Source organism: Vigna unguiculata, chromosome 1 (assembly GCF_037176805.1).
Source record: "Vigna unguiculata cultivar grain cowpea cultivar isolate G323 ecotype 2 chromosome 1, ASM3717680v1, whole genome shotgun sequence".
Classification (NCBI taxonomy): Eukaryota; Viridiplantae; Streptophyta; class Magnoliopsida; order Fabales; family Fabaceae; genus Vigna; species Vigna unguiculata.
The window spans coordinates 41,272,570-41,400,880 of record NC_140792.1 but is presented as its reverse complement, the minus strand read 5'-3'; the positions used below and the strand labels follow the sequence as shown (position 1 = coordinate 41,400,880).

The window sequence follows — 128,311 nt, the reverse complement described above, 5'->3', positions numbered from 1 at the left end:
ATAGAGTTAAATAGAAATATTGAGTTAGACTTGGATGATTACCGTTGAAAAAGGGAACTTTGTTGGTAAAATCTAGCTCACTGGGGATACTGGCGGTGTTTCCAGACCATAGTGGCAGCAAAACGTGAATATAATATTTACTCGACTGTTATATTAATTATCACCATGGACCAAACCTATGTGGGTGGTCAACTCTAGTTTCAGCTAATCTTTCTTAGTATTAGAGAAATTATATTGATCAAATAAATTAATAACAATAATAAATAATTTTTAATTTAAGAAAATAATAAATAATGAAATGTTTAGTTACTATTTGGATCTCTACATTTTGGTATGTGATTTATTTTGGTCATAATATTTATTTTTGTTGAATGAAGTTTTATTATTGTTTAATTCAACATAATTGATTTCGTTAGATTGGTATTAACATTGGAAGATGACTACGTAGTTAAATAAGAGTTTTTTTATCAACAAAATATATTGTACAGAAATATTAAGACATTTGAAGTGCTTTAACCTGTATAAAAAAATTATGTGCGATGTTTCTTTAAAGGTAGATTCTCCTGCATATATATATATATATATATATATATATATATATATATATATATATATATATATATATATATATATATATATATATATAATAAAAAATACTCTAGTCATATGACCTTTCATATAAGACTTTGAAAGATTTAATAGCCATTCAAAAATCGTATTAGTACATAAGATATAATTAATGACAAATGATGTTTGTGAGTTATTGAATAAAATATTTAATTAGTAATTTGATCCTTATATTTTTTGGGACTTTTTTTACATAAAGACAATGTGGTCCATTTTTTGTTATCATTATCCTTCACGAATTTTAAAAAATGAAATCAAAAATCACAATTGGATTTATGTCTCTATTTTCAACAATGTAATAGACAAAAATGATAATCTCTTATTGAAAAAAGTTGATCATGAGACCACATTGAATCGATTAGCATAGTATGAGACTTGATTGAACCAAGAATAAATATCGAGACATATTTCTACTAAATATAAGAATATACCTAGTTAAAAAGTAATCGATGTCTATACCTCTTTAATGATAATATAAAAGGATAGTGAAGTAGAAATATTTATTTAGAGGCATATAGAAATAGTTATTTTTCACTCTAATGCTTAGGGATAGTGGAGTAGTTAATTTCCATTTGAATACTTAGGGATAGTTAGGTAATGATACTGATATATTATGATTTCTTGTTATAAATATAGGATCTAAACCCAACGGACAAAATCAAATATTATTAATTTTTTATATTCGTCTAAAGATAGATATTCGATATCCCAGAAAGATCAAAACCAAAACAAATCAAAGTTCAAAATATAGGAATTAAAATAGTAATTAAAAAAATAAAAGTTACATCTTAAAAATTTAACTTTAAATTTTTAATATAAATTTCTATTTAAAAAAAAATAGGTGGCAAAGTCCCGTCGTATAAATCATCTAATCTAATTGTTAAATTAAACCCACTCTACCACTAATACTATATATAGACATTCAAATAAATAAAAAATGATGCTTAAATAAAAAATTTCTTTATATTAAAGTGAAATTTTGTTATTCATAAATTAGTATTGTAATAAATAAGAAAACTATGTCGTATTCTTTAATAGTGTAATATTTTGTTTTGTAAAAGTGTAGGGGTGATTTGTATGAGGTGAATGCACAGATGTTATTTAAAAAAAAAAAAAAGTGTTTTGGTAGTGGATTTACTAAGAATGTATTTCATGTAATAATTTCAAATGTTAATGTATGATATAACATTATTTTAAATCATAGTTCAAGTCAGTCAAAGTATCACACCATCCAAAATCATTGAAGTTTTGCATTTGAACTTGATCCTGATTCATCATCAACTGAACCCGTGAACGTTTTAGATATTAGAGAGGAACTCGTCAAAGTAATCTCTTGAAAGACTTTGTTGGATAGCAGTGTGATGTGTGCACTTGTCATGATGATAGAACTTAACAAAATTTCAGTGTCGGTGCCCATTTTTCTTATATTTTTAATTAATAAAGCACTTTTTACTCACTTTAATTAATAAGTTAATATAATTGATGATGCATTGACCTATATATATATATATATATATATATATATATATATATATATATATATTCAACCTGAACTGAATACTAATCCAAATTTGAAAACATTGAATTACATTGCATAGTTTTAAAACATCGAGTTACATAGATACAAAAGAAAAAACATTTATGAAAGTGACGATAAAATTAACATATCGGAAGAGGAGCACCATTCCACTCTCCAAGGCATTCCAGAAGAGGATCAATGATTTTACCCTGGCATATCGCTGTGAATAATTTGTCAAACTCTTCACCTGGTGACTTCACCTTTTCTCCAGTTAGCAGGCCAGTCCCTAACTCCTCTCTCACAAACTTGTAGAGTGGGTAAGATCTGCATTCTTTGATCTTGTTTGGAATTGCAGCTTTGCCACTCTCATAAGCAGCCCTTGCACTTTCAACCTCCTTTGGCAAGATGGTCTTCAACTCCTCCTCAAAGGTTGCAATCTTTTGAAAGATTGATGTGTTAACGTCCTTCTCATTCTCTGCATTTGCCAGGGCATGGTCTACAAGCACTTGCCTTAGTTTTTGCATCAATGGGTATGTACCACTGCATGCGTCATCTATGTACGAAAATACATACTCCCTGTCAACCACTTTCAGCAGATCCTTTTCGCAAAATCTTGAAGGGTGGAGTTCTCCGTTGCCACCTGTGGTGAGGGTCCTCTTGGAAACTTGACTCACAGTGTTCTTCACCGAGCTTTTCAAATTCTCCTCCAAATGCCTCAAGTCAATTGCTTGGCAAAGTGCCATCAAGAAGGAGGAAGACATGAGCTTAAGGATCTCAATAGATTCATTTGTCTTCCTAGCTGAAATCAAACCAAGAGAGTTCACGTCTTGGTTGTGTTGCTCAGCACTTTGGACATGGCTTGTAACTGGATTTGCGAGATACTGGAGTTCGGAGCAATAGGAAGCCATGGCAATTTCAGCTCCCTTGAAACCATAATCCAAGCTGGGATTTCTGCTAGCAGTGAGATTTGAAGGCAGACCGTTGTTGTAAAAATCATTGACAAGCTCGGAGAATTGAGCAAACATGAGTTTGCCAATGGATGCAAGAGCCAAACGTGTGTTGTCCATGGAGACTCCGATCGGGGTTCCTTGGAAATTACCACCATGCAGTGCCTTGTTCCTTGAAACATCAATGAGAGGGTTGTCATTCACAGAGTTAATCTCTCTCTCGATTGACTTGGTGGAGAAACGGATGACTTCAATGAGAGGACCAAGCCACTGAGGTGAAGTTCTGAGGGCGTATCTATCTTGTTTAGGCTTTTGCAAAGGATCAATTTCGTGGAGCTTCTTAGCATCCTTCATGTAGGAACTTCCATCCAAAATGTGCTCCATGATGGCAGCAGCCTCAATTTGACCAGGGTGGTGCTTTAACTTGTGTGTCAAATGATCAGTGAACTCGGGCTTTCCTTGCATCACTTCGGCAAAAATGGCTGATAGAACTTCAGACAACACAGCCAGTATATTTGCCTCAAAGAGAACTATAGAAGCCATGCCAGAACCAACAGCCGTGCCATTAACAAGGGCAAGGCCTTCCTTGGGCTGCAATTCAAAGAACTCAGAATTGATGTGAGCCGATTCAAAAGCTTGCTTGGCATTAAGTACTTCCCCAGAAGGTCCAACAGCTTTGGAGTTGGGTCTGCCAGTTAGCAAACCAGCAATATAGGAAAGTGGAACAAGATCTCCAGAAGCTGTGATTGTACCACGAAGAGGCAAGCATGGGGTAACGTTGTTGTTAAGGAGCTTGGTGATGGCTTCCAAGATTTCAAATCTGATCCCTGAGTAGCCTTGAAGAAGAGTGTTGATCCTCACTAGCATGGCTGCTCTAGTTGCTGTGTGTGGCAGTGTGTGGCTTGATTCAGTCCCATTTCCAAATATTCCAGCGTTTAAGAACCTGAAAAGGAATAAAAGAATTACAATTAGGAATTTTTGTTTTAAATTAATCATAAAATATATCCACCTAGATGAAAGCATATATGTTTGCAGTAATTAATTATTACAAAACAGAAGAAAAATGTTCTTTGAATTTAATAGTTAAATAATTAAAAACGGAAATTTAATATGAACATTGCAAAATATTTTCCCTAAATATATAATGTTGAAAAATAAAGTTACATATTAATTGTAGCTTACCCAATATAAACCCAATTCTGTGTGATAACACTGGTTGAGTTAGGTAAGTAAGAAATTTCTTTAAAGCCGTCCAGCTTAAAATAAAAATTATTTTACATGCATTATGAATAAAAATATCATCATACATTATATAAAAATCAAAAAAATTAAAGACACAAAAACATTTTTTTTCTCAGCTAATATTAGGTCATAAAAAAATGTAATGACAGTTTAAAAATAATTAAAAAAATTATAAAACAGTTTGTTCTCGTAGTTGAGAATTTGTTCCCGATATTTTTAGAAGGAGAACCTTAATTATCATGCATGTCTTTGAATGAATAGTATATATAAAAGACGATCAGATGGTATGCTAGTAATTTTTATGCTGTTAAATTTAGGTCACCAGCCAGTACCGTGCTCAGTAAGCAGCACCGGACACATGAAATATTGAAAAGACGGAAAATAGTACGTATAGTAGTGAGCGTAGATATATACGTATTGTGTGTGTGTATTTATATACACAGAGGGAGTAGAGTAGAGTTAGTTAGTTACCTGATGAGTTCTTTCTGCAGTGCACCGCCTTGTTTGGTTCGGCGGTGTGAGGTGGCACCGAAGCCGGTGGTGACGCCGTAACTGTCAGTGCCATTGTTCATGCTGTTCATCACCCACTCACTGCTCGCCTTAACACCTTCCCGAGCGGACTCCGAAAGCTCCACCCTCACGCCTTGGTCGTGTGCAGACACCGCCGCCACCTGAGCGATGGTGAGCGTCTCGCCACCGAGGCGGACCAGTGGCTGCCGGTATTCGGCCACCATGCGCTTGACCTCATCGAGGTGGCTCCCCTTCAGCGCCTCCGCGGCCGTTCCCCAATTCAGAGGATCACTGCTCTTGGTGGAAGTCATGCAGAAGGAACCGTTTTGGTGGCCATTGGTAAGGGTGGTTGCTTCCATCTTAAAACAGTGAAGAGAATGAAAAAATGGAGTTTTGTATAGAGAGAGAGGATTGAGAGAGAGAGAGGAAATGTGTGTTTGTGTGTTTATGAGTTTGAGGATTCCCTGAGAAGAAAAGCGTTTGGTGGAAGAGTTATATAGAGGTGAGTTGGTGTGTTGGTGTGTTGGGTAGGTAGCTGAAGGGAACGAGAAATGGGGTTTGTTGAAAATGAATTAGGAACGTCGGATTAGAGCATGGCGTGGGATTGTGGCACGTGGAGCAGCGCATTGGATGGTGTTGTTTCTTGGTAGCTGAGTGTGGTGGCGCCCAACTGAGTGGACCAAACAGAGAAAGAGGTTGGTTGGTGAGCATTGGGGGGAGGAAATAAGCATGTTAACGCTTGGTCAACCTTGCATGTCCATAACGTCCATAACAAAACACCACATGTAGTAATCTTAATACTATACTAATTAATTTCTTCCTAATCATCTCATTTCGTCAATAATTATTTTTAATGTAATTCCTCCTCTCATCTCACTTACTCTGCTTTACTACTATTTCACACTCCTACTTTTCCACACCCTCAAATTAACTAAGACATTCTATTCATATATAATCTATTTTTTTATATTAAATATTCCTAGTTATACTTCCATATATATATATATATATATATATATATATATATATATTTTTTTTTTTTTTTCTCATCACTTGTTGAAGTGGAACCTATATAATAATACAACACATTTCTATCCATAGGAATTTAAATATTAATTTATCACGTTATATAAGACTAGTTCATTTTGATAGACCTAGCCTTGTGTAACCATATAGAGCAAAAATCTGTCTATTTAGATATAAGATAGAAATATTTTTGAAAGTCTTTTTTACCAAAAATGTAGAATTTTTCTAATAGAAAATTTGTTGAAAGACTTTTAATTTTATATTTACGTGTTCTAGTTAACTATTCTATTCCAGTTTATAAGTTTTTGTGACATTTATATAGATCAGTATATAAGACTTTTATTTGGTGATAAGGATGGACTTGTGTTTATAGGATACTTTTCTTGACATAACTTGTTTATAGGATAATTTTGCTGTATATATTTCTCACTATTTGGTTGAGTCTAAGCACGTGAGAGACCAAATGTGACCAAAGAATTAAAAAAAATTAATCATACACTGGCCTATATTTTAATACTTAAGTGGTCAAGGTCTTTGACTGGAATAAACCATTTTCTTTACAAGAGTTTATTACTATTTCCAAATTTACGTGTATTTTTTCGTCCTTTTCAATATCTACAATTTTTTTAGTAGTTGATAACTGTACGTGAATCAGCCTGTTTATATATTTGTCGGTAGTATAGTACAGGATATGTTTAGTTATGTTTTGAATTTTGGATTAATTTGAGAATTTTTAATTGAGTTTTTAATAAATTTTTATAATTTATTGAGTTATTTAAATTTTAAAATTTTTTAATTGAGTTTTTACAGTTAATTGTTATTGTTAACTTTCTGATATGATAGTTATCTTGCATTCTTACTTTTTATGAATAATATTTTATTTCAAAAAGTTTTGATGACAAAATCTTTCCAAATATTTATGGTATTTAACGAAAATTATTTTCAATTTAATTAGAATTATAAAATTAAAAAAATTAAAATTAAAAAAGTACAAATTTACAAAATTTAAGAAATTATAAAATTATATTTTTTAAACTTTTTATTTTTAATTAAATTTAAAAACAATTTTTGTTAAATACAATTAATATTTTGAAAAGATCTCATTATCAGTTTTATAACAAAATATTACGTGATGTACATTCATGAAAAATAACAATGCAAATAATGATATGATGACTTAATTAAAAATTTCTAAATTTATTATATCAAAATATAATTAAGCCATAGAGTCATTATGGATGAATCCTTATTAAAATATGGTTTTTTTTTTTCAACTTCTAAGGTGCATGATAAAGGGTCGTATTGGATAAAAATTTCAAAAAGTTTAAAAGACTATAAATTATTTTTATGATATTCAATCTAAGCTTTTAGTAATACAAACAAATTTTGTGATTTTCAATCGAAATTTATTTTTAAAGAGAACAATACAATTCAATTGTGTTTAATATTTTTTACTAGGATTATAATTTTGAAAAAAATATACATTTCGATGATTTAATTTTTAAATTTAGTTTTACATTACTTTCCAGTGAAATAAATAAATATCATATTCATTAAACAATTTCATCAAAACCTTTATATATTTTTTGTGTTAATTATTATACTTGTTTTTCCCTGACACATAATTCATTCTCTTTTCTTTTTTCTTTAAAGATGACGTGGACATTTTAACTACCTTATTCAATAATTTTCTTTACAAATAATGTCGTCGTTGATAGATTCTTTATTTAACTGATGGACAACATTTTATTTTCAACATTATCATATAAAATTAATAACATAATTTTAAATCTATTGTTTAACACAAAAACGGAAATGACAATATATTCATATGTTTTATTTTTTTATCGGCACTAAGTAAAAGTACGAATAAAGAATAATGTGAAGAAAAAACATTAATAATTAGGAATTTAAATTGCTGTGAAATATGAGAGATACTCTTTATTAAACTTTTCATATGATTGATTATTTTATATTTGATAAGTATATGCGTTTTTTTTCTTCATATTTGATGAAATTATACACTAATAATTTTGGAGATATTTATTCTAGAATCCATTAATAATGAATATTAATTAAATATTAAAAATGCACAATGTGAAGTGGTTTGTATTACGGACATATTTGTCTTTCATGTGCTTAAATTGAAGTGAATTAATTGATTAATAAAGATAGCAACTAGATAAGACTAGTGATATCATGCAACAGAAGAAGGGTTGGGAAAAGACTATTGAATAGATTTATGACTAAAGGAGTGTGGAAAAATAAGTATTATATTCTATCATAGAAGGGATGAAGAAATGAGAAAATATTTGGAAAAAGAAGTATGAACTTAAAAATATAAAGTAATAATGGGGGTGTAATGAGAAGAGACAAAAGTATGCATCACATGGTGGAGCACTATGTCCCTTTGAGTCTTTCTTCCTGCACCTCCAAAATTTCTTCTACACCTCCAAACTTTTTTTAAATTCCCAAAAAACCCTTTGACCATTTAAGAACCACACTCCCAAAATTATGTCGACTTCCGGAAATCAAAATATATCACCAGAAGTCGATTTTCGGAAGTCAAAAATGACCTCCGGAAGTCAAAAATCATCACCGGAAGTCGACTTCCGGAAGTCAAAAAAAACTTTCGGAAGTCGACTTCCGGAAGTTAAAAAATATTTGACTTCCGGGAAGTCAAAGAAAACTTCTTCGACTTCCGTAAGATAAAAAAAAATTTTCTTTTAACATTTTTAATTCATTTTAGAATTTTATTTTTTAACTTTAAATAATATTAAATAAATATAAATATAAAAATATAAATATAAACATTAAATAAATATAAATATAAAAATAAAAATAAGTAAAATTAAAATAATATTAAACTTTAAATTAAAAAAACAAAAAAATAAAAAAAATTCTGCTTCATTTAATTTTATTTAATATTTAAATTCATTTTAAAATAATAAAACTTTAAATTAAAAAAAATAAAAAAAAATATATATAAACAAAAATATATATACATATATATTCGTTTTTTTTTATTTTAAATGTCATTATTTATATATATTATTTTAAATATGATTTTTTAATTATTTTTTATTTTTATTAAACTTTTAATAAATTATATAAAAATAAATTTAAATTTAAAAATATAAAAAGATATATAATTGAAAAAGTTTTAAAATGTTTAAAATAACAAAACTTTAAAATTAAAAAAAATGAAAAAAAAAATATATATATATATACACGGAAGTCGACTTCCGGTATATATATATAAACGGATTTTGACTTCCGTTTATATATATATACGGATGTCCGACTTCCGTGTGTATATATATATATATATATATATATATATATTTTAAATTTTTTTTTTAGAAATTTTGAAATAATATAAATAAATAATATATAAATAATCAAATTTAAAATAAAAATAAATAGAAATATTCATACAAATCGAATTGATATATAATTTATTTTAAATTTGATTATTAATATATGTTATTTCAAATATTAATTTTTTAATTTTTTTTTATTTTTATTAAATTTTTAATAAATTATATAAAAATAAATTTAAATTTAAAAATATAAAAAGTGTATTAGTGAAAAAATTTTAAAAATTTGATTAAAATTAGATATTTAAATTTTAAACAGAATTAAAAAATTCAAATAAAATATAAAATAATATACATGAAATATATAAATAAAATATTTATAATAATATCAATAAAATAAGTAAAAGTAAAAATAAAATTCAAAAATAATTTAAATTATAATAATAAAACTTATAAAATATATATGTTTTATAATTTTTAATACCGGAAGTCGACTTCCGTTTGTATATATATATACGGAAGTCCGACTTCCGTTTTTATATATATATATATATATATATATATATATATATATTTTTTTTTTTTTTTCATTTTTAAATTATTTAAAGTTTTATTATTTGAATTTAAATTATTTTTCAATTTTTTTTTTAATTTTTTATTTAGTAATTTTATTATTTATTATTTTTTTATTTTTTAAAGTAATCCTTTTTATATTTAAATGTTTTATAATTTTGTATACGTATTTTAAAAAATAAAATAAAATAAAATATATTTTTTTTTATATACGGAAGTCGACTTTCGTAATTTTTTTTGACTTCCGGAAGTCGACTTCCGGTGATGATTTTTGATTTCCGGAAGTCGACTTCCGGTGATGATTTTTGACTTCCGGAAGTCATATATTTTGACTTCCGGAAGTCGACATCCGGAAGTATTTTTGGGGTGTGATGTCCGTGCGTTTCTTTAAATGGTCAAAGGGTATTTTGGAAATTTTAAGATTTTTTGGAGGTGCAGAAGAAATGCTTGGAGGTGTAAGAAGAAAGACCCTGTCCCTTGCATCTACCATGAAACTGTGGGTGAGAGCTACAACCAATTCAAGTCAACCCACCCACACTACTCTCATCATCATCTCTCTTTTTTTTTTTTTCTAACAACATTAAAATTAAAATTTAGCTTAATACTTTTTTATTATTGTAATGATTATTTTAATTTTATTTTAGTACTAAAAAAAAGTATATATTATTCTCTTAATTTCAACGTAAGATTATTTGTGATACAGGCACACATATTATTAATACAAAATTAAATAAAAAATATATATTATTATTCCCATTTTTTGACTTTTATATTTTGTTTGACATAATTTAATATGGATCATTAATTAATGTATCATTATCTTTTTTTTATTTTAAAAGAATTAATATTCTACACTAAATTATGTCAAAAAATAAAAATTATAGTATTATTTTTTATTAAATAATCGGAAGAAAATTCTTGGTGTTTTTTATTAAACAATTATTGAAATGCGTTGTATTGTGCTAACGTCAAACGATGGGGACTTGTAGATGCTAAGTATGTGTATGAGTGAGCACTCAAAAAAAAAAAAAAAGCCACCCTGTTTGAACGCTGACCGTGTCTAACGAAAAGATTGAAGAAGAAAAAGTCCAACGTTATATTAGGTAAGGAAAAAAACATGTGCTTTGTTGTTAAGGTTTTCAACTGTTCTGCCTGCACTTCACCTGCAACAAAAATCCACAGGTAATTTCCACCTACCCCTTACTATATACACACTCTCCTCCCTCTATGACTTGGTGAAATCTTCACGTAAATTCTTACTTGTATTGATCATTGACGACAAAAAATTACATTATATAACCAAGTAAAAATTTTATTACAACTATGTAACATCGAGTTAGAGTTAAAATATATTTTTTAAAATAATATTAAAATTATCCAAATTTTATTATATCAAAATTTTAAAATGTATATATTTTTTGAAAATTTCACATAAACTAAATGTAAAAAATGAAATTACAGTATATAAATAAATACTGATATTATTGATTGAATTAGGCATAAGTCTACATCTTATGAGGGACAATGATTATTTATATATTAAGTGAAATGTGTTTTAAGATGATTAATTAAGTTTTTTAGGATAAAAAGGGTGTGAAATATGTTTAGGAATGTCAAAAAAATTCATATCTGTGAATGTCTGCGGATAAAATCCACAATGGGTAGGAGATGAATATTGAAAATGGATACATGCGGGTAGGGATGGCAACGGGGCGGGGCGGGTACGGGTATCATGATCCCATCCCCATCCCCATAATAAAAATTCATCCTCATCCCCATCCCCAAACCCAACGGGTATACAACTTTTGACCCATCCCCATCCCCACCGGGTAACGGGTATTTTCTTATACCCATACCCATACCCATTTTTTTATTGTTCCATATATCAATTAAATATTTTTTATAAAAAAAATTTAAAAATCACACCAACGGAATCATGATACTATCAAAATATTCAATATTAAAATAACATACTCTTTTTGATTTTCATGATGTCAAATATTAAGAAAAATATTATAATAGTATAAATCTCAAATTAAAGTATCAAATAACAACTAAATAAAATTCAAATAATTATATAAAAGCTAAAAAATTACACATTACTAAAATTTTATAATAACCAAAATATTTATTAATTTTACAAATGATCAGTGGTTTCATTTGCATTCGATCCACCTACACATAGAAAAAAAATGAAAAATTAGATATGATATAATAATTGAAATTGAAAATTTTAATTACTAGAATATTACTAGAAATTTTAATTAAAATTTTATATTTTAATTAGATATTATAATTGACTGTCATTATTGGAACTTTGAAAGGGAGTTGGTTGTTATGAACACTGTGGTGGACTTGGTACCTGCAAATCTTGATCTCCTGTGCTCATTTTCTCTAGAAACTAACATACGTAACAAAAAAAATCAAACAAAGTAAAAAGGTTAATTTCTTTTTTAACAAAATATAAAAGGAAAACCAATAATCAAGTTTAAAAATATTTCAAATATTTTTTACACTATTAAAAATTTATATTATACCACTTAAACGAAATAGCACAAATAACAAAATTAAATTAATAATAATTCAAATTTAAACATAGATTCTTCATCTTTTGATCTTGAATTAAATTAAGGATTTATGCAATTGAGCACTTAAAATTGAGAATTAAACATTATCATGAAACAAAAAATAAATAATAAATAAAATTATCATAAAGGAGTAAAGATAATTAAATGTGTGACCCAAATTTGAGAATATCCATTTGAACATAACATAACGAAAAAAAAAATGTATAATTAAGATTATGATAAAAGGAAAAGTACCTTGAAGATCTGCTTAAACCTTAAAGAACAAGCCAAACAATTAAAAGAGAGTAAAAAAGTGTATAACCAAAGTAACAAAAAGAAGAGCTACAAAATAAGAGTCAAACATTTTCATGAAAATAAATAAATAAATAAAGATAATCAAATGTGTAACCTAAAAATTATTTCATAGAATGAAATTGAGGAACACCTATTTGAACATAACCATGTACAGAGAGTAAAAATTATGTAATAAGAAGAAGAAAAATTACCTTCAAAATTAAATCTTGAAAAACAAACCAGACAATTGAGAGAGTAAACAAAGTGTATAACAAAAAACAAAGAGAATGAGAAATATGTTATATATATATATATATATATATATATATATATATATATATATATATATATATATATATTATATTATATTATATTATATTATATATTATATTACTATGTATATATATATATTATATGTGTGGATATCTTATGTTTATATATATATATATATATAATTATTTATATATATTATATTATATTATATATTATATTATTATTACTATGTATATATATTATATGTGTGGATATCTTATGTTTATATATATATATATATATATATATATATATATATATATATATATATATTTATAGATATATATTTATTTTAAGTATATATTATATTATATTATATAATAATATAAATATAATAATATATATTATATTATTATGTATATATATTATATGTATATGCGTAGATATTTTATGCTTTTATATATATATATATATATATATATATATATATATATATATATATATATATATATATATATATATATTTCTTTTAAATTTTTATAAATTTGTAATGTTATAAATTTGTTTATATAAAATCTCACTAGTTAAATGATTAATTTGTTTTATACGTATATATTATATATATTATATTATATTATTATGTATATATATTATATGTATATTATATTATATTATATTACATGTATATGTGTAAATATATATATATATATAAGTATATTTTATTTATATGTATATATACTATATTATATTATATTATATTTTATGTGTAAATATATTATTTATTTATATATTTTTTAGATTATTTAATAAATTATAAATAGTTTAGTAATTTAAGCGGGGACGGGTATTTGGGCGGGTATATATATATCCCCATCCCCATCCCCATCCCCAGTTGAAAATTTCGGGTATTACTCATACCCAGTCAAAGCGGAGATTCCCCGTCAAAACGGGGATGGGTTCGGGTGATACCCACGAGCACGAGTTTATTTGCCATCTCTACATGCGGGTAACGTGTACGGGTATTTTGTAGACCTGCTTGTTAACGGGACAGGTACGGGTATCATAGTATCCGTACCCGTGGATATCTGTATCTGTTAAACTGTAATTTAAATTAAAAAAATAAATAAAACATTAACAATATTGATTTTGAATGGGTTATTTTTTATCAATTGATTTTAAAAAATCTTTATTTATTTGTAAATTGTCATTCAACACTATTTAAATGGATTTGTCATTTTCACTTTGTTTGAAATTTATAAATGTTATGGATTGTATTTTTATTTGAAATTATGATTAAAATTTGTTATTACAAATTAAAATTTTCTCTTATAAATATTTGTAGATACCCATAGATATTCGTAGATATTAAAAAAATATGTAGGTACACACATAACAGATACCCGTATAGATATAGATACGGAATGAATATTTATCTCGTACTCTACATGCTCCGTTTACATTTCTAAATGTATTTGGTTAGCGGAAGTACTAATTGACATTGACAAAATAAAAGTATTAGTTTGAAGTGTTATGAAAATATCTCGTTAAGAAATCAAGGAGGTTCTGTTGATGAAAAACTGAAAACAAAGTCAATGGTAGTTGGACTAAAGACTACGAAAATTGTGTCCCCTTTTTCACTGATTTGCTCCCATTCCATCACCAGTGTGATTAACCATAATGGGCAAATGGAGTAATTAACTTTTAGTCATTTCATAATATTTTGGTTGTTGAGAAATAACTATAATGGGATTGTTACTGATAGAATATATATTTCAAATCAAAATAAACAATATTAAATTAAATATTTAATCGAACAATATATCACTATGGAAAAAATTTCCAGTGGGACAAAATAATGTTAAGTAAGCGTCAGAATTCCCTTTATTGCACATAATAGTTGTCTAGTATATTCAATTAATAATTATTTATATTTAATTCCTAAATGTTTTACATACACGTTATAAATATAATAATATTAATAATTTATAGTTGTAATATAATAAGACATTAAAAATTAAAGTTGATTTTAGTAGAAATAGAAATATCAATTACATTAATATGATTTTTTTACATAATTAATAAAGTAAAACTAAATGTAAGTAAAATCGTACTCTTTTCGGTGCTCGATTAATGTTATATTCTAGCCGTATTTATAATTCTTTGCTATTTTAGATAAATAAATAGATAGATAAGTTTATGTTAATTTAAACCGATAAAGTATTTAATGTAAAGACCCACCATCACCATAGGGATAGGTGATTTTTTTTTTCAGTAATACGAGTATGTGATGTTGTTTAGAAATGATAAATTTATATTACTTTGAAACCATGCATTTTGTTGAATGGAAACTTGGAAAGGCATTAAAGTTTATTGTTTGGTGCTTTGCTTGAAAGTTTTAATGTCGATTGATTGAATATTGGTTGAACGTGGAAAAATAAGTGCGTTTTTTATATTATAATTATTAGGTATTGCTTATTATTTAGTATATGTGTATTTCTTTGTTTTAAGCAGTATATTAAATTTAATAAAAGTGGTTTAATTTACATTAAATATTGGTGGAGAAGCATGACATAAATTAAAATTAGTAATTTTGGTTTTTTTTTTTTGTTGGTGAGCCTAAAATTTGTTTTTAGTTTTCTTCGAATAGTTTGAGTGTAGATGGTATTGATTTAATTGAGTTTTTATTTTGACTTGGTGGGAAAAATGATACGGTATCTTATTTTTCCACATACGTATTTAGGCATTTCGTAAAACCTAAGGAAATTCGCTAAAAAGAACTTTTTTTTTAAAATTGTATTATGATTTAAAAGGTATCCAATGAAAATTTTTGTTTTTTTCTTTTGTGATATTATGAATATTTTTATAATTATTGTACTTTATGATTTTTAATTGATTGATGTGAAACAAATTTATATTAAAAATAATGAGATATAATTATGGATGATGTTATGCGGGTTAATTTTGACTTGACATGTGTATGATGTAATGTAAATATTTGAGTGGTGAAATTCAAAAATATTTGTATGGCTTTAATAGAATTTCAATAATAATAGCAATAAATAAAGGATATATTTTAAAAAAAAGTGTTACAAAATATGTTAACATTAAAGTAGTTAAAGCAGTCATACGAGTTATAAGGGTTGATTTATCATGAGTTAAGTTAAAAAATGATAAATTCAATCCTACACATATGTTAATAAGTTAAAATTTTTATAATTCAACTCGATCCACTGTATATGGGTGAGTTAGTGAATTAATTTAAGATTTTTTTCTTTTAAATACGAATTTAGACCATATACCAATATACAAACTTAAATGAGTATTTAAAACTTAAGTGAATGTCTAGTGAGTCATATTAATTTATAGATTAAAACTCATTTTCACATCTTTACATAATATTCTTTTATATGTTATTAATTTTTTAGGAAAAATATAACTGAAAAATAAAAATTTTAAATCCTTCTATGATATTTATTTTCAGAATTCTTTTAATATTTAAATAAATAAAATATCACTTTTTTAAAATAATATTAAATATATTTGTATTTCTTCGTGAGAAAATATATTTATATTGAACTGTCCAAAATATGTATCTTGGACAGTTTGTACATAATTTTAAATTTAATGTTAATGTAAAATTTAGTGAATGACTAATTAAAAAAAATTTGCACAAACCTTATAACATGTGTTTGGTTCATCTATTTCATTTCGCTTGGAATTTGGATCCTCTCAATTTAAACTAAGTAATAAATGTACTAAATTACCATTAAAAATCAGTAAACAAACATATCCTATTAACCTTGAATAGGAGAAGTTTCGGTCTTTTATTTATATGCTTATGGCAAAATTTCTATCAGTAAATAATTTAGGCTTTAGAGTTATTACACGTTGAATGTATCTCACTCATCCAATTACTTGACATATATTTTATTAGTTTTTTAAAAGGTTCTCATACAATCTTTTTCAAATACGTGAATAGGAATGTCAAAATGTATCTCAACCATTAGTTAAATTAGTTCATTATGCATTATGAGTTTGACTCCGATTGAACGTGGGTCGATTCGTTTAATCCACTAACATCTTTTACAATTTTTTAATCTTTTTTAATAATTATTTATTACTCCTAATTATATAGATTCATAATTTATATTTTAATTAATTTGGTTGTCAAGTTATATACTTTAATCTTTAACTACAAACTTTATGTAAATTACTCAAGCAATTGTCTAATAAACAAAATTTTCTAAATTAGTATGATAAAAATGTGTAGTTTGTTTATTTATATTTTGTTCAATAGCATGACTCAGAAAATGTGTAATATTAACCATGTTTTCTTATACTATATGATATTTTCTTGGAAACAATTCATCATATATTGGTGGTGAGGATGATGAAGACATTGATTCTTGATTTTAGTGTGATTGTCATATCATGGGTTGCTTAAAAAATTATTTAAATATTTAAATTCTTAAAAATAAATAAATAAATATATTTTTATGTGGGTTGGTGAACCAACTCACTAACCCGTGGTGAATTAAATCAGATTACAAAATTTTTGACTCACCATAAAGTGAACAGAGTTGGATTCACTTATTTTTCAAGTTCGTGATGAGCCAACTTATATAAGTAGAATCGATTCATTTTTACATGTCGACGTGTCAATCATTAAATCGGAAATTTTTGTTTTAACAGAGATTCAAATATTGGAAGAAAAAGTCACTCTTTTAAGTCTTCTTCTCCAACTCCACTGCCATTATTGTCCTCCATAGCTTTTTATAAAGCTTGTTCTTTAATTTCTCGAGGCAAGTTCCTAACGAATTTCCTCCCAGACTTAAGTCACCAGAGACTAGAAATACTAACACATTAATGCTTTTGGAAAGAAATTTGTTAAACTTTATTGACCCAAAATTAGAAAGGTCATTCTTTCCTTTATTGATATTAATGTAAAGTTGTATTTTCAAACTGATGTTTAAATTAGTATCAGTTTTTTTAGTCTCTCAAAATCTGAAGTGAACTTGTTAATTATTTAACATTTAATATATTAAACATTATACTCTTTAACTACTCTTATTACATTAATTTTATAAAAATCATCAATGTATTAATTAACAAATAATTTAAGAATACTGTTATGAACTTATGATTATATAAATATAGACTCTTCCTTTTCTTTTCATTTATTTTCAGTCTTCTTTACATCTTCTCTCTTTATTTTTATTTTATTTTAAAATATCTATAACGTGTTTCCTTCTCTTTCTCATCAACAACCCTCTTCCAACTTTCTCCTTCACTGTAGTTTTCGATAATAAATGTTTCCTTCTATTTTTCTGATACAATTATTATTATTTTTTTGCTAAAAGCTTGACTTTAAAACATGACTTTGTTTTCTTAAAATAATCACATTTTAGATTACAATTTTAAAAAAATTTAAAATCATATTTTAAAACACAAAAATTAAGTTTTAAAAAATAATTAAAATTGAGTTCTAAAAGACATTTTTATTATTTTAAAAAATATTTGTTCTGAAAACGTTTTCGTTAAATTAAACGTAGTATTTTAAAACACAACTATGTATATCTCCTCATTTATTTAAAGTGATTTTGATATTTTAGAGAGAGAGAAAATACCCAAAAGTTGACTCTGATAGCTCACCTAACATAATATGAACAGAATAAAACACAAAACAAAATAATTTTTCAATAAAAACTTAATAAATTTAGAATTTAAAGATGTCTAAGCCATGGAAAAATGGCCATGAAAATCAGTTCAATTCAGTCAATAAAATTACAATCAAATCGTCGAATTTCAAAATATAATTTGATAATTAACTCTCCTAATGTTCTTTTATTATAAATCCATATATCATATAACTAATTACTTATATACAGAGACGGATCTTTGTATGAACAGAGAGCAGTCATGGTCCCTAATTTTTTTATATTTATATAATTTAATATATAATTTTAAATATTTCTCTTAATAATTTAATATATTTTTAATATACTTTATGTATTTTATATTTGTGAAATCTTTTAAATATCTACATTTATATATAAAAAAGTTATCTATTTTTGTCCACATTTTTTTTTTTATTTTACCTTTTAAATAATTTTTTTAAAATTAAAGTAATTATTTTATCAATCTTTTAAGTAAGCATTTGTTAATTTAACTTTCCTTTTCAAGATTGGTTTTTTACACATAATCATAATAAATAAAAATTAATTTCAGTAAAATTATAAAAATTATTTATATTTAATTTTGTAATTATAAAAATGACAATAATAATAATTTTAATATTTTTTATTATCATAAAAAATTAAGGGTTAAATATGTTTTTGGTCCCTTAGTCTCTCCTTAAAACTTTAGACTAATTTGGTCCCTCAACTTTGAAAATGCGTGTATTTAGTCATTTTAACCAAATTGTTTAAAGTTTATTTGACGTTTTAAACCCATTTCATGATAGTATTTTAGTTGTTTACATCGTTTAACTCATTTTCGCTTCAATATTTACTGAAAAACGTGTTTAAAACGTCAAATAAATTTAACAAAATTTGGTTAAAATGACTAAATTCACCCATTTATTAAAGATGAGAGACTAAATTGGTCTAAAGTTTCGAGGAGGGACTAATTCTAATTTTCACTAAAAGTTAAAAGATCAAAAACATATTTAACCCAAAAATTAAATACAGTGTTTTTACTTGTTTATATAAAATTATTTTAGATTTAATTTTTTTTTTTGTTCTTATTATCATTTAAAAATACAAAGTTGGTCCTCTAGTTTATTTTATTTTTTTAATTTTAATTTGGTATCGATTTTTAAAAGTTTGATACAATTTAATTCTTTTTGTTAAATTTCATGAAATAGATCATGATTTTTTCATCAAAATTGAAGTTATGAATATGAATGATTTACTTTGTTAGTATAATTAACATTATTATAATGTCAATTTTGATGAAAACATTTTGAACCGCTTCACAAAATTTAACAAAAATGACAAAATTAAGACTAAATAAACCGAAGAACAAACTTGACATTTTAGATGAAAAAATAAATAAAATAATAATTCAAACGAAATTTTGACATATCTAAAATATTAGTTAAAGATCCGTCACTAACTATATATATATATATAATATTATTACCGTACCAAATATAACAACGTACAAATTACTTAACACAAAAGATAATATTTATAAAAGGTTTTTCAATACTAAATTAGTGTAAGTATTTAGAAGTAATATATACTTGAGTTTTGAAAAATTGTCAAGATTGACATACGTGAATTAAGATTCTCTGCTGGATTTTGTTGTGTTGTTTTTCTACTGTGACTCCATAATACATTAATTACCACTACTTTTAACGTTTTAAAATATATTAAAAAAATATTTAAAATACTAATACAATGTATTTTTAATGTTCAACAGAGGAAAAAAAAAATAGTGGAAAATCTTGAGTCCACAGTATGTTAACTTATAGGATATTGATGAACATTTGCTTTTATGAGCTTTATGAGGACGGTGATATTACCTAAATAGATAATTATTGTTTAGTTTGGTTAATTAATCAGTACAATTTATATTATGTTATTTATTATTGTTCCGGGTTGGCTAAATTTACTTCATCAAGTTGCCTAAGACACTTCAGATAAACGTATTCAAAGTAATGTTGACTTATTGCGACCTCATTAATTGAGACTATTCAAAGATGATTTTGGATTTTATATAATACAAAAACCTTTCTCATAATTTATCTTTGCCATGTTCTTAATATTAAAGAGCAATTGATGATTTTCACGCATTAATTAAAACTAAAAAGGTATATAATAGTAGAATAAGTGGAAATAAAAACTTAAAATATCTATCATAACCTAGTGTCTTGAACCAATCTCCACACTTAATCAATTCAATTTGGTTTTAATTAATTGAAAAATATTTAAAAGGCTAACTGAAACTAAATCAATTAAACTTGATTGTATGAACCAAAAACAAATCAACCCACGAAAACCCTATTTGATGAGTTAAAAGAAAAAATAAAAATAAAATTCCAAATTTGCTGTATGTGTTCGGTACATGCTTTAAGAACAAGATGAAGAAATAACCTACATATATATAAACTAGATTAAATTTGACCTAAATTTTATTTACTTTTTTTAGTTTTAAATCTCATTTCAAAGTAAAAGATTTTTAATAGAAAATTTAGTGACATTTATTTTAATTATAACAAAAATGCGCTCATATATATATATATATATATATATATATATATATATATATATATATATATATATAAAATTAATTTTAAGAATGTAAAAAAGAAGTAATGAATTTAATTTTAAGACGAATTACAAACATTTTTTTATAAATCGTATTGAAAATTAAGTATAACTAAAAATAAAATATTTAAACTTTATATTATTCTTTAATAATGGTTTACAATATAAAAACGCATTATTTAACTGAATTCAATAATATAATTATATTACAAATAAATAAATAAATAATAGTAATAAGTATATAGTAAAACATGTTCTTGTAATTAAGAATTCAAAAAATAAACCATAAATTAAACAATATAAAAATCTGAATTATAATTAAATTACTGAATAAAAATTATAAATGAAATATCACATTTCATTTAACTATATTATTCACTAACTTTAGTGTTGTTCTTTTATTAAACATTTAAAATTTGAGAACTCATTTTAATGAATAAAACTTAACTTTAGATATGAATTACAAAAATTATTCTACATATAATATTAACAAAAAGTTTGAGTGTTAATTATATGAGATAAAATATTTAAACCATTCATTTGTTCAATAATATTTTAGATTATAAAAAAGAATTAATTGAATAAAAATCAGTAATGTTAATATATATTAAAAATAAATCCAATGTGTATTTAATAAAAGTTTATCACTAGTCCAATTCTTCTCTTGAACATTGGGAATCAATGTATCCAATGAAACTCAAACAAAAATTGTATTTGATGGAGTTTTTTACTTTGTAGATGGAATATAATTTTTTGTTCGTATATTATGGCTATATTTGAACTCAATGGCATGTATCTTCGTTAATTCATTAACATCGTCAATAACATTAATTTACTTAATCATAGTATACAAGTAAAGATAATTTTTACTTTATAAATTATTTTTTTAAAATTAATTTAATTTAAATTTATTTTTTAATATGATATCAAAAACTATTTTAATGAAGTTGGTTGATTTTATTGCACCACTCTTTATTAAACTATTCCCAAATATTTACTCTTATGTGCGACATTTACATTCTTCAAAATCTAAAAAGAGTACATTCAATATATAAATGAAGATAATTTTCATTTTTTTAGAGATAAGTTATGTTTAAAATTATTTTTCAATATTGATTATTTATTATTTTATATTACTTATCATATCCACATTTCTCTCCTGGATTTGAAATGTATAATAGCATGGAACATCGTGAAACAAATATTTTGTGATTTGCAAAAACTTTTCAATAAACATATATTTAGATCAATAAGAATGTCTAAGATGTCTTGAATACTTTTTTGCAAGCATCTTAAACATAAAATCTTTAGAAAATGACAAAAAGACTCTATATGAGTTTATATTACAAATTGATATAGGATTTCTTTTTAACACTTTATGATCATAATAAAATACATGCTCATGTTATATAATTATCTATTCTCTCCCTCTCCTTTTCTCATTACTAATGTGGAAGCAAATGTCAATGCTCTAGTATTTTATTCAAGATTAAGTTATGAACAATAGCATTCTATTGCACTAGTTTTTCATCAACTGTGTAGATAACCATGCTACCCAAGAAAAAAAAAACTGTGTGTTGATATATATATATATATATATATATATGTATATATGTATATACACGTATACATTTATAATTATACAACAGTTTTCAAACTCCAATCCAAAGTGGCTGCAGTGTTGATGATGAACAAACTCAAACCCCAGAGTAGCAACAGCAATGACAAAAGGGTAGCATTTCTAGGCCTCTAGTTATTTAGGTTGGGCCTGTGCTGGAGGAGCAGGAGGCCCATAATGCTGTGGGTTTTGCCGCCGACCCTTGGCCCGGCCCAACAGGTAACACCCCAAAGCCAGTATCAAGATGATCAATATTAACGGCAATGATATCACCACCACGAACCCCATTCTGAAGTCTCAACTTCACTTTTCTATGGTCTTTAGTTACAAAGAATATTCGTGATTTAATTTTCCAAACTAGAAAAATAGAAATCTGCACTGAACTGAAGCATGATTGACCGACATATGGGTTTTATTCCAGAATTGAAATAACAGATGAGTTGAGAATTAAGAAATGATAATTTATTGGAATTTAGTGGATATTGTTTGAATGGGAAGAAAGAAGTTGAATTGAGAAATTACATAACGCGTACCTGTTAGCGATGATGTCGGTGAAAGAAGCAGCTTCTGCAACACAGAAGGTGGAGAGAGAGAGGAAAGAGATTTAATGAAAGATCGAAGGGACGAAATAGATGCGATCTGATTACGAGAATGGAAGTGTGGAGCAGCAATAAGATACAAAGCTCGTGACACGGTTCGTAGGTGAAACGTATCCAACGTGTCACAACACTGTTGGACAGTTTGAAACGTATAGATTCAATCTTTTATGAGGGTTTAATTAAAGCACTATTGAAGATTGAATCCGTGGTGGTCGATTGAGTGAATGAGTGAAGATGGTTTCGCTTGGGAATTTGATGGTGATTGATAAGGGCAATCTGCTCTAATTTGCATTCAAAAGTCATCATACCACCATCACGATGATGCATAATAATACACGACCTACCTTTCTTTTCCGTCTTGTTTACAGATTTATGAAATTTAGTTTGAATTTAATAATAAAACAAATACTTTTAAGTGCATAAGTTTTAAAATTAAGTAAAACTCATTATAAATAAATACCTTGGAATGTATAATCCGTTTCTACGTAAGTCGTGTAGTTTAATAAGGGAAACGACAACTTAACAACTTTTTATTAAGAATTCTGTGGGCACATAATGTAAAAGGGGCATGTGAAGAGATAGTTACTAGAATGCAAATAAAGATATAAATAACTAATGTTCAGAGAATTAAAGTCAATAAATAAAGATAAAGTTAATATTAATATCTACATTTTATAATTTTTTTAATCCGATTGAATTAATTAATTAGTTCTTACAAAAATGGCAGAGTAACAGTTATCCTAGTGTATTAAGTTATAGAAGAAGGTTTCCGTTGCCAAATAAAATGTCAGCTCTGATTTAAAATCTGTGGACACAAGTGCATCATATACAGGCTGAGGCAATTGTAAACGAACTATCATTCTTTTGATCCTAGATTAAACAATCCTGTTGGTGGGATCAACCTCAATTCCGTTAATACTAATAGCCTCGTAGTAAACTTTATTGTGAGTTTGTTATTCACATCTCACTTGAAAAGACTTCGCTCTTAACGTAATAATGATTTCAAAACATTACTTCTTCAGCCTTCTATGCAAAGGAGAGAATTTTAACCAAAAAACGAGCAAAAAAGGTATAACCAAGGTGCATGTAATATACATTGGATTAAACTTGCTGCATGATCAGCACGGAAAATGATACAAGGGGTCAAGATTTCTTGATAGCATGAGCTGCTTTAGAAAGTAAATCACAAAACAGCTCAATTACACTGATTCTGTTAATGCAAATGCTAACGTGGGGTCTTTCGTGAACCTGTGCCTTCATTAGTGCCGGTTGGCTTGTTAGATAACCTCCGCTTGTAGCGTTTGAGAACAGACGCCAAATTTTCCTTCCCCTTAGGGAAAGCAACATCACCTGCAGCAGTTCCTGTACGTCCTTTCCTGCTAGAGATCGCAAGCTCCACATCCTTGATAAGCTCAAGCAACGCTGATGCAGTTGTGCATTTGCCCCGGCTTGGTTTTGCACTTGGGAGTAACATCTCGTTTGAAAGATGGGGGTTTAACTTTCGCTGATGCGCGGGTAGAACTTGAAGGCAAAAGCATGGGGCCAAGGGACTACGAGGCTTAAAGAAAGCTGGATCAATGATGCCCTGCTCATAGACCAAAAAAAGAAGTAAAAAAATATAGAGCTGCCAATGTAGTGGAGAAATTATACAGGCAAGACAATTAATCTGATCTGATTACTTAAAGATGAGAAACAGTTTAGATAATTTACCTGGAGGCGATTGAGAACATAGGTGTATTTCCCCCAAAGCTCCGGCCGGCTTTCCACAAGTGTAAGGTTAAGAATAGTGTGGATACACCACACCCCGAAGCTTATTATTAGATCAGTTCTCCATATACATCCCTTCCCGCAATTAGGAACTGGAGACGAAGAAAAACCAAGTTTCCTATCAGAAAGAGAATAGTGAGCTTCACCCACATGATTGACTTGACTCATCTCCCTAGTTTCAAATTCACAAACAACCTTCTCCCTCGAGGCCACACAATCAATCAAATCTTCATCAGCTCCACCATTCTTTCTAAACAACCCCTCAGAACCCTCCAATTTTAAGAGCTTCACAATGCAAAGTCTAACTGACAGAAGAAGTTTCTTCTCTATATCCACAAATGAAGTAGTTTCTTGAACTATTGCATTAGGCCTATTTCCCACACCTTCCATAACAATGTTAATATTTTTCTCAGGCCCAAACTGCTCACAAGGCAGTCTAGACCGTAGAGGTCCAGTATCAAAACCAGAGCTCAACTGCGAAGAGATTGCCTCGTTGTAAGCTTTAGATGAAGAGAGTTCATTGAAGGCCAAATGACTCCCTGATCTTGTTCCAGAATTTGAATATGGTGATCTTTCATAACTAGTCCTACTAGCATAAGATCCATGTCCAACAGAACCATCCCATGGAGCATTTTTATCAGACACATAAACAGACCTGTAGGGGATGGAGTATCCTGATATGTCTGGTAAACTGTGGTACTTTTTAGTATTAACTGAGTTGACTGTATTATCTACAGATCCAGAAGGGCAGAAATCGTAATAAGATCTCTCAGATTGTAATTGGCAATCTCTACTAGTGGTAGCTAATTTTGGGAATCCTGGAGGTTGGCCTACACTTGGACCACTACACAACCTTTTACCCAAAGCAAATGCAAGAGAATCCCTGTACTTTGCATTAACTATCGAAGGGGATTTCAGTGATGACAAGTCCACTGGACCATTTAGGTTAGCAGAATCTCCGTCTTTACCAAGTCGACTAAGATAAGATGCAGTCTGATAACCATGTATGGTAGCTGGTTGATAATCCCGAGTCTCTGATGAATGCAGATTACGTACACTGAAATAGCGCCTCTCACCAGAATCAAGGAGATTGTGGCTCGAGTTCTGCACACATGCATCCAATAATTGGATGCGATCTGGCCGCATTGAGGAAGTACTCCTTTGAAGTCCATAAGAAGACTCTGAATTACATTGCATCAAAGGCTGCTGGGAAGAATCATATAGATCAGAGTTCGCTAAAGTGTTAGAAACTCTACCTCCTAAAGATCCTGAGTATTCAGAATAGTCCTTTCTACATGCATCCACTTTTTGCAAAGAACTGGTGGGTCTTAAATCGACACTCACTCCCAGCAAAAGATCAATTTTATTAGCCTTTGCTTCCTGGGTTATATGGCCATGGAAATCAAAAACTTGTCCCCAGAATTCATCAAGAACAGCAGCTAGCTGACGCCTTGCTGCACGCCCTAAGCCTTCTATTCTCGAAAGACTTCCAAAGCTATTCCCTCCTTCATCACTTTTTCCATTAAGACACTTGAATGATGCAGGGCCGTCTGATGTTGAAGATGGTACATTTGCTAACGCAAATCCGGAAGGTTCTTCAGCTTCCCACGAATCACCATCATCATCATCATCTCTTTCAGCATTTAAATCTCCTTCAACTTCCATAGTTTTCTCAATTGGGTTATTTGTTTCCATTGTTATAGTTTTGGTGTCTTCCAATTGAGAATGGGAAATCTCATTAATCACAGTTGTTACAACTTCTGACTCTGATGTGGAAGCCAACATAGCAGAATGATTCGCCCTTGCAACATTCACGAGGAGTTCAGGTTCCATTACAGATTTAGGTAGAGCAGGATGAAAACTTGGATATGATACGTCAGAGTACTCCAAGGTCTTTGCTACAGCTGGTGTGGGTTCCTGTACATGCATAGATGCATCTTCACGACACCTTGTTTCAGTTAAATAAGACTTCTCGCCAATAATTGGTGGATTTGGCAGAGTGTTTGGCATATCCCAGTTCCACGTCTTAGAATCTAATCGAACACTGACAGATCTCAAAGGTGTGGCAGCTAACGAAAGCATAAAACATAACGATGAAAAGGAAGTTGTTAGAAGAACTAAATATGAGATAGATACACCACTCCCCACATTCCATCTCAAATCACTCGCCCAATCACTATTTCCAAACACCATTTCTACCACAAATACAATATTCAAGCCAAGCATCCCAATGAATATGATCAATGCCAGAAGTTCCAGAAACTGGGAAATCTTGTGTACACCCATTATTGATCTAGATGTAGCTACACGAAAAAGGGGGATCACAAGAGATGGAAGTTGTAGAGCTACCAAAACTTGAGTGAATAATAGTAGCTGATACATCCCTTCGGCTCCTGAACTCCAGACAAAATAAAGGGCAGGCGAAACAGTAATCACTCTAATTGTAGCATAGTGAAGCCAACCCGGAATATCCAATTTTAAGAAACCTTGCACTACTACTTCTCCACCTAAACTCCAACTTAATGCGGTGATTTGATTTGCAAGAAACAAAAGGAGTAAAAACCCAAGTAGAGCTATTGGGTTACGTAAGACCTGCATAAGAATCTTAGGATTATTATAATATTTATTCAGCATTCAGAACAGAAACGGCAAATAGGATGCTGTAAGTATTCTTTATCTTTAGTAAACCAATTGTAGAGGGAAAGGAGACCTGTTCCATTGGTGACAATGCATCCTGGAAAGTTAGCAGAACATGCCCTGTACTGTAGAACTCATTTGCGGAGGAAGTCATCAACATGTTATTTACCAGATAAAGACCACTGAAAACACATAATATTGCCAAAAAATGGTTATGACACAAAGCATTCTTTGAAATGCTTGTTGGTCCCTGATGCCACTGTAAAGAAAAGAAAAAGAAAATTCAGATTGACATAAAGCATGATGTACAATCTTTTTCACCTAGGTGCACAAATGATCAAAGGTGTATATGGGAAGTGATGGTTGAACAAAGACAAACCTAAGTTCATAAATACAACATTAAGAACCTTATAAAAAGAAACATTTCTATAGCCTAAACTCATGATAAACCTACCGGGGACTACATCTGTATGCATAAATAAACATCAGTCAAGGAATGTCACTTTGAGAATATGCGACAAACTATTTTTCTTTCCGTTTTAAGTATGCCATTAACATTTAGTAAGCTCATTTTATACCTTCCTCATCTAAGGCACTACTGATGAACATCCTTAGAGTAAAATAATTAAAAAACATAGATCAAAGTGTTCCATGGAATAAAATCTAAATGATTAATAAAATAGTTCTACGGGATTTTAAGAACGAAAAGTCCTTTTTTTTTTTATCTAAATCATCGATATTCACAATTTCAAAAAACTGTTTCTAGAAAAACCATACGATGTGAACATGCTCCCATGCAAGCGACATACAGTGGATGGAGCACTTGTCCAAACCATATTGTAGAAGAAACTATCAGTTACTAACCCTTCTTTTAGAATTGAGATTGGCCGCCTATTTAGAAACAGGTAACAGGAACTACTCATAAACATTACTAGCATATTGGTGAATGATGCATTCCCCAAAACAACAGTATCGAGTAAAAAAGAATGCTAGTTTTATTTTCTGCATAAAATCCCTTTTTAAAACAATCCCTGCTTCATGGAAACAAATGCCCCAATGAAATCCCATTGAGCCAACTTCAAGGCATCCAATATTATATTAAAATCCAAAGCAATAGTATATATGCCCTCATTTCCCTTCACAAGGGTGCTTGCAAGAATAACATTAAACTGAAGGAACTTAAGAATAAGTAATCAATGAAAACAAACATAAGACAGCCAAAAGGGCCTATAGTTTACTTGTAGAGCTTGAGGCAAGAGAGCTCAAAGCCCGTTTTGGTTTCCACAATCAAATTAGAAATTGTTCAAGCATTGAATGTATAATTTTCATGATTTAATTAGATAACAAAACAATCTGATGATGTAAGAGCAGAGAGACTTGGTAGATAACCACTCACAACACCAGGTTTTTGCTACAAGTATACACAATCAAGTACGAATAACGAATAATGAGTGTATCATTCCATAATAAAAAAGAAATTAAAGTCCAGCATTGCTCAAAGTACTTGTCAACTTGAGCATAAGATTTATCATAGATAGTAAACCTTCAGAAGTCCAGCAGCAAGGCAACTGCCCACGAAAGCCTGTTACCATTTTGCAAGAGGCGAGTTTTTCCTTTATGAACAAGCAGAATATGATGAGAAAAAATATCCACAAACAAATTAAAGATATTGTTTTTGCAGCATGCCACGGACGCAGACATTTCATTGTATATGCATAGAGGAAAATGAGAGGAAATAATACCTGTACAATAGAGGAATGCAGGTAAAAGTTGTGAGGTACAAGATTTGCTCCTAGAAGACTCATTAGCACAAATGCACTCTCCCCACTCAATCTTATTAGTATTCCATTCATGGAAAATGGAATTTCCGGTTGATTGATCAGCATTCCAAGTATAAAAGAAACCAATACAAAGCCTGCAACAAACTGGCCTAGGAATTTTGCCTTCTCAATGTCCTAGACAAAGTAATTTGATGAGTATAGTGTTGTTCAAAAGAGATTTATGAATAAGCAAATGATGATACTTACAAGTAAGACTGCAAGAAGTATGTGAAAAACAACACCAGTAGCAGCTAAAAAGACACAACTGAACAAGTCCCACCCAAAAATAAGATTTAACCCTTGTGCCATGCCCAAGATCTTGCAAAACAGGTAAATCATAGCTTCAAGTCAAAAAGTTTTATATGTATAAATTAAATTCATTGTTCAAGAGCAGAGAAATCTGAGGTTAATTAAGAATATTACCATGTTAAGGTCTAGCATTATCACTGAAAGTTCTGTTTGAACTCCGAGGAGCATACATGTCCATGTGTCATACTCGTCACTGCAAATCTTTGGATAAAGAAAGTAACGTTAGTCTGTAAGCAAAACACCCTAGTTAAGAACATGCATGAAGCCTTATCTGAGCTTGCTTTTTAAGCAGCATGTATGAGCTTGATTGCACGAGTTAGAGGCAGAAATACAAAAAATAAATCAACTATAAACCCAGTAATCAACTCAGCAAACATGTTAGGTTATGTAAATATTGTAATTAGCATTATCAAAAGATACTTGTGGAGCTTTATGTAAGTATGCATTTATGTAAAATACCATCACCTTATTTGTGGAGTTAACTGAGATCCAGAGAGATACCCGGTTATAAAATGGAATTAGTCTATCCTGTAATTGTTATTGAGCTACCCATAGTATGTGTCCACATTCTAGATTTCTATCCCAGGCATGGGGGCTGCTGTTACTAGGTCACTCATATTTGTCCATGCTCCAAATGTCTAGTCGACCTGAGGAGGTATGTTGAGATCTTATGATAACTAAATACCAATAGAGCCCTTGGCTAGGCAATCCTCACCTCATAAACCAATTTGGTGGGTTACGTAGGCCGTAAGTCCAAATTATTAGAACAGTAATGGTAAAGTTAAATGGCTTAAGGCTTGTTTAGAGACCAAAGGGTATTATATTCAAGTCTTTGAACTGGATTGTGGAGGTAAGTTCTCTCCATTGGCTAAGATTGCCTCAATTCAATTATTCTTGCTCATGTTTGCAATTAGTCAGTGTCCTCTTTACCAACTTCACATAAAACATCTTTCTTCATTATGATCTCATTCATGAGGTATATATGGAGCAACCTCTTGATTTTTTCAGTTGGAGTGTATTTCAAACTACTTTGTCATATCTGAATATAATTGTAAGGTCTTAAAGAGCATGTTTAGCCGATTTAATATTGTCGCTCAGCAGAGTCATATGATTCAAAGTGAAAATGTTCGCTTAAATTTCTATTGTCATTAAATCACAAAATTTATACACTTTATTGTGTATATTGACAACATTGTTTACAAGAAGAGATCGCCATAGCATTGCAAAAGTACAGAATCACCACACTCAACATTTGCAAAACAAATATGTTGTAAGACATCAATATTTACTTGGTATAGAGGTGGTATGATCCAAAAATGACATTGTCATTTTCCAAAGAAAGTATGCAATGGACATCTTACAAGAGGCAAAGTTAATTGGTACTAAACATGTATGCAGATCCTAATGTCAAGCGTCTGCTAAGTTAGGGGGAATCATTCTCAAATATGGAAAAATATAAAGGACTAGTGGGGAAACTGAACTAACTCAATTGTCTCGATATCTCTTTTGCAGGTAGCGTGATAAGTTAGTTCATAACTCTCTTCGAAGGGCTTTGAGATGCAATTATTAACATATTCCCGTATGAAGACGGTGATCGTAATCAGGTTATGGGAAACTCTAAGTGTTGTTGCAAGATTATAGGCAAAAACAAAATATCAAGTCATGGCCATACCCACTGGTGAACTAATATGGCTCAAACAGTTGAGGCTTGGGAAAGTTTTGCAAATGACACTTATAAAAATGACCATTAGGCAGCCCTACTCATTGCCTCGATTCAAATATTTCATTAGAGGATCAAAGATATTAAGATAGATTTTCCCTTTATAAACGGAAAGATCTTATCCATAACTGAATTAATACCGATAATGTTAAAAACTTAGTTTCATGAAAGTGGTAACAAAATTGAGGAAAAATGAGACGATAAGAAATTATTATGGGAGGGAATGGATAATCTGATTCCTTCTATTTAGTTATTCTTTAAAGATGGAATAAGCAAAATAAAAATCAATAATTAAATGTTATATCCATACTTCCTACTTCAAAGACACCCCTTTAAAGGAAATGTAAAAGACAAAATTGTTCATCATTGCATTTCCATAAGCTTAATCGTTTTTTTTTTCTCCTATTGATTTAGACTGTGTTATTTTAGTCACCCAAGCCTTTTTTAAGCCAATTAACTATTTTTAAAACTAAGCAAATTTGGGCTTCTTGTTAGGTTCCCACTATTTGGAGGCTTATAATAAATTGGGGACATGAATTACATTGAAAGTTTAAAAGTTATTAATTAGTGGAAATTTGATAAAATTTATTAAATTTATAAAATGTGAAATTAGGCTTTGAAGAGGGCAACATTCTGATTTTTATTTTATTTTGAGTGAAACTTGATTTTTTTTAGTGGATGAAAATTAATTGATTCAGTTTATGAAAATTAATTTTAAATATAAGGATACTCAATTAGCTTGAAAAAACAAGGTACTGCATGTGATTCAAACTAAACAAACCAAAAATAAAAACTTTATTAGCAAAAGTGCAATTCTTTTATAAACTTCTAAGTCTGTCAAGAATCAAAAACTAAAAAGGAGATTATATTAACAAGATTCATTGGTAGAAGAGTGATAATACCTATGAAGTATCATTGACATGATCAACATGACAAAAATCTTAATTGAGAATTAAGATTTATTCCATGTACACTGTAAAAACGAATTTGTTAAGTATTACATTTTTCCTATAACAACAATCCTAACAATAGAATTCTAAGAAACATGTCTCTTAGTATTTAAAATAACTAGTCAAGTCTTATAAAACAAACATCACAAAATATGCCTAGTCATGCATTATTTATAATATAAGTTGTTTTCTTTTAATTTTTTTATGATAATAGTGTCTAGAAAGTGTTTAGTTACAAATAGGTGTGGACTCATTTTTTAACTCATGTCAAAGAGGTGTCCAAGATGTCTAAGCTGATTTTCTGTTTTTCTTTTTATTATTTTGACATGGTTGACAAGTGTCGAACATGTGTCAACAGGTATCGTATCCAAAAATTCTTCGACACGTTCTACAGAGGTGTCGGTGCTTTCTAGGAAAATACCACTAATAAATCTTTCCTAAACTCAAATAATGTGGTTTATTTTGGAGAAATTAGAGGAAACACACACAAGTAATTTTCTTTTGGGTTCATTTTCTTTTGTGAAGTAATTTCTTCTCAATGTTCTTCCTAATGAGCAACAACTCATTTAACAGGGAGTGAATACCAGGCTGGATAAAGAGCATTTCAGAGTGCAGAAGCTTTTCAAAATAACGAAGTCTTGTCATCTCAAGAACATAATTTTATAAATTACTGAAATGGAAGACGAAATACCTGTGCTAGATTTTTTCCTGTAACTACGCCAATCCTTGCAGATATGTACTGACAGAATATAGCAGCAAAATTGAAAATAAGCATGAAAGCCATCAGATCAAACCCAAACCGTGCACCACCTTCAACGGTCGCTACCCACTTTCCAGGGTCAACATATCCTGTAGAAATCAAAAGCATAGGTCCGATAGCAGGAAGTGACTGACGAAGAAAGCTAGGAGAGTGGATGGGACTCAATCTCTCTGCCTCCATTTTACTCCTTGATATCATGCCAGCAACAATAAAGCTACTGAAAAGAATAAGATACCCAGAACGTAACGTTTGAAGTAGCTAAAACTGTCCATGACCCGTAGACAATTCCATTCCTACAACTTAACTATACCTCTATCAATAGATTATTTTTCTTACAATCACAAATATGTTAGCAGCTTCAAATATATAAACTAAGCTGCTAAAAAAAAACACTTGCAACTCGCAAAAGTTAAACGCATAGCACATCCGTGTATGCCAGCAGCATGCCAATAATATTCAACTATCAGCTGTGATCATGAGATAAAAAACTGAGGTTTTCAATCAAGTCAACACGACTGAAAATCAGTCCAATTGACGTCAATCTTCACAAACAACTGCAGCGATTCTCTTTTCACAAACACACCCATAATCATTACTTCTCCACTCGAATTTCCCCATCCTGCACCATCAAGTTGATCAATGTAACAACATTAGCACCAAAACAAAACAAAAAAATCACAAAAAAATAGTTAAAAAGCAGAACACTCATTCATCACTCGAGAATCCGCCATCACTACTAAACCTCAAAATTGGAAACAAGTAAAACGCAACCAAATCCACATGAAAACTCCCTCAAAAAACCAAAAATCAGACCATCAACACATGACCCTCGGTAATAGCAGTAATCAGAGCAACAAATAGTACAGCATTCGAGAGTTGAAACAAATTAAGTATTAACAGTGGAAACAGTATAAGACAAGCAGCAAAACAGAACTCAGCTACAAAATCACGGAGAAGAAGGAAACACCGTAGCAGAAAAAGCGAAAGAGGTGAAAACCCTCAGTGAATGGAAAAGCTAAGCTCAAGTAAGAGAGATAACAAAGGCGACGAAAAGTTTGGAGTGGATCAGATGCAAGCGAAGTAGGGATAACCATTTGCACGAAACTCGAGGACGATGGTGATGACACATATTACCGTACAGTTAGGGTTGCGAAGAAAATAAATATTTACCTTCTCTTCTTCTTCTCTTTTCTTCATCTGCCAATTGCTCTAACCAGATCTCACGCACTCTCACGGGGCCATTCAAAGTTTCATGTGCATTCAGATATATATTAGCGGAATATTCTATTTACTTTTGTATTATTATTATTATTATTGTAATTTATACAAATGAAGAAAGAGGAAGAGAGAGGAACTTGTTCTGGGAAAGCAAACAGAGAAAGTTGTGTTGTTGTTATGTTTAAGTATGAAAGTTTGAGTGTTGAAAAGGGGCTGGTAACTCCAAAGCCCTTATAAAAGACAGTTACCGTTTTGGCGTTTTATGTATGAAATTTCATTTATATCTACCTCTAACTGATTGCAACTTTTCTTCCAAAAAGGGGAAAATAATTTGTTTTAATATTTTCAACTTCGCCATTATCATAATTATACTCTGTCAAGGAAAGGAAAGTAGGGGATGCAACCATTTCAGCACTCTTCGCCCAAATTTATGAAATGTCCCTACTCAATAAAGAACACATTAGTTAATTTTATTAATAGTTGAATTGTTATTGTATCACTATAAATATATACGAAATTTTCCATTGAAATTAAACAATTAAATATTTCTGTATATTTAAAATATATATTATACCGATTTTAATTTAATTTGTTAAATAGTCCTGTATTAATATAACATTCATATACAATTTTATGTACAAAAAATACTTCCAATTTAGCTATCAGATTTGAAAATATAGTTCAATTAAAAATGGTTAGTTGTTAGAAAATAAATAAAATTCTATTTATTTATAGTTGTCTTTATTAACTGCAATAACGGTGTTACCGATTATGTGCGTGAGTGAGTTGTCGATCTTTTATTTTCAGACTCAAATATTTATTAATTTTATTGACAATTAATTTTTATTAAATAGTCCAATTAATGGTTTCAATTTTTATTTTATGAGAAAAAAATTAAAAAAAGAAAACTATTCAATTCTTCTTTTAAATTATCATGCTCTTCGTTATTTTTATGTTCTTAAGATTTTATGAAACTTAAAATATACAACAATTTCTCTGACTATAATAAATATTTTTATTGTTCTTTATATTCTACTAAATATACCATATAAACTAGTTAAAAATTAGATGAAAATAGTAAGAACGTAATTAACAAAAAAATATTTAATCTTTAAAATTTATGGATAAATATGTCAAAAGAAATTATAGATGCATAGAAAAATTTAAAAGAAAAAAATCCAGTGCTTAAAAATATATAAAGTGCATTTTCTTTTGTTATGAGATTTTAATACAATAATGCAGTCTCACTCCTACCGACGTAATTTTTGAAACCAATTATGTAAATTTGTTGGGAACCTTTCTGCGATTTTAAAACTTTGTTTCATTATACTTATAGAGGGTAATCGTGAAAGTTAAATATAATAGTTTCTGCATTTTTTTTTTAACTTTTGACGTAAATTCAAAGTAAAATAGAGTTGTTAAATGTTGCCTCAAACATCGGATGCATTTTATTTATGTTGAGTTTTGTTTTGAATACTGTTTTCTAAATGCTTGCGTATAAGTGTATTTATGCATAATTAAATAAGGTAAGATATAGATTCTTTCTTACAATAAGATACCAAAAGTCAAATTGGTGGTTGTAGTGACAGAAAGGAAACTCCAAATACTTTTGGTCAATGTGAATCTTTTGGTTAATATGGTCGCAAATAGAATAAATAAAGATAATATAAGATAGATACTACAATTAATTTGTTTTTTATTGTTGTTTTAATTCAGATTAAGTAATGAAAATATTTACAAAAACGACTTAGTTAAAACGAACAGAGGGTGTGCTTTGAAATTCAATTCAACAGTGCAAAGGAGAGAAAATAAAATAAAATAACAAATGCGATGAAAAATAAAGAAATATGGAAAATGAATTGACACGTGTATCATTAATGAAGACTTTGAAGGTGCTTACTGACATAATTAAGAGGAAAGGAATAACAAGATTTGAGTGATGATTCAGAGAGAAAGTGAGATTCGAAAAGAAGGTTGAATTTTTTGGGAAGAAAGGGATGTTAGGGGGAAAAGGGTGTATTTGGGATTGTACATTGAAAAACTTACGTGTCAATTAGTGTGTAAAATTTTTATGCATGAAATTATAGAAGATCAAATTAAATACAGAATGGGGATGAGAGGTCATTGAATGCAATTGAATTCGTTCTTATCCAAAGGCTGAAATATAATTAAGAAACAAAACATGAAAAATGATGATGAAACTGATTGAACATGAGAGAGTTGGGTGACTTTATCTTCACAATATAATATATTATTCTGGATCTATTCCACTGTCAGATGTGGGGTTTGAAAATAAAAAATAAAAAATGGGTGGTATTTATAGTTACAGTAAGATTTAGTTAAATTATAAACTATACAATATTAATTTAAGCATTTACAAGTTTCCTACTAAAAGAGAACCATGGTTGATCTTCTTATAACAAGAAAATTTATACTGAGTTTGGATTGAAAAAGCCAAATCAATTGTAAAAGTCAACTCATATTTTTAGAGAAAAAACAAAAACTCTCAAAATTGTTGGGTATTAGACTCTGTGTAAAAAAGACACAAAAAAAAAAGCTTAGAAGCTCAGGTCTTATTTAACAGTAGACCGCAAAATAAATAGAGAGGTAAAATAATAAAATTAGAACACTTTGAAAATCTTGTATCAAGCGAAAGATAGAGATAAATATGTTCACATTTTTCATAAAACTGTCACCATAAAATCAGCACTGTGGATTCGCTCACCGTTAAATCGAGCTAAAAATTTTACAGCAGGTTCGAAATATATTGTTCTTTATTTTGACTGGTCGAGTATTGTTGATACAAGATCTAAGTTGGGAGATATTAATTTCGCACTGCAGCAGTGCCAGTAATTTTATAAGTTTTTCTTCTTTTGTTCTTCTATATTTGAAAATTGTGTTCTTCTTCTATATTTGAAAGTTTTGTTATTTGGTTTTGTGTGGTTGATGGAGATTTTTTGTGTACCCTCATTGATCATAACGAAACTCTTCAATCTAAAAGACTATTGTCTTTACCTTTATTTAGAAAGTATTTTACGTTACAAATCTTAGTACATTTAGTTGTAATTGTGGTGATTTGTTATTGTTTTACCATCACACATTTAGGTCACAACAGTTTATCGGTTGACTTTTTTTTTTTTTCTCTAATATTTTTCTTATACTTTTTTGTTGGTATAATTTTATGGTTTCTATTTACTTTATTTGTTATTTGTGTAAAAACATATTAAACTTGATTTCTTAAAGAATATTATGAAAACAATGTTGCTTTAGTTAAAAAAGAATATTTTACACAAAAATGAAAAAAATAATGGTACGAAAATATTCTTTAAACACGTTAAAACGGAGTTACTTGATGAAACTTAAAAAATATCAATGTTATGAATGAAACCCTTATCAGATGTAAAATGAAGTTACTTCATGAAACTTAAAAAAAACTATTAATGTATAACTATAAAATTTTGTTTTGTTCCCGTTAACTAAAATATCATATTTTATATAATGGAATGTATAAACACTAATATTTTTTATAAATTATTTAAAAAAAATTGTTTTTTAAATTATATATAATGCTTATTTAAAAATATATCTTTTATAATTATATTACTTATCATGAACCTCCTATTTTAAGATAAACGTATAAATAAAATATTAAGTATATACACAAACTAGATTAAGAGATGTAATGGGATGCGAAATTATAATACAAACGTACTTTTTATTCTAATTATAGTGAGATTTGGTAGCAATGGTATGTGAGAATAAAAATATGTTTGGGATGTCAACTTCAGAACCATCAAAAGGAAAAAAAAATCATGTGATCCATGATCCTCACTTTGTTTATGCTTTCAACCACTACCTTCACGCCATTTCTATTGTTACTTCCTCCACAGGGAAAATGCTTCACCATATACCCATCTTATTTTCTTTCTATATTTAGATCTAGGTGCAACAATAAACATCTTTTACATACTATTTCTGTCTAAAGTATGTCATTTTTTTATTTATAATTGTGATAAAAGTATTTTAGATATTCATTTTATTTATTTATATAATAATAGTTGTGCACGTCCGTGACTTGTAAATTTTTTCACATTTTAATTTGAAATAATTTTTATTTACAATTTATATTATTTCTGTAAATATCAGTTTAATTTTTTTAAAATATAATTTTGATTTTTTTGTTTTTGTTTTAATTATTTTTTGTCATAATATTTGTTTAATTTGATTGTGTTATTTATGATAAATAAATAATCAAATAAATATTTGAGAAAAATAGACAAAAAATTTATAGTCACATGTGTTCCTACCTAACCTATATCGTATAATACATTCCCACTATATAAAATTTTCTAATCAATTTATTTATTGTAATAATAAAAACAAAACACATATTAAAGATACGATGAAACATACTTAAACTTAAACGACATATAAATAAATATTTCTAAAAAAACAATATGTGAAATCAGTTACAAGTCATATCTTATAGAGTTAACTTGTTTAACATTAACATGAAAATTAATAATACAATACACAAAGTTCATGAATAATTCTCAAACACATACAAAAAAAATTCAAGTAAAAGTATTAAAAAAATCTTTTTATTATTGAATTTTATTGCAATATTACCTACAATCCTTCTATCTCAAACCTGGCTTCTATGTTTTTTGTCAAAATTAATTTAAATATAAGACAATTTATCATATTAGTATAAATTATATAGACATATCAAAATATAAACATTTTCATACATTTTATACTTATATATACACATGTGCCGGATTAATTCAAATTAATCTGGGTTGGTTTTCAACATTTAATATGAAACCTATATAATTTTTAATTTTTATTTATCAATTTCAACTTTTTATATTTTTATACTTTTATTAGATTATATATACTTACAATCACATATGTTGTAATCTTTTACTGAACCTATTAGTTGGTGTGGCTCAAAGGTGCAGGAAGAAGAAGATATGGGAGTGCTATAAGAAAAAACTGTTTTTGTTTTTGTTGTTGCAGTTAAGTTGTAAAAAAAATAGTATAGAGCCAAAATCAAAAGTCTCACAAACCTTTTATTAAATTAAGGGCATTTCTTTCTGCAACTCTTTTTTATTTTTTCTTTCTGCACGCCAATAAAATTTAGTATTTCCATACTAACCTTAGTAAAATATATTATAATCTATTTTTTTTTTATTTCCATTTTTCATTCTTTTCTCCTTCCTCATATACATCAAATCTGGAATATAAAAATATTTTTTACATTGAAGGTAGGTTTAGAAAGATATTTTTCAGATACGGAAATATCTCATAAAACACTCAATCTAGGTATCTTTTCATACATTCGGGATTGTGTATTTTGGAAATCATTTTTTAGATCTAAAATATTTTTCCAAACCCTTAATTAAAAAATTAGATGCAAAAGCTTATATTATAATTTTAATAAGAAGTAATTTGAAGATTTATGTGAGGTTCATGAAGAAAAAAAAAACAGAAAGAAAAACTCTCAAATAGAAGACCTTTATGAAGTAAAATTTGACGGGGTTTTTCTTCCTGTACCCCCAATTATTTTTCCTATACTCCCAACTTTTTTATAATTTCACTTATACCCTTTTGGTTTGTAGTTACTGGCTTTCAGAAACCGGAGTTATCGGTTTTCAGAATTCGGTGTTATCGGCATTCAGAATTCGGTGTTATCGGCTTTCAGAAACGGGTGTTACCAGCTTTCAGAATCCGATTTTATCGATTTTCAAGATACAAACAGTGGCGAAACATGAATAAAAAGTTTAGGGTACCAAATTTAATTTTTTTTATATATAAATTAATTTTATAGTTAAATAAAAAATTCTTCATTTTCTTTACTTAAACCATTTTCATTGAGTGATTCACGTATGTACTTTTTAATTTATAATATTTATAAATCATTGAATTCACGCAATAGAAATATTCTAATTTCTATTTCAAGTCAAGGTTATCTAACTAATTTATGATGTGTAGCTGAATTTGTAATGCAACCCAAAACATATCCATAAATCTTACCATTTCAGTAGAAAACACAACAACATTTAAATTTCATAATTTAAGGTTGTACTAATTTGGGTAAAAATATAATTAAGGTTCATGTCAATGTGATACAAGAATTCCTAAAATCATAATTAGGGTTCATACTAATTTGGGTAAAACTTAATTTGGAAGAAACATCATAGAAAAATCATAAATTTAAGATACATAAATAATAAATTTACCGGTTTTCAGAAACTAATATTGCCCGACTTTCAGAAACCAGATACCAAATTTCATTCTTGAAGGTGCGAGCTACGGAAATATTTAGTTTATAATTTATTTTTATTTTATTAAGGATATAATGATCTTTCCAGTCAAACTTGGAGGTGAAAAAAAAATTTGAGAGAAGAAAAACCCATTTGACGGTTACCACTCGACATTTGGCAGGTTAATTTATTAGGCTTTTTTGGACAGGATAAAAACCCTCAAACAATAGGACTTTAGTTAGTGAAATTTGATTGGTTACCCCTTCGGTATTGGTAAGTTAATTTATTGGGCTTATTTGGAAACAGGAGATATTATCTAGACCCACTTAAAGTATAATTGTGTCATTTTTTTTTTGTAATTCCATAATTTTAATCACAATTATTATAAATTCTTGTATTTTAAAATGTAAACCTTTTATTTTAAAATATATATATTTGTAATCTGAAATACTTTTTTTTTTTCATTTCGAAATGCACAATTTATAGTATAAAAATCATATTTTGAAATTTCATAATTTCAAAATGTATAATGCCGAATGATTTTCGAACCTAGAAATATATCTTTCACAGTACAATCCAAAATATATATTTTAAATATATTTCACTTTATGAAATTTGAAAGGTATTTTTAGATTTAAAAATATGTTTTAGATTACCCATTTCGGAATGCATTAAAAAAAATTCCCACCATAAGTGTTTTTGAAACTATTTTTCCTTTCTTCTTCTTCCTTGATGATCTTCTTCTTCTCACTCTTCCTACACCTCCATGGTTGGGTGTGTTTGAGTGAAAGGAGATAAAGAGTAAAGAGGGTGAAAGTGTATTGAATGGACGCAAATGAAATGAAAAAATTAAGCAGAGATGGATATGAAGAAAAACAAAAAGGAGTGGTAATGATCGAGGCTTGAGGATGTTGCTTTTTACAACTTAAGTGAAGAAGAAAAGGGTTAAATACTCTTTTTGTTTTTAAATCTTCATGTGAAATAAAATATGTCCATATCTTAAGTGATATATTTTAGTTTCAAAATTTAAAAAATAAATAGACATTGTCTTCATAATCTAATTTAATTATTTTTTTTTATATTTCGTATAACATTTTAGACAAACATTTAAGATATTGTTTAAAATATAAATAAAATTTAATATTATTAGATTTAGAAGACTGTATTCATTATTTTTAAAATTTAGTAATTAAACTCTATTAAATTTTAGAACATAACTAAAATTCAATTTTGTATTAAAATCTAAGAACTAAAAACCTATTTAACATTTCTTATAACACATTTTTATTTTCTTTATGCACACATGCATAAAAATATTTTGAATTGTATAATTTGTATATATTGTGAATAGCAAAATTCATAACTCAAATATGTAAATGTATTTTGAATTCTATAATTTCAAATACATTATCGAATTCACAAATATATTTTGGATTTCACTACAAGATATTATAAATTTGATAAAGAATACCATATTGGATTACATCATTTAAAATTGTATTTAAACTATATAAATTAAAATTAAAAATATATTTTAAATTGTGTAATGTATAAATTTAAAAATGTATTATAGATTACGTAACTTATAATAGACACAATCGAAAACTTTAGGATTAAGAAATTAAAAATATATTTACAAATTACATAATTTAAAATAATTTTTTTTAATTGTGTAATCGAAAATGCATTATCAAATCCAAAAATACATTATGAATGATATAACTTGAAGCTTATTTTTGAATTTCACAATAAAAAAAAAATATATAAGAGATGTATGTTTTCGGACATTTTAACACCCATAGAAATTCAGGCGGAAGAAACCATGGGGTGCAAAAATTAGTTGCATACGTGAAAACCTGTTGCAAAATGCTTATGGTGGACTTCTACAAAACATTCAGGCCCAAATTGGTTCCAATAATTTAAGGGCTTTTACTATTTATAATTCCCTTATTTATTAAATATGTTTAATAGACATAAATTGTTTAAATAATGATATCTTTTTAAACATTTTCATTCATCATCTTGCATGAGCTTCTCCAGAAGGATCTATGGAATGGAACACTCCATAAAAAAAAATCGATTTTTTTATAACAGAATTATATCATAAAAAAGTTAAAAATAAAATTAGAAAAATATGAGAACGTTTATACAGACTAATTTATGTATAAATTGATTTTAATTCGTATAAAAATAATTTTATATTTCTCTTTTAGAATTTTTTTAAAAAAGAATAAATATAAACAAAATTTAAAATAATCCATTTTTTTATTTTTCAAAGTAAAATATATAATAATGTTAAAGTCTAAATGTAAATTGAAGTTCCACAAGAACAAATGGCTTAAGATCTTGGAAGTTTGCAACATATTGTATCAATAGTCCGCGTATATTACAATATTTATTTTAATTGCAACACATTTAATTGTATTTGACAGATAAAAAAGAAAATGACGATAATATTTTGACAATTTTTTTTTTATAATTTTAAATGATATCTTTTAACTGATTTTAAAATATAAAAAAATAAAAATTATTTAAAATATACCTTATAAAAAAAAGTTGTTAAGATTCAATCATTTTTCAAAAACCTAATTACACCTAAGAGAAATTGGTTATGAAAATTTTTTATTTGTAAAATTTCTTCTTAAAAAGTTAGGAAAAAAAAAAGTGATAGAAAGGAATGAATGTGAATATGAAGTGATGATAATAGGTATGAGATATATGACTGGAATGGAATGGACGTTGGGAAATGATGAAAATTTCATTAATGGCTAAAGTGGGTCCCAAAATAGTAGTCGAGACACAAAGTTTGGACTGCAAAGAAATAAATGGAATCACCACAGTCTACAAGCATGGGAATCATAGCATATTCTTTTGACCAACTTCATCCAAAGATTCTTTAACCTATTTCTCTTCCCTCTCTTCAAAATTTTTCTATTTTAATAATATTTCCATTTTGAATTCAAATTTTCTCCAATTCTTTCATTTTACAAAAACTAATTTTCACCATCTTTTATTAGTATCAACTCAATACTTCATATATACTATAACGAATTTTCATTACTTGATAATGATTTGATTAAATGTAATGATTAGAGAGTACATAAAATTGTAAGACAAAGTACACCCAAGAGTTGACTCTTTTGGTAATATCATGTGCAAGCTGACTCAATCACAAATATTAACTCAAAACAAAAAATAATACCATAAAGCTTTTGTTCCACTAATAATCCATGTGGCTAACTCATTCATTTACTATCATGTCTAGCGTGGACTATGCTTTGACATTATAGTACTTCACTGGTTGCTTTTTTTACAGACACAAAAATACCATTCACATCATGTTATAACTTATTGGTTCTGTTCTGTTTCTCTCTGTTATCTTGTTTTTTCTCAAAAAAGTATGTTTAATCTCTATTTTTATCTAAGAAAAAGTTATTGATTCCTCGTCTTAATCCTCTTTCTCCAATGATTTTATCTCTTAAGTTTGCGAGGAAAAAACTAAAGAAAAATGATCAGAAAAACCAAAAACATGCAACATGAGAAAATGAAGAAAAAGAAAGAAAGAAAGTTCCGAGAAGCAGCTTTAGTGGTGCCGAAATGCAGTCTTAGTATGACGTTGTCTCAGAAATTGGCGACAAATAGTCTTTAAGGTAGCCATGTCAAATGGAATCCATGTTCAAATGCATCCTTTGCTTTTTTGTCTTTTCTTCCAAAATGATAGTTCTTCATCCACCTTTATAATTCCCATCACATTGTAGTCACACAATTCAAAAATTTGCATATGGCAGATTCGACCCACCTACTGGATTTGCAGTTTTATCATTTAAGAAGGTATGCCTAAGTTTAACAAGATGTGCGTTTGTAAATATAAGTGTGAATTAAAAGTCTCCTCTTAAATAGAATAGATAAAATTAAAAATTATATAAAAGTAAATATCCATAATATTATTATTTTAAAATTTTGGAATAAAAATTGTATCAAATGTTTTATATGTTTTATATGTGTAAAACTATTGCCTACAACCAAAACATATAAAAGAATATATAATCCAACAGTTCGTCAGCGTTTTTATGGTTAAAAAATTGTATTTTGAAATATTTAAGAAAAAAACAATAAAGTAATAAACTGGGCACAGGAATATGGAGCCAAAAATACTCGCATTATAATTTATACAATCATGGGCTGATCTTGATTATGCGTTTATTTAAATAAATTTATTGTCCTAATTTGACAGTATAACAAGTAGTATTATTGTGTGGTTTTCATGTGACCTTTTAAAACAATCATTGCAACTGTGAAATTCACATTGACAAAGGAGTTAGTATGTATGGCATGGCGTAGGACAGCATAGCTAGCTCAGAATTATAAGAAAAAAAATGGGACTAAACCTTAAAAATTTGGCACAATTTTTTTGATGAAAATAATAAAAAGGCAGCATGCATATGTGCGGTAAAGAATGTAAGGAACAGGATTAAACAAAGTGAGAGATGCTTTTAAATTTGAGTTGCGGTGGGTCATAGATATAACTTATGATCCAAAAATGTGGGTATGTAAGGGATATGCTACAGTTTTCAAATGTTGAATAAAGCAATCAAAAGCACATGCAACCCAATCGATTACATATCATTGTTCTTGCTTTGGAATCCTTTATTTGACCAGAGCTGGTTCAAGATTGGTTTTCCTGTGTGGAAGTTTTAAGTAGAAACAAAAGGGAAAAGAAAAAGTAAATGATCTGTTGTGAATTCATAATTGTGTGTGTTTTCTTTCCAAAAGTTGATAATTTGTTGAATAGGAATAGGAAAGGTGTCGCGTCCAAACTTTCCAAAATTCAAAGAAGCTTCTTGCGCATTTCAGTTTGAAACAGAGAAGTTTGTTTGCATAACAGACAAAGGTATATAGGAAACTAATGGCGGTGGTTGTTCTATTCATGTTTTTAAATCCTTTCTTTTTCCGATGAAGGAAACAAGTTAGGTCATAGAGACCAAATTTGCTACACACCTTCAAGAAAAAAAGAAAGTATTTTATGTGTCCGTTTTTGCAAAAAGAAACTTTGAAATACATGCATTTATGTTCTTGTATTGTCCCCGACTAATCAGACTTTATCATTTAATGTAATGCTATGTCTTTTGTCGACACCAATATCGGTTCGAAAAAAATAAAGTGTATTGTTTCTAGTTGTGTGTATTACATTAATACCCTCTTAAATTTACCAATTGCCAAATTGACTAAGGTGGCTCCAAAAAACAAGGGAATCCAGATTATGTTCTCACTTCACTCACACAGGTCGCACTCCTTGAAATCAGGCTTTGGGACTTCACTCATGACTAATGATGAGTAAAATCACCAACTTCCACTCCAAACATAGATGCTAATTAATGGTAACAATGCAACAAACTTGTCTCATCTGCGAGGACTATTAGTAGATTTATCAGTAAATCAAACAAGAATAGATGATTAACACATAAAACACATAGAAACAAAGAGATAATTGAAAAGTGATGTTAAGAAAGAGTGATGGCAAAAAAATGGAACCTTATGTAGATAGTCCTAAGGTAAAAGAAAGGGAGTGAGGTTGATTTTCATGCAAGTAATGGGAAGATCGTACTCTGCAGGCTGCAATTGCATGCAAGAAATGAGAAATGATGAATCATGATTGTAGCAGTAATGAATGAGGTCACTAGAGCAAAGGCAGAGGCAGAGGTAGGCATAGCATAGGGATAGGGTGCGTGTAGGAGTGTCCTAGTGGGATGACACGTGTAATGACCCCATTGAATGGAGAATGATTGATCACCCTTCCACAGGGTTTATTACTCACTCTTTATTGTGCCACAATGCTTATTGTCGAGCAGATAGATATGTGGTTGTGGACCCCATTTTCAAACCAATGAATGCACATTTTGCAGAATTTGTCGTCTTCTTCCACTGTAGATGTTACCATTTCTTTTCCTCATCCACTGCTACAACATGCCAATCACTTCTTGCCAAACAACTTTCCCACCCCTTATCTTTGTCTATATATTTTTCAGGAAACCCTAGGGATTTCAGATACCCTTGTGCTTCCATTTTCACATCTCAGGCCTCACCTTTTACTTCCCTCCATTTTTTTTACTTTTTGTATGAATATTTCTTGAAAATAATATACTACGAGTTTAGATTATTCATTAATGTTAAATATGTTAAAAGTTTCGTATCAGTTATAAATAAGATAATTTTATAATATATAAATCAGATATAAATTTTATTTTATAAATCAATTTTATGAAGTTGAGTTAAATTTAAAATTTACTTCTTAATATTTAAATATGATATCAAACAGTCATAATTAAAGTTTGAAAAATGATTTTTTGACTACTAAATCTTGATAACCTTATATTTTATAATTTTAGGTGTCATTTTTTAAGTAGTTTTCTATTTTTCTTTTTTCTCATTCTTAATATTCAAAAACCTTTTAAAAGATGATATTTCATGTTGTAAGAAAAAATTGTCAAAATTTAGTAGTCAAAATATCATTATTCCAAAAATTTATACCAACAAGATTTCTTTGTTATGATAACAATAAAAAATAAAATAACCATATATAAAGTTAATTAAAAATATCTATGCATTTCTTTTTGTACCAAATGAACTTTTAAGATGGAGTAAAATCAACTATAGTGGATTTAACATTAATATTGAGTGGCGTCCAAGCATATATGAATCTTGAATTGAACATCAATACCTGAGGGAGGGGACAGAAAATGACCACCATTATACCTAAGGATCTTCTCTAAAAAGATGAAATTGACCTTAATTTTAAAATTTGCATACACTTTCGGTTCAAATTGCCGCAGCAGTTTAAGGATAAAGCATGTGCAGAAGAAAGAAATGAAATGGTTTTCCGACCAATTTTTTCACGTTATGTTGAAGGAAAGTAGATGTTTCTTGACAAGTAAACCTGTCTTCAAGAATTGAGGGAAGGCAAAGACAATTCCCATAAAATAAAAAATATTCAAATGCATGTATAGTCTATAAAGGTGGTTTTGGATAAAAGTTTGTCTCAGAGTGCGTCTTCCTTACCGTGTAAGAAATAGCTTATATTATATAATATATGTATTGTTGTCCCTTAATAATAATAATATGTCACTTCCAACAAATAACGCGTTATCCTTGTTCTATGACCTACGTTTGAAAATTAGAATGTCCATGACATATGAGGGAGAGGTTTCTGGCGACAATTTTAGTTAGAATATGACAGTTTTAGCAGTTATATCATTTTCATCTGTCCTATTATTTGGATTATTGTACGCAACATAGCTATCATAACATAAGAGTCGGAGGACAACTACACATGCAAAAATTCTAAACCACACAACATTTTTATACAAAAAAATAAACTCAAGTATACGAAATGAAATTGTTTATGTTTTTCAGCATGATTAGAATCATAATTCTCATTTATTTATTTATGCATTCTACACATCTCCTTTTAACAGAGACCATTTTTTTTTTTTCAAACTGATGCTAACATTACATTAGATAAACTAATTAATGGGATTTATTTTACATGTGTGTACTCGCCTTTTCTTCATGTACTCTTTGAAGTTTAAGAAAAGTAACGAAAAGAATCAATTATGATAACGGAAAAAAACTGAGAGATTAAATTAACTTTAAAAATTGAAAGATCATCATTATAATCACTTTATAATTAGGTATAGTTGAGAAGACTAACGATATGATTAAGATAGAAAGTTAATGACAGTAAAAGCCGGTTTAAATGGTGAAATTGAAGTTGTCTAACAGTGGTATGAGTGCATAGTGTTGAAGTAAACTTGTTATTAACTTATAAAATCTATCCTAATAAGATTTATTATTTATTAGATTTATTATTTTAGTCGTTATTAAGTTATTATCGGTAAGTTTATGGGGTAAAAATAAAAAAGTGAAGCATCATATACGGATGAGACTCATAAACTCATTGTCTTAAAGTTTTGAATTGAGAATGATGTCAATATCTTATGTAGTTGGACTCAGATCTTATTATTGTTGTATCTTCCAAGTAAATTCCTTCCCTCCTTAAACCTAACAAGTGATATCAGAATCGATAGCTGGTTTCGGTGATCGACTCAGACGAATGCAGAATGTATCAAAATTCTTCCCAACAAGAATATGTAACCTTAACTACCTCTTCTATCATTCAGCCACATGAGTTCCTTTTCACGTCACAATAACACTGGACAAGTTGATTAATTAGGCTTGGAAAGTGAAAGTGAGAAGCAACACAAAAACTACTTTTGGAGAAATATTACCGACATCCCATCACGTTCCTACCCAGTTTTTGCCTCACTTTGAAACATAACGCTCCTGCTTATTGGTTAGGAACAAGGTCAAAAAGCACCAATTTTAACAAGATTCATCATTTTTTCTGAGTAATTTCAATGAAGACTTTTGAACCTAATGCCACCTTTATATTGGGACACTCAGCTTCACTAGTTCCACCTTTACGAGACCAAGAAAGAAAAGAAAAATGATAGTTAAAAAAGAAAAATAGAAACATGATAAATTATAGTGACATTTCGAAGAGAAAAGAAAACACAAGAAGCAAAGGTGGACGAGAATCTGGATAAGGGTGTTGTAGTTATCAATTCAATTTCTTTTCATTTCCAACACCTTAAAAACGAGTCAAGATATTAACTAGTTAAACAAAGATATTGATAATTTGTTTAAGGTAGAAGTAGGAGTTTAAAATTTCTAAATTAAGTAAAAGTGAAAATTTAAAATGAGACAAAAAAAAAAATCCATGTACATTAATTACATAAATTATAAGTGATATCATAATACCTTTGTATGCTTTCTTCTGAATTTGTTCGTGTTAGTTCAATTCAATAACATTTTCTTTAAACAATGACAATACTGATATCGGTTGTTAAATTACTAAATTTGAAAAAAAAAATATTTAAAGTTTATCATGAAAGTAAAAAAAATTAATTTAGTTATAAGACATAAAATATTTAATAAATTAATCTAAATTTTATTTAAATATGTTTTTTTTATTAATATCAGAGAGGTTGAATTTCTAAAATAAAAAATAAAAAATGTATATTTTGGTTTTCTTAATTTAAAAAAAAATAGTATTAAACTTCAAACATAAATACTTAATATTTATATGTATTTTTTAAAATTCATAGTGACAGATGGGTCATCGTCTTATCCCACTCTAGTCTGTCATGTTTGCAAGAGGTGAGAGAGGCAAATGGATGATGACCTAATTTGTCCAATTATGTTTTTCACCTAAAAAAAAAAACTCAGATTCAACTCATTTTATCAAGATTTTTAAGAACTCAATGGCTTGATAAATTTCGACTGAATATATTAATTTCTCTGTGTCATCATTTCGGTTCAAGATTTAAAATTATAAATTTGATAGCGTCCGTTGGAAAATCGAACTTAAGCTATAAGAGCTTGAGTCATGAAAGCTCGTACTTTCAAGGTTTAATTATTATTCTTTTACTTATATTTTAAGTTTTTTGTTTTTTTAATATTTATTTTTTATTCAATCAAATATTATTATATATTAAATTGATTTAACGTGGTTCTCTACTTTAAATCTATGTAATGTTGTTTGAAAATGATCACATGTTAATATAATAAAATGTTTAATTGAATCTTTATATTTCTTTTTACATATAAACAATGTAATTTTTTGTTCATCAATTATTTTTTATAGATCTTGGGAACGAATCCATAAATCATATCCAGTTTATATGTTTATCTCCAACGACGACGCAGTTGACAAAAATAAAGATCTTGCATATGTTATATTAAATTTAAATGAGACGGTGGAATTATGCTATTAGAAAAGAAGGGATTAAAGATAGATAAGATGGCTTCAACTTAGACGTAGTAATTATTCTGATTTTACTGACCACATTATTTCTATTTAAATAATATAAAAATTCAATTTAATTTAAAAAAAGAATATAGGGATGAAATTAATAGGTAAACATTTGATTAGATGGACACATGATTATCTTTCGAATAACATTAACTTTAATTTAATGAAAAGAATGACATTAAATCAATTTAACACTTAATTAAACTTGATTGAATCACAGATAAAAATTGAAAACAAAATAAATCAAAGTCCAAATTGTTTCGGTATACCCAATAAAATCTTATATCGTTTAGAGGTCAAACAAAATTTAGATATTTTTACCTTCCTCTACCCTTCGACGTAGACAAAATTGTGACGGAACTCAACTCTCCAAAACAGACAATATTTCAGGAACGTGATAATTGTTCCTAACGATGACTGACGAACGAACTTGGATCGGAACCGGAACAAATAAGAACCTGGGTGAATTAATTAACATTGATTAATTAGAATCTAAACATTTGATTACATATGCATTTGGATGGGTATTTGACATTGTTAAGAGAAGAAGATGAAGAATGCGTATGCGTTGATGTTTTGGTGGAAACAGAGGGTGGTTGAAGGAAGAAGGCAAAGAAAGGAGACATTATTATGATGATGATGAGTTGGGTGGAACCAGGAAACGTCGCATCTTGTTTGTGGTGGCGAAAACAGAAGATCCCTACACGTAATTGCTGCATATTTGAGTTAAGTAATTGGCAGAAATAAAAGAAAAAGATAATGGAGGGATAGGAACAGGGGCCAAGTGTCAGAGCCATTGCATTGCACACCACATTCACCATTCACCACACCACTCTACACTCCCTATATCTCATTCAACCCTCATCATTATGCATCATTGCAAGCTTTACAAACTTTTTTTTTTAATGCTCTAACCCACCTCTCTTATTACTATTAATCTTTCTTAGCTCTGTATGTATTTATAAATATCAGGTAAATTATAAAAAACACTAAAATAATACAGTAGAGATGAATATGAAAATAATACTAATGCAGAAAGTGCATTTAATAATGTGTAAAGACCACACAAATTTTGATTTATATTCATTTTCATTTTCATACCAATTTAAAAAATTACATATTATTTTATAAAAAGTGGAATTTAAGTCTAACTAAATCCCACCAGCTTGTAAAGTGAGGTTTGACTTCACTTATATACTATAAACTTGTTTTATCTTTAGTCAATTTTGGATTCTCAACACATCTCCTATGTCAAGATATCAACATCTCGAACACACGAGACTAAATATTAATGAGTGATCCGTTAACGGTCTGATAAGGTTCAAACAAACAATAAATCTTTCGATAATAGGTGATAAAATAAAACTAACAAGACTCAAACTCACGACTTTTAAACCAGGTTAAAAAGTAAATTTTAAATTTAACTCACCCCACAAAATCAATTTATTAAGTGAAATTTGTATCCATTTATATATAATAAATTTGTCTTACATCTAATCAATTTAAAATCTTCAACACATTTATATTATGCTAGTTTATTTTTTCATCCTACTCTTTTTGCTTCTTTTTTTCCACTGATATATTGTTCAAGCCTACTAAAATGCATGCTCATTTGTGTTTGTTTTCCTTGATGTGCACCGATTTATAACAAAAGAAAAGCACAAAATAAAAAGAAAGAAAACTTAATCAAACTTTTAATTTATTTACTATTGTTTTCAAAGTTTATGTATCTTATATCATATAATCGATAGTTGCTTATATTACATGTACATATAATTGACCGTTATAACATAAAATTAATTATAAAAAAAATAATAATACTTTTTTAAATATATATATATATATATATATATATATATATATATATATATTAAATTCAATATTTAAGAAAAATTAATTTACAAGAATAAGGATAGTTGGATCATTTTATAAATATATCACTTTATAGTTTTTTTTTAATTTATTCTATCAATTAAATTATTAAGAAATTTTTTATCTTTTTTCTTCACTTTGGTACTTTCTATCTTTTAATTCAAAGAATTAAAATTTTCACCATCTTTCCTTTCTTTCACTTTTCATTCATGAATATCCAATACTTGAAAGTAAATGTTTCTAAAAAAATTGATTACCATAACTCTCCATTTATATATTAATAGGATAATGTATAATTTAAGCAAAATATATGAACATAGTTACATCATACAAATACAAATATTTATAATTCAAAATCATCGAAATAAAGTATATTATAATAAAACACTACACTACATGTTAACCCATCATATGAAATTTTATCCACTTTTATGTTCACATGTAACAATATCTACTTCGTATGAAGTGTTCACTTATTTTCACTTAATATCATTTTTCGTACTAAGTATGATCATCACAGTATACATACAAACATACAATAGCAAACTAATGAAATTTAAATATCATATCGGAGTATAACATAATGCATGTGAATCCATATTTATCTAAATAAATCATGCATTTTAGCATAATTTGGAAGGCACTAAGTTATGATAAACAAGTTGCATCAAAGTATAACACTTGACATATCCTAAACCTATCAAACCACATACATATATATTATCTCATACATTTATAGAATCTTTCTAAATCCATCATCCATAAAGGTCATAAAAAAAAAACATATGTCAAATATATGACATTAATAATGTACATACCTTTAGAAATTTGTCGTCAAGACTACAACATAGATTTAAAAAAGAATGTGAATATTATTAATAATATTGAGGATTTGTGTTAGTAGTTACGTATAAATGTTAACACGTAATTGTTGCATTGAACCAACAACCACTGCATTATACAAACATGATGCATGCATTTCCCCTGCATTGGGTATACTTCAATTTTTCTGTTGTTCATGAATGTGGTCCATTGTTAAATAAAGATTCAATCAATTATATGATAATATGTGGATATGATGCCATGATTTTCACTTATCTTTTTCATATAACACCATTTTGTAACACATAAATTGAACACATACTATCCTTTTTCATATAACACCATTTTGTATGAAGAGCAAAAGTTCATAATCTAAAATGTGCAACGAGAGTAAGAGTAACAATGGCGCAAGGTTAATTCTTTTGAATTTATATAAATATATTTTTCTATAATATTTGGTAATATTTAGATCCTTCAAACCGTTTTTACATCAATAAAAAGTTAATTTTTTCTATATTAATTTTGTTATTTTAATAAATCTTTCACTCTTAATCATACTAAAGTTTTAATGGATAAGTCAATTCATGTATCATCAACTCACGTATAGTTTGGATTAATCTATGAATTAATTTATAATGTTTCTCTAAATATACAAATAATATTTGTTTGCTTTCTATTTAAAATATTTCTTTAATGGAAATATTAATACATTTACTAAGCCTTTTTAGACAAACTTTTTTGTCTTAGTCCATATTAGTAGTATGCACAATTTTTAGACAAACTAAAAGATATTTCATATTAGTAGTTTGCACACTTTTTGTCTTAGTCCCAACATGACGTATATTTTTAAGTTCACAGATTCTAGTTCCTATTAATTATAATATTATAGTACAATATATATATATATATATATATATATATATATATATATATATATATAAAGTGCAAACAATGGATGTATGATCGAGGAAGGAAATTAAAAACCTTAAAATTAATAATTTTTTTTTTAAAATAATCTATATCTAGTTAATAATTAAACAATGTTTTGAAAAATACCATAAATTAAATATACATATATAACCATGTTGATTAACTTTTGTAATTACGGTGTTAGTATACACAATTTTTGGACAATTTTACCTTTTATTAATATCACTACAAAAAAACTATGTTTCCCGCCAATTTTGTTTTAAAATTTTTTTGGTAGGAAATACTTATAAATTTTGTTATGAAAAAAATTTGTAGGAAATTGCTGTCAATTTTTTTGCAAAATATTTTGTATAAAACACTTTTCGCAATAATTTTTGTAGAAAATACTTGCGAATTTTATAATTTTGTAGGAAATAATTACCCACGAAGGAACTACCCGCCAATTAAAATTCTTAGAACAAATAGTAGGAAAAAGTCTTTTCTTGCAAAATTTTTCAACAAATTTTCAAGAAAATTTTCATGTAATACGAGATTTTTTAGTAGTGTATATTTTTTTTTTTAGTTTTTTGAAATATTTTTTCTACTTCACCTTTTAATTGTTTTGTGAACGTTCTCAATGGACACTTATTTTTATCAATTTGATCTATTGCTAATATATTTTTTATTTTATAAAAAAAAGTAAATACATGTATCCATATATACGAATGTGTTTTTAATAATAATAATTAAAAAAATTGTATATATTTATGTCTGCTTTCATTAAATTTGCATTCTAAGATTTAATTTAATTTTTTAAGTCTTCTGTTTTGAAGACAATTTTGTTTTGAGGACAATTTTGTTTAAAATATAGTCAAACTCTAAATATTAATATATATATATATATATATATATATATATATATATATATATATATATATATATATATATATTTGAATGTTTAAATTATGTTATTACATGCACATGCCTCTACCTTTTTCTTAACACAATTTTGACATCAATTCAATGCAATAATCATTTCCCCAATTGGTAACTTTTAGTCCTACCTTGAACAGAACAAGCTGCAGAGACTACAACCTCAAAACTTGTGTAGTAGGAAGGATTTCAGAAAAAAATTCCAAGTATATATGTGCCTTGAATTCCTGTGAATGTACCATAATCAAACCAAACTCAATAGTTTTCATTTTATGACATTAAGGTGAAGCATATTTCAATATCAGTATCATGATACCACCATAGTAAGACAAGCAGCAAACTCACTAACACGCAAAAACATGATGTAACACGCGTGCGAGCATGCAGGAGTTTCACATAAATTTTTATGCCTAAGCTCAATCCCCCATTAAGAGAGTGATTATGAGTTTATAATATCTAAACATAGGGGAAGACAATAAAGTAGACAAAACAGAGGTGTCAATAAAGCTAAACCACAACAGCCAAAAAGGTTATTTGGGGATTGAAACTCAAACTAATATAATAACCCTTTGCTTAAAGGCATCACTTCACTTCTAATAATCCTGCTAAATCAGATATATACAAAATGTCAGCAATCAATCAGAGCCTCCATCAATTCAGATACACTAACCAACCCTATCATGGTTCTGCTATGTTTTTTCTCTAATTTTCTGATTTTTCTCACGTGTTTTTAAAATATATTAATAGATCTTTATTTTGATATTTTAAAATATATAATATTTTTTTTAAATATCAAATTTTGAAGTCACATTAAATTATTATCAAAGGTAGGAATCCAAATGTAAGTCATAAATAGAGTACCGCATAAGAATAAAAATTCATAATTTAATTATGTTTTTGGGTTGAAAGTGGTATCAATGTCTTATGTGATTGGACTTGGATCTTATTGGTGTTGTATCTTTTCGGTAAAATCCTCTGTCAAAACCTAACAATAGTAAGAAAAAATATCATTTTACAGATATTCTATAGAGCCAAGTATATAATGAGTAGATAGATAAAGAAGTGATTTTTGGAGAATATGGTCGAAGAATAGAGGGACTAGAGAGGGATATGGGGAAAGGAAAGGAGCGTGTAAATTAAAAATGAAATGTTTCCTTTACATAGAACAAGAGTATCGAGTAAGGGAAGGTGAAGGTGGTATATATATCAGACACTACAACCCACTTATGTTTTTTCTCAATCATCAATGCACAATGGGAGTCCAATCTACACTAACATTTCCCATTACCCATAACTCTTTGCTCCGTATAAAAAATTTCCTACACAGACTAAATAAGAAAATCTGACAGCAGTGTCCACCGGTGACGATTAATAAATTGTGCCAACCTCACGTTTTATTTTGACGACAAACTCAACTCTTTCTATACAAAAAAAATTGATTTTTCTTGATTTGATGGAGACCCTTTTTCCATTTTAGGAGGCGAAGCTAATGAAAGGCACAAGGGTGGTAAGAATTGTATGTCATTTTTTCATGGTGGCCTTGTAGGGTTAAAGCAGAGACAGTGAGTTCCCACTATGCTGTTCTTTTCAAGGGAAGAATTATTAGTTGTTTTAAAGTGTTTTTGGTGGTTAAGAAGAGGTTTTGTTCTCATTAGTTGAGGAAGCACTGGTGTTTTGGTTGGTTGAAAAGTTATGTATGGAGCGATGACTTTGTTGGTTGATGCAGATAAAGCCCAGCTAAATGATTTCATGACTTTTGGGTAAGAACTGAATGAATGCAAAACATAACAAGTGTCAGGGGTGGGAGGGAAAGAAAAATGGCAATGTTGGTCATAGTCATTATTGACACTAATAAGACTCGTGACTGGGCATCACACCTTGTGTTCTTGGATAAGTCTCTGTTCTCTATGTTCACATCACAGGTCTAAAAACTCAAAAGAAGAACAAGAACATGATTTAAGGAAGAGATAAGGGCAACATGCTGAGATATTAGACCTCAGAATGTCATCTCCACTACTTGTATGTAGATTTGCAACCACATAGGTATGGTCCTCATCAAAATTCACGAAAAAAATCCAAAACATGTCCTTTTTGGAAGAACTTAGTTTCCACTACATACCCCCCTTTCTGCAGAATCAACAATAAACAAATCTATGCTAATTAATTCAACAATCATATTTTAACAATTTTTTTATTACGATCTTAAATCACGTCTTTTATGTGGTTTTCAACATGTCTTTCTCATATAGCCTAAAACTAATTATTATTTTTATGTAACATAAAACAGTCCCTACTGTTTCATTCCAATTTGGGAGAAGGAATTGCTTTAAGTCAAGTCCATTTACGGAATAGTTTAACTTTAATGCATAATCAACATAAATAACTTACTCTTTAAACGAATTATAGATAGTGTTAAATACACGATTTTGTAAATAATGCTATCATGCTCTGTGATCCATTATTAAATGATGATAATAATAAAAAAAATGATACTACGGTAAAAGTCGTATTTAAGTTTATTTTACGCATGGAATGGAGAAAAGTACAATTCCATTATTGAACAAACAAGCATTAACAACGAAAAATTATCGTGTATTTTTACTAGAAAAGAAAAAAAAAAGCTCAACCATTATGGAGAGAAAGGTCAAGATATTTTCTATCTTCATATTCAATTAATGACATTATTTCATTTGAAATTCGTATGGAAATGCAATTATCAGAGGGTAACTTCTATATATTGTGAATTCAACATTAAATAATGAGAAATCACCTTATTTTTTATGTATAATTATTTAAAAATTAAAACAGGTGAAAGTGGTATCATATATTTCTATATTAAACTTAAAAATTAATAAGGAGTATTAATTTTAGAGATATTGTAGCGGAAAAATAGTTACTATTTCTGCAGAAATAGAGTTCGGGAGTGGGAGGGTAAGAGTGCGCGCGTGCCAACTGCTATGGCGGTCACGTGCGAAGACCAACATGGTTTTATTATATAAAGGCATGAGACTTCTAAGAGTAGTAGCCAAGCAATCACAGAGTCTTCTCCTAAATTCTCTTTTCTTCTCAAGGAGTGTAATTTTGTTATTGTTGTTACTGCTTCACTCACTCTTACACTTGTTTGTAACAACTTGAAACAGGGGAAGATAGTGTTTGGAACAGAATTTGGATTTTGTGACACTCTTTTTGTTTCACAAACATTACAAAGTCTTTGTGTGACTGTGAAAGATAACATATAACTAACTATCTTCCTTACAACTAACAAATGGAGACACGTTGTGAGATAGCGCATTCAAAGTTCAACAGGATTTGTGTGTTCTGTGGAAGTAGCCCCGGAAAGAAGAGTAGCTATCAAGATGCTGCTATTGAGCTCGGCAATGAACTGGTACGCTGTTTATTCATGTCTTTATTTTCTCTGCATTATGCTTCTGTTTTGTTTTCTTCAACATCTTCAAAACCTTTTCTTTCCTCTATTTTTCTTATGGGTGTTAAATATTTTTCCTCAGAGTGAACTTCATCATGTGTAAGCTCACTTCTTTCTTACATTTTCATTTGGGTATGGCTATTGATTCCCTTGAAACCATAACGCGTGAGTTGGTTATGTTCGCAATGCAAACGATGATGTCTCTTCAGCATTCTGAAACTGTTAAACTTTGAGTGGTTTTTGTTCAGAGCTGGAAGACTCCATTGTTTCTTTTTTCTTGCCTCTTGAGCTTTTGGTTCAGGGGCTCTGAACTGAACACTGTACGGGGTTAGCAAGTGCCTTCTGTTGAGTGATTGAGCTTTGAGGAATAATTTCCCCTTTTACTCTTGCATTTTGAAACATTGAAGAATGTACTCTCAGGGGATTGTTTTTCTATAGTGTCATTCATTACTCTTTGTTTTAGATCATACGCAATCATAACCACCACTATTATTGTTTACTATTCCTAGGGTGACTAATATTATTTTGAATGATGTTGGAAGGTCTCAAGGAACATCGATCTGGTGTATGGAGGAGGAAGCATTGGTCTAATGGGTTTAGTTTCTCAAGCTGTTCATGATGGCGGTCGCCATGTCATTGGGTAAGTAAAATAAACACTCTTTTCCTCACCGTTTTACCTTTTTTTTGTTTCTTTTTAATTCCCCTTTCTCTTTTTTCCCACAAAGTTGTTGGGTAAAAGGCAAGAACAAGGATTCGTAGTCAATGAGTAACCACTGTGTATTTTTTGTTAGTCTCTTTCACTATTGATGCTATATTTGTCTTGTAATTGTCTCTTGCAGAGTTATTCCCAAGACGCTCATGCCTCGAGAGGTATGTATATCTGATTAAACCAGTAGAAAAAGCTTAGCCCCTTTTTTCTTCATGCTTTTAAACTTTAAACTATTCCTACTTGTGTTTATTTGTTTATTTAATTTGTTTCTCAACTTCATCAAGGATTCTACTCATGCATTCTATTCCATCCTTCACGACCATGTTGTCAATTCTGTATTTGAAAGCTCACTTTTTTTTTCTTTTTTGCGTTTTGTTTTTAGTAACTTGTTTCTGTCGACCAAATGCTTGTGCTGGTGTCTTGTACTGTAGTACTCCACTGGAATAGATTTTGAAAATAGGTTAAATGTATCAGATTTTCATCCCTGCAACTTTCATCATTACTAAATGCTCTTTCTTTGGATTCCTTTGTTTTGATGCTCCTTTGCAGCTAACTGGTGAAACGGTGGGAGAAGTAAAAGCTGTTGCTGATATGCACCAAAGGAAGGCAGAGATGGCCAAACATTCAGATGCCTTTATTGCCTTACCAGGTTAGACTGCGAATATACTTGTTTGCACATTAGAATCAGAGATACACTAACAAAAAGAGGAAAAGATTGTAACCACACTTTAGTTATGTCATATCTTGTTAATATTTTATAAAACAAGTATTAGACAAAAAAATAAAGTGTTTTATAATAGATATTTGAGATATACAAACTTTTTATACAAAGACTAAGAGGATTGATAAAAATAGGTTGAAAGAGAATTTTAAATGGCCATATCTGTGCATGATTGTTTCGAGGCTAGTTAACCGACATGTTTCCCGTTGATTTCTCGGTGTTACTACTACTTGTGTTGCTTTTCAGCAAAATGGTTTTGTCTACAAAAGTTTACAAGCTTTTTAAACTGACACTGGCTTTGTTTGGTGTTTTTTTTTTCTTTGCTAAACCTTTTTGGCTAAACAATTTTAAAGTGCTTACCACGCCTAATTATGGATACTACTTGACAAGGCGTTAAAAACTTGTGTGATGATTTGGAAGGCACGACACGTAATGGATAATGTTGACTAGTGTCCACTTATTTAGTAAACATTGTGGCATGGGGAAAGGACAGGAATTTAGTAATTTTAAAAAAGTGTCTCTAACCAAACCTTCTTTTGTGCCTCTTTTATTCAATTCAATTGACACTGCTGCAAAACCAACTTTCATGGCACATCCCAAGGCTATGATTAGAGATAGCAACCCTTCAAAGCTGGCTGAAAGTGATGTTGACCTTTCATGAACCCTTAATATATATATCTTGGAATATAAATTAAGCTTCTGCAGCTCTGAGCCACTGTGGTTAGGTTCAGGTTGAATATACATACATACACCATTTTCCCCCTCAACTCTGGTTTGGACCGTGACGTGATTCTACAAAACTTCCCTTATTTGATAAAGAGGGAGAGTAAAGCAAGAGAACTTTCACGAGATAACGTTTCCAACTAGCACCTGCACCTGACACGGAATAATGCTTGACCCTTTTCTAAGACTTTTTTAACTGCCCGTTGTTAGCATCCTCAGTGTATAATTCAATGCTGAAAATTAGTGACAGAGAGAGAGAGAAAGAGGAGGCGCTGGAAGACAATGTTGTCATTCACTCTATCTTGGGATGTCCCTCGTACGAAAGAGGATTCCCCAGGAGGGTCAATTCATGATCTCTGATGAACTCTCCCTTGACACTGCCAAATCCATGATTCTGTTTCAACAACAAGTTGGTAGTACTAAATGCTAGAGTCATAGATACCACAGTCATACCTAAAAAACAAACAAAAAAAATAGTTGAAATTTCTATTTCCCTTTTCTATTAAACCCTTTTCAATTTGACTTTCTCATTATATGTTTGTGCTTTCAATTCTTGAAGAGACTCATGAAAATCACATGCAGGTGGATATGGGACTCTAGAGGAGCTTCTTGAAGTCATAACCTGGGCACAACTTGGGATTCATGACAAGCCGGTAATTGACTTGAACATTATGGGAATTATGTTACTCAATGTTTTATGTTCCTTTAGTTGTCTGGTGTTTGCAGCCTAGTTAGGTTTGACGTTCCAAAAATTGTAGGTGGGGTTAGTAAATGTTGATGGATACTTTAATTCCTTGCTGTCATTTATTGACAAAGCCGTGGAAGAGGGATTTATCAGTCCAAATGCTCGTCACATAATTGTATCGGCACCAACAGCAAAGGAGTTGGTGAAGAAATTGGAGGTAATATTTCCTTACTAAAACCATTTTTGCGTATTGTTTAAAATAAAAATGATGTTGACGTTTACCCTTTTGAATCAACCTTATATTGAAAATTCTGGTGAAGCTTTGTGGGCATATTACACAACTCGTTTTCAATTTGATTCTCACAATTTGAAGCAACTGTGTTACATAAAACCACTTTCTCTGATTTCATTGGAAAAGTCACATCAAAACAAAGGTTTCTCTGGTTTCATACTGTATATGCAAACAGGTAAATAAAAGATTTGTAGACGCACAAAACAAAACTTTTGTTGGATGTCCGAGGACATGCACATTTATGTCATGAAGCTTATTCTATGAATTGTATACGTAATCAACTTTTGTTGTGCAAAACTATGCAGTTGAGTAATATGAAAGAAGAAAGTAAGATATTTTTGTGTTTAATTCACAGGATTACGTTCCCTGCCATGAGGGTGTTGCTTCCAAGTTGAGCTGGCAGATAGAACAGCAGCTTGCATACCCTCAAGATTATGACATGTCAAGGTAGTTAGGTTACTTCACGTGCACGGAAGATGAGACCACATAGAATTTTGAAGCTGGAAGAAGTTATATTTTCTATCGCTGTTCTGTTTTCATCCTTTTAATTTCTTGTGTAAATTACCAGGATTGACCTTGATATGTGATACTACTACTCTATTAGTTATTGCCATTACTTGTGAAACTTTGATGATTTTCTTGAAGTTGTAAGTACCTGCTTCTGAACTTACTGTTATTTCTCAATGCCAATTAATTTTTACTCCTGAACAAAATTTTCCATGCACAGTACTTACTCCTTTAGCAATAACTTGAAAGGAGTATAATTTGGTGAGATGATTAAAGCAAATAACTAAGAATAAAGAAAAAACAGTGTCCATGAGTTGATGGAAAGAAAAGAAAGTAGTGTACAGAACCATGGTCCGACTTAAATGTTGGCAAGTGTTAATAATTAAGAATGGGACCAAAAACGAGACAGAAATGTTGCAGAGCTGTCTTGAAGTAACTGGATTTTGAGTTCTAAGAGAGTGACAGAACTAAAGACAACAAACAAGAGGCTAAGTCACTCGACCAGGAAGCAGTGTTGAGTGACCGGGGCCAATTCTTGGGAGGAAGTGCAATGGAAAGAAAGGGTTGCACTCCTCAAATGAGTTGGACCAAGAGAGTGAGGTTTGTGGGACCCTTTTATCCCTCAGCGAATGAGACAGTGCCACGTGTTGGCAGGGACAACATGGGATTCAAAGAAAAAGTTAAAGGGGTCATGTGGCACATGCATCTCAAGACAATATGATGGCCATCTTTGGTCCCCGGTCTCATCTAACAATTGCCAGTGGTTGAATTGAAACAACTGCTTTGTACATTTCAGTGGTTGTGTAGTAGCAGTCATCACTTCTCACGTATTTTTTCCCTTTCATATCTTCAAACTACTGCAAACAGGAATCAAAGGCCTTTCATTATTCCTTCACCACTTCTTATGTTGTTTCTTGAACTAGCCTTAGGATAAACAAATCAAGGATTCAATTACTTTTGCCTCAAGAGAACATGCCTCCAACATGCAACAGAACAAAAAGTGGGGGATTTGACAGACAGAATAATGCATTCATTATCCTCTTCCCTCTCTGAACATTCAAATCCAAAATGTTTTAAAATATGCAGGAAGCAACCAATGCAATGATAGATGGAAGAAAAAGTAATGTGGTAGTACATGAGGACTCGGAAAGCTTTCATCTTTGGGCAAAGAGGAAAAAAGGGCATGGAAAAGCTCCTTTCTTTGTATCAGTCAACTTGTTTAAATTAAAGACCTAGTCTTGGGTATTGACTATATTACACACAGTTGACTGTGCATTATGTAGTGCTAGTTTTGGCAACCTTATACGTCTAGGACCACTATCTTGTGCAAGCACCTTCCAAGGAATATTTTATTGTTATGTTGGGTAACATGGTTTCTATATTATGCTTCAGTTTTCTCAACTTAAAACCACCTTCATTATATTGCCAAATCCCCAAACTTTTTTTACAACAATTTCTTCAACTGTGTCTGTTGGATAAGGAAAATTCGATTCCAAACGATTTCATTGTTTCACCATATGCAGAAATTTACCCATATATGTCCAAATGTATTAGTCTAAACAATGTCGACAATTATCTCTTCTCTTCCTCTGTCCTTTTCTTTTAACCGACAATGGCCCCTTTTTTTTGTATTCCATAAAAAGAAATATATGTTATCAAGAGTGTCTTAATCATGGCCATGGCGTTCTTCATAATATTTGAACCCAATGTGAAGACCCACTTTAATGACATTAATTAGCCCATTTTGCATTTTCAATTTTTTTCTATGAAATTGCATATCAAGATCTTAAAATTATCATGAACCTATGATTGGCTTTGTTTATTTTTTAGAATAATCACCTTTTAGAACAATGTCAGGCCAACTTTAGCGCTGCTAATTACTTGTCTAAGATTCATTTACTTACACTAATCCTGAAAAGTGAGATCAACGTGAAAGAAAGAAGTGTCTTTAGAATAATAAGTAATAAATAGTTTATGTATTTTAAAGTAGTGGTGATTATTTCACCTTTTGTTGATTAATTTCTTTGTTAATGTTTAAAAGAGAAAGAAAAAGTTATCAACCTCCTTTGATATTATATAAATAAGAGATCACGTTCAAAGAAAGAATGGTTCAACTAATATTAAATAAAGTTAAACTTAACATGAGCTTTTGGTCTTAAAAAGTTTGAAGTCACACAAAAACATTTTGTGACAGAGAATAACTTCAATATCCTAACAAAATCAAAGTAATGTTAAAAAAACCACCTCGTATCAAATAAATCAAAGACATAAAGGAAAGAAAAATATATGTAGCCCACTTTTGGGGCACACGTAAATCTTTACATGTTTAACCACTTTCAACGCCAAAGAAAAACCCTCGATCGTAATAAATTATTCGACGATATTTATAGTTACTTTTTCAATACACTTTTCTTAATGTATTTGTATTATTCATCAAAAAATTTTATTAAATACAGAATAAAATCATAAAAATTATGATTTTTAATAAATTTAAATTAATAATAGAGCCTGTTTAATAATATTATTGTTCCTACTAGGAATTGTCGAACAATTATTAAGGGGAGTTGACACTTTTTGAATATGTGATAACGTGTAATCTATAACTATATATAAAGGGGATTCCCTCTTTTGTGTCCACATTTCATAATTCCAACTTTACCCTTTATAATTTAATTATTTATTAAATTTTTAAAAATTAATGGTTATTTGTATAAGTTTTTATAAAATTATTTACTTATCTCCTTTTTCTTTTTTTCTCTTACTATTCATCAACAGTTATTTTTTTCTTATTTTCTCCGTACATTTTATTTTATTTTTTATAAATATACTTTTATTTTATTTATTAACTTAATAACATTACAACATCATCAATTATTAATATAATTCAAAAAAATGTGTACACACAGGCGCGATAGCGCCTGTGTTTACACTAGTAAGTATGAATGTGAATTGATACTTCATGAGTACTGTGTAGTATATATAGAAATATTGAACCCAAAAATATTGAATAAAGACCTTAAGAGATAAAAGATAATGACACTTGGGTATAATTTTGAATACTCCATATAAAAGATATTGAATAATTTTTAGAGGAGTTGAGTTAGGAATGTCAAAAAAATTCGTACCCGCGGGAATCCGCGGATAAAACCCGCAACGGGTAGGAAATGGATATTAAAAATGGATACCCGTTACCCGCGGGTATGGGTATTTTTGATACCCGCATGTTAACGGGGCGGGTACGGGTATCATAGTATCCGTACCCGTGGATACCCGTACCCGCTAAACTTTACCTTATATATATATATATATATTAGTAAACAACATTATAAGTCTTCATCCAATAATGGTGGTCAGATTCTTACCCCACAAATGAGTAAATTACTTCACTTAGATATTTTAATTAAGTGATTGTTAGAAATTTTTACTGAACTTCTTATGTTTTAAGGCTCTTCTAGATTAAAATTGGACAACATGAAACTTTATACAATGTTGCAAGAGGTGGACATTGATGAAGTTAGTAATTTCTTTAATATTTTATTCAAAAATAAACTACAATATAAATTGGTAGTGATTTTTTATTTGTTTGTTTTTCAAGAATCAATAGGAGAAAAGGGACTTGTTGATCTAAGCACTAATTATGGTTAAATATTTATTTTTTAAAATAATTTTGTAAATACCCGCGAATACCCGTGGATACCCGCAGATATGAAAAAAATAGACGGGTACCCACATAACGGATACCCGACGGATATGAGTAGGGGTACGGAACAAATATTTATCCAGCAGGTAGAGTACGGGGGAACTACTACCCGTACCCTACCCGCCCCGTTGACATCCCTAAGTTGAATACTCCATATAAACTGGCTTTGAAACCTATGTAGAATTATACTTCCTCAATAATGTATAATAACTAAATGAGAAGTTTTACTTAATTCTTTTATAATAAATGATAGAGATTATACTGTGTTTTAGTTATTTTTTTCACAAGGTTCAATGCTACTAACTAAATTAATTGTCAACATTATATTAGTATTATAAATTGTTTTGGGTTATTTTTAAGCAATACTTTATTTTTCAGATATTGTGAATAAAAAATTGGGGTGAAGAACTGAGGCTAAAATTATGAACACTTTATGCACATGATATGACAACAAAAATAATCAATTTTTTTGTTTTGAAATTCTTAGAAATTAGTTAATTGGAATTTAAAGAACATTGGAGGATAATCGCATTTCAGGATACACAAGATCAACATTATTAATTCATCTGTTTAGATGAAATTGCAAAATGAAAAATTCCACTTTAAATAAAAATAAATAAAGATTACTATCTATTTGGTTTGAGAAAGCATTTTTTTACATTAATTTTTTGAAATTCTTTTCATTTTCAATTTCATAAGATTCTGAAAACGTTTTTAGTTGCAACGTTTGCTTTCTATGTTTGGAGAGTAAAAAATGTATTGTGAACAGAGAATATCTGATTTCAACGCCTTCTTTTCTTAATATTCAGCACATTAAATTAAAAAGAAAGAAAAAGAAAAAAAAAACTAAGTTGGAAATTATGTTTCTTAACCTTCTCAATCTTGCAAAAATCCATTGGGCTGACAAAAACGATGTGTTCATTTAGTCTATAGATACTGGACCAGCAAAGAAATGTAAATATTTGGGCTCTTTTTTGTGCTTTCCAATGGGCCAATACTACATAGAAGTAGGGGTTTTTCTTCCTGCACCCCCAGTTTTTTTCCTGCACCTCCAAGTTTGACTGTGAAGACTATTATATCCTTCACAAAAATAAAAATAAATTATAAATTAAATATTTCCGCATCCCGCACCCCAAGAATGAAATTCAGTATCCCGATTTTTGAAAGTCGGTAACACCGATTTCTAAAAGTCGGTACCCCAATTTTTGTTTTTAATTTTTTTTATATATATTTTTATATATTTTAAAATTATATTTATATATCCGGTTTCTAAAAGCCGGTAACACCGGTTTCTAAAAACCGGTAACCCCAATTTTTATTTTTAATTTTTTATATATATTTTTATATTTTTTAAAATTATATTTATATATAATTATATTATTTATATTAAGTTTAAGAAAATTTCTAATAATTTTATTTACATATTTTTAGTTGTATATTTTTATTGTTTAAAAATAAAAATTAATTTGATGCATGTTGGTTGATAAAAGTGATTAAGGTTCTATCTCTGGTCATTATAAAATTATTTCTCAATAAATCATCAATAAAGTATTAAAGTAAAAAAGAAAAGTAAGGAGATAAATTATTATCTCAATATTTGTCATAAATCATTAATATTTTATTATGGTTTATGTATCTTAAATTTATGATTTTTTTTCCAAATTAAGTTTTACCCAAATTAGTATGAACCCTAATTATGATTTTAGGAATATTTTTATCAAATTGCCACGAATTTTAATTATATTTTTACCCAAATTAGTACAACCTTAAATTATGAAATTTAAAGGTTGTTATATTTTCTGCTGAAATGGTAAAATTTATGAATATATCTTGGGTTGCATTACAAATTCTGTTATACATAATGAATTAGTTGGATAACCATGATCTGAAGTAGAAATTATAATAACTCTGTTGTGTGAATTCAATGATTTAAAAATATTATAAATTGAAAAGTGCATATGTGAATCACTATATAAAAATTGTTTAAATAAAAAAAATGAAGAACTTTTTATTTAATTATAAAATTAATTTATATATTAAAAAAATTAATTTTTATTTAACACCGACTTCTGAAAAGTCGATAACTACAAACCAAAAGGGTAACAACGGAATTATGAAAAAGTTGGCGTGTAGGAAGAAAAATACGGGGTGCAGGAAGAAAAACCTAGAAGTAGCCCTCTTGTTTTGGTTTAGCTTTAGGAAAGAAAAAAAAAAGCAACATGGACGAGGGTTTTGACATGTGATTTTCCTTGCAACTCATTGTCTTGTCGGCAAAATCATTCATCTAACACACTGCAATGGCAGGCTCACACCTTCTTTCTCACTCTCATTCCCTTCCCAAAACCTATAACCACTCCTTTAACCAAAACCCTTTATCTCAAAAGCTTCTTCTACCCCTCAAATTCAAAGCCACCCTCAGACCGCGTGCTCTCAGGGCTGTTCTCTCCCAGAAAGCTGCTCAAACCGCGGTAGAGGACTCAAAGAAGGCTCCTTTTCAGCACTGTTTCACCAAATCCGAAGATGGGTATCTCTACTGTGAGGGCCTCAAGGTACATGACATCATGGAATCTGTTGAGAAAAGGCCTTTCTATCTTTACAGCAAGCCCCAGATAACTAGGAATGTTGAAGCCTATAAAAATGCATTGGAAGGGTTGAATTCTATAATTGGGTATGCCATTAAGGCCAACAATAACTTGAAGATTCTGGAACATTTGAGGCACTTGGGCTGTGGAGCTGTGCTTGTTAGTGGGAATGAGCTGAGATTGGCTCTTCGTGCTGGCTTTGATCCCACAAGGTTCGATAAAATCAACCGATTAATGTGTTGTTGTGTTTTTTCTACCCACATTGCATGTTGTGTGGCATTCTTGTTTTTTTGTGTTGTTAAGAGTTTCATGTATTCTTAGTTTTTTTCTGGGTTGAATGGATAGGTGTATCTTTAATGGGAATGGTAAAATCTTGGAGGACTTGGTCTTGGCTGCCCAAGCAGGTGTGTTTGTCAACATTGATAGTGAGTTTGACTTGGAGAACATTGTAGAGGCTGCAAAAAGGGCTGGAAAGAAAGTCAACGTTTTGCTTCGGATTAATCCTGATGTAGATCCACAGGTGTGTTGTTGTCCAAGTTTTTGCTAGTCATGTTTGATTCATGAATCTTGTAATTTTTGCAGATTAGGTGTTATTGATAGGCAACTGTAGTTGAACAGATCGAAAGAGGCTTCCATTGAAAAGAATAAATGTTTAATTCTTTAAAATGTGTTTCTGTTATCAGGATTAATGCGGCTAAAATAAGTTTTCTGATGTTGAAGAAATGGAACATGGTTAATGAGACTCTTCTAGTTTCTAATCAATGCATTGCTCAGGGCATTTGATTGCAAACAGCTTTGCTTAATTTCAACAATTAATTGTCAATGTGCTCAGGCAATTACATATTCCATTCATACGATATCTTCCTTTCACTGACATTATAAAATCCCCCATTTCGGCACTTATAGCAGTTTCCTTTACTCTTCATGCATTTATCATCACTGTACTAAAACTTTTCTGTATTAATTGTGATTGACTGGTTAGTGCACAGTTCACCATTGGGGAGACCTGAAACCTCGAGCTCTCATCTGCATAATTTATGTTTGTTATTTGAAAATGTTTAAACTTCTAACTTTGTTATCCTTAGGTCCATCCTTATGTTGCCACCGGGAATAAGAACTCTAAATTTGGCATTAGAAATGAAAAGTTGCAATGGTTCTTAGATGCAGTGAAGGAGCATCCTAATGAGCTCAAACTTGTAGGGGCCCACTGCCATCTCGGTTCAACAATCACCAAGGTTAGATGGAAATTAATATTCTTTTGGTGATTTTATTTTTGTTTCCGTATATTAAGTTATACACCTTTTTTATTTTTATTTTTTGTGTACAACATTCTTGCTTAGGTTAATTTCAATTTGCACTACTTTATGTTGATTCTTAATCTTTATCTAAATATAGCTGTTTCCTTGTTCCACTCTTTCAGGTAGACATTTTCAGGGATGCTGCCACCATTATGGTCAACTACATTGATCAAATCCGAGCTCAGGGTTTTGAAGTTGATTATTTAAATATTGGAGGAGGACTTGGGATAGATTATTATCATTCTGGTGCCATCCTTCCTTCACCAAGAGATCTCATTGACACTGTGAGGACTTGGCCCATATATCATTTCATCTTTACATTTTATATGTAATTAAGTTTGCAATTGCTTTCTAGCATAATGAATATCACTAATGAGCATTACCTGATAAATAGATGTTCTTAATGTTGCAATGTTGTACAATTAAAATTAGCATTTACCATTTTTCTAATTTTGAGATGCACACAAACGTGATAAATAAGTTATTTTTGAGCTAATGTTAAATTCCTGATATATGTTTTTGTTACAGTATTTGAGGAACTTGATTAATGTCATTGAGAATTTTTTCATTAATTATGGTTGTTGAAAGATGCTATAGTACAAAGGACCCAATTATCTCATCAATTACAAGATTTCATTTGCCAATTGTGATCTGAAGTTCTTAGCAGTTCTCTTGTTTTATTGAGATAGAAGCTTTCATGTATGTTGAATTTTCATAGCAGTAACTATTGGACCTTTTGATGTGCAAATGACTGGTGCTGGAGGTCCTCATGACATGAGCATAGTTTATGTGTGATAACTGATAGATAAGCAGTTCGTATTAATCATGTTGATTTGATAACATCTCACGTATTTGCTGAAAACACATACTATGAACACATTTTCACACATATGTTTGTAAGTGTTATGTATCATAAGGAGCACATGCTTCTGCACTGCCAATTTATATTAGTCTTTGAGCTGTTATACCGCCCCTTTATAGCAGAATAAGTAAATTGGACTGTGTTTTATTAACTGTGTAATGCTATACCTGCTAATATCAATTTTTTGTTTCGTGGTTGGAGTAGGTACGAGATCTTGTTCTTTCCCGTGGTCTTAATCTCATCATTGAACCAGGGAGATCACTCATTGCTAACACATGTTGCTTAGTTAACCGGGTGACAGGTGTTAAAACTAATGGATCTAAAAACTTCATTGTAATTGATGGAAGTATGGCAGAACTTATCCGCCCTAGTCTCTATGATGCTTACCAGGTATGTACTACAAGTGCCAAAGGTTTGTTATATCTTCTAATCAATACAATCAATATTGGTGTGGGTGTTTGACAGAAACTAATGAAGAATTCTAGGCCCTATGAATGGTTGTGTTTCCAGTATCATATAATGTACTCTTAAAACTTGCTCAACATGATAACACATATTGGAAAACAACAATATTTATTTTTGGATTTGGATCTCACCATGCCAAAGCATGCAATAGCATTTCTGGTTCTGTTTTTCCAAATCTGGTGGAATCTTGACACTATTGATTGGAAAGCAGATTAGAAGTGAACTCGATTAGATTTAGCATGTTCTAAAGAAACTTCCTGGATGGCACAAGGTCATTTTAGCTATACCTTGTGTTAATTTATGTTTATGTGAATGTTTAGAAGTGACATCTAATTTTTGTGTGCAGCATATAGAGTTGGTTTCCCCTGCCCCATCAAATGCTGAGAAAACAACCTTTGACGTGGTTGGCCCAGTCTGCGAGTCTGCAGATTTCTTAGGAAAAGAAAGAGAACTTCCTACTCCAGCCAAGGTAATATAATATTTTTTTCTTAAATTTAAATTGAACTACATGCTTAAATAATAAATGTGCATAATTATACAAAACAAAGAAGATGACAACAATGCTAACTTGTTTAAACTATCTCATCTGAATTTTATTGTCAGGGTACTGGTTTGGTGGTTCATGATGCTGGCGCATATTGCATGAGCATGGCATCAACATACAATCTAAAGATGCGGCCTCCTGAGTATTGGGTATGGAGTTGCTTTTCTCCACTTGCTAACTTCTTTGAGCAGGCTTAGGGAGTAGATTTTTCAGTGAACATGCCTTTTGATAATCGTCAATGAACTTATAATATCAGGAAAACCTTTCTGAATATGAATAAGATTTTTGCAACGATTTTTTCTTTGGCAAAATCATTTGAAGTTCTACATGTTTTGAGAAAATACATTATATAAAACGAGGATACTGCTTGTTATAATCAAACGATTGAAGCCAATCAATTTGCTCACTTTGTAGAATACCATGCAGGTTTTGAACACAATCAATTTTAACTCATCTTGATTTGTTATAAAGCATGAGATTTTTATTCTGTAAACTATTTCAGGTTGAAGATGATGGATCAGTGAGCAAAATAAGACACGGAGAGACTTTTGAAGACCACATTCGGTTTTTTGAGGGCCTTTGAGCTGGTAATTCATCCTGTAGGAAAGGAAGCTGGAAAATTGTTGTGTATTTTGGATTTTGGATCTTTCCTAGTCACTGAATGCATCACTCTTTTTTCTTGTTTTTCTTCTATTCTACTTCAATAAAGTTGACTTTGGTTAGATTATACACTGCAGTTAATCTTTTAGTCTTTGGTTGTTAGTGTGTAGATCACCGTATCTATGAAGAAAAAAAAAATCAGGGTGTGAATGTGTTCCTTAAATCTATCGATTGAACTCTGAAAGTTTGTATATATTTAAGACTCCAATATGTGTGTTGTACTTTTGTTTCCTATTTGACCATCTAGTGCATCTTTGACGTTAAACGTAACAAGCTTTTTTGCAAAAGCAACAACGTTGTAGCTTCTCATTTTGTGCCTTGGAAGTGGGAAACCAAACACACCATTAGATTCGTTTTCAATTTGAGTTATACCAGACGGTAGTAGCTTCAAAGCTACTGAGTTTTTTTTTTTTTTATTTCTTTTAATTTATGTTTATTCGTTGATTTTTTGAAGTGTCGTTCATTTAAATTTTCTTTAGTGGTAAAGCTTAAGTAAACGGGAAAAATAAAATCTTTGAAGACTCCAACTAATTTAAATCCTACTCGACTCTATCTAAGAATGTTCTTTTTCTAATTCAAATGTGAATACAATCTTTAATTAATATGATGATGAAATGTTAAGACATTATATATTTCTTACGAGGAAAAGAAAAAATGATTTCAGTAAACATATTTAATTACATTAAATAAGGATTAGAAAATAAAGCTTAGGAACATATAGATTTTAAGTGATGACACTGACAATGTCTAAAGCTTAGGAACTAATTTAGGGTTTACTTTTGTCAATTTTTTTGTGAGTAGTTTTGGTGAATTTAAGGGGTCCTACCATTTTAGCATATGAAATGAAACCTCTTAAATTTTCGGTGGACATTTTAGCGTTTGATACTGTACAATTAAAGAATCGTGAGTACGTGTGTACTGTGGATTTACTGAAATTAATTGGTGTTGTACGTTTTGTGAATGGGATTCATCTTCCTCCTTCTCCTCTTAACCAAAGTCTGAACCATGGAATCGTGATTTGCTCTTTTTCATTTTTTCGGTTCTAATGTTAATGAGATATGAGCCGAATTAAATAAAGTATTGATATCACTCTGAATCTAAAATTTGAAGACAATGAGTTTATGAAATTTTATCTTTATATAATACTATACTTTTTTATTTCTGACTAATATGAGACTTAGACTCGTACTTAAATTCTCAATACTAATTTATCTATACTTAATAGAAACGAAAGATAGTTGTTAACATATTAAAATTTTAGTGTCATCGTTTGAAGGGATAATTAGTGTGAGATTAGATTTCAACGTTATAATATTTTTTTATCATTCAACTTTTATTTTGAGTTTAAAATAGGGGATTAAAAATAATTTTTAAAATTAATATAAATTTACATTAATAATAAAAAATTGGATAATATTCATCTTCTTAATTTTTTCTTATCAATTGTGTTATTTTTCTCCAGGAAAACGCGTATAATTTATTTTCATAGGTCAGTCATGTCATGACTTCTAGGCTATGTTTGTCTTTGCGAATATAAAATACACACTACCTTCTCGTCTTTTATTTAAGATTTTCTAGAACGAGAGAATTCGTGTTAAAAAATATTTTTGAACTATTCTTTAAAGAAAAAGTAAAATATAATTTTTAATTTAAAAAATTCTCCAATTAAATTTTTTAAAACAAGTTATGTTATTTTCGTCTTTCTTAATTTGAAAATACGTTATTTTTATTTTTAATGTGTATTTTTTTACGGTTAACTGTTATTTTAACGTCAACTTTTCTGGATAAAGAAATAAATAAATTTAAGTTAGAGGGACAAAAATAAAATAATTAAAATCAAATTATTATTTTTGAGGTGTGTGCGGATAGGGAACACGAAAATATTCGTATTCTTTAAAAACTAGCGAACACACATGCGCTGTTGCGCTTGTGTATTCGTATTTTTTAATTTTTAAGAAATTTAAGATCAATAACAAATATATAATTTTTAAAATAGTTGTTAAATATAAAATTAAAAAAAATATATGTAAAAAGAAAATTTAAATAATGATTTAAGACAAAAGAGATTTGTAGAAAAATGATTAAAAGTAAATTATTTATAAAATAATTAATTTTTAAAATAATTAAGGGTAAAACAGGTATTATGAAACATGGACATAAAAAGAAGAATCTCTTTTATTATTATAGATACAATATTAAACGGAAAGTGTTAAGTAAAAGTAAGAAAAAAAAATTGACTTGGCAATAACATTCACCTTGTACAACGTTTTTTAGTATATAAATAAGAAAAAAAAATTGAGGTGAGGGGAGTTGAAAAATTATACATAACTATTTTCTCCATTTTATTTATATAGGTTCTTTTCTTAACAATATTATTTTTTTATTTATTATTCCTTTTCTTTAATTTTCCTCTTATATCTCTCATCTATTCAGCTCACAGGTGGACCTTTGTCATCATCACTCACTCTAATCCATTCTATGCTTGCCTAAAAATACCACAAAATTCGTAATTACTTTTGAAGACACTTTATATCATACATAACTACCATTTTGGGAATGATTTGTTAGGAGAAACTAATCATCTCATAAAGTTAAGTTATTAAAAATCTCAAAATAAATAATTATTTTTTAAAGCTAAAAGCCCTTACATCATAAATTTAAAAATCATTATTTTCCTAAGAAGTTATTCCGAAATATGCACTACATGCTTTATTAGTATAAAAGTGCAATAAAAATAATGTATAAATATCATTATTTATGTGATAACCTAGAAGTTAAAAAAGTGTTTTTCTAGGTTTATTTAAAGAAAATTACTTATAAATAACATGATTTTTTTTTCTAAGAAGTGTTATCTAACCAACAATCTATTATAAGTTTGGATTCTCTATTCTTCTGTAGTGACTTTAAAATATACCGATGATCATTAAATTTAAAATTTTAAAATATATTAAAATTATTTTTAAAATACATAGTATAATTTTAATCCTCATAATATACTACAAAAATAACTCAACAGATAAAACGGATTCCCCTGTTACCCGTGTATTCCGCAAACGTATTTAATTTCTTTTCTTATGTCTTCTTTTCTTCCGATCCTACTAAAATTTCCTACAATTCATTTCACCATACTTTGCCTTTTGTCTCTGCAACACCATACCCTTTTCTCCTCACTCAAACCCAAAACCTTTTTGACAAATCGAAAAACAAAAAACAAATGATGTAAGACTAAAAAACAAGTACAAGATGGACACAAAACTACAGATATCATAAATACAAAACCAAACCTTTTTTTGAGGTAGTTGAAAATAGTTAATTACAAGCATGAGTGATTCTTCCTTCAGACACTCAAAGTGAAAGAGACTTATATATCTTCCTAGATAACTTATCAAACAAGAATGGTCCAAAAAGAAGAAAGAAAAAATTGTTGATGAAGAGCACAAGACGAACTCTTTCTAACAGAGCTAGGTTCCTAAAATTGAAAAAAAAAAAGTTGTGGAATGGAATCAGATTAAAAAAAAAAAATCAATCTTCAAAACCAATTTTCTTCCAAATGGCATTTCTAACACTGCGCAAATCCCTACCTTTGAGGGTTCTCCCTTTTCCTTCATGCACAGAGAGAGAAGCTCCTCTGTTCCTAGCAAGATACTCGTGAGGGGGCACTCGTTCGCCACCATCATTATCATCATCGTCATCATCACCACTCGCAGAATCTCTGTTCTCGTGCTCCTCATAGTTCTCCTTCAAAATCTTTGACCAATCCGGAATATTCACCGGCATTGAGGATGATGCAACAGGGTTCACTCGGCCACCACCACCACCACCCTCCACCTTTTTAAACCCTTTCTTACCAGATCGTGACCACTTCTTCGACTCTGTTACAGTGTTGGTACTGTTCCAGTTCCACACCTCAGCTTCATCCAATTCCATGTCACCACCTTCTATGGCTTTTGCCTCCAAATCGCTGCTCGATGATGCAAACATGGAACTCACCTTCGAAAGGAAACCCTTCCTTGACGCCATTGAAGCTCTCGATCAAAGAACCTCTCAATAATTGATGTCTATTTCTCTCTCTCTCTCTCTCTCTCTCTGTTTTTGGCTATGTTTTTGCGATTTTCACACTCTTGACTATTCCTTCTTCTCATTTATATAATAGCTTTTTGGCTGTTAAAGGATAAAGCTAATCAAATCCACTTTTTCTCTATTATAGGGCTCACTACACGCGTTACAATTAATTAACAAATATTAACTGTAATATAACTATACAAAGGGTTGTCCTCACGTGATTTTACACGAACCCTTCCGTTAATGTTTCGGATCCAAATATTTACCTCGTGATCACACCTTCCCCTTCAATCTTAAATTCCTTGCACACCAGAGAAAAAGATAAATATGGAGCGAATGATGCATGCACATGAAAGAAAAAGTCACATTCTACACATGATTTAGCTAGAGTTTTAAAAACCGCTACGTAACTTTCGAAAGTGAAGAATTGTCATTCGCTGAAAAAGTTTTGCCGTAGTATTCAAAACTTAGACATATCTTGTCCATGAAATCGCTCATTTGCATAGTCATGAAATCGCTCATTGGCATAGTCTTACCAAGTATATGTTAGAGTCCATATTTTCTATTAATTTTTTTTGTGTTGTTCTGTTGAGTATTAAAAATACAGTAAATTAATATTTTGAATATTTTTTTAATATATTTTAAAATTTTAAAATTAATAATAATCAGTGTATCATAAAAATACAGTAAAAAAATAACACAGAAAAACCTAAAAGAAAATTCAAATTCGTATATGTTAGTGCTAATTTAATTAAAATAATAACATAGCTTTTTTCTTTTTATAAATATAGAAACGAAGAGAAAGGAGATAGAGAAACATAGAGTTATCCGATTTCCATGAGTGAGACACTTGAACCAATGGGATCTCTGTTCGGCGACTGAATACAGTTAAAAAATTACTAAAAATAAAGCATTTCGATTGCCTTTTAATAAAGGTTAAGAGCGAGTTTTTATTTTTTTTTTCGCATACAAACAATTTTTCCTTCCTTGTGTCACGTATTTTAGAAGAAAAAAAAAATAAGAAAAACGTAAAATGAATAATTATAAATAATGCAAGCAGGATATGTTTGGATTAGAGGAGGTTAAGTATAATTTAAATAGTCTCCTATACTACCTATGCGTCTAAGGAAAAAAAAAACAACATATTCCCATTATTACTATTGAGAATAAAGATAAGGAGTTCTGTTATTTATTTATATATTAGTTTCTTATAAATTATTCAATTTATCTCATTTTTCATTTATTTTTATTTCACATTCATCACAAATTTGTAAAAATATTTAAAGCTGTGGGTTCCACCCATCACCACCGTTGAATCAAGATCAAGATGTCTATATCTTGACACGTTATCATAGACTTTTGTCACGACCTTGTCATTATTATTAATTAGTTCTTTGAGAAGAAGGAAAGTTTTAATCACCCCTATTAACCTAATCCTATTATCCTTTGGTGCATTAGACATGACTAGTACTTTCTTTGAATAAGTGTGAAACAAAAGAAAAGAAAATTCCAGAGCCAAAAAGTGAGGTTAATTAGATTAAGTGAGAAAAAATGAAAACGAGTATTATTATTTATTTATTATTGTAGGATTTCATTTTGTTTCTCTTTAATATTTGTATGAATCATAGAGAGTGATGTCAAATGATGTATTTTATTGTTTTGAATGAAAAGAAAAAAAAATGGTGTTGACGTTGTTTTTGTTTGTGATACGTACAAGAATTAAGAAAGGGCTAATAATAATGACTAGTTGAGAAATGCCTATTCATAACCCCAAGACGTGAAGGGTTTTGGTATGCAATAAGCTACTGAAAATGCATATAAGAAAACAAAAAGTAAAAAAGGGGGCCAAATTAATTAAGTTGAAAATGGCTCACCATTCAGTCGAAATGTTGGTTTTCTTTGGAAACAACTGACTTTAGTTTTATGCTGTAACAAAAATCATTTATTATTATTATAACTTTCTGGTATTCTATATAGGTGACTAAATAATAGGTATTAATTGTAAAAGGAAACCCTATTCTTAACCATAATTAAGGTTATCAATTACAGAGGCTAATTCTTGATTAAAACTTTTACAGGTCTTAATAATTTTCTTTATGTGTCGTAAAACTGTATCAACGCGTCTTTGTAATTAGCTTTTTAAAGCGTTTCTTTATTATAACCAAGATGGAAAATATTCAATAAACTGCCTCGTCTTTTAATCCTTTAAAATTCATACCTAGGTCAGTATTAATATTACTGATTTTACTGAATTATAGTAATATATTGTTTAATCTTTTTATAAGTATTAATAAAAGAAAGAGAGGGTGAATATATTCTTGATGTAATTGATTCAGCAGAATAAAATATTACCAAACAGATTTCCCTTCCTTTCCAATAATAGAAAACAAAACATGACAAGAGAATAATTTAAGAATCTTTATTTAGACTAATTAACACCATCCAAATTTCTCAAACTTTTTCCTCTCCATTTTCCACAATCGTTCTAACGACGCAATTAAATAAAAAAGTTTCTTTTGAAAATGAAAAATACACGTATATTCTACAGCCATGAGATGCTAGGAGTATAATAAGAGTAGATTTCTATGCGTACTTGAAGCCAATTTTCCTATGTGATTTATACCTTGGAATATGCCACTTTCTCGAGGTTTTAATCAATATTTTAAAATTGGACTGATGATTAAATTGACAATGACATGCATTAATTCAATAGTTAATGATCTAGTATGATCGAACAGTATTAATGAAACACTTATAATAATTAGATAATATTAAATAGCATAACATCGTAATCTTAAAATAATAAAAACTAAAAACAAAACATAAATTTTTATACTCTCAAAATTTAATTAAGATATATATACTGTAATACTTAAGAGAAAGTTTGAAATGATATATAGGTTTTTATTGAGGAAGGTAAAAAGGATGGTCCTAACTGGTTAGAAAAAGCAAGGTAGAAACAGAAAGTGGCGTGTAAGTTATGAAGAGAAGACCAAATGTTAATTGAAGTGAGTGATTGAAGCATCGAAATGGCTTAGAAAAATGAACCAGGCCTAATAAAGCATGTGCCTTGTCCCCTTCTTTCTTCTATATTAATCTCCACCACGTTTCAACTTGTGTTCATGGTTGTGTACTCTCCAGATAATGGCAGATCTCAACATGTTCATTTTGATTTTGACCCGATAAATATTTATTATAAAACGAGTTTTAGTCATGGACCAAGATAACAAACATTTAGGCCGAGCAGGATTTGGACCGGATGACGAACATTTAGGCCGAGTAGAATTTAGGCCAAGCAGGATTTGGGCCAAGCAGGATTTGGACTGAGTAGGATTTGGACCAAGTACGATGTGGGCTGAACAGGATTTGGGTCAAACAAGATTTGGGCCGAAGTGGTTAGTTCGTTCCTAAAAAAAAAGATTTAATATCCAGTCGAAAAATATGAATTAGTTAATGATATTTTGCCATATTAATACGTCTTCCTACAAATCAGGTAGGTAGAAGACCTATATAAAAGAACAAAGAGGAAGAGATAGATAAATCTTTTTTAGAACCAGAACTACTGAACTCCAGAAAATGAAAAACATATATCTGTTGATGTAAGAGTTAAAAGAGGTAGTTTGTTCTTGATTTTTGGTCTGATACTCGAGACCGGGGTTGTTATATAATGCAACATTATATTATGAGGAGTTTTATAAGATAAACAAGTGGTTTTACTGGTGCATGCATGCGCATTCATTCACAGATTCTGGGGTGCTGTCAAATGAGTTAGGTTAGAGTTTTAGGATGTGGAAACAGTGTGTCTATCCTCAGGAACATGATTACCTACGTTGTCGTTTTGCTGTTTTGTAGATAAGGATGCCATTGTTTGGACCTTGTATCATTAAAAAATGATGAAACTGTTCCTTCCAAACAGTAGTAGTTCAAATTGTTAACGAATTTGACTGGGAATTCAACAGTAGCTGATTGGCAACTGTTTGTTTAACTTCTTCACCATGCTGTGTTGCCGCTTCTTCTTTTATTCATAAATCATGTGAAATTGTGATAGAGAGAAAAGGGTTAGGTTGAATAGAATAATTCAATGCTTAGCTCAGACTTTTTCAGTCCATCACTCTCTATAGGAATTTTTCACAATTAGGAATGAGAAAAGAATTCATACTTGCATATATATATATATATATATATATGTATATATATATATATATGTATATACATATATATATATATATATATATATATATTTATACAGATAATTTGTAAAGAATACTAAATGATATCTTTAATAAATATCCACAAATAATTAATAAAGAAATCTAATTATCTACTTTTTAATAGAATTGTTACATATATTATGGTATTAAGTCTAAAATTTTGTTAATACTTATTAGCAAATTTTATTTGAGTTTTTTATTTATGAAGATTAAATAAAATTATTGTGAAAATGAAGAATAATTTAAAATTTGACTTTATATTTTTGTATATTTTTATTTAAACTTATAGAATTGAAGTTATTTTTAAAATTTACATTCTTTTGGTGCAATTCGTTGAAATTTGTTTATTAGAAAGACTAAATTTATTTGTATTTATATCTTAATTATAAATTTGATATAAGTTTTAGTTTAAAATCAATTTGTTTATCTAAGTTTGTATTTTAAAGCCTTATTTTTAAATAATTTTATTCAAAATTTATATATATATATATATATATATATACACACACGTTATGAGTAATAAAAAAATTGAGTATTTTCTTACAAATAATGAAATATATATTTTAAAAACGGATATTATTCATATCCGGTCCAATTATCTCTTTATCTGTGGTCTTAGGCCGAACAATTATCAAATTTGAAGAAGTAATAATAAGTTTAGTTCAAATTTAAAGAAAAAGTTACATTATATTAAACTTTTCTTTTTTAAAAAATATGGATCTCAGTTTTGTGTAGCATGGTAATAGCCTTGTAGAGTAGACTCGGTACTTAGTATTTATAGGCTCGTGGCATCATAGTCATCGGTCTATAATAGTTTTTTGTTGAACCAATTTATGGGCTCATTTAATTGGGCTCATTGGGGACCACACGGAAACAAAGGCCTTGATCCAATCTCAAGTGGCCTATGACTTTTTATCCTTTTTCAAGGACATCGTTGCCTTCACTCTGAGTTCGTTGGGCATAATAGGACCAAAAACCAAATACATCTACCTAAATAAAAAAACATAGTGCACCTTGTATATCGCCAAAAAAAACTTTCTGTAACATGTTTAAAGAACAGAAGAAGAAAATAATAATATTAGTAACATGTTGAAAGACTAATTACGAATACTAATTCCAAATTTGGAATCCATTCTGTGTTGGCTATATTCCAGTATATTCTAGAGGCTATGCCCAAATTGTCAAGATTTAGGATAAGAAAATACGAATATTTTGATGGAGAGGAGAAAAGTGAGGAGTTGTTGACGTTTTCTTTTGCCTCTGGAACAGGTAATTGGTTTGGGGGTAGTAGGGCTTTAGAAACCGACAATGAATTATTACAGGACACGTTTGTGGTTAGATGGTTCCTAGATTTTTATGTTAATGTTGTCATAAACGAAGCTTCCGAAAACTCTTTCATTCTCCACGTGTATTTCCCGAAAACCGTCCAGGTATACATGCTCCTATTTATGCCTTCTCCAAATATCTCCCACCTATAATTCCACCCATCTCTCATTCCAAGTTCCACCAAGTGTGTGTATATATATATACACACACGCACGAAGGTCTTTGCCAATTAACACATAGCAACCAACAAATCCTGAACCCTTGTAAAAAGTCTCTTAGGAAAAAAACAAAAAGAAAAAAAAAACTCTCAATCTCTCTCTCTCTCTCTCTCTCTCTCCTCTTTCTAGACATAGGAGAAGGAGAGAAAAAAATTTCGTTTTGCTACACAAGGATTGCAGATTGTGGTGGAGGAGCAAGATCAATCATTGTTGTCATCAAAATACATATATGTCCCAATGAGCAAGGGAATGAGAAAGCAAAGTTCGTGGATCGAGGTTGCCCCGGCACCTATAATTTTTCCTAAGAAACCTTCGAACACACCTACGCTGGAAACAATAGCCGAGGAAGCTGCTGAGGATTTCGAAAATGACGAGATCAGCTATAATAAACGACCTAATCTCTGCTCTAACTGATGTAACCTGTTACATATGTAATTAAGTTGTTCATCGTTTGGCGTGGGGTACCTATCCACTCATCATGGATGCATGCATGCATGTGCAGCATTTGGAGGGTGGTTCGTACCTGCATGTCGCGTCCAACCCAGGCTTTTACGTGTGTTGGAACGGTGAAATACTTAATGATGTTTCAAGATTTTGTCCAGTGAAGATGACAACGTTTGTCCGAAGGCTCTAGTTTTATGAAGAGAATCCTGTTCTGTGATCTTCGTCATGCTCGTCTTCGCAGCAACTTTGTATATTTGTAAAATATATATGCAATTAATTATGTAATTTTCCTTTTTAGTATGCATATTATATATATGTATATGTATATATGTATATAATTTTCCCTTTTAGTTTGCATATAATTTCAAAATAAATAAATCCTGTGTCTATGTGGCAGTTTTCTCTTTTCTCTTGGTCATGCTCTCTCCCTGATTGACAGAAGTTAGAAAAAAAAAATGGTAAACTAGCTTGCTTTTCTGAATTTTTGGTTTAATTTGTATTTATTCAAGCTTTTTATTACTCAATTATTATTATTACATCATTTTTATTCTTTAACATTTTTCAATTTTTATATATATTCAATCTATTAAATAAATAGCATGTGCCAATATATTAATTTTTTTTTTTATTTATTAAACATTTATCTATTAAATTTTATTATATGTCATATATGTGTAATACATATAAAAAATTGATATTACATATATATATATATATATATATATATATATATATATATTAATTAAAGTGTCATGTATATTTATACGTTAAGGAAGGAAATTTTGTATTGTGCCGTAAAGAAGTTGTTGACACGGGTCATTTTTATTCAGAAGGAAAATATTTTCTGACAAAAATGAGTTCATTTTTTTCATATTGTTCTTTTGAACAATAATCAAGTAATGATTTTTTTTAGGGTTTTTTCGTTGTCTTCTAAACAAAAAAGAAAAACATAAATAAATTTAAAGCTAAATTATCAAATAATTGATCCTTTCTTTTGAAAAATATTATTCTAACCTTCACTTTAACTAAAGTTTGTGAAAACGTGTTTTAAAGTCTCCTGTCTGATGAGCGAGTGAATGAATTTAGCATAATGGTGTTGATGTGAAGCATTTGAGTTTAATGTTAGAATTTTGAATGATTTTACATTACAGATTTTTCATTGGAGTGTGATTGCACATAAGGGAGGAAGACCGGCTCATATAGATATTTGTTTAAGAGGACGTGGAAAACTCATTATATCAGGTGAATAATTTTTAAAATGTGGTTGAGACCATACAAGTCTAGAAGGTTTGCTGATTTAAATATTTACATCAAATATTTCACTAAAAAAAGGTAAATTTATTGGTAAATAATAAAATTATGAGTGGAAAAAATAATCCGTAAAGTAATCATCAATAAATTATATTGACGATAAAAAAATTTGTTAGAGATTATGGATGATCGAAGATTCATCGGTAATCAGTGACATTCTAAATCTTCCGATAATTATGTGCCCGTGAATATCAATCCATAATTATTGACATATTTTAGTTATCAATATGTCAATAAATATTATAATTTTGTTTTCTTTTTCTTCCTTCTCTTTTTTTTTTTCGTTTTTTCTATGTCTCCTCTTCCTTCTCCTCCTCATCATTGTCGTCACCATCACGTTTGTCATCTTTGGTGGTTGTGACTCTTCCTTCTCTTTCTCTTAACTACTAAAAAAACTTACGTTTTCTGTTAATTTTATTTTGAAAATTTTTTCTTAAGAAACACTTACAAATTTTGTTATAGATATTAGTTTGTAAGAACCTGTTAACAATTTTTTTACAAAATATTTTGCACACAACATTTTTCACAAAAAAAAATGTAAAAAATACTTGCAAATTTATAGGAAATAATCATCTACACAAGAATTACCTGTTAACTAAAACTTTTTTAAAAAATAACAAAACGAAGCCTTTTCTTGCAAAATGTTATAACAATTTTGTAGAAAATTACATGAAATATGAAAAATTCTAGTAGTGCTTCTTCCTCCTCCTTTTCCTTCTCCTTCTCCTCCTTGTCCACTTCTTATTCTTCATTCTCCTTCATTGCTAGTTGTCACAACATTTGTCATTGTTGTTGTGACCTTCACAATTATCATTGTCGTTGTCGCAGTTGTCGTTGTCATCGTTGCAACTGCATATGCAGCTGCAATCGACATAGCTATCATTATCATTGTCGTGCCTATCGTTGCAACCATCATGGCTACTGCCACCGTTACAAATGTTGTTGTCACCTTCTCTTTATCTCTTTATCTTTTTCCTTCTTGTCATCCTTCCCCTTCTCCTATTATTTTTTTCATTATTTTAAGTTAATTTATGACAAATATTATATTTGATTTGGCATTAAAGTTGTCATTCATTTTACCAATAGATTTAACAATGAAATTACTAATGAATCCTAAAATATATAATTATCGATGGATTTACCGACAAAATTACAAAAATCAAATTATTAACAAATTTATCAACAATTTAAAAAAAATCAATTATTAATGAATTTGACTGACAAATTTAAAAAAAAAAATCAATTATTTACAAATTTATTGACAAATTCAAAAAAAAAAAAATTACTAAGAGACACTACCATAAATGTTTTTATTAGTGACCACAAATAATTAATCACTATTGTGATCAATTAGATACCAATTTATGAATTAAAAATTATTGGTAACTAAAATAGTTTCAAATAATTATAATCGGTCACCAAATTGGTAACTAAAATAACTATTATTATGAATTGGTCTCTAAATTAGTTACTAACATTAACTATCTAAGTTTTGGTAACAAAAAAAAAGTAATTTCAAATTTGAAAATTGATTTCTAAATTGGTCTCTAAACATATTTTTTTGTAATAAATTTAATTATTATTTGATAGTTTTCTTGATAATTTTTTAAAATCTATTGTTAAATCAAAATTAGTAACATTTATTTTCCGTCAAAAAAAATCTATCATTTTCTTATAGTATTTATTTTATAAAATTACAAAAAGATGAATAAGAAACTAGTTTATAAAAATATATCTCTGCAAATATGCAAATATAAGTGTAAAATGTATTTCTCTTTTAAAATATGTTTCATGTCATTTATAAAAGTTTGTATTTAATTATTTCTGCTTTTAAATTGAGACAAAAACCAACCTAATATAATTCTAGATGTTTTGCATAATGTAAAAAAAAAAGGAAAAAGATTGCAATAGCATATGAAGTAATGATACCACAACTTCTCCATTTAAGAAAATTGTCCACTTTCCTTCTTTCTTTGTCGGTGGTGGGGTAAGCATTGAGTAATGCCAATAATCATTTTCACGCGAACACAACTACAAATTATATTTTTCACATCTTCTTTCTACATGAATTAATAATGCAACGCCATCAACACTTAACAACATAGCAAAACACACTCTCCCATACCAATACTCATTCCTAACTACAATATTGTTATACAATTTTCTCTGCGCCAACGTTAATCCACGAAATTCTAACTCAAATTACTTTCTTGTTCTATTTTTTTTTTTTACACCTTTTATATCTAATATTCAATTTGAATTACATGTAATCTAAATGGTTTAATTTTATTAAAGTATCTCTTGCAACAGATAAAAAATTTAATAAATTAATTTAAATTTGTAATTCTTTAAAATCATTAATCATGAACTTACGTCAAGAAAAGGGGTGCGTTTCTTTTTTATTTCCTTTTTAGACCAATATACAAATAATCACAAAATGTGGTGCAAACCCACAAGCTAGCTCAGGAAAGAGAAAAGGGGTGCGTTTCTTCCTGCACCTCCATACACTCCAAAATTCCAATTTTACCCTGTAATTTGGTTTTTGAAGATGGTGATGAGGGGGGTGCGAATGGAGAGGAGGAATGAAGAAGATAAGCGTACCAAAGGAGGTGCAGGGAGAGAATATGGTGGTGCAGGAAGAAGCACCTGATCGAGAAAATATGATTAAATTGAACGTAAGACCTGGGCTGAGCCCATGATTACACAAATAAAGGTTTGATTAGAAGGTAGAAAGCGGTGGTGCATGACCTAATACATTTGGGGCATTTCTACTAACAGTCCTTATTTACTAGTTAAACCCCAAAACAATCTTTACATTTTAACTTGTTTTAAGGGAAACAAACAGGTACAGTTTGCTATTTTGTTATTATCTGTACCCTACCTCACCCAAGATGCACGTGCACCACTGTAAACAAAAACTAAAGTATCCTATGTATCCTTCTACTCCTTTACTTTTTATACTAGCAATTTTTTCTTATACTTAGTTACTAATTATACAATATTTAGAGTCAAATATTTTTTATATTCAAAAAACTAAGGGAGAAAATTATATTATGTGTTCCCATTTTGTTATAACTCTGTAATTATTAATTTTTATTTATACTTTTAATCTTAATGAACAGTGAGAAAAATAGGGTTATTGTTTGTCGATATAAGGAGTTAATTACATAAAGTGTAACCAGTGCTATTTGAAAATTTCCAAAATATCGTGGTTAATTATCATGTTTATTCAAACATAAATTTTCGTCTTGGTAGATACATGATTTGTCTAACGCTTTTTGTTCCCTATTGATTTTCGACTTTATTATAATCACACATCATGTCAGATTTTTCCTTTTATGTATTATTAGTAGAAAATGAAAATTCCCAGTATGTATTTTTTGTAATCCATCTTTTTGACAAATAATATAAATATTTCACATTATTGATAGATTAATCAATTTAGATATTAACTTTTTTATAATAAAAATTTTTGGTAGTTAATATTAATGTCTAATTTAGAGTTTAATTGATCATTCTTTATAATTTTTTATTTATAACGGTGACTTTTTTAAATACGAATAATTTATAATTTATAAATTAATATCTAAATTAGTTATTATATTAATATTTTTTTAAAATTAATTATTATTTAAAGAATTTTTTTAGTGAAGAGACGAGACAATAAAGTAAATGAAAGAGAAGAGAAAAAGAGGATGAAAGAAATGAAAAAAAAATGTAGATAAAAGTGTATGAATGAAAAATATGAATATAAATTAAAAATATATAAGGGTTAAAATATTTTAGAACATAAATAAAGAATATACATGTGCTGATATTTACATAAACATTGATATTTACCTAAATCTGAGTCATCATATTAAAAATGAATTATAATCTATATTTAACATGAATAACGTACTTGAATTAAAAAATATATAATACTAAAATAAATATAAATATTAAAAATAAATTTAGTCGGAACGACAAATCTTATTTATTTTAATTTTTTGTTATCTTTGGTGTTCGCTATTTTAGATTTTTTTATATGTAACAACATCTTAAGTATAAAATAAATAAAATATTAAAACTAAATAAAATTAACATTTTCTAAGCATAATCTTATTTATTTTATATTTTAGTTAATATTCACTTAACTGATATTAATTAAATAAATATAAATATTAAAAATAAATAAATTTCGAAATCGATTTGTATTATAATTGATTAAACTACGTTGTAATTTGAACAATGTTAATATTGAAAACGAAACTTTTATTTTCTTGTAATGAAAGCAGATAAGTAACTTGATTGTCAAATAATTCAATTGAAATGAGTGAAGAAAAATAATAAAACTTAGATCACAAAAATGATGAGAGGCTGAGATGGTAAACCAAAAGAACCCTACCATCATCAGTAATACAAACGAAAAAGAAGTGAACAGAAGCCATCCCTTTGCTCTACCAAACATTCCTTCACCTTTCTTTTTTCTATTATGATTATTATAGAAAAATACTTTAATAATCAAAACCAAAATTAAGAATAGAAAGTAACTGAGCAAAAGAAATTGAAAAACAAGGAGATTGGAGGATGAAATAGTAGATAGTAACGCTTCAATGAAACAAATTCTAATAACTAATTTTTCTATCATTTGCATTATATATTTTTTTCTTTTTTTTCTTTTCTTTCTTTCCTCCTTTGTGTTTTCATTGGTGTTATCTTTGATCTTCTTTCGATTAATATGACATGCGTGCTTCTAATTGAAATTCATAAAAGTCAACGACAACATTATTCAAGATATGAATAAAGGACGAAGGAGTGAAGATTATAGATAAGAAGAAGGTGGAAGTAAAAGAAGAAAGAATAATTAATAAAGTATGCATATCTTACAACTCATTATATTTTCAAAATCTAACTATCAATGTTTACAATTAGGCTTAATAACTTGTTTGGACCTTATTTTTGTTAAGAAATGTTAAATTTGTCTTTAATTTTTTTTTTTCAATTTGATCCTGATTTTTTTAAAAGTGATTCAATTTTATACTTACCGTTAGTTTTTCACAAATAATTATGATTTTTATTTTTAATTTAACATTGTTTGTAAAAACTTAACGAAAATAACCAAATGGAATCACTTTTAAAAAAAGTATAACTAAATTGAGATAAAAAAAATGGAGGACTAATATAATATTTTCTAATAAAAACAAGAAGCAAAAGACGACTTTAGCCTTACAAATATAAATAATTGTTATTATCGGATATAATAGTCAAAGAATAAAGAAAGACAAGAATGCATGAAAATATATCTTCAAGCATGAGAATTGAAGGAAGAACTCAATGAATATATTGTTTTTTTAGATTTTAATTATTATGAAAAAAATTAGTTTTGAAGTTTTTTAATCAAATTAGAGGAAAGTAAGGTTCACATTTTCAATAAAATTATGATAAATACACAAGTACTATGAAGAATTAAAAAAAATGTTAGTCCTTGCAAACTAAGAAAAAATTATAAAAAATCAAAAAATATATAAGTTATAAAGAAGATGAGAATTGTACTCTCTTATTCAATAATGTCCTTATTACTAATCTATTGTTCTTGATGATTCTTCGTAAATTGTTTTATTCATGTTTCCAAATGTTTATTTTCGATTGCTTAATATTTATTGAGTATTTACTAATTATTCATGTTTTGGTCTTTTTTTAAAAAAAAAATTGAGTTATTTTTATTTTTTAAAAACTAATATAATTTCGTTAATATTTACTCTTTTTCGAATTATTTTGGTTCAGGGTTATCATTTAGTTTTGTAAATTTCTTTCCAAATCCATTTACAGGAAGAAAAAACCCAAAATATATAACCTTTGTTTTTATATGTATTAAAAAAAATCCAACTTTTATGAACAAACAATCTTTTTACTATAATTTAATTGTTTTGTTGAAATTTATTGTTTCGGTAAGTTTAAACTGTTTCGTACATTTTTCATTTACTAAAATTTAAAATATCTAGAATTGTTAGTTTAAATAAAAAAAAAAATCAAGAATTTATATTTATTTTTGGTTTAGAATAATGTTAAGATCAAAATTTTATAGAAAATAACAATAAAGATGTAGTGATTATTAACTCTTTCACAAATATAGCAAAGTGTTCAAATAATAACTCGAAAGCTTGAAAATAGTTTCCTAAAGGATTTTCGTGTGTAGTTAATTGTCTATACCTATTATTTAACTTGGATTGAAAGCATATAAAACTATTAAATTAAAGTTAAGTTATTCTATTATGGCAAAGATTCTTAGGGTTAGATTTTATGAGCTAAACTTAATGCAATACTCTAAACGATATATTTCTAACATGTCTCAAACATTCATACCATAATTTCACAAGTCCTAATTCCTTAAAAACAAGTTCTAGACCTTGTGAAAATTAATTCCTTAATTATGTTACACAAGATATGCATTATGAAAAAGTGTTTCTAAATTTTTAAGTTGTTTTATCCTTGTCCAGGTTCAAAAGTATTTTTTAATATTTAGATACCACAAAATAACATAGATAATGAATCATTCACATGAAAATTAAGGAAAAATCTCAATAGTCATGAAGGATATTGCTTAAGTGAAAGATACAATAAGTTTAGATACATTACATCAAACTCAATGAATAAGGAAGTTACTCCTACACATTTGAAGCTTCATTCAATCTTCTTCAAACCTCAAATTCTCTACAAAAATAAACCAACAAAAAAATAGTTACATCTATTTTAAAAGAATTTAAATCCTAAATTTTGTCATGAAAATAACACAAAATTAAATGAAAAAATAAATAAGAGATTCTTACCATTAAGTAATTATCACACTTGTGGTCTTATATTCCATTTAAATCATATTAATAAAAAAAATAAAAGCTTTTAAAATTAATTTAGTGATTAAAAATTACAACTTTTAAACGAAATACTCTTTATTAATGTTTTGTTTGTGTAGATAAATATTTTAATAATGAAATATAATGGCATCATCTAATAATCTCACCTATCTTTCTCCCCCCTGACTAACTACTAGTACTTTCAAACTTGTTTTATAGGACCAGCAGTTCAGTGCAGAAGCAGGTGGTGCACGAGAATGTTTTTGTTTTTGTGTTCTGAACAAATTATGTACAATTAAATCAATAATTAAAGAAGTATAAAATTAAAACTAAAATGCATTTTTATAAGTTGACATCAATATCAAAATTATAATATTATGTTACGAAACAATATTGTTTATTATCAAACAATATTTTTATAAGTTGTCATCAATAATTACGGTGTAATTGTTAAGTAGACATGTAAGTGAATCACTATATAATTTGTTCTTATGGTAAAATACCCTTCTGACTTTATGCTTCATCCCTCTTATAGGGTGTTTTGAATTACTTTTATCATGATAATTAATTACTAATTTTTTATTATGAAGGTCAATCAATAAAATAATGTTTTTGGTTTTTTATGGAATCATACCATCATTTTATACTAAAATTCCCTATTTTAAATACATTTGAACTAGTTTCATAATCATAAATAATTTTTATATAAAACATTAAAATTATTGTTTCTGGTCTTGTGTGTCATCACCATAATTTTCAAGTTAGAATTGATTCTTTATATTTCATTCATCGAAGACAATAAATATTAAATTAATACATAATTAGTTAAAATTCTTTTAAATTTAAATCTTTTTGTATTACTTATTGTTAATTATACATAAATATATTATTTAAAACATAAATAAAAATACGAAAAAAAATACTTACTCTGTCTCACAATTCTCATGTTTTTAGTTATTTTGGTTAATTCACCTATCCAACATATTTCAGTTTTAGGCTTGTGACCGAGCCCATAAGTGAAAAAATTATACTCACAGAGTCTGCATGCAGATTTTTTATAATTTTTACAATAAAAGTAGGATTTATTATCTGTAATACTGGGACCAAATTCTCATTCCTAATTTTCTTTCCGAGAAATTCTAAACTATCTCGTATTGTCATTGTTGATTGTTCTTCAAACTAATTACTTTTTTTTCTATCACTTCTGCATTTATTAAATAGTAAAACTATTTTAGTAAAATATTTTAAAATAAAATATTCATTATTGTTAATCTTAAACTCCATTGACTCTAGAGAGTAAACATTATCTAAAACAACAAAAATAGAAAGAGTGTTATTTAAAATGGTAAGAGTATTATTTAAATAAAATGTTAAATTTGACTAACCTCAAAATTAATACTATTTCTAAATGCAAATGTATTTCTTCCCTAAACTTCTATATAGTAAATGGAAAGACTGTCCAATTCGGGATGAGATAATGAAAGGACACCGGAACGAATATCAATGAATTAGGCACCCGAACAAAATAAAAAATTTGAAGAAAAATAGTTATATATATATATATATATATATATATATATATATATATATATATATATATATATATATATATGGTACACCCAATAAGTCCCACATCACGCTTAAAAGTTGAAGTCAAGCACAATTTAAAATACTTCTTCCTCCTTCCTTCTTCCATGCTTTGAGATGTTTTTAAGGACAAAACCGTGACGGAGTTTCATGCTGATCTAAAGCAGACAATACCGCGGTGGTTGTTCGTAACAATACTGTTGGAAAAACTTGGGTCGGATCATAAAATAAATAAATATAGGATTAAATATGTTTTTGGTCCTTGAATTTTTGGTAAAATTTGAATTTTAGTTTTGAAATTAGTCATTTAATTATCTAAATGTATGAATTTAGTCCTTTAATTCTCTAAATGAATTTAGTCATTTAATTTTTTTTTAAATGGGTGAATTTAATTAAGTTTACTTGACGTTTAAACCACATCTCATTATAGTATTTTTGTTTGTTTCCACCCTTTGACATATTTTAGCAGTTGAGAAACTCGTTTAAAAGTGTTAAATAAACTTAATAAAAAATGAATGTAAATGATTAAATCTGGTCTAGGTATTTTTAAAGATAAAAAATTAAATTGATTCAAAATTTTTAAGAAATACCAATTCTAATTTTTACTAATTTCAAATAACATATATATATATATATATATATATATATATATATATATATATATATATATTAATTTTAAGCAGAAGACACCGAAAGGGGTTAATCAGGAGCATAGAAGTACAAATGTGGGGTGAGTGGGGCAGAGTAACAGTGAAATTTGTTATCAGCCATGGAAAAGCAACTCTGGTTAACCCCAAATTTAACTTCACCCTTCAAGCTCAAGCCACGGTACACCATGTTCCCTTTGTATATATATACATACACTTGCTTCCATCATTTCCTGTGAACCTTATCACTTAACACAACCCCGCTGAAACTTGCTAACTCTCACAACCATGGCCAAGGACATAGAAACCGAGGTACGAACTGAGTTGACCCACAAGGACTACTACGACCCACCCCCAACCCCATTCTACGACGCCGCCGAGCTCCGCAAGTGGTCCTTCTACAGGGCCCTCATCGCCGAGTTCGTCGCCACCCTCCTCTTCCTCTACGTCACCATCCTCACCGTCATCGGCTACAACCACCAGATCCACGTCGGCGACTCCTGCGATGGCGTCGGCATTCTCGGCATCGCTTGGTCCTTCGGCGGCATGATCTTCGTCCTCGTCTACTGCACAGCGGGCATTTCCGGGGGTCACGTAAACCCCGCCGTCACGTTCGGGTTGTTTCTGGCCAGGAAGGTGTCGCTGGTGAGAGCAATCGCCTACATGGTGGCTCAGTGCTTGGGAGCTATATGTGGCGTGGGGCTGGTAAAGGCGTTTCAGAAGAGTTACTACAACAGGTACAAGGGTGGCGTGAACTTGCTCTCTGATGGGTACAGTAAAGGCGCTGGCTTGGGCGCTGAGATTATTGGCACCTTTGTTCTTGTCTACACCGTCTTCTCCGCCACCGATCCCAAGAGAAAAGCCAGAGATTCCCATGTTCCCGTACGTTTTTCTTTTTACTTTCACTCACAACGTAACCATATCCTCAGAAACAAGTGTTGGAACTTGGAACACTAAAAATATGCATACTTAATTATACCACATTAATTTGATACAGAAACTTGAGTGACTCAAATACTTATGCAGGTTTTGGCACCACTTCCAATTGGGTTCGCGGTGTTCATGGTTCACTTGGCCACCATCCCTGTCACCGGCACCGGCATCAACCCCGCCAGAAGCTTCGGCCCTGCTGTCATATTCAACAACGAGAAAGCATGGGATGACCAGGTACGAGATACATGCACATATTTCATTTCAGTTTTCTGTGTTAACTTTTATGTTACAAAAAAATAACGATCAAACAGTTTATATATGTCCTAGTGTACTTCTCTTTCTCACTGGATGTGTTTCAAAAATTTGGGTTAATATGTACGTATAATCTGTCTTTGTAATCTGTCATAATTGAATCAATTTTTGTTTAGATAAGTTTGTCGAGAGTGGTCTTTAAAATAATTATTTTTTTCCGGATGAAATAAAACCAGTTTTTTTTTTTTTTTTCCAGAAAAAAATAGCAGCATGTGAAGACAAAAAGAGAAAAAAAATGTTAAGAAATAAGTCTAATATATAAATTCTCACATTCAACTAACTTGTTTATAAACAATTATTTATTTTTCCAAATATAAAGCTGAAATTACAAATAACTTTTTATCTTTCCATAAATATGTTCTTATTGATAAATATTTTGCAATTATTTAATTAATAATTATAGTATTTGTTAATTAGTCAAATTATTACTTAAACTAATTAACGCTGACTACATGATCTTTAATGTTTCATAATATTTATTACTTATCAAATAAAAAAGTTGAAAAGGAATTAGTCACATTTTAGTGAAAAAAAAATAGCTTGAAATGAAGCTTGTAAAAGAGACAAACAAGTTTTTACAGAGAATCCTATATACTAACTTACAGAGGTCATTATAATATTTGTAACCTACATTAATGACAAAAAAAAGTATAATTTTCTAATAAATTTCGTTACTAATGGTTGGCCGATAAATGAATTATAATTGAGTCTGAAAATTGTTTTGGAATGGTAGTGGATCTTCTGGGTTGGACCTTTCATCGGTGCAACCATTGCTGCAGTCTACCACCAGTACGTATTGAGAGCACAAGCGGCAAAGGCTCTCGGGTCATTCAGGAGCTCCCCACACCTGTAATATGGAGACAGCCTTAATTAATTGTGTTCGATGGATGTTGGATTTGGGATTTGTACATCCTCGTCACTGTGTGTATTTATTTATGTTTACTATTTGCAGTAACGTCCTTCAACAGACATGCATGTCCATGTTAATTTGTGTATGCATTTTTTTTAAGCGTTACATTACACGATCCTCTCCTCTATCCTACATGTGCGCTAATGACCCGTGGCGTGTCGTTTTACCGAACTTATTGTTTGCCCTATTTTTCGGGAATTTTTGAATGATACGTTGAGACGATGGGATCACATGTAGTGGTGAAGAGGTGTTTCTGAGAGCGAGATCGTTGTACCGTGTCTACTTAACTGTGTCGCGATTAATGAATTTATCTATTTGTGTGGTCCATGATTTTTAATTTTTCTGTTCTGAATTGAAGGTGGTGTGGTCCAGTGCGGACTTTTATAGGACTGAGATAGCGTATCTTTTTTCCCGGTTCATCCATGACGTCCTTGTCTTTCCTCGTTATATGCTTTATTCATGACGGGGACCAAACTCCTTTCCAGAGTGTCTATTTATTTTCAACGTGAGGCGGTGAACAAATTTTAAACCAAAACTTACAAACTAAACAACAAGTTAGTGTAACACTTTCTGAATATTTGTCATGATTTGAGCTGAAAGATTACAACAAACTTAAAAGATGAAAATTCATATGTACCTTGAAAACGGGTGCACGTCATTTTACCCACGAAACATATTTGTCATTACCGAAGATATTGCAAAAGGTAAGTGTATGCAAGGTGCAAATTTAGTTTGGACAAAACGTTTTTGCGTCGTGCAAGGGTGTCTTTAGTGAAGTTGTGATGCGATTGCGACTTTTTGTTGGATTGGAAGTTTATTGTGGGAAGCGTTTTCTTCTTCAATCGAGCTCAACGATTCACATGCTCGGAAGCGAGGAATATATAAGTATAAGAAATGGGCCATGGAAGTTTAATACTTAATGAAAATTGTAAACTTAGCAGTTCAAGAGTAGATTTTTGTTGAAGAAGACATGAAATGATGAGATATAAATTCTGAAAAGTGAACTGAAACAGAAACAACTGTGGTGAAAAGAAGTTCATTAACCTACTTCTAATTCTAATTACATTTTTTTTTTCAAAACATAAAAAATAGTTATTTGCTATTTGGTAAAATCTTTTGTTTTTGTTCCAACTTCAAAGTATCAAAGATTTTTATCTGGTGTTTGGTAAACTTTTTCTAAAATTATTTACCCGCAAAAAAAACTTTAGATACTCTATCATTGAGGCTCAACTCAAGTGAGTTGATGCAATTGTTTTCCTTACGTAGAGTTTATGTCAACCTCTAAAGTTGGGGAAAAACCTACAATGGATTTGACTTCTTGTAAAGTTTTCTTTGATACAAAAAGATATATAAAAATATTTTTTTTAAAGAATACAATTTTAAAATGTTTTATAGAAAATACGTTGTTTGAATTAAAATTTTGGAATTTATAAGGATAATTTAATTATTTAAAATTAGATGTTTAAAATTTTTATTTTAAAAATAAATTAGGTTTAATATTAAATTTAGCCTTCTTTATATTTTCTATTTTATGGTTTTTAGTTATAATTTTAATTAGGATATTTAGTTAGAGAAGAATCGTCTCCAATTCTAAATAATATAATAATTTAAGTTAGGGTGCTTCTTATTTCTTAATTAATATTAATTTAAGTATTTTATTTGTTAATGTATGGATACGATATGTATGACACGTATCCTACAACCATAATAGTTTATTATAAAAATATTAAGATATGATACGTTATATTTTAATATTGACAAGTGTATAATATCTTTTAAAAACATGATAAATATATTAATGTTATTCTGTATATCCAAATTAAAATCATAAGTATTAAATTTATCAACATAAAAAATTATAAATTATTGTTATCATAAAAGTATTGTTGCTTTATATATATTAGATACTTTTAATTGAAAGATATTTTTAAAAACATAAATATTCCTATATAATTTCTAAAGTTTACATATCAATTAAATCCACGTCAAAATTTTCAAATCAAGCAAACTTGAACGAATGTTTAATATATATATTATTCAATGAAATTATGCTTTAATACTAGATTATTTTATTCAAATATTAATCAATTTTAAAATGAAGCCATTCAAACTTAATATATTTTGAACTTTTTGGAAGTTATAAAATGTTTTATTCAAACACTTGAACTTGAATCTAACGTTTTCTTATCACTTTATCATTTACTCATAAAATTTAACAAAAATTCTACAAGTTTTGTTAAGTGAATGTGATTTGTCTTCGACCTATGCCCAAATTACGTACCTCAATAACAAATCCATTGTTTTGGGTCAATCATGAATATTAATTTTAAAAATATTCTAAAATAAATATTTTTTTTTTCTTATCAAACGTTAAAATCTATCAATTCATTGATAATATTATAAGAAATACCATATATAGGAAAGAGATATTATAAATCTTTTATAAAATAGGAAAGCAGATTTTGCGTACGTAGCATACAAGTAAATAAGAACACCAACTATACGACTTCATCCCATATATATATAACTGTTACGTAAAGTTAATTATATTATATATTTTTTGTAATTTAAAATATCTATATATAAGGAATGATTTTAATAAAATTTTAAGCATGTTATTGAAATAAGTTTCTTAAAGGTAGAGTTATTTAAAATGTCATTTCTGGAAATACAATTTATACGAAAAAAAGAAACGTCTTTTTTTTTTTTGTGTGATGTATGTACTAAAACAAAATATCTGCTTATACAAATAATTATCAAATCATCATCATATACATGTTCAAGTATATTGACTAGAGATAAGCAAATATATACAATTAAAAAACGCATCTCTTGAGTTTTAATTGATACAGACTTAATTTCTACTTTCGATGGATATTAACCAACATATTTTACTTCAACACGTTACTCATAATTTGGTAAAAAATAGAAGATTGATTGTATTATTTTTACAAATTCAATTTATTAAAATAAAAAAGATAAAAAATATTGGTTCAAAATTTTATTGAATTTTCAGAATTATAAATTTACGCATTTTTAATTTAAAAATTAGTAATAATAATAATGAATTCTTGGATTAAAGCTTCACACAGATAACAACATTAAATTTTATAAACATTTTCTTTCAATGTTTGAAAAGTCAAAAGTGTATTGGTTTAGTCTTTTAGAAATTAAAATTTTGTTAAAAAAGGATCATTAATATTTATTATATATGTGGTCAACAAATCATATTCTCTCACATCAAATTTATTTCAAGGAAAAATATACTTTATCTCATGATAATGATTTATTGATTAAAATAAACCTTTTATCATTTGTGCATGGGCCTCCTCGTGAAAACGAGAAACACCCAAGGAGGAAGGAATTTGGATTAACTGAAACCCAGGAGTCAAGGGTTGCTTCCAGTTATGGACTTTCAAATTGGGCCTGCCCAAATAGATGCATTGCATCGGAGTTCACTGTATAATATTTTTTTTTATATTAATAATTGTGTGATATATCTTTTTAAATAGGTTAAAATACTCCCTTGGTTCATGTTTTTGTTGAAAAATTTCAAATAGGTCTTAATATTTTTTTTAGTCTCAATTAAGTCCATATTTTTGAAAATGTGTAACAATTAGGCCCATTCCGTTAGTATAGAGTTAACAGTGTTAAAGATGTGTCATGTGTCAGCTCCACATATTTTTGATTTTTTAAAAAAAAAAATTATTATTTTTTTTAATTTTTTTAATTTTTTTTTAAATTATTCATGCCACGTGTCACGTCAGTATTGTGTCACGTGTCAAGTCAATAAGGTGACACGTGTCAAATCATTGTCTGAATCTCAATTTGGTTCATATATTTGTTATTTTTATTACATTTCAGTCCATTCTTTTAAAATTTTTTAAATATATTTATTTTAACTTTTTACAAAATTGTTTTAAAATTTTATATTTAAATTTATAAAATTGTTAATTTTTAACCAACTCTAATTGTATATAAATTATTTAAAATAATTTTGTAACAAGTTAAAATAAATATTTTAAAATTTTAAAACAAAATATAAAATAAACTTAATATTATTAATATGTTTAATAAAAATATCATTATAAAATTTATATAAAAGTTAAATTTGATATCAATTTGGAGAGGATGAAATTGAAAATTAAAAAAAATGGATTGAAATATAATTAAAATAACAAAAATATGGACCAAATTGAGATTCAAACAATGACATGACACGTGTCACCTTACTGATTGACACGTGGCACAATATTGATGTGACACATGGCATGAATAATTTTTAAAAATAAAAATTAAAAAAAATTAAAAAAAATTAAAAAATATTAAAAACACATGACATATCTTTAACACCGTTAACACCATACTAACGGAATTGGCCTAACTATTATACATTTTCAAAAATATGAATCTAATTAAGACTAAAAAAAATCTTAACACCTATTTGAAATTTTTGAAAAAAACATGAAAAATAAAGTATTTTAACCTTTTAAATATTACAGAATGGCATTTAAAGTGTTATTGAAAAAGAATAAAACTATTTTCTTTTAAAATTTGTGTTGATTGGGTAAATAAAAACCAAATCAGCAAAACAGTCCTCTGGTTTTCGTTCACAGCCGGTTAGAAAGGTTTATCACACTCACACAACCTCCGATTTTCTCTGAATCCAAGACACACTCCAATTGATACGGTACTTTCTCTTCTCTCTCCGTCGTTTCAGATCTACGATTTCCATGTCAATGCAGGCCTTTTAGATATCATGCGTTTTTCATGCTATTCTCAACTCGTTTTCCTCTTCTCGTTCATCCTTTTTTATTCTCTATGCTTTCATTACATGATCAACGCTTGGCTTTTCATCTGCTTGTTATCGACTATGTATTTTCATCTGATTGATGCAATGTATAATCACCATGGATTATTTGTATATGTCGTTTTTCAATTGGCGTTTTGATGCGCGTGTTTGATCTGCTTTCTGTACGATATCGTTGTCTTAAATCGCAAAAAGGAGAATTAGGTTTTCATATTTAAGTTTATTAGCATTGTAAGTATATTGAATCACTTCACCAAGGGAGAACAAAAGTAAATTAGGGGAGACTCTACTCTAGTGTCTAAAATTGAAATGTTGTACATAATTGATGATTATTCTCCGCCTCCTCCTTTTGGAGTGAGGAGAAGTGTTTCCGGTGGGATTACTTGTCTAATTTGTTGAGCTCAAGGTCTTTGTGTTACAACTTATGCGTAGTTATTTCCATGTCGCGATTGTGGTGGTTTGTTTGCAAAGGAATTTGTTTGAATTGCTGAAGGACTTGTTTTATGTCTAATTTGTAGATTTTAGTAATTTCGTAAATGTTGATCGGTACCAACTGATTTTATCACAGAATGGCATCTAACAGGGGTCAAGGTGGAATTCAACAGTTGCTGGTGGCTGAACAAGATGCCCAAAGGATTGTCAATGCTGCAAAAAATGGTATTGTTCATATTCTTGTCTCTTTCTTTCCCTTTTGCGTTGATATTTTCATTTACATATATAGGTCTGAGTTATTGGTTTCATTATAATCAGACAGCAAATTCTTTAACTATTACTATAATAAGTTATTCCACCTCCTCCCTATGGACAATCCTTGATTTTTCTAACGTAGTTTAGTGTAATCTATTGATTGATGTAATATTATCTTTTTTTTCTTAAATAATTAATGATCCATACTAAGGCACATCCGATAATAAGAACGAGAGTTAAAAAATGGGAGTGGTTATATAATTTTCTTTTGTTTTTTCCCTTTCCTTTATTGTACTTCTATAACTTGCGCTGAATATTGGTGTAATCTCTTCATTGGTGAACTTATCAGTATCATTATTGTACCTTGCTAGAAAAATTGGCTAGACTGAAGCAGGCCAAAGAAGAGGCTGAAAAGGAAATTGCTGAGTACAGAGCTCAGTTGGAGTACGAGTTTCAAAAGAAAGTGTCAGAGGCAAGTCTATAATTGACTACAGTAAAATAAAATAACTATAGCTTTTGTAATGTGTCTTGTTCTAATTATTATGGTCTCATTTTTATGAATACAGAGTAGTGGAGATTCTGGTGCTAATGTGAAGAGACTTGAGCTAGATACTGGAGCAAAGATCCATCACCTGAAAACTGAGGCAGGGAGGATATCAGGGGACGTTGTCACCATGCTCCTCAAGTATGTAACTAGTGTGCATAATTAAATATTGGTGCTGGGAACTCTCAAGTTATGCAGAATAATATATTTCATTTATCTTGTGTTTATTATTGGTCTAGACTGTGGTGGAGATAGAGTATTGCCTTTTTGCTATGATATGTGGTGTCTCGTTGCCATGTAAAATTAATTTTCAGTTTGTTAAAATAAGCGGTTAAGAATTCATAGACATGTTTTATGTATCACATTTTACCAGAGGTCCGAGGATCACTTTGTCAGTTTATATTGAGTAAAGCTGGAACCACTGATTTATTCTTTTGTAAACACCATCATATTCTCCTTTTTACCTGATTTTGGCTTTTCGACTGAGTCTGTTAATTGCAGTTTCCACCGTGAGTAATAATAGATTGAAGCTCTCTTTTGAAAGCTCTTTACTTTTCTTTTTAGGTTCAAGACTTTAATGGAATTGTTTTGTCCAAGGTTAAGGTAAGCATGTTTCATATTAGTGAAGTTAAACTAACTTTTGTTAAGACCGAACCAGAAATTATTTTAGGGTAACTTATTAATTTTTTATATTAATTTGATATATTATGTAACTTACACACAAGAAATATTGAACTATAACTATATTGAGTATAGTATAGGAAATACTAACTACCAAGAGTAATATACAAGTGTCAGTAGTAAATAACGCCGATGACCTATGAAAAGAAAAAGAAAGCAAAAAAATAATAGTAACAATTCTCTCAAACACAAATAAAATAATAATCCTTTATATTCCAAAAAGAGATGAAATATGAAAAATACAAAACCGCAACTAAGTCACCTTTCAATTCCAATAAGACTAATCACATTATCTTTTATATACAATTATGATAATTTATATTAGTATTATATTGCTTAACATGCTTTTATGGCATGAACTTATGGTATTTTAAATTTTTTCAAATATCAAAATAATGAATACAAAATCTCACAATTTCTTAAATATTTAAATATATTAAATTTAATTATCACATTTTACATTATTTTTTTAAAATATTTTATTTGGATGAGGAAATTTAAATTTAGTAAATTTTAGTTTTATTGTTTGAATAAAATATTTCTCCATTACCACCAAATATAAACATTTATTTAAATATTAAATGATTGTTAATAATTAAAAAATGTCAATGTTGATAATGTTTTTAAATCAATTTTGGTTAATGTTATATTTTAGTTAAATTGAGATTTTGATTGACTTTATGTCAATCACAATTATTTATGCATTGATGTTAATGATAAAAATAATAATTACGACTGATATTGACAAACGTTAATTGAAGAAATTCAATTCATATATGAAAAAGATATAGTGTTTCCAACATTGATAGAGAAAATCCTAACTAATATTAATCAAGAAATAACAATGGTTTCAAAAAAATCTAACAATTTATATTACAAAATAACTTCTATCAACATAGATAAAAACAACTATAATTGACATCAATAAGAAAAATAGTCATCTCAACAGTGTCTCAATGTCAAAAAAAAAAAAAAAAAATCCTATCCAATATCGAGTTAAGACAAGTATATGAAGGAAAAAAAGTGAATTTAAAAATATAAATGATTTGAAATCCATACTTTTAGATAAAATTTAAGATTTCCTAATTTAAGTAATCTAATATCTCTAATAAAATTTCTCTGTTTTTTTAATTTTTGATCCAAACAAATATCTTGACATAAAATATTTTAAATTTTCTATAAAAATAAATCATCTTTTTAAAGCTTTCTATTCAACCGACTATAAGTTTTTATTATGGAATTTCACAGAAAATTTCTGTTGGAAGAAACAAACATATGAGAAAAAAAAGAGAGAGTAAAAGATCAAGAAGGAAGATAATCAAATACAGTAATATAACGTGATTGGATTAAAGTCATAATGAAATTAGATATACATCACCGTGTTAATTTCACCTAAGAATGTATTTTTTTCTCTATCGCAAATTAGAGAAACAACTAACCAAATATTACAACTGAAACTTTATTCTCAATAAAAATAAAGACTTGCTCACACTTAAGTCTTATTTACGCAATGCAATAAAATTTAAATCCGTGACATGTGAAACTTGAGTTTAACGGTAAAACACATTTGGATAATTTACTGTAATAGTTGTATAAGACCATTTTTTATCAAAATAGTCTTCAAATGTGGATGAGACTCTCTTTGTTAATAGTTATTGCTCTGCTATCAAATCCTTTTAATCATATGCACTCTATTCAGCTATATAATAGTTGATACATGCCTAATAAAACCATCATATTTACTTAACAGTTTTAAATTAAAAAGATTACAAACTGCTTCTTGATGCTTTTAGATATTTTTATTTAAAATAAAATATTTATTTATTAAATTTGTTTAGACAGACTAGATTGATGAATATAAAAAAAATGGTTAGATTAATCTTATCAAAGAATAGTAATAAGTATATTTATAAAAATATTAGAAAACTCAATTTAAATGTAAAAAGAAAAAAATATTTTATCTAAGCCTAGTAATAAATTTATTAAAAAATTATTTCATGTAAAAACATATTTGAAGAATGATAAAAAAAATTAAATTGATGCTTAACTCCATTAAAAATTTAAATATTTTCTATTTTAGTTTTTAAATATGACTTAATTAAATTTTAAATTTTTAATAAATTTTACGTATTTTCAATTGAGTTCCTATTAAAATTTTCTGGTTTATTAAGTAATCAAAATTTTTATATTTTTAAATAGAATTCATGTTGTTTAATGTTTCTTTTGACTAGGTGATGTAATTGTTATCTTTTTCATTAATTTATACTTATGTGAAAAAAATTAAATGACAAGGAGTCAATTAAAAATATTTAAACTTTTAGTACTCCATAAACTAAAAATAATTATTAGGACTCAATTAGAAATGTTAAAATTTATTAGACTTTTGAAAGTTATTAAGCCTAAAAAGATTAAATTATCATTAAATAAAACATTTTGATTTAATATAAAATTATAAAATTGAAAATGTGAAAAATGCATTGAAATATTGTTAACTTTCTGGTAAAGAGCATTGGATTCACATGAATGTGGTGTAAGATACAAAATGAGGTATTAAGAGATGGAATTTTATGAATTGTAATGATATTTTGTTGTTTTATAATTATGTGAGAGAAAATATCAAGTATGCAGCTGAGTCAAAGTCATTGAGGTACAACCATGAAAGTAAAAAAGACAGAACAACATATTTTAACTTTCTGGCTGAGCACAACAAATTGGAGTTGAACTACATGAGGAATCATTCTTTGCATGAAAATCTGGAGCACCAACCCATGAGGTTGAGTAGATAAGAAATCTCTCCCAAGAAGTAAAGGTCAAGTGTTAAACACTAACACAATGGGCTAATTTGAGAAAGAAAACAACCTGTGAAGAAACCCATGTGGCTGAGCGCCAAAAGTTGAGTTGAGCACTGCTAAAAAATTCCTATAAATAAATACCCCATTTACTCATTCTAAGTATTGAGTGGAGAGTTAGAAATGTAGTAGTAGAGCAGGAATATGACTCTAAGGCTAGAGAGATATACTTTTATTATAAATTCTATGTCCGATGAAGTTGTATTACAATATTCTATGAATAGTTGAACTCTCATGTCCAGGTTTGATGTAATCAATTTTAATTATCTATGCTCCTACTTCTTGAGTATTTATTTATGCTTTTATTCAATAGTTTGTGGCTTGATTTATGCTTAATGATGAATTAACAACTCATCTTATTTTACTTTTGCGGATTGAGTTGGAAGACTGGTCTCAACTGTTTGAATGAATTGACAACTCATCGTACTTCACTAGTTTTGATTGAGTTGGAAGACTAGTCTCAAATTGAGGCCCAATCAGACCATCATTGTCTTACTATAAGCTTCCACAAGATTTAGAGGGTGTTCAAGATGAAGGAGTCTTGCACAGTAAAGCAAGGATTCATTCAATCAGGAGTGGAGAAATCATATTGGGTTTAAAGTCCTTAGGTTTTAGACTGCAGAAATGGGCCTACTCTAGGATATTAAATAATTTGCATATTAAGTAGACAAGATAGTAGTGGTGCAGTTGAAGAAAATGAGATGAAATCCAATCAAAGTCCCTGCTCCGCTCAATCTATATAATTACTACTATCAATATTTAGATGTACTATTTATCAAAATTCAAAAACTAACTATCAATATACTTGTTAAATCCTTATGAATACGACACTTTGATACTACTATGCACCGATGCACTTTCTGTAAATGATTGTTTAGAAAACATCATCGCATATTAAGAACCATATCAACTTTATACTACTAGGCACAAAACAAACCATAAAACATGAAATGAGATTAAATAACCAAAACTTAAAAGAGAAGTTAGCATTAAACATTACAATAGTTTTTGGTATTTTTAAAATAAGAAAGCTAGTTGGATGAATATGTTAAGATTCGACTTCATCACCCCACTCTCTTATTTCATTAAGCTCAAGAATAATGATTCTCCTCTTCTTCATGGTCATCAATCTTTATCATAAAAAGTTATACACCAATATCTTACATTAAACATTAAACGTTAAGTATACTCTATTGAATTACAATTCCTTATCAACTTAATAAAAAAAAACCTCATTAAGGTCAAGAATTTAAAAAAGATTAATAACTCACTTTTCGTGTCTAGACAAATGGTTTATTGATTACCCTATCTTCGGTCAAGAAATCGTAAGGGTTTTCCAACGTCTTACAACTTATGAAGCTCCGAGCACTAGTGTAGTAATGACTTTTGGCCCCAGTTGTTTTTGTTATTCTGCCTTAGTTTTAGAATTGAGACATATTTGGACGAGGCCAAAAGGGGATGACTTTTGGCCTCGAGTGCGAACCGAAGCCATAGAGGCGCTATTTTGCCTAGGTTCTAGGGGGACCGAAGCCATAGAGGCGCTTTTCTATCTTGGGTCTTGTCTGAATTGAAGCCATAGGTTCACAAAATTTTTAATTAATTTAAAAATTCACAGAGCGTTTGGCCTCGGTTATGGTAAGAACTGAGGCTATAGACCACCTTTTTGCTTTAGTTATGGTAAGAACCGATGTCTAGTATACTATTTTTTTTAAATACATTTTCTGTTTTATTGTTATTCACACATTTAAACCTGCATATTTTTTTTTAAAACCAGCATAGACTAGAACAAAATATTTTATGAAACATCCACAATCCAAATACATATCCTAATCAATTCTGTTGTACATATGAATTATAAATTTTGCACATGCTATCCTACCAAATTGTATGGACTTCGCGGGAATTGGCACAGAAATCTTGAATGTCTGCAAAATAAGACATTAACTTAAGTTAGTATATATAAAGACAATATTGCAAAGTATTCATTTTAATTCAAATATATATTACCGTTTCCCAATTAGTTGTAATACAAGCATACACAATGATTGTCATCCATTGTATTATATAGTAACCGTACTCATATGAGTCACTTTATCTATTAGACTATATTATATCAATAACATTACAATTAATTAAGGAAGAAAATCAAATAAACAATTATAAATATATGATAGAAATATCAAATTTGGAGGAAACACCGTGCAAGATATTATGCCTTAGCCGTTGAGATAACATGCCATATTCATAGGATTGACATTGAAGTTCTTACCAATAATTAAACTAATGTATAAAATATAAAACTAATACATAACAAACTACAAAATCATAAAAAAATAGTAGAATTAGGAACCTAGGAGCGTAAAAAGCAAATGACACTGGAAGATGATGCAATGCAACACTAACCACGTTTTCAAGAGTTACAAGAGACAATAAAAAACACAAGAGAAGGTCACAAATAACACAAAAAAGAAAAAACAACCAAAAACCATGACAAAATATATTACATATTGAATTGTAGTGTTGTTACAATGCTTTTAAATTCAGACTTAATGCTCTAAAATTTAGACCCACTGCTCTTAAATTTAGACCCAATTCTCTTACAAAACTACTCAAAAGACCCCACACAATTTCAAACCTAATGCAAATCAATTCTCGCGACTCAACAATAACCCAAATTGAAAATAAATATATACAAAACAAAAAATGAAAGGAAAATGCGTTTGGAAACTTACCTTGGAGGAAAGACGGCGTGACGGAGGTCGGAAAATGGGGAAAAAGGTGCAGGAAATGGACGTGCACAAAATGGAGGTGCTGTAAATGAAGGTGCAGCGAAACAGCGGAGGCGACGCGACGGTGGCCGGAGCAGGGTGGTGGTAACGAGGTGGCAGGTGCAGGTTGCAGGGAGAGAGAAGAAAGAAATGGAGTTGCAGCGAAGAAGAGAAGAGAAGAAGCGCGAGGAAGAAGAAGAGAAAAAAGGGGTTCACGTTTTGAATCCTAATTAAACTCTATGGCCTCAGTTCAATTAATAACTGAGGCATATGATAGCTTTTGTCATCGGTCTGCTGCCACCCGAGGCCAAATATGTATCGACTAGTGGCATTTTTGAAATATTAGCAAGTTTTTGGCTTCGAGTCTCCGCAACCGAGACATATGCGAGCTTTTGGCACTAGTTTTTAATGAACTGAAGCATAAAACCTTTTTTTTGCTTCGGGTGTTCTGTGAACTGAGGCATAAAAGTTGGCTAGAATTGTAAAAATACCACCATGCCATTATATGCTTCGGTTCTTGGATAACCGAGACATATAAGACGAGTTAAAAACAATAATCTGCACTAGTGGAGACGTCTCAAAGACCCACGTTTGCCCGCTTCTAACGCATTGTGAACATGTACACAAATCGAGGACGTACGCAACTGTTAGACATACTTCTTTAGTCCAGACACAACATTGTTGTCGGATGCTTCAGAGGAGATACAACCTGGTTATAGAAGCATTAAAGTTGAGTTAACATTGAAGAGGAGATATAACAATTTAAACGCATTTTATCATAATATTTGAGTTAACATTGAAGCGAAAATGTGTCAAATGGTGTAAACAATTCAAATATTTTATGAAATGTGCTTCAAATGTCAAATAAACTTAACAAAATTTGGAAGGACTAAATTCACGCATTTTTAAAAATGAAGGACTAAATTGGTCAAAAGTTTTGAAGAGGGACTAATTCCAAATTTCATTGAAACTTGAGGGACCAAAAACATATTTAACCCAAGATTAAAAGTCAATGTAAAAGAATAATTTTATGACTATATCTAGTCCAAACAAAAGAATATTTAGCTACTTATGAAGTTGAATAACATGAAATCTCTATATAAAAACAATGAACAAATGGAGGTAGTAGTCATGGGTGGTGTCTCCAATAAGTGACCTAACCTTCCCTTTTTTGTTATTTGCTATGTTCTCTTTTCTATCTTCCTATACTCTTATATGTGATTTCGAGCTAAAGGGAGAACATTCCATAAGTGACTTGTTAAGTCAAACTTAGACTTGTTGAGTGAGATATGCAACCAAAGTTCTCATGCTGTTTACTTACAATTTTCACTGGTCAGTAACGTCTCTTGTTAGGTGAATCTCGATGCTTAAGATATATTGTTCTTTGGTTCGTGGTTTGACTGAACAAGGAAAATGTTGATTGGATGCTACTAAATAATTATGATTAAGCAAGGAACTACTCTAGTTAAGCAAGAGACCATATAAGTTTGATTATCTTGTCTTCTTCTATGTTCATTAGTTCTTGTAATTTTTATTCCATCACTAAATTTTACAAAAAGAATTTAAAATGTTAAAATGTTATATATATTAATAAAAAATATATATAGTTAACCTTCTATTTTCCTATAAATGTAAAAATCGAATAGAAAACTATGAAAATAAAGTGTGTAAAAAACTTAAATAAGTAAATGTTATAGTTAATAAATTAAGTATAAATAACACTTATCAAATATTTCTTAAATAATTATAGTTTATATAATTTGAAAGCAGATAAAAATAAAAATAAAAAAATTCAAAATTGTTCATAATGGTTCATAGTAACTTGATTTGATTCACGAAGCAAATGATTTTACATTTCAATTAAAAGTATTCTTGGAGTTTAGTTCTACAATGGCGCACAGTTTGTTGTAATGTAACCTTGATATGCTTTGTATATCTAATGTGAGTTGTACATCAGATTAAAAGAAAATATTATTTCAGTAATCTACAAAATAAAATAAATAATAATTTCTTTTCACGCATCTTTGTCAATAAAACAAAAGTCAAGACATTTCAGACAAGAGAAAAACCAATGAACCAACGTTACACAAAGTTCAAGTTAAATATTACTAGTTTTGGGAAACTAGATTAACCTTATAATATAACTTCTATTGAATGATATATTTATTAAGGTTTAATTATTCTTTTGGTCTTGTTTTTGTCAAATTGATCTTTTAATGTTTTTAAATTTTAATTTGATCTCAATTTTTAAAAAATTGATGCAATATGATTTTTTTCGTTAAATTTTTTGAAACAGGCTAAGAATTTTTAATTAAAATTAAAGTTATTAATAATGATAATATGTTTTATTGATGTAATTAACATAATTATACTGTCAATTTTGATAAAAAATTATTAACTCATTTCAAAAAATTTAACAAAAAAAGGACCAAATTATATTAATTTTGTAAAAGTCGGGACCAAATTAAAATTTAAAAAAACTGAAAGATCAATTTATTAATTTGGAATAAAAATAGAAAAAAAAATAATTAAACATATTATTAATGTCATTGGAAGTCATGGATTTTTTTTTTCACATTATAAACAAAATTTTGTTTTCAAAATTATGTTTATATATTTTTCAAAATATATTAAATATGAATTATTCATTATGTTGCTAAACCATAACAAAAATTTAACATAAAGAATCATTGTTATATAAAAAGTATAATTTAACAATTCAATTGATAAAATAGGCTTTTTATTATTAATGTTTTACTTTTAAAAATTATATCGATCCTTCTGGAACGTGATCTCTCCCTCACACCGATGTTCAATAATTTATGGCAGTTTATATGTATTGGCCGATTGTCTGTGTCCTCACTTAATTGTAACACATAGCTCCTAATGATTTGAAGTACCAATTGCTGTGTTGCTCTCATGAAAATAAAAGAGGACCACTCATACCTCATTGCAAAATCATTAATATGGTTTCCTTGTAAAAAACAAAACTGTCCCCACATTTAATCGAATTGTCAATTTAAGATAGTTTTGGGTTAAGCATGTCATGTTAAAAAAAAAAAACAACTCAAGGATACAACATAGAAAAGTTGAAATTAGAAGACAACAATGTAAACTTTGTTTTTATTTTTAAGGCTACATGTTTGAATTGACATATAAGTATGAAATCACGTTGTAACGTTAGATAATGTAATTTTAGATAAATATTATATTATAAATTTGACATGCATGCTTTGTGATGCAATGTTGACTAGTGTCTATTAGTGTGTTGTCTTATATAATTATTTAAAACTGTGTTGAATTGATCCGAATAATGTAATAGTAATTAAAATATAAGGGCAAGCAACTTAAAAAGTTGGAAGTAAAGCAGAAGGCATGTGCACAAGTGCTGGTAGCAAAGCATAAACAAAAAAGAAGAGAAGAGCATAGAAGGTTATTCCAAACACATATATGTTGCCAAAGGAGTGATATAGCAGGTTCCTACTTCATACAACAATGTTTTGTAAATATTTGTCTTGTCGAGTATTCTCTACAAGATTCTGAGTATGGAAAATCTGCAGCTTTATTTGCAACTTGAACGTGTTTGTTTCAGGATTGGTTCTGGTCCTACGTGAGATTCCTGTCTAACTAGAAGGGAACCCTCTACTTTAGCCACTCTGCTTTTGCATAATTGCATGTGTCTTTGCCCGTGACTGTTGTAAGCATTACCCAGGACGTTGCTTTTTTTCCATCATGCATGCAATTCATTCAGCAGTTTAACATGTTAATGCCTTTCAATTTGTCTTTTCTTTTTTTTTTTTTTTTTCTCTGGGTCGAATAAAGTTTCGTGCTTTCCCTTTTAATAATTTCATTTTGGAGTTTATCAGTTCTTGCATGGAGTATCAACAGACAAAATTTGAAAGCACCCGTGTATACTACGCAAGACAATAGGTTACATACTTTGGTACAGACGACAAACAATTCTGATTCAAAAATTTTCGTTACAACCAAAGTTCATAAGAAATAGACAGATTACTGAACACTTTATCACAGTTGTTTGTTGCTCTAACATTTAATTATCATATGGTTTACACAGTGGACCACAACGAAGATGGTAGTGGTAAAAAATGATTTTACAACAGTTTATTCTGCAGAAGTTGATTCAATGGAAAAAAAAGGACATAAGAAAATTAAATAAATATGTTCCATATGAGTAGCTCCCTTTCAATATTTCAATTCTAGGTTGTATTCTTACATCATGTATACCATACCAAAAGAGAAAGGAAAAAGAAACACTTTGTGTAAAGGGAAAAGGACAAGAGAGGGAAATATCTTGTTCTTTAAAGAAACTGAATGGTGAGGGAATAGGAATCTTAAGGGGATCCAAGCACTTGGAGACAAGTTAGTTTCTCAAGATAAAAATGACTTGCCCTTTATGCAATGGAAAAAGAAGTTGAATCCTGAGCCATGCCTAGAGCCATCTCAGCCAACAGTAAACATGACAAGACCCTCATAGTCCCTCTTCAATCACTTTTTTATATATATATATATGTGTGTGTGAGTGTATTATATATGTAACACTATTCTCTTCAATGAGTTTGTAACTCTTAGGGAGTTTGAAAAAGTAAAGTGGGGAACAGAAAAAGAGAGAGACAAGGTAGGTTCAGGTAGAATTATTTACAAAGCAAACTTTGCTTCATGCCAAATTTCTAGCTTCTTAGTTGTTTCCCAAGTTAAAACAGTAGCCAGAAGGGTTTTAGGGGTGTTTTTGTCATTTGGAAGACATAGAAGGCCTTGTCTTTGTGTATATATATATAACATGCTGTTCAATTGCTTCTACCTCATATACATACCTTCTTCCATGTTACTGAGAAAAACATGGCTAAGTTTGCATTTGGTTTTATATGTTACTGTTAACATGCTTGGCGTGCCTGGCTCCCTGTATGCCATTTGCAGAGCCCATCAGAACAGTGATGGCTTTAACTAATGGCGTGCGAGGAGTCATGCATGTTGTTAGTTATTAGTTAAAACAAAAACTGATGTAGTTTGGTTTCATACTTTCTGTGAAACTCAGTTCATGATGTCTCTTTTGTTTTCCTAATGTTTCTTTCTACCTCTTCTGTCGGAATGAATGATGTTAGAAGAGGTTTGAAAATAAGGTCTCATATTAATTTCCTCTCATGTCTGATAAATGATATATCTACTGATCATGCTTGATTGTGTTAGGTTTAATCCATGGCCTACCTGGTTCAAAGTATCATCTAGAGAGGTAAGTGAAGGAAATAAAATAATTAAAGAAACATTGTTTCTTTTGATATTTGCTTTCTCTTCTTATCGGTATTACATTGAGATCTTTTGTCCTTCAAAGATCATTGTCATCTTGAATTTGATGCATGCACCAATCCTTTTCATTGTTGTGTTGTCATTTTTTTTGTCTGTGATTGACTAGTTAACATCTTGGCTTCATTTGCATTTGTTTCTATTCAGTACATTTCAACCCAAATCATGCACCAGGTTTTGAGATATTCTCTATTTCACTAGTTTGAATTCGTTGACAGAAAGAAAACAGTGACATCATTAACTGTAAATTTTGATGATATAACATAGAACAAATATATTATGTCTTGTAGTTAGTAGATTTTTTCCTTAATTGTTTTCTGTCTCTTTCATGTTTCTATTACCCTTTTAGTGACACAGGTATACTCTCTTGAAAATTGGGGTTACGTCATTGTTCGTGGAGCCTATGTTAGCGATGCTTGTCAGATTGATTAGTATTGTTGCAAAAGCTTGGTGCAGAACACTTTCTTCATTCAACTCAAGCATTTGTGAAGATGGTTTTATTTAAGTACCACTACCTATGTGTTTTCATTTTTTCACTTTGATGCAAATGAAGACTTGTATAGTCACAGATTCTTGTTTTTCTGGTTTCTTTTCATCCAATTTGTACCTACTGATCAGAAAACTTTCACAAGATTTTGTTACACAATATTTAATATCAATTATTGCTTTCAGTAATGAGTTCTAGAGTGAGAAGTACATCCTATAATTCAGTAATGACTCAACTTTTGAACTATTGTTGAATGTTTACTGAACCATTCACTAGTACAAGTATTTATTTCTTTTTCTTTCTGGTTGTCATGATTTATATAACTTTACCAATTTTATTTTATTTTACTTGGCCAGTCAACACGATAAGTTGATATTTTCTTTTTTTATAATTGTTCTGCAACTATATAAATTATTATTATACCATAATATTTTATTTATATTTATTATTATTATTATTTAAATATAATTTTTTTTAAAAGGAGTTGTAAATCTAGATATTTGTGAGAAGAGAAAGAGCTGTGAAAACAAGTATTTTTCTTTCCTAGGTCTGTACATAAGTACACACCTTTGTGGTTATTTTTTTCAGAAAAAAAAAATCATGAATCTTCAACAACACATCTAATAATACGCAAGTGCAAGAAGAAAAAAAATGAGAAGAACAAAATGTAATATGCCCCCAAATAATAATTTATAGGTTTAATCCTTCATGTAGAAATAATTTTAAATCAACCTATGCTAGAAACCTTCAACTTTTGGTGATTTTGAAGAATTATTTGAGCACTTTGCTATTTTAAAAAGTATTAAAATGTTTATGAATTAATATAAAAAGTTTAGATTTAAATAATTTTGAAATTCTAATATATATATTTTTTTAGACAATTTATTATATTATGAAAAGCAACATTGATTGTTCTGGTGGTGAAAAAAAATACATTGGAAGAGAATTATTTTAAAGAGTCCATATTTTTTTTCAAGAATTTTAAATCAGCATTTTATAATTTATTAAACAATTTAGTAGGCAACAAATTGAAAGAAAAAATTATTTAATATTAAAAAGACTAATCATATATTAAGAATTTAAAAGTTAATTAAGTCAAAATTTATAAATAAATTATAAAATAGAATTGCTTGGTTAAAATTAATTAGTCTTCTTTTTAACATTACATATCAAAGTATGATAAACTTACTTATTTGCTGATAAAACAAATTATCTCTTTCCAGGAACTATTAAATATATTATCGATGATAAGGATGACCATTGATATATTACTTGCATTTATAATAAATAGACATATCCAAATTCCAAAATAATTTTTTTATAAGAAGTGCGACAACATGACATAAAAATTATGACCAGGTATATTTTATTTTTAATTTCAATATCTTTAGTTTTATTTGTCTTTATTTTTAACATTTTATCCTTATATCCTTGTATCTTTAACTGAGATGCCACCACACTCTTTAAGAAACCGAGTTTGAAGATTTTTTAACTTTGTCAAGTGTTAAACAAGTGACTTTTACAGATATTTAATGTTGACATACTTAAATAATGTTTTTTTCTTTTGGAACATAATTTTTTATATTTAAAAAGAGTTTGCAGTCTGGACAAATAAGATTATTTTGTTTAACATTGAGGATAAAAAATATCCAAGTTTTAGATTTGAACGATCATCAAGAGTTAAAAAAGTTTGTATTGGTAACAATCTCATTATTAATATTAAAAAATTGTATTGATGACCATCTTGATCAAAAGTTTAGTTATGGTAGTAGAAAGAAAGTGTTAAGTACTTCATTATTATCTAAAATAGTTTTATATCTTTCTCATTCACATTCACTATAATATGAATATTAATGATATTTGTCTCTGTATAATTTTGAAAGTGAACAATTATGTAGAATAAAACATTTAAACCATGGTGATTTTTTTTTTACTCAAAATATTTTTTTAAAATAAAAATTAAATTAAAAGTATCTAAATTTATGAGTGACTTAAAATTTAATTAAATCTATTGATAATAAAAATACATAATATTGAAATAAGGAATTCTGATTTGAGTTGTGATTTTGTAAGTTATATAGATTTTGTAATTTCTTGGTTTGAACATAAATAATTTTATTAAGAGATAACAAAATTTGTACTCAATGTAATTGTCATACTACCAAATCAGAATACTAAAAACATGTTATGAACAATTGCATATCATCATATTATTGTTATTGTCTAATCAGAAAATATAACTTTCATATATAATTATTTATCATAACCAATTTAATTTTTTATATGTAAATGTTTTATTGAGTCTATTACAACCTCAACCAAATTTCTTCGTCTTCGATTTTCTGAAATTCAAAGTCATGTTATTCATTTTGAAGTGACGAATATACTAAAATCCATTGAGAGTGAAAAACATATTTTATTATGAACAAGTACTTTTACGAAAACAAAATATATGTTACTTACTCCAAAATATTTTTGTATAATTGTTATTATTGGCTACATTATTCATTATTATTGAAAATTTTGTGTAATTTGTATTTTTTGTTTCAAATCACGCAGAAAGGTTTTATGAACACTCATATATTTTGTTAATGTATTCCAACCTCCACACATTGTATTTGGATAAATGATTTCAGAAACAAAAATTTGATGGTAATTCATACATATAATGCTTTGTTTTATTTTTGTTAATAAATTTAATTATTAGTGTTATTCAAATACAAATTTGATACATAATGTTATAATGTTTTTTATATTTTTTTAGTGATATACAAAATGTTATTTGGTTCTACTTTTAAAATTACGCAAGTTATAATTTTTTCATGTTACCATAATTATTTACAATATTTTTTTTTCAAAATTAAAAAATAATAATAAGGTGATCAAATACATTTTTTTATCATTTTTTCTCTATACGAATCACTTAATTAAAAAGGAAGTAAAATGGTAAATATGCAATCAATAAAAAAAATAATTAATACTATTTTAAAATGATGCACAAATAGAAGTAAAAATATTTGAAAAATCCCATAATTAAGGAGAGTGTAAAGAGAGAAAAATAAACTCAAAACAGATTGGCATAAGTAACTAATGGACTTGCTAATTTTTCCTTTACATGTTAGTTGCACATCCAATTGATTTCTAAAAGGAATTTTGTGTAAGCCCATAAATATGCATTATGATTTCCCCAAATGAATTGACATGCAACAAAATAAAACCAAACAACACTATTAACTTGAATAGGTCAAGTTAGGTCAAAACGCATATCTAATTGGTACTCTTGTGGAAAATGGTTCACTATTCTCATTTCAATGTAAAGTTTTCAGTGCCTTAAGAAACTTTTCTGAGTGAAATTTAATCATTTCACAATATTTATACAAAGAAATTCTTTTTTTATTATTATTTAAACAATCATAAAAAGGGCACTAATGTATCAATCCTTCTTTTTTTCTCAACCACAAATGACTTCCAACAATCAAGAATCATAAATATTCACTTGAGCACTTGCATCCAATCAAAAAAATTCCATGTGGAAGCAATATTATTTGGATTATTGAATCAACAATTTGACCTCTCATCTCACGCAGTAAATGAAACTATCTCTATCTCTCACTTCTTTCTTGTTACATATTTCTATTGTCTCATTCTGATATGTATAAAACACCTTCCAAAGAGAAAATTCATGTTACATATATATGCAGGAAAAAAAAATTGATGATTGTAACCACTTGAGAAAAACTATGATGAATCTTAAACGCAGTTAACGATTTATGATCCTACAGAGCAACCTAAGCACGCATCTATGAAATCTAACGAGCAAGATTGGTGGTACTCCATCCCGAGGAATCTGCAAAGGATGCTGCTGCACTTGATTCCTCTGACGAATTTATTTGCCTCCTCGTTCCGGCGTTCCTCATGTCATTCACAAATCCTGGTCGTGAAACATTAAACTCTTCCATCTCAATGTTTTTGCTCAACATGTCTACAACCTCTGACATTCGTGGCCTCACCCTGGCCGTTTCTTGCACGCAACAAAGCCCCACCATTAGAAACCGTTTAGCTTCTTCCATGGGATAGTTCATCTTCAGCATTGGATCCACCATTCTCAGAAGATCATTACCCTCGTACGCAGCCCAAGACTGTCATCATCATGTTCAAACAATCACAATCAATCAACATGCATGTCCAAACAATAAAACATTTATGTTCACTTCTCCAATTCTGTTACCTTCTCAACTATGAAACAACGATCATCTACTGCTCTTTGGCCACTCACAATTTCTAGAAGCAGTACTCCAAAACTATAAACATCTGATTTTCGTGTCAGGTGGCCAGAACTGGCGTATTCCGGAGCAAGATAACCTCTACAAAAAGATTAAAGAAACCCATCAGTAATTCAGTAAAAAGAATCCAAATTTGTTTCATTCACTCAAAAGGAGTTTTGGTTGTGGTTTTGCTCACAATGTGCCTGCAACTTGGGTACTGATGTGGGATTTTTCATCTCTCAGTAGCTTGGCCAGGCCAAAATCTGAGACTTTTGGTGTGAAATTTTCATCAAGAAGAACATTGCTGGATTTGATATCTCTGTGCACAATATGGGGTTGAAGTTCCTCATGAAGAAAAGCAAGCACTCTAGCCACACCTACTGATACATCTCTCCGAGCCTCCCAGCTGAATGTCATTCTTTTTTCCTCAGAACCTTTCAACAGTAACAGAAAATCAAAAGACAGTATGAGTATAATTCTACACTAAGAACATAATAATAATCTGAAGATCACCTAAGAAAGTGTGACGAAGGCTATTGTTTTGCATATAATCGTAGACTATGTATCTGTGGGCTCCTTCAACACAACACCCTCGAAGAATAACTAGATTTTGGTGCTTCACATTTGCAAGTGTATTCAATTCTGCTACAAAACCCCTCTCTCCTTTTACGGAATCTAGCTCAATCGAGAGCACTTTAACAGCCACCAAACTTCCATCCCGAAGCTGCCCCTTTACAATTTACACAACAACTTCAAATTCAATTCTCGATTCATCATCAATCGTAGATTTCTTCAATACCCACATGAAAAAAAAGAAAGAAAAATGACGATATGATATGTGTGTAACCTTATAGACAGAGCCGAAGCCTCCTTCTCCGATCTTTTCCGAGGGATGAAAACCCCGCGTGGCAGAATTCAATTCTCTGTAAGTGAATGTGCGAAAGTTTCCATCGTTCTCTTCACCTGGCTCTTCTGTTGGGTTATTATTACAGATCCAATGCAGAATTCTATGACTTTAAGATAAAATGTGATGAAAAAGCAAATCATGAGAGGAGAAAGAAAAGACATTGACATGTTTACACGTACCGTGCTTAGTTTCTTGTTCTTTGACCGATGCTGAGAAACAAGTACAAAAAGAACAACAGGGAATCTTCATGCCTTGAGACACGTGTAAAACAATTCCTAGGATGATTGATATGGGTGTGTGTTTCGTTAAGGTTTGTTTGGAAATGGCAATGGTGTGAAAAAATCGAAGGAGAGCATGCGGAGGTTGGAACGAAGAGGAGGCGGCACACAAAGGTTTGTGATTTAAGCTAAGTCTTTGACCCATTGACTTAAATTTTATATTTTTTTTTCTCTATTTCTGACAGATTCTTTTGTTTACCATGTTGCAATCTCATTTCATTTCACTCCTGTCTCTTAGATTTTACTTCTGGATTTTCTAGATTTTCTGGATTATGGATGAAAATGATACTGGTTCCAAGTTTGTCATTTTTTTTTTAAATGTGGTGGAGTTTGACTATGTTTTATTTTTTTAATTGAAAGTTGAAATTGATCACTTTTTAAATCAAGATAGTTTAAGAGTTCAACTTGATTTAAAAGTTTGTTTAAGAACCTGTTTCACGCTGGCAAAAAGTTATGCAAGTAAAAAATAATTGTTTTGAATAAAAATTCCTGAAATTTTTCAATACTTTTTCATTATATATTACTCGTTATCCTTTGCCCTATTTCGCAATCCTTATTTTTTTTTAATGGTGAAGTAAGAAAAAAGTAGTAAGGAAACAATTTGAAAATAGTAATAATACAGAAAGAAAATCTAATCAGTTATATATAAAAATTTGAATCGATTATAAGTTTTAAATCAACTGAATTAAATTATTCTGAGAACATAATCTATTATATAACTATGTGCATTTTTTTTACGTCTATATGGAAAGTTTTCAGTACGCTTTTTTAAAAAATAAACTTTTTAAGCTTGACGTGTTTCTCTTCCTCTTTTCTCGCACGTTCTTATTGCCGTTCCACAAATTGGAGCTAAATCCTAATAATTTAAAAAAATAGAATATTATCCACAACGAACCTTCGTATAGAACATTTTCATTACACCTTGAAATTAAGAAATTTCTAATTTGTTTTGATAAGTAAAATTTGAAAATGTATATTTTTGCTATCAGGAGGACAAATAAATGTCGGATTGATATGAAAAGTCTTATTAATTTTAGAGTTATCATTTTAAACTTTATTAGTTAATCTAAGTCTAATTTATCCGTCCAAAATACGTATCTGAAAAAAAAAATCCAGTCCCCAATAAAAATAATAACAAATAATAGTAACAGTCTTTAACAAATAAAGACATAATTCAAAGATTATTGTGAGATAAGGACTCTGTTGAAATGTATGTTATAACAGAAGAAGTATGTTAGGTCAAAGAAAGTTGTACATTCGAAAAATGTCATCTTCAACGTATTTTCTTTTGGGTGACAGAGTCTTCTTATAATACTTTTCCTTGTGTTTCAAACTGGAACTAATAATGCATTCTTTGACCAATTTCAAAGATTCTGAGAAGCATGACAAGGTTTTCTCAGCTATATAGGATTTTATTTTTAGTGTAACATTTCATCCCTGTCATGTAGTAACATGGTTGTGACATAATACCAGAATTTAAAATTCATAAAATAGGATAAATTATTACTTTTTATGAAGTTTCTATATATTCGTTACAGAATAAATAATCACTTCCAATTTCCAATTCTATATATTCTTACAATATATCGAAGTATCCTTATTTTTCATCTTTTCTATTCATTTTCTTCGGTTTAGATGTGAGGTGGATTTATGTAAAGACACTTTTAACGCTTAAATCAGCAATTTGCGAAATATAATAAATATAACAATAATTAAAGTTTTTACTTGGTAAACTGTGTCTCACTTGGTAAATCCAACTTAATTGTTTAGAGTATCTTAATATGAATATTAATTACGTGATTATTTTAAACAATATCTTTAATTATGGTCGAGATGATGCCCACAATAAAATGATGAATCATCCTAGTCCTATTCTGCAGAGTATAAATTCAAATCTCACAACACAAGAAGTTAAAAGCTCTCCGAGAAATTGTATATTTGGAAAATATTTTTAAAAACAATAATATAAATATACTTTGATTTTGTCTACATTTATTATACATTTGTTTTTTCCTTTTATTTTTTGTAATTATATTTTACATCCTATAAATTTTATCACTTTTATATATTGAGTATTGATTAAACTTTTTCTGTTGTACATTAATATTTTTCTATTTTTAAAACTATAAAAATTTAGATGTAATTTTAAAATTGAAAATTTATGTTAATAATTTACACTACTTAATTAATATAAATATTTATTTTATATATTACAAAAACAAACTTTAATTTTAATTAATTTACCTAACTTTGACTCGTTTTATAATTGATTATAGATGTTGGACCAATACAAAAGTAACTTTACTCCAATAGAACAATTTTTTTTTTCTCAAATTATTCTTAAAATGTTATTTCCAAACACAATTTTTAAACTCGATCATTAAAAAAAAAAGAAAAATTGTTCCCAAATCTAAAATAAACGCACTTATAAATTATTTAATTTAAATCTAATATTCATTAAAATTTAATCTCAATTCATAATAGTATATTTATCTATTATCCCATATTTGTTTTACAATTGAATACATTTGAGATAAGATATCAAGAAACTTTTTGATTCATATATATCATGTATATTCAACGAGATACATCTTCATGTTGAACAAAGTTTAAAACTTGACTAATTTTAAGCATTTATTTTAATTAATCGGATAATCGAGTAGTACAACTATAACGTGAATAAGAAATTTTGATTCCTAAAATAAATTTTGACCAAAATACCGTACATATTTTAGAGTCAACACCAACATCGGAACATTTCCTCATTAAAAAGAAAAAGAAAAAAAAAACAACGGCAGTAATTTGTTAAGGACTGTATAAAAAATTTACAATGTTATATAACGAAGAAATCATCATCATAACGAAAGATTAATGAAAATCATGCATAAGAAATATTGCCTTCATTTCTTGATTGCAATATTTATCATCTTCTAACTAAATGTGCCAAGATTAACATTCAAGTTATCTAAAACTAGTGCAAAGTACTAAAGTTACGTGTGAAGGAAATAAGAATTTGGAAAGTGTGTTAGAGTACAAAATGAGATTCTCATGAAAAAGAAGAAAAAAATGAAAAGTGTGAATGAGAATGTAGTTTAGGTATAAACTTGGAAATACATTATAAACCACATAAGGATCACAGGTGATGTTCCTTAACGTGGTGTTGTTAATTATGTGACAACAATGGAGCACTAGTTTGCCTGTGATGTCTTATCAGCTGTAATGCAATGAACGGAACAAGATATTAGAAGGGAAATACAGATTAAGAAAACTTCACTAATTGTTTTAGTACATATATATCATCTTAAAACATCAATAGCAACTACGTAGAACATGATTTAGTATTGTTTTATGAGAATTTGGATTTAATGATCAAATAAGGTTCTCTGGGAAATCAAATATACTCGATGCAGTGGACCGACAAACTTCATGTTCTAGGTATCTACTGTTAGAACAAATTTCACCGACAATTCTTAGATTAAAGTTAAAAAATTTTAATTCATTTGGATTGTCAAGTTACTTCGGTTATAATTAAAAGATAATGCAATTATTTAATTCACTCGATTCTTGTTTTGTGTTTTTTTTTCTACTTTTTGCAAGTTAATGTAGTTCAGATTTTTTATTAATTGTTTAGGTGTTGACTTTAAATAAGCATTAAAAATATATTGTATTGATAATTTAAATATTTTTTTAATATATTTTAAAATATTAAAATTAGTGATAATCAGTGTATTATAAAAACGTAATAGATGAACAACAAAAAAAACTAACAGAAACTTTAATATAAGATTCATAAATGATGTATAATTGAGTATTTTTGTGCTATATATGAAAAAATGTGTTAAAATTCCATATTATTTAGATATAAAGTAAATTTAAGATACATAAGTATATGTAAATTTTACTGTAAGATTAACATAAATTTAAAGGTTACTTATTTATTCAAATAATGTCAGAAACTTTGTTATTGAACTTTTATGATGTTTTGCCCATATATATTTATTAAAGATAAAGTAAGTTTAAAATATATACTTACAACACGACAACTTATGAAGACAATTTATCTTACATACACAAACGTTATAGGTCTGATCAAGAATATAAGTTGGAGAAGAAATGTTAAAATTTCGTTCTTCAAAGCTTCCATAGATTGAATGTGGGTAGGGACGTTTATTCCACTTGTGAAAGATGCTATATATAATCTCGTATAAGAAAAAGGACATGGACAACTACAGTGAGACGAGAAAAAATAAATTAATACATAGTCTTTGTACCGTTGTGGGTGTCTAAATTTTACAACTCCTAATAATGTGCCAACAAAAATTGTCTCTGTCTGAATATATATTTTTAAAAAGAAAATGATGCGAGCCATCTAATATCTCTGTTAATTTCGCTGTATTTACTTTTATTTTCTCTATTTCTATTCTTTTCTTTTCCTTCATTTCTCCAAAATCAATTCTCCACGCATTTATTATTCTTACCCTTTCAACTCTTAACTTTTCGCTTCACCCTTCAATTCATTCCTTTCTTTTTTTATTATTTTTATATCAACTAATTAATTATTTAATTAATAATTAATACAACTTTTTTTCAGTTTTACTACGGGAAGGAAAGAGCGCAAAACTAAACCACCACCACCACCACCTCCGGGGGTGCACGGACAATCCAACCACCCAAACCCAAAATTAGGGCTTTTGTTTCCTTCTTTCCTCACGTTCATGGGCAACGTCTCAAGCGGTGGCGCCAACCACCGTCGCCGACACAGCGGAGCGATAAGGCGGAGTCACCCGCCGCCTCCACCGCCGGTGACGCCGCAGCCTGAGATCGCCGCGAATCCGTTCGTGTACCATGGTGCCGCACCTTATCCGAACCCTACCCTGCATTACCCGCAGTACCATTACCCCGGTTACTACCCTCCGGCGCCTCCCATACCTCATCAGCATCATCATCAACAGCATCAACATCATCATCTACAGCATCAACATCATCATCCACAAAATCAACATCAACATCATCTGCACATGGACCCGGCGTGGATTCCAGGGCGTTACCCTTGTGGGCCCGTGATGCCTAACCCTGCACCTTTTGTTGAGCACCAGAAGGCCGTTACCATAAGGAACGATGTCAATATCAGGAAAGAGAGTCTTAGGCTTGAACCTGATGAGGGAAATTCTTCCCACTTCCTTATCTCGTTTTCCTTCGATGCCACCGTTTCTGGGAGGTATGTTTTGTTGACAATTCGTTAATATTAGTTTTGTGATTGCTTAATGTATTGTTATCATCGCAATTGTGAAATGAAGGGGTTGTTTGATTCGAATTGGGGATCTGAGTTCTTTGTGACAAGCTATCTGCATGCGGTTTATCTTGCACTAAGATGAGATTGTTGGGTGTAGGGTTTTTGGATGCCGTCATCTGCTTGTTGGGGGTGGGATTAGATTACTAATTAGCTTCTAGTTATTAATCAAATAATTGAACTGAGAACGAACAAAGCTAGTAGCAAGTAGCATTCACTTTTGCGTGAGCAATTAAGCAGGGTTCTGCTATACACAAGCAATCAGAAGCTAAAAAGTATATGGAACCAACTTCAACCAGGGTTTTTCTTTTTAATTTTTATTTAATATATCTTGAGTATTTTACAGGCTAATGGGAGTTATGCTCATGCGAGGGATTTTTTTTATAGGAATGATGCTTTCGTGGGGGATTATTCGAATGGTACTTGCTTGCTTGTCTTATCTTTTGTATTGCTTAGGCTCGTTCATTTTAGCTCTCATGGTAACTTGAGTTTTACGGAATGTTATGGCAACCATTTTCTTTTACCTTACCAACATGTCATCCTATGGTTACCCGCTGGGTAGCATAATGGACATTGCTCTGGTTAGTGTTGTAAGGTGTAAAACATGCATATGATGCAGGGTAACTGCAATTTTTCAAAGGTAACTGCATTAAATAAGTTGATGCTTTAGATAGCTAGTTTCTTTTTCCCGTGGGAGTGGATATAGTTTTGTAATGGGTATCTTGTTTTTGGGTAATTGTGTCTTTCAAGGGTTCAGTGTGTGTTTGGATGTGTTGGCAAAATTGTTTTTGAATGAAATTGATTTTACAAAGTAGATTTTGGTTAAAATTGATATTGAAGTGATGTGATTTGTGTTTCAATTGGATGTATTTATTCTATAAGTAAGTTGGTAATAAAACTCGGTATCTATTTTTTTATCCAACGTAAAGGGTTCGTAGTGTGCTTCAACCAATCAATTTTGGACCATGAATCAATTATTTAACATGAAACTATCAATATGAAAATGTGCCTACAATCACGTTAGCTAGTATTTTAATGTGAGTATGAAGAATTTAACATGAAACCAAGTGTGTACTCAATTATCTTTGATGAGATGGAGAATCAATTTGAACATTTTGAAATCTTTTGTTACTACAGATTGGCAGAGTGATAAATTGATAATAGAAGGAATAGCGTTATTGATAAGCTAATGTTCAGACAAAATGAACCTTTGCTCTCAAACTGACTACCATGACTGGCAAAATGGCAACTACTTTTCTTTTAACCATCATGAAAAGGGTAGCATTAATTAACTTGTAGAAAATCCTGTTACAATGGTAGCAAAGAGACTGATCACATAACCTCATTCAAACTACCCAAACCTTTTGCCATGCCACTAGTCCAATCATATAAGCTTAAAGAAAAAGTCTTTATATGTAATGTTCATGATCAAGTGAAGGTATATTATCAATGGTAGTAAGTATAGCATGATTTGTATTGCAAATTGAATAATTTGATTATTATAAAATTGAGGGTTGAATTGATTTTGGGTTTGACTTGTAAGCAAATTGCTTGTATTGCTCCAAAATCACACAAATCATGGTTTGGCAGCGAAGTTGGTCATGTCCTCAAAACTAGGTTGGGTCATGCGTGACCGACTCTGTAAAACCCTACACCCTCTCAAAATTAATTAGCAGAAATGAGAAGGGATGCACTTTTATTTCCCCTCTTGTTAGACCTTGGCCTTAGCATCTATCATTCTTCCCTCTACCATTGCCAAACATGAGTGCCCCATGAATGACTTTTGTCTCCTCTCATTCTTCCTTCTCACTTTTATACTTCTCTTCCCATAATTTCTGCAGCACCAACTACTGTGTGCTGAAGTAGTGAATCTGTGTAGCGGGCAACTACTCTCTTTTGCCTTGTGGTTGTTATTTTGCAACAAGTGTTTGCTTTTATGCTTCTACGACACTTTATTAGCTATTTGACTTGAAAATGCTAGTGTATGTGCAGATAGTATTTATGTTTTCATCTCTCACATGTTTATTTTTGTTAAAATTATCCTAGAGTTATGTTATTTTAGTTATTAATCAATTTGTGCTTCTGTCTTATATGTGTGTGTGTGTGCTAAATTTTTATGATTGATCATGAATCTTACTTTTCACGGTAATTTCAATTTGGAATTCAGAAAATGGGTTTTTCAATTTACACTTTAGATCCCGATTCAACTACCATGGTTTCGTTCTGTATCTTTAAGCTGTTATAGCTATCAAACCAGGGTTGGAGTTTATTGTTTGTTCCATTTTAATTTTAGCTTTTGTTCGAGAATGTAATGAAGCCATATCAAAGAGGTGTAGCTGCACAATAGTTTGACTGTTTACAATGCTAAAATAATCTTTAATTATGTCCAACCCTATATTTAAATTGGAGTTCTGTTTTTAAATTTTGGGAGATAGGTAATGGAGACTGAAGTGCTTTTGATTGTCTAGGTTTTTGTGCTGTTCGGGGTGGTTTACAATGATAATATAATCTTTAATTATGCTTTTTTTTATCTTTTCCACCCTTATATTTAAATTGGAGTTCTACTTTGAATTTTGGGAGACAGATAATGGAAGACTGAGGTTCTACTTCCATTTATTGCAATTTTAAAATTATGGTTGTAGGAAACAGTACCTTTTTTTTTTCTGTAAGATATCTGAATGGTTAATTTAATGCATATTTGGCTTATGCTTCGTAGTTCTTACCTATGTTGCATAAGAAACTTTGAACTCGTGAAAATGTTACTGTCAGTTATGTTCAGATTTGGAGTATTGTGGAGCTTAATGGGCACATATTTTGCTACATGTTTGATATTTAGGGCTTGTAAAGGCTAATGCGCATTTGTGACATTGGGCAGGGGGGGAAGGGGACAGTTGTCATCGATGGTTGTGCGTGTGAATATTTTGAACTATATTTATTCATGTACTTGTTCTAAAGGTAGTGTTTCTTTTTATCTGTTTAACAGCGTCACCATTTATTTCTTTGCAAAAGAAGGTGAAGACTCCATCCTCACACCAGTGAAGGAAAACAATCCTGCTCCACTGACAGTGAACTTTGAGCAAGGTCTTGGCCAGAAGTTTAAGCAGCCATCTGGAACTGGTATTGATTTTTCTGTTTTTGAGGAGTCCGAGTTACTGAAAGTGGGTGATATGGATGTGTACCCCCTAGCGGTAAAGGCAGACGCATCCCCTGGTAATCATGATGAGTCAGATAGAACTCCAGCATCTGGTAGCACAAACTCACAGATTACCCAAGCAGTGTTTGAGAAGGAGAAAGGAGAGTTCCGGGTGAAAGTTATTAAGCAGATCTTGTGGGTGAATGGAATGAGGTATGAGCTGCAGGAGATATATGGCATTGGAAATTCAACAGAAGCTGACTTGGATGAGAGTGACCAAGGAAAAGAATGTGTTATCTGCTTGTCGGAGCCTCGAGATACAATTGTTCATCCCTGCCGCCATATGGTATTTTAGCTTCCCTTTCTGAATGAATTTTTCTTTGATTTGTTGATAGAATCAGTATGAATCTATGACTGTTCAAATCTTGGGTTAAAAACTAATTATTTGTAAGTTGAGACCTTGAATACGTTGGGTGAATTGGTTTTGTATTTTCAGTGTATGTGTAGTGGATGTGCGAAGGTTTTGAGGTTCCAGACAAATAGATGCCCAATTTGCAGACAACCAGTGGAGAGGCTTTTGGAGATAAAGGTGGGGTCTGAGGAGTGAAGAAGAAGAAGAAGAAGAAGAAGATACATTGTTAACTCCTCAAGCTTCCTGTACAGCCCAACTGTTATACTTTAACATCACCCCCTGTCTTATTTTCATGGTTTCACCTTAATTTCTCTATTTTCCTATAATCACAAAAACAAAGGAAAATGGAATTTATATATACTTGTGATTCAACGTGAACGACAGGCTGGCATTGCTCATAACTTGTACATGACAATGCCTCCAATGAGCTTGTTTCTCTGGGCTTCTAAATATCATTCTATATCATTAAATATATTTTGTCTTTGTGATATGGAGAAGTTTCCAATCCCACTGGGTATGTTTGGCATGTCACGGTTGAAGGAACTAAAAGGGTAGAAAGAGAATATAAAATTAGGTGTAGAAAGTGGTCTTTTCTTTTCTACTTGTGTGGAGCTGCTGCTATCTGTACCTGCAAATTATTTGTATTTCGTTCAATAGTCTTTCGGTGTTTTAAGCTGTACTTCGGTTTCTA

At 29.2% G+C, this 128,311-nt stretch overlaps 9 protein-coding genes and 2 long non-coding RNA genes across 14 annotated transcripts; 6 read left to right on the top strand and 5 right to left on the bottom strand.

Annotated features, from left to right (window-relative positions):
* Positions 1–2,197: 2,197 nt before the first annotated feature.
* LOC114184506 (phenylalanine ammonia-lyase 1-like) lies at positions 2,198–5,307 on the bottom strand. The gene is made up of 2 exons (XM_028071816.2): positions 4,807–5,307; positions 2,198–4,036 (listed from the first exon to the last, which is right to left on the bottom strand). Exons 1-2 carry the CDS (start codon positions 5,202–5,204, stop codon positions 2,287–2,289), a joined length of 2,148 nt encoding a protein of 715 aa, XP_027927617.2. The 5' UTR covers positions 5,205–5,307; the 3' UTR covers positions 2,198–2,286.
* Positions 5,308–22,608: 17,301 nt separating this feature from the next.
* LOC146888985 (uncharacterized) lies at positions 22,609–23,716 on the bottom strand. Its single transcript, XR_014996756.1, has 2 exons — positions 23,302–23,716; positions 22,609–23,086 (listed from the first exon to the last, which is right to left on the bottom strand). It is a non-coding gene; the product is annotated as an uncharacterized LOC146888985 (long non-coding RNA).
* Positions 23,717–24,439: 723 nt separating this feature from the next.
* LOC114186220 (ethylene-insensitive protein 2.2-like) lies at positions 24,440–34,767 on the bottom strand. Its single transcript, XM_028074263.2, has 8 exons — positions 34,501–34,767; positions 33,262–33,949; positions 30,015–30,101; positions 29,799–29,909; positions 29,514–29,726; positions 27,845–28,030; positions 25,078–27,726; positions 24,440–24,952 (listed from the first exon to the last, which is right to left on the bottom strand). The coding sequence occupies exons 2-8, from the start codon at positions 33,526–33,528 to the stop codon at positions 24,593–24,595; spliced, it is 3,873 nt and encodes a 1,290-aa protein (XP_027930064.2). The 5' UTR covers positions 33,529–33,949; positions 34,501–34,767; the 3' UTR covers positions 24,440–24,592.
* Positions 34,768–58,251: 23,484 nt separating this feature from the next.
* On the top strand, positions 58,252–62,422 carry LOC114176978 (cytokinin riboside 5'-monophosphate phosphoribohydrolase LOG3-like). Its single transcript, XM_028062186.2, has 7 exons — positions 58,252–58,609; positions 59,191–59,288; positions 59,488–59,518; positions 59,907–60,006; positions 61,384–61,454; positions 61,560–61,703; positions 62,134–62,422. The coding sequence occupies exons 1-7, from the start codon at positions 58,490–58,492 to the stop codon at positions 62,227–62,229; spliced, it is 660 nt and encodes a 219-aa protein (XP_027917987.1). The 5' UTR covers positions 58,252–58,489; the 3' UTR covers positions 62,230–62,422.
* A 5,808-nt stretch (positions 62,423–68,230) lies between these two features.
* On the top strand, positions 68,231–72,463 carry LOC114193249 (diaminopimelate decarboxylase 1, chloroplastic-like). Its single transcript, XM_028082976.2, has 8 exons — positions 68,231–68,779; positions 68,913–69,087; positions 69,653–69,802; positions 69,988–70,149; positions 70,932–71,117; positions 71,539–71,661; positions 71,796–71,885; positions 72,239–72,463. Exons 1-8 carry the CDS (start codon positions 68,283–68,285, stop codon positions 72,317–72,319), a joined length of 1,464 nt encoding a protein of 487 aa, XP_027938777.1. The 5' UTR covers positions 68,231–68,282; the 3' UTR covers positions 72,320–72,463.
* A 3,200-nt stretch (positions 72,464–75,663) lies between these two features.
* LOC114180620 (protein S40-4-like) lies at positions 75,664–76,561 on the bottom strand. The gene has a single exon (XM_028066926.2). The coding sequence runs from the start codon at positions 76,414–76,416 to the stop codon at positions 75,919–75,921; it is 498 nt and encodes a 165-aa protein (XP_027922727.1). The 5' UTR covers positions 76,417–76,561; the 3' UTR covers positions 75,664–75,918.
* Positions 76,562–93,261: 16,700 nt separating this feature from the next.
* LOC114170172 (aquaporin PIP2-7) lies at positions 93,262–95,515 on the top strand. The gene is made up of 3 exons (XM_028055674.2): positions 93,262–93,917; positions 94,062–94,202; positions 95,014–95,515. The coding sequence occupies exons 1-3, from the start codon at positions 93,324–93,326 to the stop codon at positions 95,131–95,133; spliced, it is 855 nt and encodes a 284-aa protein (XP_027911475.1). The 5' UTR covers positions 93,262–93,323; the 3' UTR covers positions 95,134–95,515.
* Positions 95,516–99,748: 4,233 nt separating this feature from the next.
* LOC114180275 (V-type proton ATPase subunit G-like) lies at positions 99,749–101,672 on the top strand. The gene is made up of 4 exons (XM_028066571.2): positions 99,749–99,880; positions 100,569–100,657; positions 101,059–101,159; positions 101,254–101,672. Exons 2-4 carry the CDS (start codon positions 100,570–100,572, stop codon positions 101,395–101,397), a joined length of 333 nt encoding a protein of 110 aa, XP_027922372.1. The 5' UTR covers positions 99,749–99,880; position 100,569; the 3' UTR covers positions 101,398–101,672.
* Positions 101,673–110,866: 9,194 nt separating this feature from the next.
* LOC114193623 (uncharacterized) lies at positions 110,867–113,526 on the top strand. 3 transcript variants are annotated; one of them, XR_014995036.1, is made up of 3 exons: positions 110,867–111,005; positions 111,122–111,226; positions 112,735–113,526. It is a non-coding gene; the product is annotated as an uncharacterized LOC114193623 (long non-coding RNA). The 3 variants fall into 3 exon arrangements; XR_014995038.1 differs by lacking the exons at positions 110,867–111,005; positions 111,122–111,226 and adding an exon at positions 111,233–112,165; XR_014995037.1 differs by lacking the exons at positions 110,867–111,005; positions 111,122–111,226 and adding an exon at positions 111,233–112,175.
* A 3,318-nt stretch (positions 113,527–116,844) lies between these two features.
* On the bottom strand, positions 116,845–118,915 carry LOC114176231 (putative serine/threonine-protein kinase). Of its 2 annotated transcripts, none has more exons than XM_028061206.2 (6): positions 118,687–118,915; positions 118,448–118,563; positions 118,114–118,330; positions 117,797–118,034; positions 117,564–117,699; positions 116,845–117,474 (listed from the first exon to the last, which is right to left on the bottom strand). In XM_028061206.2, the coding sequence occupies exons 1-6, from the start codon at positions 118,754–118,756 to the stop codon at positions 117,145–117,147; spliced, it is 1,107 nt and encodes a 368-aa protein (XP_027917007.1). In that variant the 5' UTR covers positions 118,757–118,915; the 3' UTR covers positions 116,845–117,144. The 2 variants fall into 2 exon arrangements, with proteins under 2 accessions (XP_027917007.1, XP_027916998.1); XM_028061197.2 differs by having other exon boundaries at positions 118,448–118,572; positions 118,687–118,914.
* Positions 118,916–123,265: 4,350 nt separating this feature from the next.
* Positions 123,266–128,110, top strand: LOC114195813 (putative E3 ubiquitin-protein ligase LOG2). The gene is made up of 3 exons (XM_028086255.2): positions 123,266–124,003; positions 127,059–127,554; positions 127,705–128,110. The coding sequence occupies exons 1-3, from the start codon at positions 123,501–123,503 to the stop codon at positions 127,813–127,815; spliced, it is 1,110 nt and encodes a 369-aa protein (XP_027942056.1). The 5' UTR covers positions 123,266–123,500; the 3' UTR covers positions 127,816–128,110.
* The last annotated feature ends 201 nt before the right edge of the window (positions 128,111–128,311 follow it).

Bases quoted from the DNA above. Each gene is read 5' to 3' on its own strand.
- LOC114184506 (XM_028071816.2), bottom strand. From the start codon at position 5,204: ATGGAAGCAACCACCCTTACCAATGGCCACCAAAACGGTTCCTTCTGC. The intron at 4,037-4,806 runs GTAACTAACTAA...ATTCCTTTTCAG, and splicing joins CTGCAGAAAGAACTCATCAG to GTTCTTAAACGCTGGAATAT.
- LOC114186220 (XM_028074263.2), bottom strand. From the start codon at position 33,528: ATGATATCAAGGAGTAAAATGGAGGCAGAGAGATTGAGTCCCATCCAC. The intron at 27,727-27,844 runs GTCTCCTTTCCC...ATTCTTATGCAG, and splicing joins CATTGTCACCAATGGAACAG to GTCTTACGTAACCCAATAGC. The intron at 24,953-25,077 runs GTAAATTATCTA...GTCTATGAGCAG, and splicing joins ATGTTCTCAATCGCCTCCAG to GGCATCATTGATCCAGCTTT.
- LOC114176978 (XM_028062186.2), top strand. From the start codon at position 58,490: ATGGAGACACGTTGTGAGATAGCGCATTCAAAGTTCAACAGGATTTGT. The intron at 59,289-59,487 runs GTAAGTAAAATA...TGTCTCTTGCAG, and splicing joins GGCGGTCGCCATGTCATTGG to AGTTATTCCCAAGACGCTCA. The intron at 59,519-59,906 runs GTATGTATATCT...GCTCCTTTGCAG, and splicing joins AGACGCTCATGCCTCGAGAG to CTAACTGGTGAAACGGTGGG.
- LOC114193249 (XM_028082976.2), top strand. From the start codon at position 68,283: ATGGCAGGCTCACACCTTCTTTCTCACTCTCATTCCCTTCCCAAAACC. The intron at 71,118-71,538 runs GTATGTACTACA...TTTTGTGTGCAG, and splicing joins GTCTCTATGATGCTTACCAG to CATATAGAGTTGGTTTCCCC. The intron at 71,662-71,795 runs GTAATATAATAT...TTTTATTGTCAG, and splicing joins AACTTCCTACTCCAGCCAAG to GGTACTGGTTTGGTGGTTCA.
- LOC114180620 (XM_028066926.2), bottom strand. From the start codon at position 76,416: ATGGCGTCAAGGAAGGGTTTCCTTTCGAAGGTGAGTTCCATGTTTGCA.
- LOC114170172 (XM_028055674.2), top strand. From the start codon at position 93,324: ATGGCCAAGGACATAGAAACCGAGGTACGAACTGAGTTGACCCACAAG. The intron at 93,918-94,061 runs GTACGTTTTTCT...ATACTTATGCAG, and splicing joins CCAGAGATTCCCATGTTCCC to GTTTTGGCACCACTTCCAAT. The intron at 94,203-95,013 runs GTACGAGATACA...TTGGAATGGTAG, and splicing joins AGAAAGCATGGGATGACCAG to TGGATCTTCTGGGTTGGACC.
- LOC114180275 (XM_028066571.2), top strand. From the start codon at position 100,570: ATGGCATCTAACAGGGGTCAAGGTGGAATTCAACAGTTGCTGGTGGCT. The intron at 100,658-101,058 runs GTATTGTTCATA...GTACCTTGCTAG, and splicing joins TGTCAATGCTGCAAAAAATG to AAAAATTGGCTAGACTGAAG. The intron at 101,160-101,253 runs GCAAGTCTATAA...TTATGAATACAG, and splicing joins TTCAAAAGAAAGTGTCAGAG to AGTAGTGGAGATTCTGGTGC.
- LOC114176231 (XM_028061197.2), bottom strand. From the start codon at position 118,756: ATGAAGATTCCCTGTTGTTCTTTTTGTACTTGTTTCTCAGCATCGGTC. The intron at 118,331-118,447 runs GTTACACACATA...TAAATTGTAAAG, and splicing joins GCTTCGGCTCTGTCTATAAG to GGGCAGCTTCGGGATGGAAG. The intron at 118,035-118,113 runs GTGATCTTCAGA...TACTGTTGAAAG, and splicing joins CCTTCGTCACACTTTCTTAG to GTTCTGAGGAAAAAAGAATG.
- LOC114195813 (XM_028086255.2), top strand. From the start codon at position 123,501: ATGGGCAACGTCTCAAGCGGTGGCGCCAACCACCGTCGCCGACACAGC. The intron at 124,004-127,058 runs GTATGTTTTGTT...TCTGTTTAACAG, and splicing joins GATGCCACCGTTTCTGGGAG to CGTCACCATTTATTTCTTTG. The intron at 127,555-127,704 runs GTATTTTAGCTT...TTGTATTTTCAG, and splicing joins TTCATCCCTGCCGCCATATG to TGTATGTGTAGTGGATGTGC.